The sequence below is a fragment of the Nipponia nippon genome, unplaced genomic scaffold (assembly GCF_047370975.1).
Source record: "Nipponia nippon isolate SJK-2023a ecotype South Korea unplaced genomic scaffold, ASM4737097v1 scaffold_2, whole genome shotgun sequence".
Lineage (NCBI taxonomy): Eukaryota > Metazoa > Chordata > Aves > Pelecaniformes > Threskiornithidae > Nipponia > Nipponia nippon.
In genome coordinates, this window is record NW_028262336.1 from 89201048 (window position 1) to 89345226 (window position 144179).

General features: G+C 38.1%; 1 long non-coding RNA gene across 1 annotated transcript; it reads right to left on the bottom strand.

Moving 5' to 3' along the window:
* Positions 1-4012: 4012 nt before the first annotated feature.
* On the bottom strand, positions 4013-93913 carry LOC148055870 (uncharacterized). The gene is made up of 3 exons (XR_015704730.1): positions 93744-93913; positions 43399-43504; positions 4013-9513 (listed from the first exon to the last, which is right to left on the bottom strand). It is a non-coding gene; the product is annotated as an uncharacterized LOC148055870 (long non-coding RNA).
* Between the last annotated feature and the right edge of the window lie 50266 nt (positions 93914-144179).

Below are 144179 nucleotides of genomic sequence, written 5' to 3' on the forward strand. Positions count from 1 at the left end.
TTCTCCACTACCCTGCTAAAATGTTATCATTTAAAGATAAGTCGTTATATATAAAGTTTATCTATATAGCAAGTCTGCAATACCAAAAACCTCTTTAAAAAATATTACTTTTCATCTAGAAAACATTATGTGTGTCAGTAGCTCATTTTAGGTAAGAAAAAACAAAATTGAAAAAGAAAGAATTAGCATTTAATGTACTGTAGGTAAAATGCCACTTACCTGAGTTATCATGTGATCCTCTCAGCTGAAAGCTGAGCTGAAGCATTAAATATGTTAATAAACTGCATGAATAAATGTGGATATGACTGTTTTCACAATATTTTGAGGCCTTTCTCTTTCATATTGACAGGAATATCTGTGAATTTCTACACCATTTTATCATCCCTTTTCCCACTATTTTTTTAAAGCTGAAAACCTCTAAACAAAATTTTCAGGTTGTTACAGCATGTAAGTATGGGTCTGGATTTCTTTCAAGTTTGTATATGAGGTGCCTCATGTTCTTTCTGAGCCTTATTTTTTATTCTTCTTTGACAGCATTACACAGCAAAAGTCTTGGGACATGGGAGGAGACAGTGCATCTCGTCCGATTCTGTTATCAGACATAAATCCTTGTACAGAGACAAACTGAAGCAATCCTGAGAAGTGGGAAAGGAGGAAGATGCCTAAATTTTGTACAGGTAGCTGAACCTTCAAGTTGTTTGGCAGATCACAATCCCTCTTGGAACATTAGCTGAATTTGTTTGTTCAATCTAATGTGTAAGCTAAACACAGAATCATAGAATCATAGAGCAGCCCAGGTTGGAAGGGACCTTGAAATATCATCTGGTCCAACCTTTTGTGGGAAAGGGAGCTTAGCTGAGATGATCTAGCACTCTGTCCAATCACATCTTGAAAACCTTCAGGGATGGGGACTCTACCATGACCCTGGGGAGGTTGTTCCAGTGAATAATTGTTCTCACTGTAAAAAAATTCTTTCTTGTTTAAAGACAAAACCTCTCCTCGTGCAACTTGTACCAGTTGCCTCTTGTATTGTCTGTGACTCCTTGTGAAGAGAGAGCCTCTGTCCTCTTTGTAGTCACCTTTTAAGTACTGGAATACTGTGATGAGGTCCTCATTGAGCCTTCTCTTCTCCAGGGAGAAAAAACCTAACTCCTTCAGTCTTTCCCCATAGGGAGGTTCTCCAGCCCTTTGATTATCTTAGTGGAAACATGAAACTATTCACACTACCAAACTATAGACACCTATATACTTGCTGATCTCCCTAGGGTTCCCATTTAGTCACCAAAAAAGAGAGATGGATATTGCCCCAGAGAGCACTTCAGAGGCTAATGAGGCTCATATCCTGAATTGCCTTCTGAAACTGCTGCTTTCTTGCTATATGCATGTACATGGGAGATTCAAGCAAAATTACCATGATCCCCTAGATCCTCTCTTGCTCCTTTCCAAGTTCTTCTATTTAATGCCTGTTAATGTTTTAACTCCTTGCTGTTATGCTGAAGACCCATCATAAAACTAATCTATGACTCAGATGCCTCAGAAATTGCTGCCTGAGAAGGGAGGAATGGAACAGGAAATTCATTTGCAAGCAGAAAAAGAGAAAAAAAGTAAAAACTGGAAAGCATGGTGCTGCCAAAATGGTCACTGTAGCTGGAGCTCTCCAGAAATGAAAAAGATACTGACAAGAGATTTAAGAAAAGATATTTATTTTTGTAAAGGCAATTGAAATTATTGAACAGTTGACTGAAAGACACATATTTCTAGACATATATGCATAAATATTTATGTATATGTGTAAATACATACATACATACATACATACATATAAACAATGTAAGAAGCTATCAGAGTGTACTAAAGAAAATTTGAAAGCATTGTACTTGAAGAAATAGATTGATTTCATATATACATTTTTAAAAAGAAAGGGGCAAAAGACTGAAGCATTAGAAAAAATGAAACTCTTAATTCGAGCTGACAGTTTTGGAGGGCTTGTGGAAAACGTGGCCCAAATCACCTCAGCACACCTAGCTTGAGTGTCTACATATTGATTGTCTAGTTTCAACTAGCTGCCTAGGATACTCTTCTAGTAAATGGAGACAGGTATTTTAAGACAGATGGCACGACTCACATTTTAGAAACTTATATGAATGCGATCCCCAGTTCAAAATTTTGTTTGCAGATCACTGTGATTTAAGACCATTGCTTCAAGTCCAAGATATCCATAATCTACATGATATAACAGCAAAAACTAAAACTGTTAAATGAAGAGCCCAATTCAGAATCCAATTCAAGTATTTAGTACTACAAACGAGTAGTATGATTTTCCAGAAGCTGATTGGCCTCTACAGACAATAAAACTTGTCACTGTTACTTTTAATCTCTTATTTTCTTAGGGTTTTTCTTTCACAGACAAATAATTCATGGAAACTTGGACAGTTTTTCTATCTTTCAGCTAAAATTTAGGAAATTCAGATAAATTTCCTAACTAAAATTAAGCTATTTCAATATTCCAAAGGTACCTAAGCCTAGCGTTTAAGGAACATTTCCTGATCTGAGATATCTAACTTCACTTCTATAACAAACTGTTATACTGTATATAAACATATAACATGTATATAAACAATATAACTGTTAAACTGTATATAAATTTGTTATACAACAAATACTTAGGTATTCAGTGATTCAGTTGTATGTAATCTCATCAAAATGAAGAAACTGAAGGTCTATTCTAAGCTTATTACAGTGAAGTTCTACTTAGCTTTGTACAAGAAAAAAAAATCTTATTTTTTATTAAAATATATGAGTATTCCATAAAGATACGCTTATACGGATTGCATGTTTGCTTCTATATTAACATTAACTATATACAAAAAAAGAGGAATGAGGCCATAAAACACATCCTAGTGAGTACAGTAACAAAACTGTCCTGCAAATAAATTGGGGCACAGCAGGAAGGACTCTGTGTGTAAGCAGCAGGCTCTTAAAATTGATCATCTGTCTTGCTGAAAGTTAATGGAGCTCTCTCAATATAGAAACAATATAGTCAATCATGCTTCATAGTATAATTAACTACTGACTAAAGTTGGAATGAGTTGAAAATATTTCATGGATGTAGCAGAAAGACTAGCAGAGTTGATGATCTTCCTGGTTTTGTAACACCAGTGGGAGATGTTGAATGTCTGTATTAAGATACTGTGTACCTAAGCAGGATACAGTGTTAAATTATTTTTACACTGTTATGGAATTTGAAAATGTAATTCTGACTTCTACATATGTTGGTATTACTGGAATTTCAAATCATATATTATATCAGGGATGTTTGTAAAATCCATGTCTGATTTTTAATTGTGTTACTTAGTCATGATGAGTAAATATAATCCTTCAGAAGTGCCATTCAAATTATTGATAGTCTACCTCATGATAATTTAGAAACACAGGTGTCAGCATGTCTGCATAAAATCAAACAACAAGTAATAATCATGAGCTGTACTTGAATGAATATAGCTACAATTAAATTTAAAAATAATCTAAGACAGTGAATGGTAAACTGTTTTGATGACATATGCAAAGAAATGGGACTTCATCCTGGAAGCATCAAGTGCCACTGAAAGAAGCATCGAGTCCAGGAGGAGAAAATTATGAAGTCACTCCTTTCAGCAGGTGTCATGAAGTCATTCCAAACATGTAGAAAAGATGTTTCACTACTGTTAACTGGATGAAAGCCAGGCTAAACCTGATAACATAAATCATACCTATATGTTTCTAAGTAAACAATAGTTGAGTGGCAACCACTTTTGAGTCACTGTTGATAATAACAGCAGTTTTGGAAATTACATAGCAAGTTTTAAGGGTCATCTCTTGACCTGGTTTCCCAAGGATTAGTAGTAAAGGTTTATTTTATTTCATTTTATTTTATTTTATTTTATTTTATTTTATTTTATTTTATTTTATTTTATTTTATTATTTTATTTTATTTATTTTATTTTTATTTTACTTTTTAAGTAGCATGGGACAATGTTGTCAAGATCCAGAGTGCTGAGATAGTGATAAATGTTATTACAAGAGTCCAGGGCAAGGACAACCAATAGACCAGAAAACAGGAGGCTGCATCAGTTTTCTCAGTTTCAGTGTTTAACGGCAGGGCTAATAACACAGATATCAGTTAAAAATGCTGAGCATTAAGAATAATTAGAAAGGCTAGCCCAGACAAATTGCTGGTAATGCACTGGAAGAACGTTAAGCTTTAATCAGGAGCCAGTAAGGCAATAGTGGTTTTCATTTCATTGCATTAAGGTCTGTCTTTTGTTCTTCTGGTAAGAAGCAAAACTGAAAGACAGGCTTAGAAAATTCTATTGTAATATGATGTACCTGAGGTACTATCCTTGTAGTGGCACATACTCCTAAGCTATGTGTGAATCATCAACATTACATAGTGTATTGGTTGATTAGCCATGAAAATGTGAGTGAATTTGAAGTTTACTGAAGTAGTTTAATGTATTTTCTAAGATATTTTTTCTTGTTCTAGAAATAGTGAGTGGTCTGATCGTCTCACTTCACACGCCCGTGACTGAAGTAGGCAAAGATATTTGTTTTGTAACATCAACTAATTACAGCTATGCATCATAGCTTTACAATAAGAAGGAAACAATGACAGGGAAAAACCCTTATCAGCGGGCAGATTGCACTGTAGAAGACTTGAAGAGCTCAAAACAAAATATAGGTTAAGGTATGATACAGAAGTGTGTTTCTGACATATAAGGATTATATAGTATGCAGTCATCCTCATGTTGAGAACCAAATAGCTGAGACCGAATATCTAAGAAAGTAGGAAAAAAAGCTATCTGAAGGCATGACAATATCTGCAAAGGTGATCACAGCATGACAGATTATTTTATCTATATTTTTTTCTAGAATAGTATTCTTTAAGCTCTTTTGATTATTGAGTCCTACAAACTTCCCAATGGAAAAGCAAATTTAAGCCATTTGAAAATATATTGTTCTTTCAGTTATAGACACTTACAGATCCATAAAAAGATGGCACAGACCCTCAAAAGGTCACATTTCATACATTGACTACCACTGCATAAAGCATTCTTTTTTGTATGACTTCAGAAAAAGAGACATTAGATGAGAAAAAACTAAAGATGTCTAATCCAATGTCGGAATCTTAGAGAAGCTTCTAGTGTTCATCTTTAAAGCAGATTTTATTCTTGGAGTAAGGTTTATTTTATGAATGGTAATAGAAATTGTTTTATTGACCAGGAAAAAGTGCTTGATAATGTATATAAACAAATCTTTCAAGACACGGTATGAGTTTTATTCTGTAGTTAAGGACAAGTAAATATATTCTAGTTTTTGGCAGTTTTCTTGTTCATTCATTCCTCCTGATGATCTTGACACACATATTCTTGCAATGACTTCTTAAATTTGTAATTTCTCTGCTAACATGAAAGTGTAAGTCAGAGCCTTTGGAAGTTTCCAAAGGACATAAGGAAGGCATAGACCTCTGAGAGGATATGTGAGAGAGAAGTCCTAGCATTTAAATTACCTTTCCTTGACTTGAAAAAGAAAAGGAGAAAAAAACCCAACAACTTTACGTATCATTGCCATTAATAAATAGCATGTTGTAAAATAATATCTGGAGGGGGCTTTGGATTTTAAGACCATCACAAAGAACTTTTAGGTTTCCAATAACAAAAATCGGTGTCTGAAATTTAGAAAAAACATTTTCTTTCACTTTACTCTAATTTTCTTCATTTTTAAAATAAAAATTTTAACTCATGAACCAGCAAGGCCAAAGCATGCAAACTGAAGTTTCTTCTTTTTTCCTTTAATGACTTGTATTTCAAGTTTAAATGGCTTTGTGTGGCACTTGCTGAAATCACGGAGGGTCTTCTTATTGACTTCACTGAACAATGTTTGGGCCTTGAATTAGAATAAAAAAGTAAAAGTGACAGTATATTATAGTAACAACCATTGTATGAAAAAAAAAAAGAAAAGATTTTTCTGTCAAGGTAGAGCAGAGAAAATTATAAAGGCTCTTTTAGAGAAAAATCAGTGCTTTATTTACCTAACTCTTTCATTTCCTTCTGTTTGTACAAGCATATTGCATATGTTCTCTAAGTCTGCATATGTGTAGTATGAGACTAATTATGTCCTTGCATTAAGTAACCTAAAAATCAGTATGATGACCTTAAGCGTGTAAATACCAATACATATCTTATGATGAATGCTGTTTATGTAATAGTTTGCCTTGAAATGTGGAACTTCAGTTATACAGATTCCTAGGTCATTTAAAATATGCAATTCTGTCAATAATTATAATTTTAATTTCACCACCCCTGAGGCAGTGATTTCTTTCAATTCCACACCATACTTTTTTGTGCTTTAAGGTACTGGATTTGCATTAGAATTATTAAAAGGGATTAGAAAATTATTCAGAAGCATATTAAGGAAAGTATAAAGTTTTTAAAACCCTTTCATACTGAAGTCAACTAAAGCATGTAAAGCTCTAAAATTTGAGTGACAGTGCAGTAACAAATGTGGAATATATAACAGGAGGGCTCTTCCACAGCTAAGCGAATGTTGTGGTTTAACCCCAGCTGGCAGGTCAACCCCACACAGATGCTTGCTCATTCCCCCCTAGTGGGATGGGGAGAATATAGCAAGGGTAAAAGTGAGAAAACTCGTGGGTAGAGATAAAGACAGTTTCATAGGTAAAGCAAAAGCCATGCTCACAAGCAAAGCAAAGCAAGGAATTCAATCACTACTTTCCATCGGCAGGCAGGTGTTCAGCCTTCTCAAGGAAAACAGGGCTCCATCATGCATAACAGTTACTTGGGAAGACAAATGCTATAACTCTGAACGTCCCCCCTTCCTTCTTCTTTCCCCAGCTTTTTATTGCTGAACATGGTGTCATATGATGTGGAATATCCCTTTGATTGGTTGGGGTCAACTCTCCTGGCTGTGTCTCCTCCCAGCTTCTTGTGCACCTCCAGTGTACTCATTGGTGGGGTGGTGTGAGAAGGAAAAAAGGCCTTGACTCTGTTCAAGCACTGCTCAGCAATAATGAAAACATTCCTGTATTATCAACATTATTTTCAGCACAAATCCAAAACATAACCCCATACTAGCTACTGTGAAGAAAACTAACTCTATCCCAGCCAAAACCAGCACAGGTTGTTCCTGGGGAACTACTTTTTTCATCCTGCAGAAAATGCCATTGGAGCATAAATGATCTGCAGAAGAAGCTATGGATGCTTGAACCCACTTAAGTACAAGGCCACCTTTATGTGCTAACTGTGGATTTACATGATTCATTTGAGGTGTTCAAGTAGTATCTTTTAAAAATTAATATCACAGACAAATTACTTAAAATAGCCGTGATTACGTAATAAATCTGGACACAACAGACTTTGTGAAGTGAAACTAGTTTATTAATGACTATTCATTCATAAGTGCATGATTACAGCCTACAAAGTGCATGGTGATAGTATGAAAATTCTGTCAAATGTCTTTTTAACTATAACTGACTGTCTGTCTTCTTAATCATAAGCACCTATTTATGAAATTATCATAAGTTTCCTCCAAAATGTACATTGGTTGTGCAAACTAGTCACACATCTTGGCAGGAAGAATGAGTTTGGTCTTTGGTCTTCATATTTATTCTTCAGAACACACCTAAGACACCATAATGAATATATCCCTCACCATGGCCTGCCTTCAAATGTAAAAGTCATTAATCTGGGGAAAAAAAGTCAATCAACACAAATGAAATTCAGACAAAACAGACTGTAGCCTACAGGTGGCAAATCACTGCAACTGTGAGGGAAATGAGAAAAGAAAAGTGATATACAGCTGTTCAAGACAGGTCATTTTGTAAACACACAACGCCAGAACTCAGCATCTTCTCTCAAGTGCAACAGATGTTCTAATGTTAGAAAAAGGCATTTGAGTGTAACAAGCTCGATTGTCTCACAGTTGACTAGAAGAAGAGTTCTAGGAGTTTGTGTTAGTTTTCAGACATAAGCATCTGATGCCAGCTGAGACATCCTACAGTATCCAAGATTTCTGTATGACTAACTGTGATGACTCAGTATTGGTGGAAATCTGAGACTCTCCCAAGTGGCAGCTAAAGGATACCCTGTAGCATATACAGTTTCTTTAGATGCCTAAGCTCAAGTGACTGAATCACATTGTGATATCCAATCATCTCAGTGGCAAGAGATACTGTTTTTCCTAGCAGAGGATGAGGGGAGACAAAGTCTCTGCTTGTGGTGTGGAGCGGGTTTCATATGCCAGGAAAAGAAGAAACTGAACACACAGTGTGTGACTATTCACTCCTTGGAACAAACCTCCCCACTTTGTCTGTGCTAAGAATTTGGAAAGCGATAGGTTTGTTTACCCAAGGTGTTACCAGGGCCTCTGTGGTGTTGTATACTGTGCTGTGGAGGTGAGAGACAGGACAGGTACGTAGGATCTTCACACAGATACCAGAGCCTTGGCATACTTTCTGGCATAGCCAAACTGTATTACATACTTCGTCATTCATAAAATTAATTGAAAGCTCTTTTACAGGACAGAATGTTTCTGTGCAGCAACATTCTTATTCCTCTGTGGCCAAAAAGAATCAGTTAAACTAGCCTTGACACCTACTTCTTCCACTTTAACATAAATTGAGTATACTAACACGGAGGAGAATAGTGTGATTGTGGTTTAGTTCACATATATACATATATGTATATATATGACAATTTGCTTAATTGGAAAGCTCTTTTTTTAGGAAATTCTACAACCTAAAATATGAATAATTCAAAAATATTATCCAGGAAAGTAAGAATCTGATGTAGAATGTCTGGCAGTAAAATGTTATTAACATCTACAGAAAAATGAAACACCCAAACATACTACTTTTAAAATCACCAGTGTAATATATTTCTTTGCTTCCTCTTATCCTAGTTCCAAATTATGTTGTTACTTTTTGCCATTTTATTCTGTGTTTGAAATCTCTTCATTCCCATTCTGTGCATTTACCTCATTCTCCTTTTGTCACCCATATACAGCTTTTTCATAGAAAAACAGGACAACAGCATGCCTGTACCATGTTGCTGCCAGCTGGCTGGGAAGGTTCAAAGACAGCTTCAAAGGACTAGGGAGGGTTTTGTTTTGTTTTGCTTTGCTTTGTTTTGTTTTGAAGCACCTCCAGATTGTTTTATTGCAGCAGAAAAACAGTAGGCTTCCTCTGTGTACAAAACAGCCAGTTGCCGAATATACAGAATTGTGTCTGCAGACATGGTGGGCCTTACACCATTTTCTTATGCATGTAGCTGCTGACTTCAGCAGAATTTTTCCTGACTTAGCTAAGTGTAGCTGAAAGCATATTCCAGCCCAGTGAGCTTATGAAGCATCTAAGGAAAGAAATGCAGGTGTCTAATATTCTCACAGTTGATAAAGTCTTTCTTCTCTTTCTTCATTTTCTCTCTTTGTCCCCTTTGTTCTCTCCCATCTCCGTGATCACTGTGATTAAGAAAAATTTTATTTAGGCTTTTCATTGATGTAGCTTAACAGCATCTCTTTCCAATAAGAAATTTTGTCTGGATTCGGCGTTCAATCTCATAATGCTGTGACAGTAAGGATTATTAATAACAATTCTTCAGCAAGTCTTGATCTAAGACTGCCATCTTGAACAATCAATCATGAAAGAAATATGTTAGCGGGAAATAAGTTTTGAATATACATTAATTTGAAAAGACTACTTTGATCAATATTCAATTTAGACATTTCACACTGAAATTATTTTATGGAGAAACAGATTTTGATATTTTTCTCCCAGAGAACTTGCAAAAATCTGATACTTTGATATAACTGGTTGTACAAAACCGAATTATTCGAACTGATATCTGATCTTTCCTAATAGCTAGAAGTAGATGCTGAGAAGAGTATTAGAAATAGCATAGATGATCGAGAACACCCCATTACTTCCAGCCTCCATCAGTCACACATGGTTTTCCGACCCACGACTTTCATCAAGATCATTGTGCTTAACTGCAATAAATTTGTGTTTCTTATATGAATTTCCTAATCACTTCCTGAACCATTTTATAATTCCAGTAACCACCCACCCCTGTGTTAGTGAATTATGCAATTTAGTTACACATTGTGAGAAAGAAATTTTTCTGTTTTTTCACTCCCTTTCTTTAAAATTCCCTGATCATTCTATTTGATTTAATGTTCTTCTTGCACTATGAAAAATAACAGGTAGTCATGCTTTATTCACCTTTTCCATATAATCCCACATCTGATAAATATGTCTGTCATACATATGACCACTCGCATCTTTTTTCAGGTAAATATGTTCTAAAGTAACAGAAATTTGACTCATGATTCATTACCTTGTGAAGCTACACAAAAGCCTATTCCTCTGTGGTGGAAGAACTGTAGAGCTACTTCTGTTTCCAGGATCAGATCTGGACATAAATATACCTCAACAATCTTACATGGTAGTACTTATAGACCCTGCACAACATTGGGTGGAAGGATTATTCAGGAATCAAATCAAGCTTAAAACCCCATGAAATATAAAAATAGTGTAAGACAGGGAATAGATCTGAGCACTTAGGGAAAGATGAAAAAGGTATTTTCATTTCATGGTAAAGCTGAGAGATAATATCATCACCTTATTTCAAATATCAGACATTTTCCTCACCTCTAATTTACTAAAATAAGCTTTGTGGGTATTTAATTATTTTTCATTTTTAAGTCTAATCTTCAGTAAATTTCTTTAGGACAGACTAGTTACTAGTCTTGTGGACAGTCTGATTATGACACTACCATTATAGAGGCTCATTGACTTCACTGTTGCAGTAAAGCATCAGTGTTTTACTCCAGCATCATATTTCATAATAGCATCATATTTCGTAATAACATCATATTTCTTATGTCTGACTTCAGGTGAATTGTTGTTGTTGTGGTTTGATTTGGTAATTTTTTGTTAGATTTAAAGTTTTGTGGTTTTTTTCCTTTAAAAATATAATGATTGTGAAATGGATGATGTATGGCGTAACATGCCACTTCTCAGCAAAAGTAGATTTTGAAAATGAAAACTAATCAAAACCAATGCATTTTGAAGTTATTTTAGTCATTCTGTATCTTTTGTAGTAGTCGTAGTGAAAAATCATGTGCTAACTTCTGAAAGGAAATACAGAGTACTGGTGAGTTAATTTTGAATTAATCATATTTTATTCCCATGTATTTTTATTCCTTCCTTAATGAAGTCTGTTTCCAATCATTCAAATTATATGTCAACTCCACAAATCTGGACACCGCTTCAGGGCTGCTCTGCACTGTGTTTAGTTAAATATGGTCTGCAAAAACCATATCATTGCTAGGCATGACATGACATTATGGCTTCACAATCACACACCTTTTCAGTTACAAATAGGGCTGGATGAATCACCGTAACTCTATGTAACTCAGGACACATGGTGTCCTGCAGAACCCTCCTCTGTGGAGATTTAGCGACCATGTGATCTATTTACCCATTTCTGTATTGCAAATACAATACAACAAAACCCTTCAGCAGGACTCAGGACTGTGTCTTGGAGTGCTATTACAAATTTACTGCTCTTGATCCTTGACTTACACAAGGAGTAAACATCTTCTACTTATCTATCATTCCTTCTTCACATGTACATATGTACATAACTTGACATTCAGACTATATTGGCAGATTCGTATGTGACCATATTAAAGATTGGTGACAGGTAGCTTTGGTGGACGCAATCGTAGTCAGACATCAGCTGCAACACCCATAATTCACAGCTCAGCTGCATTCCAGAAGATATAGACAGATGCTTTTTTATTACTCTTCACCTAAACCAACCTGTTTTAGTGATTTTATTACGATACACAAGCGCACACAAAATAAGGTTCCATGGCAAGGTTTTTACTAGTGGAGGGGCTGCAGAGGTACCTTATGTGAGAAGAAACCAGAAGCTGCACTTACATCAGACAGAGCCAATTCCATCTCCAAGACAGACCTGGACCTGCTGCTGGCTAAAGCTGAGACAATCAGTGACATTGGTAGCATATTTGAGAAAGGATAAAAACTGCTGAGAGAGAAAAGTAAGACATTGTGAGAGAAACAACTCTGCAGACAGCAAGGTCTGTGGAGAGGAAGTGGGAGGAGGTGCTCCAGGTACCAGAGCAGAGGTTCCGCTGCAGCCCGTGGTGAAGACCATGGTGAAACAAGTTGTTCCCCTGCAGCCCACGGTGATCCATGGTGGAGCAGATATCCGCTCTGCAACCCATGGAGGACCTCAGGCTGGAGCAGGTGGATGTGCCCTGAAGGAAGATGCAGCCTGTGAAGTGCCCACACTGGAGCAGGCTCCTGGCAGGAGCAGTGGCCTATGGAGAAAAGCCCAAGATGGAGCAGGTTTTCTGGCAGGACCTGTGACCTTGTAGGGCACCCACACTGGAACAGCGCATTTCTGAAGGACTGCATCCCATGGAAAGGACCCATGCTGGAGCAGTTTGTGAAGAACCGTATCCTGTGAGAGGCACCCCACACAGGAGCCAGGAAAGAGTGTGAGGAGGAAGGATCAGCAGAGATGAAGTGTTATGAACTGACCAGAACCCCATTCCCCATCTCTCTGTGACACTCGGGGGTCAGAAATGGAGAATTTACGAGTGAAGCTGAGCCTGGGAAGAAGGGAGGGGTGGGGGGAAAGTGTTTTTAGATTTGTTTTTATTTCTTATTACTATGCTCTGATTAATTGGCAATAATTTAAATTAATTTCCCCAAGTCGAGTCTTTTTTTGATTAACAACAAAAATATAGGTGGAAGAATAGGACATTGAATTTCAGTTTTTAATGAAATCCCGTGAAATTCAAAATATTTTGAATGAAGCGTTGTCAACAGGGAAAAAATCAAAAACATATAAACCCACAGTGTTTGAATATAAAATATCATGAACTATGTTATAGAAAAATAAATATATTAAAAGTATTCATATCAAATGCAGATTTGGGGAGGCAAAGCATAAGAAAATGAAAAATTCTTAATTATCACTCTGTGACCAAATTAGTCATTTTCTTTTGACTTCTCACAACACTTTCTTTCATTTTTACCTGCTCTCACAGTTTTATCATCTCCTTTCCAATAGCCTCAGGTGGGTAGTAAAGTGTACAATGTCCATACTTGCTCAAAGCAAATCCATCTAATTCAGCATTTAATCTCTGAAAGTGATAATACACAGATATCTGCAGATATCTGCAGATATCTGCAGACTGGGTTTGTTCATCTTTAAAAAGAAAGCTAAGGGGAGATCCTATTGCTGCCTTAATGGGATGGTACAAAAGGCACAGAGCCAGGCTTTTCTGTAAGGTGCAAAATAACAGGACAAAAAGTAGTTGATACAATTTGAAACATGGAAAATTCCAATCAGATATAAAGAAAAGGTTTCCTTATTTGTTTGTTGGTTTGTTTTTATTATGAGAATGGTTAAACAGCAGGTGAGATCTTGCCCAGAGAGGTTGTGGAACCTCCATTCTCAGAGAAAATCAAAACCTGAGTAGACAAATTCTTGGGTTATCTGGTCTAATAGGAGCTGCTTCAACTGGAGGCTTGGACTAGAGGATCTCTAGGAGTCCCCTTGCAACCTATAATTATTCTATGAATCTATGATTCTATGATTAACCAAGAAGTTTTACAGGTCTACCATCTGGTGGTGAAGAACCACTTCATTTCATTTCTTTTCAGCTTTTCTCCTAACAGTTTCATCCCAAGCTCCTAGATTTTCTGTTGCAACAAACAATCCACATTCATGTCTTCTGTAATCCTTAATATCCTTCTAAGCTATCTTTTGTGAGGGTTGAAGCATCCTCGCTTGCTCCGTTGTTTACCACATGGAAGAAGTTCCCTTCGATCATTTTTTGCCGTTCACTGATTTTTTTTCCTTCTCATGTCTGGTTTTTTGAGTGGAAGATATTAGAAGCACATGCAGTTTTCAGGGTATAGGTATTACTGTCAGTCTACTCATTGCAATAAAGATGTCTCTGCATAGTTCAAACCTTCAGGGAGAGATAACATACAAGATTTAACCACTTAGAGGGTGTCTTGGGTAAGATGTCCCTCTCCTTTTTCTTGGTTTCTCTTTTGTTTAGCGTCACTCAGTCATTTTTTTCTTCATTTCTTCATTTCCCCAGGATATTATTTTCTTACCCAAGAATTCAAAACCTAGCCATATCCTAGCTGCAGCAAAAAGAGGCCTGGCCAGTTCAGTAATATTTTCCTTACTTATCCATGGATCTAGACAGATATTCTCCTTTCCCATGGAACCTCTCACTATTCAGGATGTTCTAGTAGAAGTATGCCACTCTACTGAGAGATTTCAACAGTCAGCTATTCTAGTCCTCTTAAGGCTTCAGACCACAGACTAACATTCATCATGCTATCTGATAACTGCATTATCATCAAAACTCATGCATATGAATGGACTACGAATAGAGCTTACTACTGTGTCTGTTTCACTGTGTTTTTCTTTCCCTTTTTATTTTCTCTCATTTTTTCTTTACTATAGTTAAATTGAATATAACATTGAATAACATATTTTTCTGTGCATTTTTTTCTATTTTTTTCTATTTTTTCTATATTTCTATACATCCTTAATTTCATTCCTACTTAAAATTATTTTAAGTTATTGACAATGTTATTTCATCTATCAAAAATTTTCCTGTATTAAAGTACTTTATTTTCCTCACTTTCTACAACTTTTTAAATACATTGTGTAAACTCATGTACCCACAATTCTGCTCTTGGCATTCAACTCTGAAGGAAAAAAGAAAAAAAATATTGCTTTTCATTCTTTTGGTTGCATGTTATCACCCACACGGCATTATGGCGGCAAATGTTAGGTACATCTTAAGTTCAATCTGTCTGTTTCTTTAACTTACTGTTTAGTGTTTATTTTCAACAGACTTCCATTATTCTGCCTTGAGAGCCAGTTTCTTTTTGAACTTTTCTCTGTCAGTTTCATAAATGAAAATATCATCTTTATCCTTTCAGAATGTGTATTATCTACTCACCTTTATACATCAAGATCTTTTTTCCCTTTCATGAACATTCTATTATCTCTTAGTTCAAGTCAAGCTCTTTTCCAGATCTAGTTAGGAGGATGTTTTAATTGTAACCTCATGTCCTTCATAGATATCTGTATACTATAGATTAATAAACAAATACTAGAACAATATAAATCTGAAAGTAAAATTCTACCTTTTATATTTTTCCAAGGTGAATCTGACATCAAGCAATATTCCTTCCTCTACTGTAACCCTTATATGAACTCTGAACATGTTTGTGAACTGACTTGTATCCAACATCCTCTTTTGTTTAAAATTTATTAGTAACATAGGAACTATGTACAACACTTTTTCTGTTATGACCAATAAGTCTAAACATCATCTTAAATTATGTCTCTTAGCCTTTGGAAGTCTTATGTTGAAAAACCTGAAAATGTAAAATGGTAATGTACTGTCAGTATTCTGGTTATCAAATAGGAATGGCATAAAGATTTTTTTTTTTTTACTTGATACAAGAATTTAATTGTTGCTGTCTATGTGTAGTTGTGTTTTTAGCAAAAGGAACAAAGTTAACAACTAGATAAGTAATTAAGAAGACTCAATGTTATCCATTGAATCAAAATATCCAGTCTTTCACTGTGGAATTGATAGTATTTTTATGGAAAATATACCCAGAGGAAAAAATTAAGATCAGGTATCTTTTGGTTTCTGAATGGAACAAGAATCAGTACTATGTGCAGCTATGTGAGAGGTATTGTATGGACAGAAACAGTAAGATCTTTGGATTACACTAAACTGTTAAAAAGCTGTGTGCAAGAATGGAAACGTGACCCTTAGTCAGATAGATTGGCCACTTGGCTGAGGGAACTGTAGATCAATCAAATGATCACGTCAGTAATTATGTCAGATGCTGTCTCTTTTTCACAGGTTGTTTCATTCTCTCTCTCTCCCTCTCTTTCAGTAAAGTAAAATAATATAAAACCATAAATATATGTAAGTCCAAAAGTATAACTATAAATCAAAAATGTAAATCCATAAATACTTTTTCAAAACTTCTTAAAATAAACACATTCCCAAGAGTCAGTTGTTTCACTCATTCCAAAATAAAACAAAAAAGTTGGGAATTTTTTGTCAAAAAAAGCCCAAAAGCTGTTGTTGATTGTTATGAAGATGACGGAATTGTCTACTGTTATGAAGAAAGAGTATTGGAGACCAGAATATGCCAGAGGCTGAAGATGTTTAGACCAAGGTGAAAATTTAGATCCCTTTCGTTTTAAACCTGAAGAAGAACATTGATGCAAATCCTGCTACTCCCAAGTGTTTCAGTGTAAGCAGACAAAATAGGTCTAATGGAGATTATTCATCAGATCCAATTTTAGAGGTGTACACACTATAGACATACAAGTATGAGCTATCTTAATAGTCAGCTGGGAAAAAAATAACACTTCATAATAACACATACCTAACTATGCTAGATCTTCACTCAGATGTCTGTATGAACAAGGTAGCTGTCTACATTTGGTCAGACAAATCCCACCTAAAACATTGATTATAATGACTGGATTTTAGGGCTTCAAAAATGCCAACAAATTTTCTTAGCGAATATTCTCCTGATATTGTAAGAGTAAACTGTTATATTGTCTATGTTATCTCTGCTTATAGTAAAGTATGAACTTACTAAATGTGAGTGGTTTTTCTTCCTGTTCATAGTATCATAAATTGTTCTTATTTAAAACAGCTATCCCCTCCTCTGACTTGTGTGCATTATATTTCACCTGCTGTCATAGAGAAAGTTCATGTGATAGTCTGTGAGTAGGAAAATAGTGTCAGACAGAAAATTTTCTAAAGAAAGGGACTATATCTTCAACATTTTTGTAGGCAAGGGAGTTCTCCAGGCATTTTCTATGTCAAAAATTTATGTTCTAAGTGCCTACAACAGCAATGATTAATGTTTCACCTCAGGGAGTGATCCCTAGTCCCAGACCAAGTTGTGAACTCTAGTTCATATTCTATCAAATATCACCTGACTGGGTGTAAGATGGAGCCCAGCAACACTGAAGACAATTTTTTTCAACAATTTTAATTTTCCAGTTCAAAGCCTCTGAAAAACTACAGTTGACTTAAGAGTTTGCTGGCTTTGATTTTTTGTTGTTGCTCTTGTCTGTTTCTATGTACTATGAAACTAGGACTTGTAAAACCTGGTTTAACTCATAAAGGCATATTTTGCAGGTGAAAATACCACTGGGATAATGGTGGAGGGTGTTACACAGAAGACAGATACATTCAGGTTTTATTGCTGGTTAGAAACTGTCCCTAGAGCATTCTCTTCATTGAACTGAATCTGGCATATGCTTCAGGAGGAGAAGGCTGGCATCGTCCACACAGAAATGTGATGAAATTATAATTAAAGAAGTTTACGTGACCATAGAACTGAGATCCAGAACTGAGTTGGAGAGTTTAATTATATGAGAGTATAGAGATACACAAAGAGAATAAATATATTTATAACTAAAATGACAGGTTGTTTTTTTTTTTTCCTTTACCACAGAAGACAATTAAAAAAAAAAGTTTTTAAAAAACCCATACTGAAATCTTAAAATACTCAGAGACTATAGAGGTATATTTATAACTATTTTTTTATTTTCTCTTAATTTTTTCTAGGCTTTTGCATATGTGATTATTTGCTGCTATTACATTTTTTTTTAAGATATGCTACCATGCTTTTCAAATTTTAGATATATGTTAACTCAGACTTGTTACTTCTTCAATGGATGACTATATTTCTGATGTAGCCATTTTTAGATTTGCTATCATTTCTATATTTGTAGTGAACACTTGTTTTAAAGCAGTGTATAATATTATTTATTTAAAGTTCTGTGGTTTTTTTTTTTTTTGTTCTGTTGTGTTTGAAGGGAAATTTTGCATTTACACAAGCCCAATTTTGTGACTTATAAAAAGTCCAAATTTAGCAGAAATCCTTCTTCTAAAAACAAAATGGAAAAATAAGACACTGTTCTATATGGTATTACCTTTCACACCAGGAATTTATTTTCAGATGAGGCAATAAGAAGCTATATAATTAAATCCTGAGATACTAATTAATGACATAAAACTTTTCAAGAATTGTGCCCTGAATACTTATTTGCTAAAAAAATTAGACCATAGCCATCAATTTACTACCTTTTAATCTTATACATTAGTATCTTCACAGTTTGGTAAGTTGCAACAGATATTTTTGGTATTTTATATTGAAGCAGAAATTATTAAATTCCTAGATTGTTTGAGGGTTTTTTTTCCAGTTTCTGGAGTTTCATCATCAGTAGTTGCAGTTAGTATAATCTAAATTTAATGTAATGGGAATATTAGGCCTAAACTAGCCTTAGACTTGCATAGAAAATGTTTTAGTTTTATATGTGAATGTACTGTATTTGATTCTCTTATGGGTAATTTTATTTTATTAACTTGCTTAGATGAAAAACAAAAATATATATTCTGTCACAGTTTCTCCTCTAAGATTTTACAATCAATCTGCATTCTTTAGTCCTTGTACATCATCATTCATAAATAATGATCATGCAGACAGGACTACAATTGCCTGTCTTCAAATTATACCCTAAGGTTACGATCCTCTAAACTGACTTTGGTGTGAACTGGTCTTCTTGCAGGGAGCACAGAGAAATACAGCAGGTTAACACTAAATAAATTATCTCACAATTTTAGTCTGCTTTTTACTTTCCTGATATTTTTTGCAAATGAACTGATTTCTGTATGATTAAATATTCACTTAATAATATTCTTGAGTGATTTTCCATACATGGAATAATGGAAAAAGCTTACTTTACAATTCACAATTACAAATTCATATTTACATGTACGTTGCCATTCCCCTGACTAACTGACTGAAAATATTCAAGGAAGAAAAAAAATTAATATTGAGTAGCAAAGATTTTTGCATGATTGTCCTTAATCTCCAATAAGAGTAAGATGGGTAACCACCCAGGCAAACATTGAGGAGCATAGATATAAGCAAATTGATAAGGAAGCAGAGATCTAATAAAATATAAAAAAACCCCAGTTATTTCCCAAAATTTAATTAGTACACTCTATAGATGTGGCCACTGAAATAGTCCAACATACAATATTATATAGGTCTAATAGGAGGTAGAACTAGTCCATTAGTGCAGCACCTGGTTTCAAGCTTAGATTAGTGATCTGTAAAAGCAATCATTCAAAAGAAATGGCCTCTTAAAGAAAATTTTTTCATTGGTGCATGTTTTGCAGAATAATCATGCACACTACAGGACATCTGAACAGATGTGGAAAGTCACAAAACCTGTGAAAATCTGGAACTATATATCCTTTGTTACAAAGTTAATCTACTGCTGAATGAAATATCCATGAGAAATATAGAATCATAGAATGCTTTGGGATGGAAGGGACATTTAAAGGTCATCTAGTCCAGCCCCTTTGCAATTGACAGGGACATCTACAACTAGATCAGGTTACTCAGAGCCCCATCCAGCCTGGCATTGAATGTTTCCAAGGATGGGGCATCTACCACCTCTCTGGGCAACCCATTCCTGTGTTTCACCACCCTCATCATAAAAAATATCTTCCTTAGACTTAGTCTAAATCCACCCTCTTTTAGTTTAAAACCATTACCCCTTGTCTTAGTGCTACTGGCCCTGCTAAAAAGTCTGTCCCCACCTTTCTTATAAGCCCCCTTTAAGTATTGAAAGGCTGCAATAAGGTCTCCTCACAGCCTTCTCTTCTCCAGGCTGAACAACCCCAGCTCTTTCAGCCTTTCCTCATAGCAGAGGTGTTCCATGCCTCTGATCATTTTTGTAGCCCTCCTCTGGACCCTCTCCAACAGGTCTATGTCCTTCTTGTACTGAGGACCCCAGAGCTGGACGCAGTACTCCAGGTGGGGTCTCACCAGAGCAGAGGAGAGGGGCAGAATCACCTCCCTCGACCTGCTGGCCACGTTTCTTTTGATGCAGCACAGGATACGGCTGGCTTTCTGGGCTGCAAAAGCACATTGCCAGCTCATGTCCAGCTTTCCATCTATCAGTACCCCCAAGTCCTTCTTGGCAGGGCTGCACTCAATCCTTTCATCCCCCAGCCTGTACTGATACTGGGGATTACCCCGACCCAAGTGCAGGACCCTGCACTTGTTCTTGTTGAACCTCATGAGGTTCGCAGAGGCCCACCTCTCCAGCCTGTCCAGATCCCTCTGGATGGCATTCCGTCCCTCAGGTGTGTCGACTGCACCACTCAGCTTGGTGTCATCTGCAAACTTGCTGAAACATTTTGCATTTTTTATTTTATTCCCCCCCCCCCCCCGACATAAACGTAATTCCTAACACTTTGGTGTTTCTATATCTGCAGAACTAAGGTAATACAACATCTGGAAAAGTATTGTGAAGGTTACTTAGATAGTTTTCATACTTTGAAATTGCAATAAGTCAAAAATAAATGATCCTAACTGACCAAAGGGATATCCCATACCATATGATGTCATGCTCAGCAATAAAAGCTAGGGGAAGAAGGAGGAAGGGAGGGATGTTTGGAGTTATGGTATTTGTCTTCCCAAGTAACCATTATGCATGGTGAAGCCTTGCTTTCCTGGAAATGGTTAAACACCTGCCTGCCTATGGGAAGTAATAAATGAATTCCTTGCTTTGCTTTGCTTGTGTGCACGGCTTTTGCTTTCCCTATTAAACTTTCTTTATCTCAGCCCATGAGTTTTCTCACTTTTACCTTTCCAATTCTCTTCCCCATCCCACTGGAAGGGAGAGAGCAAGTGTCTGTGTGGGGCTTGGCTGTACTTAACCCACAACTATAATTATTATTATTATTATTGTTACTGTTGTCATTGTTGTTGTTCTACTACTGGTACAATCAGCAGACAACATTTAAAACATAACTTAAATGAAAACAGAGAAAATTCTCTAGCTTAGTTTTCCTGGATAGGAAATAGGCAGAATAATTTGATCCAGTTTCAACACTGGAATTCAATGTTTAAGATTTGCTGTAAACAAATTTAGTCTAAATTTCTGACATGTGTTATCTAATTTTATATACAAGTCCTGAATAGTTAAAACTTTTTTTTTTACTCTTTTACTTCATAAACAACAAAATCCTGTTACAACATCAGTTGAAAAGTCTCCAGTGTGTAAATTGATCAAATGTACCCTTTTTTTAATGTCTCTGTTGTTCTGAGATAAAGCTTGGAAAGTCTAGATGGAGTGATTCATTGTTCTCAGAATTACCTGGAGGTAGGTTTTGGAAGGGAATGTCTACAGAAATTTAATTATTGAAAGTGATAGAGGAAGAGCTGTGGCTTGTGAGGTCAGTGAGCAATGAATCACTGAAAGGCTAATGTCCTTTCAGGTCTCTCTTCCTCCTCTGTCTTCCCTGTGTTCATTTCCCTTTCTCCTTCCCCAGCAATTTGCTTTTGTTCAGTGGTCTGTACTGACTGCACTGAAAATAATTTGATCAAATTTGTGTTAAATTGAAGCACCGTCTTCCAGACAATATTTTCATAAACCTATCACATTCTCCATTATTTGGGTATTCAGATGGAATCCACCGATCTCAGTGAGAGCTGATGACAATGTGAAATCAAAGAAGCATGATGTCATCTCCTCTCCAAACAAAAAATACCACCACTGTGAATTAAAGGATTGTGTGTACTCACTCCAATAACCACTATGCTTGCTAAGTTTCAAAAAATCATAGCAATTCCTGTGCGGTAGCAGAACTTGGGAGAAGTGATGAAAGTTTCTATTACTGAAGGTGAATTATATAGTCTCTTGTCCTTCTTATTTCTTTGTAGAATTTGGCATTTGAGAAAACAGAACTCCTCATTATAGCTTATAGGCTGCCACACAATGAACTTCACAATTTGCAACTGGCTGCACTGCTGAGTTTATACTGCTTTGCATCCTATTTGTTTGAACTGTGAGAGCAATTCAGAACTATTGAGGCATCTGTGTGCATGTCAGCACCCACATATTTCTATTGTGTTCAGTGCAATTAATTTCAACCCTGATGCTCATCCAACGCTCAATTCAGATCTCTAGGTTTAAACATCTATACTACATTGTCTTTGCGGTTGGCTGAACTTTAACACATTTCTTTTCATTTTTGTAGGTAATCCTTGGTTTTAGGATTGAGACCTCACTACAGCTAAATTGATGACAGTTAAAAATATGAGATCAATTTAGAATTGTCATATTCAACATATATTTTGAATGTGTTTATTGAGATGATTCAAAACTTAATTTTGGCATTTGAAGTAAAGGAATACCAGAGAGGGAAATTTAATTATAATGTTCTTCATAATACGGAAGGGAAAAATTCAAAATGTTTAATTTGGTTCATAAGAGCAACATAAACTGCAGTTCAATGTTTTATTCCAATAATGTTCTTACAAGGGGGTTGTATGCTGGGCTTGGAAATCTTAGGAAAAAAATACCTTTTTTGGTAAAATCATACCATGGTCCCTTTTTAGCTTTGTATATGATAAGAATTTGATTGTACTCTTCTCTGCATTTTAATGTAATTCTGAAACTATCAAATTAGAGCCAGTTAACAGATGAAACCAAGCAATGTATTATCCAGCTGATAGGTAAAAGGTAATAACAACAGCAAGTACAGCAAAAGATACTGGCTGAAAGTGATTGTCAGTTTGGGTTTAGTAGAATGTTTTCAGAAGCATTTTTATTATAACTCCTTAGTTCCTACTAACACCATTTTCACGTTGTTATTAGGCTTTCAGATATAACTCCAAATGCTGAAAATATATGCCTTAGTTTTTTACACTGAAAACAAAATTTAGGAACAGAGGTACACGATTGATTCTATACTAGCACATCTATATGCATATCACACAGTTTGTCTGGCAAATTAATCTCTCTAGTACATCAAAAACATTTTGGAAAGCCTTCAGGTGAGAACTGGTTTTCAATAGGATAATTAACCTTGAAAGTAATTTCTTCATATCAGAGCCAAATAGCAGCTGGAAAGATGTATTCACTTTTTACAGAGAGCTAGGTATTTATGGCCTGGAAAGAGGCTATAATGTGTTCAAAGAAAGTGTATTTCAAACAGGCATGGAAAAGTGTTCCAACAGAGACTCATCCATCAAAATCCCGGAGAAGGACGTGATTCACACAGGAGGTAATAGAGGCCCTGACTGGATGTTTACAGTAGGTTATTTTCAGTCCTAAACCAGTGTAAGTGATTGTTTCCTGAACTAATACGATCAAACAGTATAATTACATTATCCTAAACACTACTTTTCAGATTATTGGAAAATTAATCTGCATTTCTTTCCTCCTGAGGCTAAGAAAATTGTGAATAATTAATTAAAGTTTTATCAGATCTACATCAGTAATTGTGTAGGTAAATCTGCTTGAAATACAATCTAACAGATACATTTCTCAGTTTTAGCAAGTCAAAACAGGTCTAAAAGGCTCTTTACATGTTTTTAATTTCTCATTTTTCATTAAGTAGTATTCTTCACTGCTTATATTAGTATTTCATTTGTCGGCATATTTGTTGCTTTTGGATTCAGATGAAAAGTTCCAGTATGTAAAATATTGGCATATTTTGTCAGAAGAAAAAAAGGGGTGGTGGTGTAACTACTTAAGTAAGTTTCTAATATTCCTATATTAGAATGTGTACTTTGAGCTGAAAACAGCTCTCATACAAAGTGAACTGAATCTTTTTAAAAATTGTTAATACAAATGTCAAATGACACATTTCAAGTTTTCCACAGGGTGCTGCTTCTTAGAAATTTTTTTTTCTGAGGCAACGTGCAAATATGTAAAACAGAATTTGATAGGAGCAGAGCTAGACCCAGAGCTAAGCGTTTTTGAAAAACTTACCCATTATTTGAATGAACATTTTTGTTTAAGTTATTCAGTTTTCTCTAAGGTGCTCTACTACCTTGCTTCTCTGGCAAACAATGGGTGAGATTTCTTAAGATTATTGAGACAGCTGATATAAATCAGTTTTTGAACCACTTACAAATCCTAGCTAAGTAGAAGGGATACACAGAAGGTGTAAATTTCAAGTTTATTTTGAAAAAGATATAACTTCAGGCTGACCTGAGCAGCTTTATCTTTCATGTTTTGCTAGTGGATCTCAGTCACTGAAGTATTGAGATCTACATAGCCAGGAAAACATCATGCCCTCTACATCAAGAAATGAATAGATTGTGAAGAGTTGTCTCTGAAGAATAGCCACAAGCAGGTTGACAGCTTATGGGTAACAATTAGGGACTGAGGCAACAAAGGGAACCTTGTGGTTGGTGTCTACTACAGGCCACCCAATCAAGGGGAGCCTATTGATGAAGACTTCATAATCCAGCAACAGGAGGCATCGCGCTCACAGGCTCTCGTCCTGCTGGGAGACTTCAACCACCCCCACATCTGCTGGAAAAGTAGCACAGTGATCTGTAGGCAATTCAGGAAACTCCTGGAGTACTTTGAGGATAACTTCTTAAGCCAGGTAATAGACAGCCCTACCAGAGGGGATGTGATACTGGACCTGTTGGTCACTAATGCAAGTGGGCTAATTGGTGACATCAAGGTTAGAGGCAGTCTGGGCTGCAGCGATCATGCACTAGTGGAGCTCGCGGTCTTGAGGGATATGGGTCAGGTGAAGAGTAAAGTCAGGAGTCTGAATTTTAGGAAAGAAAACTTCCAGCTCTTCAAGGAGTAAGCCAGTAGGACCCCCTGGGAAACTGCCCTCAGGGAGAAGGGAGCAGAACAGAGCTGGCAGATTTTTAAGGACACTTTCTATAGAGCACAAGAGCTCTCGATCCCCAGGTGGAAATCAGGCAAGGAAGGCAAGAGACCAGCATGGATGAATCAAGACCCGCTGGTCAAACTGAAGGGCAAGAAGGAAATGCACAGGCAGTGGAATCAGGGACAGGTATCCTGGGAAGAGTACAGGGACACTGCCCAGTTGTGTGGGGATGACGTCAGGAAGGCCAAGGCGCATCTGGAGCTGAACTTGGCAAGGGACACAAAGAATAATAAGAAGGGCTTCTACAGGTATGTCAGCCAGAAAAGGAAAGCTAAAGAAAGCATACCTCCCCCAATGAACAAGACTGGCAAACTGGTAAAAACAGGCGAGTAGAAGGCTGAGGTACTCAACAACTTCTTTGCCTCAGTTTTCACTGGCAACCTCTCTTCCCACACTTTTGAGTGGATAGACTACAAGATGAGGACTAGGGGAGCAAGGTCTCTCCCACTGTAAGAGAAGATCAGGTTTGTGACCACCTGAGGAACCTGAACGTACAGAAGTCTATGGGACCTGACGAGATGCAGTGTCCTGAGGGAACTGGCTGATGTAGTTGCCAGGTCACTCCCCATGATATCTGGAAAGTCATGGCAGTCAGGTGAAGTCCCTGGGGACTGGAAAAAGGGAAATATGGCACCCATTTTTAAAAAGGGTAAAAAGGAGGACCCTGGGAACTACCGACCTGTCAGCCTCACCTCTGTGCCTGGGAAGATCATGGAACAGATCCTCCTCGAAGCTATGCTAAGGCACATGGAGCACACGGAGGTGATTCAAGACAGGCAGCATGGCTTCACCAAGGGCATGTCTTGCCTGACCAACCTAGTGACCATCTAGGATGGAGTGACTACATCCGTGGACAAGGAAAGAGCTATGGGTGTTGTCTAACTGGACTTCTGTAAGGCCTTTGACATGGTCCCTCACAACATCGTTCTCTCTAAATTGGAGAGATATGGATTTGACAGATGGACTGTTCGGTGGACAAGGAATTGGTTGGATGGTTGCATCCAGAGCGTAGTGGTCAATGGCTCAATGTCCAGGTGGAGATCGGTGACAAGTGGTGTCCCTCAGGGGTCCATATTGGGACCAGTACTGTTTAATATCTTTATCAATGATATAGACTGTGGGACTAAGTGCACCCTCAGCAAGTTTGCAGACAACACCAAGATGAGTGGTGCAGTTGAGACGCCTGAGGGACGGGATGCCATCCAGAGGAACCTGGACAAGTTCGAGAAGTGGGTCCATGTGGACCTCATGAGGTTCAATAAGGCCAAGTGCAAGGTCCTGCACCTGTGTCAGAGCCAACCCCCAGTATCAATACAGGTAGGGCAATGAAGGGATTGAGAGCAGCCCTGCAGAGAAGGACCTGGGGGTACTGGTGGATGAAAAGCTAGACATGAACTGACAATGTGCACTCACAGCCCAGAAAACTGGTTGTATTTTGGGCTGCATCAAAAGAAGTGTGACCAGCACATTGAGGGAGGTAATTCTGCCTCTCTGCTCCATTCTTGTGAGACCCTATCTAGAATACCGTGTCCAGCTCTGGAGTCCTCAGTACAGGACTGACATAGACCTGCTGGAGCGGACCCAGAGGAGAGCCACAAAAATGATCAGAGGGATGGAACGCCTCTCCTATGAGGAAAGGCTGAGAGAGTTAGGGTTGCTCAGCCTCGAAATGAGAAGGCTGTGGGGAGACCTTATTGCAGCCTTTTAGTACTTAAAGGGGGCCTATAAACAAGATGGGCACAAACTTTTTAACAGGGCCTGTTGTGATAGAATAAGGGATAATGGTTTTAAACTAAAAGAGGGTAGATTTAGACTAGATATAAGGAAGAAATTTTTTACAATGTGGACGATGAAACACTGGCACAGGTTGCCCAGAGAGATGGCAGATGTCCCATCCCTGGAAACATTCAAGGCCAGGTTGGATGCGGCTCTGAGCAACCTCATTTAGTTGAAGATGTCCTTGCTCATTGCAGGTGAGGTGGACTAGATGACCTTTAAAGGTCCCTTCCAAGTCAAACTATTCTATGATTCTATCATTCTATGAAAAGTCTTTGTACTTCACATAAAGCTGAATTCTCTGAATTCTGGTGACTGCATTATTTTGTTCTTTATAAAACCATAAGGAGAGTTTAGACATCACTTAGACAGCTGTGTTTTAGACTCCTACTCTGTAGGAGCTGAATTCCAGCCTAAAAGTTTCAGTGTAATAAAAGTGATTATCAGTGGGTAAATTTTGCAAATTAACTACAGCAGTATTTTTGGTTGTATCAGTGGAGCTATCCCAAAAGAACAAGATCTATTTTAAGATTTCTTAATGGATAAGTGTAGTATTCTTAAATAGCTTGTTACAAGTCGTAAACTGACCTATTGATTTACCATAATGTATAAATTGTCCCTGGAAGCTAATGGAAAATTCATTCCAGTCTGTTGCTTGCAGTATGATATTCAATGGAATATACTATTCCATGTTTCCTTCAACATTTCAGGGACGTATCTCACAAATGGACAATTCAGACACTTGAAAGAACATGTGTTTACAGGTATGCTTTTCTTGTAGGGAAAATTAGATACTATTGCTCCTCAGCTGGCCTGTGATATACATTTTTTCCTCAATCTTTCTTCATATGTGTCAGTATCTAAGGAGGTATGTTATTGTAAAGTATGTTAGGGTAAAGAAATTACCTAAACAAGCTTAATTTCCAGCTCATTAAATTGATTAGTTATTGTGAGGGACAGGTTTTTATACTGCAAAGAACAAACACACAGTATAAGGAACAAAATAGAAAAGTGGTCAGCAATATGTGGAAACTAAATTACAAGGTGGATGGCATGATAGTACGCAGAACAGAGGTTTCTCTCTTGCAGTCCTGGTGATAACAGTGGAAGGATGCTGAGCACAGCCTCAAGGCACCCCAGAATATGCTCTATGTCTTAAGAAGAAATAAAGACAGGATAAGAGAGACAAAGCTTTACTGAACTTCTTAAACATTTCCCTCCTTCTCATAGGACTCAGGTTTTCTAGTAGAATGCATGTCCTTTGTTAAGAAAATAGCAAATGTCCTCAAGGAATGATCTCACTTAAATTTGAAAATTTCGGGGGAAAAAAAAAAGTAAGGAAACAAATGATGTGTTTAAAATTCCTTCTGCCTATGTGAAGATATTCTATCTTGGAAATCACTTGTCCCAGACACTTATAAACTCCTGTGACTGACACAATAATTACAGCTGTAATCTCTAAAGGTAATTCCAGGAAGGTAAATCAAGAGTGGAGGACAAAATATGCAGTACTGTTAAAGCTTTCATGTTCTTCGCAAATTCTTAAGTTTACCTTACAATTTCAGGAATAAATTATACTCTCTGTAAATGGAAGCTAGATATTTCAGATTTGTGTCACTCTACCAGGAAAGAGATATAGCCTCATCTATCATTCTTTAGAAGACTATATCGTTACCTGAATGTTGTAATCCCAAATGAAAACTCTGTTTTCTTTAGTATATAAATAAATAAACAAACCTGTGAGGAGGGATCTGAGTGGTTCACAGTTTTCCTGATGCTACCTTTTCCACTGTCAAAAAGGATTAAATTTACTCTCTAGTTCAGCAAAAAAGAATGATATGTTGTTTCAGGTTTGTGTAAGTAAATATAACTGTTATAAATGACTTTGACACATAACAAAATGCTACCTAGAGTTACCTCATAGCTGAACCACTGCAAAGTGATATCTGCTGATGACAATTTTTTACTTAAAATTTTAGTTTTCACAGTCTATATCTTGAAAACATGCTTTTCTGATTGTATATAGATTAATACCTGAGTTATAAGTAGTGTGTATATAGTAATCAAGACTACAATCAGAAAGCCTTAGTAGAATGTAAACTTTTGAACTTCTTCAGGAACATTCACCATCTTTCTTCATCATGAGTGTGTTCTTGATTGCTATGTTCCAAGAAGCAATAGATGTAGAGTTGGGAGGAAGAAAATATGTAGTCTTCATGATAAATTATTTCTCTTATAACTGATTGCAACAAATGACCTTAATTGTTGTAGGCTGAAGCCATTTTAAAATCATTACTAACTGACAGTTATCAGTCAGATACAAACAATGGTTTTCTGGAGAATTGCAAGAATGGTTCCAAAGAGATCTGTAGCATTTTAATTATTTCTGAAGCTGATAGACAGTCTTCTACTGAATCAAGATCCAGTCTACTTTCTTTCCACAGTTATTTGCTATGTTGCTGTTATTTTTATTAATAACTATTATTAATTATCATCATTATTAATTATTAATAATATTACTAATACTATTACTAATATTACTACTGCTACTGTTATTTAGATTAAAGTATGCACATTCATGAGATATTCAGAAAAATTAGCTGATCTCCTTCTAATTCATAAGTGCCTCTGCAATTCTGTGTTTTTCATTAATATCCTCTGAACGTCCCTCCTTCCTTCTTCTTCCCCCAGGTTTCTTTATTGCTGAGCATGATGTCATATGGTGTGGAATACCTCTTTGGTCAGTTGGGGTCAGCTGTCCCAGCTGTGTCTCCTCTCAACTTCTGCACCCCCGGCCTACTCACTGGTGGGATGTTGTGAGAAGCAGAAAAGGCCTTGACTCTGTGTTAGCACTGCTCAGCAATAACTAAAGCATCCCCTGATTATCAACACTGTTTCCAGTACAAATCCAAAACATAACCCCATACTAGCTACTATGAAGAAAACTAACTCTATCCCAGCCAAAACCAGCACAATCTTTCACATTGTAAGAGAGAACGTTTCATTACTGCATAGAGTACAAACTGTGAGTAATATTTGCTTTTTTTATGAAAACAAAAGATTTAATTTTCCAGCAGTGAGTACAACATGTCACACAAATTCTTACAGTATAATGGCAGAAGAGAGATAAAACACTTGTAGTCTAATTTGAAATGTTGGATGCTAGGTGTTTGTTGTTAATGGTGGTCTTTGTGAAAAATAAATAGGTAATATAAGGCACAATAAACGTGAAAACAACTTTGTTTGTATGCTAGAAAACAGCTATTTCTGTAGTGTCCTTTTAGGAATGTTACTGGGATGAATGATGTGTCCTTCAGTCTGTCACAGGGTGCATATGGATCGATGAAGAACATCTAAATACATAGTGTCCAGTGATACTGTTAAAAATTTATAAGCTGAGACTCAAATCAAAAGATCAACACAGCAGGACGTAAGCAATCCTGGAGGTTCCTGGAGTGCATTGATGATAAGTTTCTCCTCCAGATGACAGAGGACTCAATGAGGAGACAACCTCATACTCACCAACAAGGAGGGGCTTGTTGGGCATGTGAAGTCTAAAGGCAGCCTTGTTTGCAGTGACCATGCGATGGTGGAGTTCAGGATCCTGAGGACAGAGAGGAAGGTGAAAAGCAATCTCACAACCCTGGCTTTCAGGAGAGCAGACTTTGGCCTCTTCAAAGATGAAAGAGTCTGCTTGGAAAAGTCCCACGGGATAAGACCCTGGAGGGAAGAGGGACCCAAGAAAGCTGGTTAATATTCAAGGATCAGCTCTTCCAAGCTCAAGAGAGCTCCGTCCCAATGAATATGAAGTCAGGCAAAAATGCAAGGAAGCCTGTGTGAATGAACAGGGAGCTTCTGGAGAAATTCAAATGCCAAAGGAATCATACAGAAGGTGGAAGCAAGGATGGGGAAACTGAGAGGAATACAGAAACATTAACCAATAATGCAGGGATGAAGTTAGGAAAGCTAAAGCTCAAATGGAACTGAATTTAGCCAGAGATGTCAAAGACAACAAGAAGGGCTTTGATAAGTACATAGGCAACAAAAGGAAGACTAGAGAAAATGTGGGCCCATTGCTCAGTGACGTAGCGGACCTGGTTACACAGCACTTGGAAAAGACTGAAGTGCTGAAGGCCTTCTTTGCCTCAGTCATTACTTACAAGACCAGCCTTCAGGAATCCCAGGTCCCAGAGACCAGGGGGAAAGGCTGGGGCAAGGAAGTTGTACCCTTGGTAGAAGAGGATCAGATCAGGGAACAGATAAGCAAACTGGGTGTGCATAAGTCCATGCTCCCTGATGAGATGCACCCACAAGTGCTGAGGGAGCTGGCAGATGTCACTGTGAGGCCACTCTTGATAATCTGAAGACTGGAGGAAGGCAAATGTTACTCCTATCTTCAAGAAGGGTAAGAAACAGGACCAAGGGAATTACAGGCTGGTCAGCCTCACCTTGATCCCTGGGAATGTGATGGAGCAGCTAATCTTGGAAACCGTTTCCAGACACATGGAAGACAAGAAAATAATGAGAAATAGTCAGCATGGCTTCACGAAGGGGAAGCCATGCTTGACAAATCTGTTAAACTTCTATGATGAAATTACTGTCCTGGTAGATGAAGGGAGAGAAGTGGATATTCTCTACCTAGAATTCAGTAAGGCCTTTGACACTATCTCCCATAAGATCCTCATAGAGAAGCTTTTGAAGTATCATCTGGATGAGCAGACAGTAAGATGGACTGAAAACTGGCTGAATGGCTGGGCCCAGAGGGTGGTGATCAGCAGTGCAAAGTCTAGCTGGAGGCCAGTAACTAGTAGCGCACCCTAGGGATCAACAGTGGGTCCAGTCCTGTTCACCATCTTCATTAATGATCTGGATGATGGGACCGAGTGCACCCTCAGCAAGTCTGCTGATGACACAAAACTTTTTCAAACTGGCAACCTGTCACAAGTGGGGTCCCCCAGGGACTGATACTGGGCCCAACGCTATTCAATATCTTCATAAGTGACCTGGATAATGGGATCAAATGTAGCCTGATGAAGTTTGCACATGACACCAAATTGAGTGGGGAAGTAGACACTCTGGAAGGGAGAGCCACCCTGCAGGAAGACCTGGACAGGCTGGAAGAGTGGGCTAACAAGAACCTTATGAAGTTTAACAAGGACAAGTGTAAGGTCTTGCACCTGGGAAAACATAATCCAAGAGTGCAGCTCAGACTGGGATCCACCTGCCTGGAGAGCAGCTCCATGGAAAGGGACTTGGGGGTCCTGGTGGACAGGAAGCTCAACATGAGTGAACAGTGTACTGCTGTGGCCAAGAAGGCCAATAGGATGCTGGGTTGCATCAAAAAGGGCATCACCAGCAGAGATAAAGAAGTCATTATCCCACTCTACTCAGCGCTTGTCAGGCCACACCTGGAATACTGTGTACAGTTCTGGTCCCCATTATACAAAAAAGATGTGGACAGGCTGGAATGGGTCCAGAGAAGAGCCACCAAGATGATCAAGGGTCTGGGAAGCCTGCCGTATGAGGATAGGCTGAAAGAACTGGGTTTGTTCAGCACTGAGAAAAGGAGGCTTAGAGGTGATCTCATCACCATGTACCAGTACTTTAAGGGGAGCTACAAAGAAGATGGAGACTTCCTTTTTACAAGGCGTCACATGGTGAGGACAAGGGATAACGGGTACAAGTTATTCCCATGGAGATTCCGATTGGACACGAGAGGTAAATTTTTCACAAAGAGAACAGTCAATCATTGGAATAATCTCCCCAGGGAAGTGGTTGACTCCGCTACGCTGAACACATTTAAGACTCAGCTGGACATGGTGGTAGGCCATCTCGTCTAGATTGTGCTAGAAAGGTTGGACCAGATGATCCTTGAGGTCCCTTCCAACCTGGTATTCTATGATTCTGTGATTCCACGAAAATGGGAAGGAGTGGCTGATATGCAAGAAGGTTATACTGCCACCCAGAAGGATCTCAACAGTCTGGAGAAATGGGTTTACAGGAACCTCATGAAGTTCAACAAGAAGTGCAAAGTCCTTCACCTGGGGAAGAATAACCTCATGCACCAATATATGCTGGGAGGCACCCAGCTGGAAAGCAGCTTTGCAGTAAAGAACCTGCAGGTGCTACTGCACACCAAGTTGAACACAAGCCAATAAAGCACTCTTGCTGCAAAGAAGGCAAATGGTATCCTGGGCTGCATTAGGCAAAGTGTTGCCAGCAGGTCAAGGAAGGTGATCCTTTCCCTTTATTCAGTGCTGGTGATGTCATACCTGGAGTTCTGTGTCCAGTTCTGGGATCCTCAGTACAAGGGAGACATGGATATACTGGTAAGAGTCCAATGAAAGGCCACATGGATGATGAAGGGACTGATGTACCTCTCCTATGAAGGAAGGCTGAGAGAGCTGGGACTCTTCAGCCTACAGAAGGGTCAGGGGGATCTTATCAATGTATATAAATAACTGAAGAGAGGGTGCAAAGAGGAGGAAGACAGCTTCTTTTCGTTGGTGCCCTGTGAGAGCACCAGAGGCAATGAGCACAAACTGAAACACAGGAGTTTCTGTCTGAACATGAAGAAACTCATTTTTACTGTGAGGGTGACTGAGTCCTGACACAGGTTGCCCAGGGAGTTTGTGGAGTCTCACTCCTTTAGAGATATTCATGGCCCTGGGCAACTGGCTTTAGGTAGCCCTTCTTGAGCAAAGTGGTTGGACCAGATGACCTCCAGGGGTCCCTCCCAACCTCACACATTCAGTGAATCTGTGATTCTGTGATCTGTCTTGATGTGGAGGATTCATCTTCATCTTTTAGAAACCTAAATTAAAATGTCTAAATATAGGGTTTAATTTAACCATCTCGTGCATTTAATAAGTTACTGGATACCCACTTGACTTCCAAATGTTCTGTTCATATGTGCCAGTTCTGTGCAGATATCTCAGATGCCATAGAATATGCAAAATGACATTATATGAGAACACCTAAATCAAGAGAGCACCTGTATCAAGACTGAGAGGTCTACACACATGGTAGATGTTAATTTTTTTTACAAAAGTCAATAGAGGAAAATCTCTATTGAGAATGAGTTTGAAGAATGATTCACCTCACCCTGGAAGGGACATTTATTTCATCAACCAAAGTTAGTTGTCTACATTTCGGAGGTAATTTTACTTCTGAAAGTCATTCGATATTCTGTATGCTATTTAAGAGCTTCCACAAAGAAATTCAGGATTAGGGGGATGATGCCTTGGCTGAAACTTGAAAAATCTATGAAGGGTTGTTAACCTGGGTGGACGAGAATGAAACTTCATATCTCCCTGAACTTGCTCTAAATGCTGTGCTAGGCTTCAGTATAAATTAGGACAAACATGATGTCTTTCAGTCTGAACATATGTCTGGTTTTCTTCTGTCTTCTATATCTTTATTTCCTGCAGCTTTTTTGAGGTGGGTTTTTTCCCTCTCCTTTTTCAGCATAGGCCCCAGCCTCACTTAGTCCTATTCCAAATTTCAAGCCATTCTAATTAGTTCATTCTTGTCTATCTGTAGTCCTGTAAATGGACACTCCTGACATAAGATACTCAGATCAATTTAATAGAAAAACCCTCTTTCCTTTTTATAATGTTCATGACTACACTGTTGAAAAACACAAGCATCTATTAGAACAAGTGAACACAGTCAATAATTTAGTGTGTCAAAACATAGAAATAGTTGGAACAGGATATAAAGTTCCATCATACTTTTCTACGTGATGATTTGAAACATAGATAGGATAATCTGCTTTCTCTACATGCTGGAGTCAATCAAACACTTTTACAGTCCAGAACACAGTATCGCTTCATCAAAGTATCATTTTGCCTGAGAGGTCAACTAGACGTTAAGAAATACCAAGGTATGGTCATGTGGTAACCTAAAGCAATATTGGCCCTTGCATGTTTTTATTTTTGACTTGAAGGCTATGGGCACACAGAGCTACTTGCTTGGATCTATTTCCTGAACTAAGTTGCTAATGGAAGAGAACAGAAACTCTGCCCTGTGTAGTATCAGTTCTAAGATACACTCACACTAGCTCTCCCTTGAAATTAAGTGGTTTCACAAAATCATAACTTTTTTATCTATAGCAGCAAGGTAAGCAGTAAAATATTAATTCTTACTAAAACCTAATAGAAGTGTCTTGCCTATTTTTCAAGGACAAGAAAAAACACCTAAATCTTGATGTCTCTTTTTTTTCCTCCCTTTAAATAACTTTAAGGACTACATCCCTCAGTGAAATCTTGGTTATGAAAGGGGTAATTTTCACGATAACCTGACTACTTGAAGAAAGGCATGATAAGAAATGAAATGTTAATTTGCAGGTTATGTTTGATGCTGCTTTAGAATTTCAAAAAATGAATGTGTCAAATAATACACAGCATGCAAGAGCCAATTATGGAAATGAGGGCCCAAGGTTAGCTTGCTGCAATATTTTTTAATTCAACAAACATTAAAATCAACTTGTTCCTTTTATAATAGATGGCTATGACAAGAGTTAAAGAGCTCAAAATGTTTTTGCAGTCCCCTGTCTAATTAACATTTCTGTTGTGTGACCTACATTTCCCAGAACGGTAACTGCAAAGATCCCCGAAATCCCGCTTTTTGTTTGAAACATTTTTTCTAATGTGTTTAAGAGATCAAAGGCAGAGGAATCAGTGTTTATACACCTACTTCAGTTAGAAATAAGTGACAAAATAAAGTCATATTGCTGCAGCAATTTGCAGAAGAAAACCTTTCCATGCTAGTATATCTCACTTGACTCTAATGGAAGCCTACAGATGCTGTGCTGTAATTACATGTGTTTAGGCTATAAATCCATATAGAAAATATTCTGCCTGAGTCACATTCCTTTTTTTTTTTTTTAATTATCTTTTACATCTTAATTCTCTCTTTTTTTTTTTTTTTGGTAACACCATATAGAAGGAAAACAGACTGAAGGATTTAACGCTAATAATGTCAGCTAAGTTTCAGATATCAGAATCTAATGCATTCTGCGTAGACTTACTCACAGAATAAGATTATGGAAAATAGGTTATTGCATTCAACAAGAATTTAAATATATATTTTAATGACAAATACTAGATTCTTCTTTACTAAACCTTTTTGAAATTCCTCTTTATTTTTCATCTATGTTTTGACATTATATTTTGTAGTGGATGAATTATACCAAAATGTACTTTTTGTGGTTTTTTCCTCAAGATATTAACAGAGTGAAGCTTGAAAACACTGACTCCCATGACTAGCTTAGTCGAGTCTTGTCACTTTCTGCTTAATATAGCAATTTGTACTGCAAAAATGGTACAAATGTGCCATTTTCAAGCTAAGAAAAAAAAAAAAAAAGAAAAATTAAGGAGACCTAGTGCGGAGATACTTGAGATTTATGCTTCACGTAAATATAATGTAATTATATATATTATATAATTATATGCTCTTTCTGTTAAGAAAATGAAGAATTATATAACCACAGACTTCAGATAGTGAAAAAAAAAAAAAAGAATTGTCTTTGTTTTGATTTGGAAAATACATGGGTCCTGCTCTTGCAGACATGCCCCTTAAAAGTAGCCCTTCTTCACAAGCACTGGGTGATGCCAATGATGTAATTCAAATAACTGACAAATGGCATAAAAGATGGAAGGGAAGGGAAGGGAAGGGAAGGGAAGGGAAGGGAAGGGAAGGGAAGGGAAGGGAAGGGAAGGGAAGGGAAGGGAAGGGAAGGGAAGGGAAGGGAAGGGAAGGGAAGGGAAGGAAGGAAGGGAAGGGAAGGGAAGGGAAGGGAAGGGAAGGGAAGGGAAGGGAAGGGAAGGGAAGGGAAGGGAAGGGAAGGGAAGGGAAGGGAAGGGAAGGGAAGGGAAGGGAAGGGAAGGGAAGGGAAGGGAAGGGAAGGGAAGGGAAGGGAAGGGAAGGGAAGGGAAGGGAAGGGAAGGGAAGGGAAGGGAAGGGAAGGGAAGGGAAGGGAAGGGAAGGGAAGGGAAGGGAAGGGAAGGGAAGGGAAGGGAAGGGAAGGGAAGGGAAGGGAAGGGAAGGGAAGGGAAGGGAAGGGAAGGGAAGGGAAGGGAAGGGAAAAGTAAATGAAAAGCTACATAAAATACATTACTATATTGCCCTTCTTGTGCAGAAAAAAAAAATCCCAAAACAGAGGACTCACATTGCACATGAATAATTAAAATGTATTGAACAGACACTAGAAGAGGAAGATGTGTAAACACTAGTTTAAATACTATGAGGTAGGCAGGCATTTACGTCTTGTTTTCTGTTGCTTTTTTAAAAAAGAAGTGTGCAAACATCTGACAACCGAATTTAGAGTTTATCAATCTACAATTGTCTTTTAAGTGCAGAGTTCAAACAGAAGCAATTTCCCTTACCAAGAATACATTGAAGGGAATCATTCATATAGACATTTGGAAACAAAGTTGACCTGAAGGAAAGTCTTTCATGGAATCATAGAATGGCTTGGGCTGGAAGGGACCTTAAAGATCATCTTACACCAACCCACCTGCCATGGGCAGAGACACCTTTCACTAGACCAGGTTGCTCAGGGCCCCGTCCAACCTGTCCTTGAACACTGCCAGGGATAGGGCATCCACAACTTCTCTGGGCAATCTGTTCCAGTGCCTCACCACGCTCTGAGTAAAGAATTTTTTCCTAATATCTAATCTAAATCTCCCCTCTTTCAGTTTGAAACCATTCCCCCTTGTCCTATTGCTATCTGCCCTTATAAAGAGTCTCTCTCCTTCTTTTATATAAGCCCCCTTTAAGTATTGGAAGGTCACTAAGAGGTGTCCCTGGAGCCTTCTCTTCTCCAGGCTGAATAACCCCAGCTCTTTCAGCCTGTCTTCATAGCAGAGGTGCTCCAGCCCTCTGATCATCTTAGTGGCCCTTCTCTGGATTCATTCTAAAAGGTCCACATCTTTCTTGTGCTGAGGGCTCTAGAGCTGGATGCAGTACTCTAGGTGGGGTCTCACAAGGGCAGAGTAGAGGGGGAGAATCACCTCCCTCGACCTGCTGGCCACACCTCTTCTGATGCAGCCCAGGATATGGTTGGCTTTCTGGGCTGCTAGTGCACATTGCTGGCTCATATCCAACTTTTCGTCCACCAGGAGCCCCAAGTCCTTCCCTGTGTGGCTGCTCTCAGTGAATTCTTCTCCCAGTCTATACTCATGTCTGGGATTGCCTCAACCCACGTGCAGGACCTTACACTTGGACTTGTTGAACCTCATGGGGTTCACACAGGCCCACTTCTCAAGCTTGTCCAGGTCCCCCTGGATGGCATCCCATCCTTCAGGTGTGTCAGCTGCACCACTCAGCTTTGTGTCATCCACAAACTTGCTGAGGGTGCACTCTATCCCACTGTCTATGTTGTTGATAAAGATATTGAAAAGCACCGGTCCCAAGACAGAGCCCTGAGGGACACCACTCATCACCAGCCTCCACCTGGACATAGAGCCATTAACCACAACTCTTTGGATGCGTCCATCCAGCCAATTTCTTATCCATTGAATAGTCCTCCCTTCAAATCCATATCTTTCTAATTTAGAAATAAAGATGTCGTGTGGGATGGTGTCAAAGCCTTTACAGAAGTCTAGGTAGATTACATCGATCAGTCTTCCCTCATCGACTGTTGCAGTCACTCCATCACAGAAGGCATGTAGCATGCAGCAGTTAATGGTAAAAATGAAGCCACAACAATTGAATACAAGGAGATGTTGTGTGGAACGGGGATTTTAGCTGATTACCAGAACAAGGATTGACTTCTACATATACTCAGGATTTCAGATGAAACTGAGCTAAGGTCTATGCAGCCAAATCTTACCATCTTTACTAATTTAATTACCTTTTACAGTATAATACTGGCCACATCTTAAAACATCTTCTGAAGTTTTATGTTTTTCCAAGGAAGTTTTAACTACCATGTTTCCTTACTTAGTCTGAAATTTTGTTGCCTGTAAGGAAGATGACCTTGTATTTGTATTTCGGCATTTAGAAGCAAACCCCAAAAGCATATGGAATTGGCAAGAGAATTGCAGAAAAAGAAAAAAAGGCATAAAACTAAAGGGAGAGAAACTTATGAATTGTTATGGCATCACTAACAATATTTCTTTATAGGTTTGGTGAAAAAAAGGGTTTTTTAATTTTCTGAGGCTATGAATAGTCAAAGAATATACATGTGCTATACTTCATATTAAAAATAAATATACATCATATAAGTTTATTTCCAACCATACAGTAGAATGGTAAACACCAGAATAAATCATTTTATCTCATTATAAACCTTTTGTGATTTTATCATGTTTAGTTTTATACCCATGCAAAAAATAGTGTCCATTCATATATTGTAGAAAAGAGTTATGGTTACAGATAAAATTTTCCCTCTTAATGAATTTGAGATAGGAATTTGAGGGATAGACTTGAATGGAAACAAGCCTCTCCTTGGGGCAGCGGAAGAAGCTCTTCCTTGTCTACCTTGTCTTCCCAGGTGTCCTTATACAACAGATATAAGGCTCTGGAACTGGAAGGACAGGGACATCCATCTATGCCAGAGGAGTCACCAAGATCAGGCCAGCCTATCCCCTGCATTATGACCACCTCCAACAAAGATGGTGAAAGGACTAGAGGACATGACTTATGAGTGGCTGAGTATATGAGGCTTGTTCAGCTTAGAGAAGACTGGGGGGTGACCTCATTACTTGTCTACAACTTCCTAATGATGGGGAGCAGAGAGGGAGATGCTGATCTCTTCTCTCTGGTGTCCAGTGATAGGACGTGAGGGAATGGCTTAAAGATGTGCCAGGGGAAGTTCAGATTGTATATTAGGAAAAAGTTATTCGCTGAGACGGTGGTCAAACACTGGAACAAACTCCTCAGGGAAGTGATCGTGGCCCCAACCCTGTCGATGTTCGAGAAGTGTTTAGGCATTGCTCTTAGATATATGGTTTAACTTTTAGACTGCCCTGTGTGGATTCAGGAGTTGGACTTGATGATCCTCCTGGATCCCTCCCTGGGCCCTCAGGGCATTCTATGATTCTACGATTCTGTGATTCTAAAATTCTGAGAAATGGATGATGTGGCCAGGCTCACAGAGCTCATGTCACATCTTGTCAACTTTGTAAGCTGGATAAGTGAACCCATTTTGTCTCTGTGCCCTCTTTACTGAGTAGAACCAAAATAGTTAATAAGCATATTTCTTTTACTTCCTTGATTGAAGTCATGGCTAGAAAGAAAAATGGATTAGAGTTTAAAATGTGTTAGCTGATATATTGTACTTATCTCTATCTCTGTAAAGGAAAAAGGTTTAATACAGCCATACAGGTCCATACCACTCAGTTGACAGATGGTGGCAATCTCATTTTAACGTCACTGGGAACAAGGATCATTTGCATCCCAAAATCTCTGTTTTTAAAATAGAAGGTATAGTTTGGAAAACAAATTAATTAAAAAAAAAAAAAAAAAAGAAGACAACCAAGCACTTCTTTGAAAATAAAGACATTACCTTGAAAAATATCCAGAATCAATTTACATTACATTTTATATATCAGTAGGGGGAAACAATGTTCACTACCCTGCATAGAATATTCTATATATTCTTCTTAATAGACTTTTCAGATTCTGCTTTTATTTAACCTTTTAAGTAACAGTCCACCATCACTTCTCGTTCCACAAGGCAAATAATAGACTACAATGGGAGTGATGTTGCTTTTTCTCTTCCATTTATCCAGACAATTTATCTCATTATGTCCATTACAGAGGGAACAGTCTCACACTGCTAATTACCTCATATCTAAATTCCTTCTTTCCCACAGCTTTCTGAACAAAATATATACTCATCTTGCATTTTCTTGTTTTCATGTAGTGCCTCTTACAATGGAAAATATTTGAAAGGTCCATTAATCTTCATACTTCATTGGATAAGATGAACAAGAGCTAAGATCAAAACGATGTTTCTAGAAATGGTCTGACATTAACTTCCATTGAGTTACTGTCATTTATTTATTGGTCTTGCTCTGAAGCACACAATACAACAGTGCACAGAAATAAGATAACTATTCTAAGGTGCCTGAGTGATATTATTATTTTTAAATTATAGAGTAGGCTTCTGAATACAGATATTTGATTAGTTTGCTATACATGTTGAGGGCAAAGGCTCCTTATATTGTATTCTTTTAATAAGACAAGTGCCAATTTTATTATCTTCTTTCATTGTTTCCTAAGTTGGTCTAAGATAACATTTGTTTTAATGAAGAAAATCATGTTAAAGCAGATAAAGCTCTGGTCTGATGGGTCTAGCTAAGGCCAAAATGCAAAAAGTCTTTCCATACTAAAGGTACTTAGGTGAGATAACTAGAATCTGATCATAACCTCGTCTTGTTCCCTTTTTAACCAAAGGAGAAAAACAAAATTTAAAAGGGTTATTTATGATTACAAGGCTTTAGTTTAGGCACTTTTAATACTCAGTAAAACACTAAAGTCTAGAGGTAGGGATCTAATTGCTATCTTCAGATCTCTGTTGGAGAGTTGTAGAAACTACAAAGACTTTCTTGGAGAAGGGCACCCCAAAGTCTGGGAGGCAATTAGTACAGTTTTTGCCAAACAGGAATCACGAATCATGTAGACTGGTGGAGATCCTTGATAGAAGGAGAAAAGGCAAGTGTTGCATTCATTTTCAAAGAAGTCCAAAAAAATGGTCCAGAGAACTACAGTCAGTCAGCCTCACTTCATTTTTTTGGGAAAATCATCAAGCAAGTCCTCCTGGAACAAATTTCTGGGCACATGAAAGAGGCTTAGTAGTCTCCATCCTTGGAGGTATTAAAAATATTTTAAGAAAAACACCTTATCAGCCTGGTTTTACCTCATATTTGAGCCTGTTTTCAACAGGAGGTTGGTCTAAATGATCTGCTGAATTACACTAGGATCCTATGATGCTATCTTATGAATTGGATATAAAGAAAAAGAAACAAAACAATAATCATGGTCCAGTAATGGAACAATTTCCAACGAAGTTGTCAAATCTCTATCACTGTGTATATATAGAAGTTTACTGAAGATGGATGTAGGCAACATGATCTAATTTTGAAGGTAACTACACTTAGATCAGAGTTAGATGAGGCAGGTTTCCAGAGGTCCGTCCCAACATGAGCTATTCTATGATCCCATCATTTAAAAATAGATATACATCTAAACCATTAAAAATGAGCACTTTAATAAGAAAAGCACCAAAGTCTAAAACTAATATTCCAAAACCTCCAGATGAGCAACAACCTAATCCTGAAAAGTCTGAATATGCTTTTCAGCACCAAAATTTCTCAAGTGCCTGAAGTTTCTATGGATGCACAAGTCGTGAAAGGGCAGAACAGCTCAACACTAGTTCATGATTGTTTTTACTTCAACCATATCACATGAGCAACCCAAACTGACAGGCATTTTTAGGAAACAGCCACTGGAAGAGGTTATAAACAAAGCTCAGAGGCAAAGCTCACTTTCCTGTAGACCAGACAATGGACTTTCTTTCGACATTTATCTTCCTTCTACTTCTGTCACTGAGAAGGGACTAAGAGATGCAACTTCTCAGGATTCAGCCCATCTTCTGGAGAATTGTCTATATCAAAGTTTATTGGCTACTCCACAAAGAAATAATAACTTCTGAATACCTGTTGAAGCTGTAATTCTTTATATAAAATAATTGAAAATAAACAGGCTAAAGAAAACAACCAGAAGGGGCAGAGAGCTCACTATTTAATGATTACAGTGACACTTGAGAGTGGGGAAACGCTGCCTCTGAGCTTTGACAAACAACATGTTGTAGGAAAAAGAGACTTGAATCTTTATCAGGTAAGGAAAGGGAATGATTCCAAAGACAGCTTGTTAGTCTGACCACTGGATACTTGTATGCACTGGCAATACCCACTGCTGGCTTTTTTAGTGACCTTTTGCCATTTTCTAATGAAATCGAGGTGGTATCAATATTCAGGAAAGGATTCTGGGCACTTAATTTTATGCAAAGGAAGACGGCAGATAAGATAAGCTTTGGAAAGGAGTGGAACACTAACATCTCCAGACTTATAATTTCTCATATGTCAAGCTTAGGGAGATCCCCACTTGGCATACTTATCTGAAGTGGTTTCCTGATCAGTGAACCTTTTTTTTTTTTTTTTTTCGTTTTGGGTTTTACTTTTTGTCCCATCTCACCCCTGCCCCCATGTGGATGTTTTCCAACAATGTGGATTACAACTTTGCATGAACCACCTAAAAACTGCTACAGAGAAAATGTAATAACAGTAGTAGCAGCAGCAGTAGTAGTAGTAAGTAGTAGTAGTAATAAGTGGTAGTAATAACAGTTGTAGTAGTAAAATTACAACACTATGGTGTAATTTGTAATACAGCACACTACACTGAGACCTACATAGAGCCACTGAACAGGAGTAATAACATGCACTGAAAGATTTTAACCTGAAAGAAGCTTTCCCAGAACTCTCATTGCTAACCTTCTTGATTCCCAAGGCTCACCAAACTCATTATCAAAGCTCTCTGCAAACCAGATAAACTCTGAATAGAATATTCTGAATATACATTAAACACAAAGCTTGCCAATAAATCTCCATAATCATTCTAAATACCTCCATGTCTTTAACAGATCCATCAGAATCAGTAGATAGTTCAAATAAGTATCCTGGAACATATGACTTCATTCAACGTATCAACAACCCTTACTTTTATGCAGTTGAAAGTGAACAGCCACCGCATACCAGGAGAAACTCAGGAAGACAGTCAGTAGAGTGGGGAAAGTTTTTCACAGATCAACTGTCCCATTTCTGACCTTAGGGAGAGATACAAAACGCATTCAGAAGATAAGCTTAAAAAGTTAAACTCCAGAAGATATTTAAAATAAAGGATTCAATAAAAAAAATTGGTCATATGGAACACAACAATTTTCTTCACAAGCAATTGTAAGCTTGTTCTTCTGTGTTACACAGGTGATAATTACTTGGCTCTGCCTTACAAGAGCTAATGATCTCCTTACCTCTCCTTCTGCAAACAACATTCCTTTCCTGTTCTACCACCCATTTCTCTCAAATTGTCTATTTATTTAATATAGTTAAATGAAACTAAGAACAATCATTCTCATATTGAAATTTACTATTTATGTTTCAGATCTGAGGAAGGACTTGATTACTGAGACGTTGTCCATTTTTTTCTAATATCTGTTATTTTTTTAACAAAAGACAATAACTTTCCCTACTGATCTTGTCTGATTTGTATCTTTGGAATCATTGCCGCAGCACTACCATTGCAACCACCCTCCCTGGAAGGAACTGTGTCCCTAGCACAGGACTGTAGATTCTTACCCAAGGCCAGGAAATGAAGGGTTGGATTCTGCAAAGCTCCACACAGCCAGACTGAAGTGATCTGGTCCTCACCTTTAATTTTCCCATTTTTTGGGAGCTCAAATCTCTTTTCATTATTGTGTACAGGTAAGATTATAAACCGGATACTCTGCATTAACTATCTGGAATTCTGAATGGATACTGTGAAGAGCTAGTGTTAGACTGTGGTTCTAGATTTTGTGAGCTACATTCTAGAGGAGAGGACAATTTTCCCCTCTGGCAGTAACTAAGTTTCATATTCCTGTTAGGTATATATTGGCTAGAGCTGTCCTTTAAATAGCTGGAATCATTACTACCAACTTTCTTTTTATGCACTTAGTTTTCCTTAGGAAAATGCAAGATAGTAGCCCTTCCACAATGATAATCATGAATGACTATACTACTATAGTAACACATAAAGCAGTTTGTAGCTGAAAAAGTTGGGAAAGTATTGTCGCGGATGGAGTGAGAGTGCACTTCACTCGTAAGAGAGAAGCAACAATACATTTATTGATAACAAAGTTTGATAGTAAATGTGACAGTGGTTTAACAAGATTTGATGGCAAGGTACACTTGATTATTTACTGCATAGGAGACAGGGTCAGACAAGACTGTCAGGGAGACGCTCCCGTTGAGTCACGAGGTTCAGAGAGGACACCCTTGCTTGCTAAACTCCTTCCTCAGAGAGGATTCTAGGTGTGGCTGGATCCAGTCCTAGTCCCAGACTTCGTCAACAGTTTATGTCTAAAGGATTATATATGCACAATCAATCCTTTATATCACTTAGTTAAGATTACAAATTTTCAGTGCACTTGTTCCCAATTCACTTACCGAGTATCTGATGTGATAAGGATTCTCTCAACCTCAAGGAGTAACCTTGAGAGGTGTCCCTACTCAAAGGGAGATCCCAGCATGCAGCCTACTGCTGTGCAGGACAGCTCAAAGGGCTCTTGGGCTGCTCACAATGTATGGCGGTTAGATGAATAACTTATAGTTGTATTTGCATACTGACTGCAGATAACAGTTTCTTCCAAATCCGGCTTGAGTCAGGCATGGACCAGTGCTGTGGTGAGGTGGGTGCATTACCATAAATTAGCCCTTGGCTGCTGTGTTGTTATCTGTCTACCATGAATCCACCTTGAGCCTTGAGCCAGATGCAACCATGAAGACCACATGCACCCATCATGGGCACCACTGCTGGTTATCACTTGATCAGAGTGATATCACTTGATTAAGTGATAAACTTTCCCCGACGGGAAAAGGTCAGGTCGGGGGGGGCAGGGGGAGCACACCATCACAAGTATATGTTGCTGCATTTAAACATAAAAGAATGTGAAATAAATTGTAAGAGAGAGTTTAAAATCAGTCAGGACAATAAGATGTTAATAAGAATACCCTGCTCTTCTGCTATATCCCAAGTACTAAGAATTATCTAAAGAAATATAAATAGCAATAGTTTATATGTTATAGAAAAAGATTTTAGAAAAGGAAAGGATATATTTTGTATAAATTAAGCTTTTTTTCTGCTATTGCCTCTTGCCCCCTTAAAAGCATTCTCAGTCATTTCATACAACCACACATTTTTCTTGTTTTGACTTTCCAAATGTGTTAAATACAGCAAATTACTATATTCTGAACAAGAAGACAGTTTTATACTTTGTTTTGGTTTTAATTGTGTAATAATAGGGCTCAAAATCTTTAATGTTATCATAGCTGGTGATTCAAATAATTATTCACTTGTAACATTGACTTCTAAAAAAGCAACTTTCACATAAAGTAATGAAAGAACAATTAAACTGGAAAAATATTTTTTCCCAAGAAACCTGAATAGTGATGACCCCTGTTTCAGTGTGAGCAGAAGGAAGCTCGCTGTTCGACTCAAAACATTTTTTTAAACTTATTTTGTGAATATACTTACTATTTTTTACCCCTGTGTTTGAGTTGAAAAAACAAACTTTATTTAGGGAAAAAGTTCTTTCAAATGTACTGTGCTAAAGCCAAGTGAGAATTAATCTACCATACTAGGACATAGGAAAAAAAAAAAAGTAAAAAGCTAAGCAGAAGAGAATCTACTTGAACTGTAATTAAAAGCTCTCGTAGCTTAAAGTCAAGTAGTAGTATATTGTTCCATTGCATCCAGAATTTACTGGAACAGGACCAGGCTTTAGAGAGCAGATGTGTTTTACTGAAATGTTCACTCTCAAGAACAAAACCCTAAGTAAAAAGGTTAATAACATGTGATGACTAGAAAAGGAAAGATAAAGCACTGTGTGCAATTATTATTTCATCCTGTACAACTGGATCTCCTGCTTAAAAACCCATGTATTTTTGTGCTGCTGATGTCATTTTTGTGTACTGCAACATTCTCCGATACAGATAATTACAAGAATCGGTCAACCACAACTTTTACAGGCAATGCTACAGCTAAGTAGAGTTGAGAAGTTACCTCTTTCCTAGTTAAACCTTTTTAATAACTAATATGTATTTTTTTATCAGCTGACAGTTTTTGCATTTAAAGCCTGACTAGTGTTTCTTCCTGTACATCTTTCTGTGAATTGACCGATTGTTTTTCATTCTAGTTACTAATAACTGAGGTTTAATGATCTTTAATTTTACTGTCTACAAAGCAGAATAAAGCACTTGTTATATTTTTAGCACTGTAGCTTTTGTTACTGCCTTGTCTCCTCTCTTGTAACTTGTCAATAATGCATTTAAAATAACATTTAGAGATATTTTTTTTAACAGGAAGTTTGTAGCATAACACACTGAGACGGTTTTATGTTTCATTTCTTTCTTTATTTGTAATTTTTGCACATGTCTGCAGGGTATCTAAAATTGGAGCTGTTTTGGCTGGATATGTGAGCTGGATGGATATATGATATGCTTCTGTTCCCTGACTGGATGTGCAAATACTCATAGTTCCAAAGGTGAAATTAACCTTCAGAAAACAATCTATCACTTTCACCGAGCATTAAGTTCTTCACCAGTTGTAAAGTCTTCGATTAGCACAAAGACAGAAGAAATTCAATTAAAAGAGAAAAAAATGTGAATGTTTCAGACTTTTTTATAACACTATTTTTTAATTTTGATTAATATCCATGATGATTAATTCTGTTAGTTTTGTTACTTTGTCAGTAAGATTTTTTTCCTAGTCTTAACATGTGTTAGGAGCCCTTCTCTCCCCCTATAGTCAAACAGTTGGTCTTCTCCAGACACCAACTGAATCCACTTAAATACAAAATCATCCTCTTGAGTATCCAAGTACAACTTCTAACCTACTGTTATAAATTCTGTAAAGTATCTAATCTTGCTTGCTTCTTTCATATTGTTTTGTATCTAGACATTAAGGTAACATGCATGTACACAACATTCAAGTGTACATTGTTTTGAATACTTGCAATCTATAGTCAGATGTAGTATCATGAACCTAAATTTTATTCCCATACTTACTTGTTTGTGCAGCTTGTCAGTGTAGTGCAGGCTTGCAGGTTCTCAACAGAAAATCTGCATTCAGTATTAAAAAAGTAATCAGTGTACTACTGGATTCCCATTTTAACTTTTTCTCTTATCTCTCACTGTGGATGGTTGTAGGGCATTAAATTAAAATATTAAAACAAAGCAATAATTGTCTTTGAATGACCTAAACAAAATCATAACTGTCAATGGTACAATTGTTAAAAAAAAAATTAAAAATCATAGAAATCTTTACAGGTTAAGTAGCTATCTTCCCTGGAAATAAGAATATTTGGATATACCTGTGAGACTTATTCTGTTATAAATTTAACAGGCACATCCTGTTTTCACTAGGTTTTTTGTTTTGTTCCTGACCATTGAAAATTATAGTCAGGTATGAAAATTGGTAAAGTGTGGAGAAGTTTCATTAAGCCAAAAAACATTAAGTACAGAGGATTGTATTTTGGCAGTTTGATAAAAATAAATAAATAAACTTGTCACTGGAGATTGAAAGAGTGGAGTTTTGTGACAAGGCATTGACTAGATTTAGATCAGATCAAAATATGATTCTGACAATTCATTAAATAGCATTTCACTAAATTTATTGTGAAAACCAGATTTTCAATATATTTATTTATTGAATATATTGAACTATAATCATAATATACAACTAGAGTGTTCACATCGACTGGCTGGTGTTTTGATATAATCCAGTTAGGAACAGAATATGAGTTATTCTGATTTCAGAAAAGTACTATTATCTGGTCTTAGGTACCAAATTTTTTAACAATTTATTAGTAAGTATTTTCTCTGAGGACTGATACAGTCCATCAAAAAACAATAAAAAAGACTATTTATTAGTTATATGCGGATGGGAAGTGTAAAATTTGCATTATCTGCAAATATTTCACACCAGATAGGGTTTTTTGGGGAGGCTGGGGTTTTGGGATTTTTTTTTTTTTGTCCTTTTTGTCCAGGATATAAAAGTTTAACTTAACCAAAAGTTAAAGTTTGATTCAACCAAAAAAAAAAAAAAATCCCTGTTATAAAGCAACAGTAGTAACATTGATTTAATCTATAAGGTGCTGTTTTATTATCCTAGGTGAAAGATTAACTCCAATTTTTCCAATGTTTGGCTGTTTCCCTCTATTATAATAGATCAGATATCCTCCTTATGTTTTCCAATGTTTGCTGCTATTTTTATTACAGAGGTAGCAATTTACTTTCATTAAAATGTATTTTGCTGTCCTTCCCAGAGATAAGCTTTCCGCAGCTTTGAAGAAACATGAATCATTTCATCATGTAATTTAATATACCCAAGATGCATTAAAAAACCCATAACTGCATAAAACCAGGATTATTTTTTACTTAAAACACTCAGTCTGCTATACACTATTCTTTTTAAACTAGTTTGTTTTTTTTTTTTAAAAAAAAAAAGAGGACATCTCAAGATTATATTAAGAGCAAAAAGAGCAAAAAAACCCCCAAACTCACCAGGCTATACCCTTATCTCTTCTACAGCACTATAAGCCTAGAGTATCATAATGGTATCACAGGTATTGATCCAAATTTACCTGTTGTTACTGTGTCCCACATTAAGCCTAATATTTTCTCTATCAGAACAAGACAACAAAGAACTATGTTAAAGGAATAATAATAATGAGTAGCTGATGTTTAACTTTAAAATCTAGGGAATCACTACAGTTTTCTAATACATCTGTTATAGTCAATTATAAAGATCAATTTTTAAAACCAGCTTGGCTTTTGAAGTTTTATTGGGGTTTCTTCTTTTTTTTTTTTTTTTTTTCTTTTTTTAATCTAAGAATGTGTTTGTACAAAGCCCTCTAAATGACATGCAAGGATTATATAATAACCCATCAAAGCACATGAGAACTATGATACATAGATATCCAATGAATGAATGTTAAATAGATACCAATGTGTGGAATAATCTTATTCTCTGATTTAATGAAAATGTCTCAAGCAATAGTAAACAGAGCAACTTAAAATTGCCCCATCTAATTTTCTTATTTTCATCTCATATTTTTGCCTGAACTCCTGTATTCTACATAATAATTTTTAAGTAGTTCATTGAGGTCTTCTTAGTGCAAAAGTGATTCAATAAAGAATTTAGAGAACCATCACAGTGAAAGTTAGAATACCTTGAGACAAATTTGTTGCACTTATGGAAACACTATATGCTTCAGAATGTGTTAAGTAGCGTGCTAGGTAATTGTGTATATCAGTATTCTTGCAAATGCCGAGCACAGGTCAATAGTGAATGCTGAAAATAAGTGAGACTTTGAAATCATTCTTAATTCAATACCTTATGTATGGATACATGGAGTATATCAGTTTAATAGTAAGTGCATTTCCTAGTTTCTCTTTCTTCTCAATATATATATATGTGACCACTAAATACTCATTTGGAAGAAAAACAATTCTTATTGTGAAAAAAAACATGTGATTGTTCAACTAAATCAGTTTTAATGTCTCAAAGCCAGGTAGCTATGCTTACATTTTAAGATACCATATATGAAGAACTGAATTCCCATACTGTATTATTTCTGACCAAAATTATATTCCTTGTGTGAAATTTTATAGGTATGGTGTCTAGCCTAAGGTTGACTTGTACACATGAAGGAAAATTTTAAACATCTGTACTGTTACTATTCAATTATGGTGATGTAAAATTACACGTATTTCAAGACTTTTTCTTCCCCAACAGTATGCTAAATAAGGCAGGAAAATAAATGTAGAAACATAGAATATCTCAAGTTGGAAGGAACCCATAGGGATCATCGAGTCCAACTCCCTGCTCCTCACAGGACTACCTAAAATGAAACCATATGACTAAAAGCATCATCCAGACACTCCTTGAATGCTGACAGGATTGGTGTCGTGACCACTTCCCTGGGGAGCCTGTTCCAGTGACCGACCACCCTCTTAGTGAAAACCTTTTCCTAATGTCCAGTCTGAACTTCCCCTGAGGCAGCTTCATATCATTTCCTTGTGTCCTATCACTGGTCACTAGAGAGAGGAAATCAGTGCCTCCCCTTCTGCTGCCCCCCTCAAGGAAGCTGTAGACTGCGATAAGGTCATCCCTCAGCCTTCTCTTCTCTAAGGTGAACAAGCCAAGTGGCCTCAGCTGCTCCTTGTAAGTCTTGCCCTTGAGACCTTTCACCATTTTGGTCACCCTCCTCTGGACACACTCTAATAGTTTGATGTCCTTCTTATATTGAGGCACCCAAAACTGCACACAGTACTTGAGATGGGGCTGTACCAGTGCAGTGTAGAGTGGGACAATCACCTCCCTTGACCAGCTTGATACACCCCCAGCACATGGGTGTCCCTTTGGCTGCCAGGGCACACTGTTGACTCATATTCAACTTGCCATCAACCCAAACCCCCAGATCTTTTTCTGCAGGTCTCCTCTCCAGCCTCTCGTCCCCCAATTTGTATGTATTACCAGGATTACTCCATCCCAGTTGGAGAATCAGCACTTGCTCTTGTTAAATTTCATAATGTTGGTGACTGCCCAGCTCTCCAGTCTATCCAGACCTCTCTGTAAGGTCTCTCTACCCTCAAGGAAGTCCACAGCTCCTCCTAATCTAACTTAATGTACATTCAATTCCTGCGTTCAGATAATTTATAAAAACATTGAAGAGCATTGACCCTAAAATTGAGCCCTGGGGAACCCCTCTGGTGACTGGCCGCCAGCCTGATGTAACCCTATTTACTATAACTCTTTGAGCCTGACCTGTCAGCCAATTACTCACCCAATGTATGATCTGCATTTACAAGAAGTGAGTAACAAATACTATGACCAGGACTAGAGGGGCCCTTTCTCCAGCCAGGTGGAGGAAAGGGACAGCTGGGGTTCCTGGACTGTGCGGATTCAATGGCCTGGCCCATCAGACCCACAGGAGTATAAAGCTCTAGTGGACACTGGTGCACAGTGTACCCTACTGCCATCAAGCTATAAAGAGGCAGAACCCATCTGTATTTCTGGAGTGACAGGGGGATCCCAACAGCTAACTGTATTGGAGGCTGAAGTGAGCCTAACTGGAAATGACTGGCAAAAACACCCCATTGTGACGGGCCCAGAGGCTCCGTGCATCCTTGGCATAGGCTACCTTGGGATAGAGTATTTCAAGGACCCAAAAGGGTACTGGTGGCCTTTTGGTATAGCTGCCTTGGAGAGGGAGGAAATTAAACAGCTGTCCACCTTGCCTGGTCTCTCAGAGGACCCTTCTGTTGTGAGGTTGCTGAGGGTTGAAGAATAACAGGTGCTGATTGCTACCACAGCAGTGCACTGGCAGCAATATCACACCAACCGAGATTCCCTGATTCTCATCCATAAGCTGATTTGTCGACTGGAGAGCCAAGGAGTGATCAGCAAGACTCGCTCACCCTTTAACAGTCCCATATGGCCAGGACGGAAGTCTAATGGAGAGTGGAGACTGACAGTAGACTATTGGGGCCTGAATGAAGTCACGCCGCCACTGAGTGCTGCCGTGCCGGACATGCTAGAACTTCAATACGAACTGGAGTCAAAGGCAGCCGAGTGGTATGCCACAAATGATATTGCTAATGCATTTTTCTCAATCCCTTTGGCAGCAGAGTGCAGGCCACAGTTTGCTCTCACTTGGAGGGGCATCCAGTACACCTGGAATCAACTGTCCCAGGGGTGGAAACACAGCCCTACCATTTGCCATGGACTGATCCAGACTGTACTGGAACAGAGTTGGGCTCTAGAGAACCTGCAATACATTGACGACATCATCATATGGGGCAACACAGCAGAAGAGGGTTTTGAGAAAGGGAAGAAAATAGTTCAAATCCTTCTGGAGGCTGGCTTTGCCATAAAACAAAGTAAGGTCAAGGGACCTGCACAGGAGATCGAGTTTTTAGGAATAAAATGGCAAGATGGACATCGTCACATCCGAATGGATGTGATCAATAAAATAACAGCTATGTCTTCACCAACTAGCAAAAAGGAAATGCAAGCTTTCTTGGGCGTTGTGGATTTTTGGAGAATGCATATTCCAAATTACAGTCTGATCGTAAGCCCTCTCTATCAAGTGACCTGGAAGAAGAATGATTTCAAATAGGGCCCTGAGCAACAGCAAGCCTTTGAACAAATTAAACAGGAGACAGTTCATGCAGTAGCCCTTGGGCCAGTCCAGGCAGGGTAAGATGTAAAAAATGTGGTCTACACTGCAGTCGGGGAGAATGGCCCTACCTGGAGCCTCTGGCAGAAAACACCAGGGGAGACTCGAGGTCAGCCCCTAGGGTTTTGGAGTCAGGGATACAGAGGATCCGAGCCTTGCTATACTCCAACTGAAAAAGAGATATTGACAGCGTATGAAAGGGATTCGAGCTGCTTCGGAAGTGGTTGGTACTGAAGCACAGCTCCTCTTGGCACCCTGACTGCTGGTGCTGAGCTGGGTGTTCAAAGGGAGGATCCTGTCTATACATCATAGAACTGATTCTATGTGGAGTAAGTGGGTTGCACTCATCACACAACGGGCCCAAACAGGAAACCCCAGTCGCCCAGGAATCTTGGAAGTGACCACGGACTGGCCAGAAGGCAAAGATTTTGGAATATCACCAGAGGAGGAGGTGATGCATGCTGAAGAGGTCCCACTGTATAACAGAAAGCCAGAAAATAAGAAGCAATATACCCTGTTCACTGATGGGTCCTCCCATCTTGTGGGAAAGCATCAGAGCTGGAAGGCTGCTGTATGGAGTCCTATAAAACAAGTCACAGAAACTGCAGAAGGAGAAGGTGAACCAAGTTGTTTTGCAGAGGTGAAAGCCATCCAGCTGGCTTTAGATGTTGCTGAATGAGAAAACTGGACAATGCTTTGTCTCTATACTGACTCATGGATGGTGTCAAATGCCCCATGGGGGTGGGTACAGCAATGGAAGCAGAGCAACTGGCAGTGCAGAGGTAAACCCAACTGGGCTGCCGCACTGTGGCAAGATATTGCTGCCTAGGTAGAGAATCATAAAATCATAGAATCGTTTAGGTTAGAAAAGACTTTTAAGATCATTGAACCAACTGTTAACCTATCACTGCCAAGTCCATCACTATACAATGTCCTTAAGCAGCACATCTACCCATCTTTTAAATATCTCCAGGGATAGAGACTCAATCACATCCCTGGCCAGCCTGTTCCAGTGCCTGACTACCCCTTTTAGTGAAGAAGTTTTTCCTAATATCCAATCTAAACCTGCCATGGCACAACTTGAGGCCTTTTCTTCTCATCCTGTTGCTTGCCACTTGGGAGAAGTGACCAGCCCCCACCTCGCTACAACCTCCTTTCAGGTAGTTGTAGAGAGCCATAAGGTCTCCCCTCAGCCTCCTCTTCTCCAGACTAAACAACGCCAGTTCCCTCAGCCGCTCCTCGTATGACTTGTTCTCTAGACCCTTCACCAGCTCTGGTGCCCTTCTTTGGACATGTTCTACATCTCAATGTCCTTCTTGTAGTGAGGGGCCCAAAACTGAACACAGTACTTGAGGTGTGGCCTCACCAGTGCCAAGCACAGGGGGATGATCACTTCCCTTTTCCTGCTGGCCACACTATTCCTCATGCAAGCCAGGATGCTATTGGCCCTCTTGGTCACCTGGGCACACTGCAGGCTCATGTTCAGGCGGCTGTCAACCAACACGCCTAGGTCCTTTTCCGCCGGGCAGATCTCCAGCCACTCCTCCCCCAGCTTGTAGTGTTGCAAGGGGTTGTGACCCAAGTGCAGGACCCAGCACTTAGCCTTGTTGAATCTCATAGAGTTGGCTTCAGCACATCAATCCAGCCTGTCCAGATCCCTCTGTAGGACCTTCCTACCCTCCAGCAGATCAACACTCTGTGCCAACTTGGTGTCGTCTGCAAACTTACTTACTGAGGGTGCACTCAATCCCTTCATCCAGATCATCAATGAAGATATTGAACAGGACTGGCCCCAGTACTGAGCCCTGGGGAACACCACTCGTGACCAGCCGGCAACTGGATTTGACTCCATTCACCACTCTGGGCTCGTCCATTCAGCCAGTTTTTTACCCAGCAGAGAGTGCACTTATCCAAGCCGTGAGCAGCCAGCTTCTCCAGGAAAATGCTGTGGGAGACAGTGTCAAAGGCCTTACTAAAGTCCAAGTAGACAACATCCACAGCCTTCCCCTCATCCACTAAGCGGATCACCTTATCATAGAAGGAGACCAGGTTAGTGAAGCAGGACCTGCCTTTCATGAACCCATGCTGGCTGGGCCTGATCCCCTGGTTGTCCCACATGTGCCGCTTAATGGCACTCAAGGTGATCTGCTCCATGACCTTTCCCGGCACTTAGGTCAGGCTGAGAGGCCTGTAGCCCCCCAGATCCTCCTTCTGGCTCCTCTTGTAGATGGGTGTCATATTTCCTAACTTCCAGTCAGCTGGAACCTCCGCAGTTGACCAAGGCTGCTGATAAATGATGGAGAGTGGCTTGGCAAGCTCTTCTGCCAGCTCCCTCAATATCCTCGGCTGGATCCCATCTGGCCCCATAGACTTGTGGGCATTCAGGTGGAGGAGCTCCTGGTCGGTGACTGCCACCTGTTCGACAACTGGGGCTTCATTCTGCATCCTATCTCCATCTCCCAGCTCAGGGGCCTGAAAACCCAGACCAGTCTGACTATTAAAGACTGAGGCAAAGAAGGCATTTTAGAGGGATGGCCCACAGACTTAGGGAATGATATCTATGTGCATATATTAAAAGACAGGAAAAGTGGTGGTGATTAACTGGAATGCATTGAGAAGTGTAAGACCTAGACATGATGTAGATGGTATGGAATAAGGGCTGGATACTGTCCTGGTTTCAGCTGGGATAGAGTTGATTTTTTCTTCCTAGTAGCTGGTATAGCGCTGTGGTTTGGATTTACTATGAGAATAATGTTGATAACACATTGATGTTTTATTTGTTGCTAAGTAGCGCTTACACTAGTCAAGGACTTTTCAGCTTCTCATGCGCTGCAAGCTAGAAGCTGGGAGGGAGCACAGCCAGGACAGCTTACCCAGACTGGCCAAAGAGTTATTCCATACCATATGATGTCATGTTCAGTATATAAACTGGGGCGAGTTGGCCAAGGGGGGACCACTGCTCGGGAACTGTCTGGGCATCAGTCAGTGGGTGGTGAGGAATTGCATTGTGCATTACCTGTTTTGTGTATTCTTTTGTTGTTGCTGTTGTTGTTGTAGTTGTTGTTGTTGTTATTATTATTTTCATTTTCATTTTCTTTTCTGTCCTATTAAACTCTCTCTCAACCCACAAATTTTACTTTTTTTTTTCCCCTTTTTTTCCCAATTCTCTCCCACATCCCACTGGGGGCAGGGAGTGAGCAAACAGCTGTGTGTTTAGCTGCCTGCCAGGTTAAACCACAACATCAACCAAGCCAGCCTTCTGCCCCGCTTGCTTGACTTCTGACACTTTGGAATTGCCTGCTCCTGCACTCTTAAGAGATTTCTCTTAAAAAAGTGACCAGCATTCATGGACCCCAATACCTTCAACAGCAGACAATATGTAGAATTTTCATATATATATTATTTTTAATTGATTAATTTACTTGATACTACTGTACTAGCTTTGAATGAGTGAAGTTTAAAAAATGATCACTTTTATGCCATTCCATTTTTTTTTCTTCAGGGCTTTTTATTTACTCTGTAAAGATGCACCTCCTAGAGAAGCCCTCTTACTTGGCTAATTTTACTAAACTGAAAAGGAAAGGCAGTTAGCTATATGTAAAGGTACATTGTGGAAGCATTTGTTTATGGAAAATATTTTTGAATGCATTTTCATTGAACATGAAAATTGTTTTGGTACATAGTATAAAACTGTGAATAAGCAGTAATGGAAATTGTCTTTCATAGAATCATAGAATCATTAAGGTTGGAAAAGACCTCTGAGATAATCAAGTCCAACCATTAACCTAACTGCCAGGTCCACCTCTAAACCATGTCCCTCAGCACCACATCCACACGTTTTTCTGAACTCTTCCAGGGACTGTGATTGCACCACTTCCCTGGGCAGTCTGTTCCAATGCCTAACCACTCTCTACGTGAAGAAATTTTTCCTAATATTTAATCTAAATCTCCCCTGGCACAACTTGAGGCCATTTCCTGTCACCGTGTTGCTTGCTACCTGGGAGAAGAGACTGACTCCCACCTCACTACAACCTCCTTTCAGGTAGCTGTAGAGAGCGATATGGTCTCCCCTCGGCCTCCTTTTCTCCAGACTGAACAACCCCAGCTGCCTTAGCAGCTCCTCATAAGACTTGTGCTCTAGACCTCTATCTGAATGTATTCAGTGATTCAGTAATTTGTAATATACATCTTCACATATAACAAAAAAATGGCTCAAGTGCACAGTTTGAGTTTTTCAGGACAGATTATTTTTTTTAGTCTTAAGATCTTTTTTTTTTTAGTCTTAAGATCTTTTGTAAATTATGCATGATTAATAATTAAAGAAAACTCATTTTCCTAATGTTTAAGTACTGTTCCCCAAATTTGAAGTTCTATTTGGATGATTTAACATAAAAATCATTTTTGTAAATAGAATAAAAATTTATATTTTTGCAAAATCTCGTATGAGGCTTTTTGATACATAGTACTTAAGGTGATATTTTCACTTGGGCAACTTTCTCTCCCAAGACTAACAAGAAAAGTTTTTAATTGTTCAGAATTTCTGAAATAGAGCAGCCAATATGGCCAAAATGCAAAGACAGGAGTTTATCCACTTTTTACCTTCCATTCCTGTTTCTTGTCTCAATTTGAAAAGAAATAAATGAACTTGAGTGCTGATGTCGTGGCTTAACCCCCGTCAGCAACCAAGCACCACACAGCTGCTCGCTCATCCTCCCCCCCTCCAGTGGGATGGAGGAGAGAACCTGAAGAGCAAAAGTAAGAAAAATCGTGGGTTGAGATAAGAACAGTTTAATAATTGAAATAAAATAAAATAAAATAAAATAAAATAAAATAAAATAAAATAAAATAAAATAAAATAAAATAAAATAAAATAAAATAAAATAAAATAAAATAAAACAACAACAATAATAATAATGATAATAATAATAACAACAATAATAAAAAACTGTAATGAAAAGGAAAACAATGAGACAGAAAGAGGAACAAAACCCAGGAAAAATAAGTGATTCAGCTGCTCACCACCGACCCACTGATGCCCAGCCAGTCCCTGAGCAGTGATCACTGCCCCCTGGCCAACTGCCCCCCAGCTTATATACTGAGCATGACGTCATATGGTATGGAACAGCCGTTTGGCCAGTCTGGGTCAGCTGTCCTGGCTGTGCTCCCTCCCAGCTTCTTGTGTACCGGGAAGAGCATGGGAAGCTAAAAACTCCTTGACTGGTATAATCACTGCTTAGCAACAACTAAAACATTGGTGTGTTATCAACATTATTCTCATCTGAAATCCAAAACACAGCACTATACCAGCTACTAGGAAGAAAATTAACTCTATCCCAGCCAAAACAAGGACAGCTGAAAAGATCAGGAGCTGAGGAAATATTTTCAAAGGCAGTAAATATAATCAGGAACTGTTGCCCATGTATCTTTGAAAATCATGACTTAAATTGTTTTATTAATTGTTTATGTGACACTAGTTCAGGTGTTATACATTGGTTTAAGACACTTGAAAATCTTATTTTTAATTTTTTTCCTTCTTCTTTTTCAGAGGCTAAAAAAGGCAAAAATTTTTCATATGTTGCCCCTTCTTTAAAGATGAGAAAATACATATGGGTAAGCTGTTGTTAATTTTAGGTTTCCAAGAACCAGCTCTAAGAGGTGTTATCCAAGGTGGATTAAGTCTGTCTTAAAGAAACTAGCTTAGTTATTCACTTGTTTCTTTGCACACAATTAGTTCTCTAAGGAGTGCCAAATCTGAAAGAAGAGGTATTATAGATGGCACCCAGAATGACAGCAGTGTTTTGGTCTAACACAAAAACAGAATTATAAGCTGTTGATGAAAGCACTGTGTAGTACATGTGCTCATATCTACTACAAAAAATAAGGAATGACAGATTTCTGTCAATAGAAGAGAAATAATGCAAGGTTTAAAACTGAAAAAAAAAAATCTTCATAAAGACAAGTAATTTGATATTTTTTTTTTCCACAGGTATTACAGATGAATATTTTGCAATAGGAGACTTGAATATTTTGTGAAGAATGTAGGAAAGAAATAATTTTTGCTTATTTGTTTTCCTACATTATAAATAATTTTTTGTCTTCCCAGGAGTGCCTTGAAGATCAGATTGTCAGTGACTTTCCTTCTCACTACCCTGTGCCTATCTAGTTCATGGGGAAAAAAACCCAGATTTTTCTTTCTGTTTCACTGTCTCCACTGGTGAATATTAAGGTAACTTGATTTTATTATCTTCTCAGCAACATGCCCTTGCAAAAATAGCCTTAAAATTAAAAGGGAAGAATTTGTTAGAAGAACAATCCAATGATTATTTAACTGGACAAAACTCTGAAAAGAGAATAAAATCATTTGTCCCTAGCAACATGCATCAGCAAAGGGTTCAGCTATGTAGTTTAAGAACAAATAACCCTAAAGGCAAAGATTGTTCATAACTAGTTAGAAAAATGTAGTCAAAATCTGACATGTCCTCATTTTGGTTTGTAAGTCAAAACGTTATTTTTAAATACAAGTCAATGTGAGACAATGAATATCTGCTTTCTGTCAAAATAATATGGACTAAAATGACGGCTATATCAAGAAAAATATATTAAAACAATTAATTGGTACTCTTTCAATTAACTGAAAAACATCCAGGAAAGATGATCACTTGTTTTGGGGAAAAAACATTTTAAAATTTCCCAGTTTCCTAACTCGGAGCTCAAGCCTGTAACATCAAAGTCAGATAAAAAATTTTCCTGAAAAAGAATATAAGATCTTTTTTTCCCTGTTTTCTAAATATTTCCTCTTTTCTGCCAATACTTTTCAGTGTATGAGCATGGTTTCATAATTAATGCATGTGGCTGAGAGCCAGAGACTTGTTTTCTTGGGTTTTTTTTGACCAGAATCTAATCCCATAGTGTTTTTTTTAAATTAGTTTTTACTCTTGTAATTGATTTTCCAGAATTATTCCCTAAAACATTACTCAAATCTCTCTCAAGTGTCATGAACTAAACTTGTGCTGAAACCAGTACCTCACAAACATAAACCTTGTCTACATCTTACGTCACCTTTAGATCCCTCATTAGAAATGTACTGATTTTATTTAAGTTCTTATTCTGGGGAATCTTGGGCACCTATTGGTAAGTTAATTATACTTCACATCACATAAAAAGCAACCTGCATTTATGTTTAGCTTTTTATAAAAGGGCAATAGAGCTGCTCAGAATTTGTGTATTGTCTTATAAAAAAAACGATAGCTAGATTTTTATTTAAATCAATTCCTCTTTTCAAGTACTTTGCAACAGTTTACTCACTCAAGTCCTTTAATTTTAAAAAATCAAGTAATAGAAGCCTATACTGTAAGCATCATTATGCTTTTCAAAATTATTTATGTAAAGAATGGAGCTCTAGAATCCAACCGCTTTTTTGAAGAAAACCAAGTTGCATCAATTCTTAACATTGTCAAATTACACTAGGAATAAGAGAATAGTGAGCTCCTGCTACGTACATGGATAATAAAATGTATCTAATTATTCCTTTTATCTCACTTTCTTAGTACTTAGAAAGCTCAGATGAAAAATTCTGCTAATGAATTAAATTTACACTTGGGCTACTGTTAAGGATTTTGGTAGTGTTGTATGTGGACACTATAGGGAAATAAAGCCTTCCATAAAATTTTATAGTGAACATGTTTCAAAGAGAGAGAAGGAAACTAGAGCTATACTTGGAAAAGCATTGTATATTCACTCCAGAAGACAGCTAGAAGGAGGTCTAACTCTGCCTCACTGAGAATTCAGTTGATAATTGTAATGCAAGTTTTAGGGTCAGATATATGATAAGAAAGATAAAAAATACCTGCTCTTTACCTCTATGTTTAAGGGTAAGGACTTTAGCAAAGACATTGTATAAACAATATATAAACATATATAAACTTTTATAAACATGTATATACATTTGAATAATTGTAAGCAATGTAGCTTCTTTTTAAAAAAAAATATATACTAAAATAGAGTTCTGCTCTAAAGCTGAGAAAATTAGATTATGCCAACCAACCATCCACAGACTAAATATACATGAGTTAAACTGCTTCTGCAGTTAATGAAGAGAAACTACTACTTATTTTAGATGTCTTTATCATTTGATATGACTCCTGCACTGAATATATTCCCAAGACAGATTCAGAGAAAGAAGTCAGATCTGACATAGATGCTCCAAACTCCCCTTATAGCATGTTTACAATAATAATAATAATAATAAAGAAAAAAAAATGTTTCAAATGTTCTGATGACTCTGTAAGCTTAAGTACCATATGACAGAAGAAGTACAGCTAAGGAAAATAAAGGACTTGAGAAAGGAAAGAGTGAGAGAAAAAGAACCAAGACTGAAGCAATCAAAAATCAAAATAGAGATCTAAAATTGGCTTATGTTACAGAATCCTATTGAAAATATATTAAAGCAATGATTTAACATCTATATGGAAATTCTGAACTTAAGGAGAATGGAAACATGTTAGACCTTTTCTTTAATGACATAATAACAGGAGCTTCTGCTATAACATTACCTTCTCAAGAAAATTCAAAGTTCAAAGATTCAAGTGTAGAGATAGTTAAATTCATTTGACATACATGTAGTTATAGTAGTTTGGAAGATCTCATTATAATAGATTCCATGTGATAATGATTGGATTCAAAGAAGCAAAATAACAGAAAAGGTCCCTAAATAACTTAGCACTCCAAAAGCTTTTAGATTATGTCAAACTTCAGTAATTGTTGAGCATACAATGAAAACTCTGGAAGGAAAATAAGACAGTTCAGACAAAGTAGGCCAGCTGGAAAGGAAGCCGGTAACTGAAAACTGCAATAACAGAGAGTTAAAATGGACTGAAAAAAGCAAAGGTCAAGCACTTTCAATTAAAAAAAAAAAAAGAAAGAAAAAAGAAAAAACATGTAGTATTGAAGCCGCATGTAGCTGAAGTATAGGTCCAAATAGACCCCAACATTTGAAAACTGCAATTAAAAGTGCAAAAAACTAAAACATTTTTGGCAAAAGATTAAATCAAGAGCAGTAGAAACAAGGTAAAACTTAATATCTGAACATAGCACGCAGCCATGTACAAGAATTCCATTTAGATACCAAATTAACAGGAGCTGGAATAAAGGAATATCCTTCATTAAATACTAATGTGATACTTCAAAACCATAAATTGGTGCACAGTTAAAAGTTACACAGGACCATAAACTTAGCCTGTCAGTAGCTGAAATTTACTTAGATGAAAGTTAAGAGCCAAACTGCCTAATTTAGTCTAACTCATAGCAGAAAGTATATATAATCTTAACGCACATAAAATGTTAATACAAACACACACATTCATGTGTGACAGGATATAGGATACAGTTCAAAGACACTAACATATCTGAGGACAGGAAATATAATTCACACAAATAAGGACAGTTATGGACTTCATATACGAGGAAGATTGCTCTTGATGCCTCTGAAAGACAATTTCTGAAGGACAGACTAGAGAGACACAACTGATTATTTCCAGAAAAAAAAAAGGCAGCACAGAAGAACTGTGAAAGAAACGGGCGGGGAAGAGAGAATTCTGCAGACTCATTCAAGGACTAGGAAGTAGCAGAGAGAGAATTTAGGAAACAACTGTAGGAAGCAGAGCTCCTGAAATGATTTGTCACTATTAAAACAATTAATATCTAATTTAAGAGTACTGATGCCTGAGGCATTACAGCAAAGTCAGTTTGACTGTAAACAGCCTTTAAATTTATGTAAAACTTTATATTAAAGAATATGAAGCTAATGATACAAAGGCCTTAATTGTTTTTGAAAATATTTCTGGACAGTAGCATAGCAAATTCTGAAGCTCAGCATAGTCACAGACTTAGCACTACATTTTTACTTGAGCTATGAAGAACTGTAATACAAGGCATTTTCCAGAGTTGATCGTAGCTTTAGGTCTTGCAGAAACACATGCTAAAGGATATATCAGGAACTCCTTTTTTTCTGAGTGAGGGAGAGACTGAAGACATACACATTTTATTAACAAGAAGCATAGAAGGTCAATCAGAAAGAAAAGCAACAATAAAAACCAACCAACCAAGCATCCATGCAATTACACGGGAAAGCTTGAAACAGATTTTAAAAAGAAAAATGTGAGAGGACGCAGAAAGAATCTAGAGATGGTAAAAGAAGATGTAATGCAATTTCCTAGTTTCTGACATAGTCCATAAATGACAGAGGCAGTGGTGAAGCAAATGAGGGGGATTTGATATCTGGACCTTACACTTTCGTTGTTTAGGATTTTTGTTAGGAATCTACATGGGAGAGAGAGAGTAGATGCCCATTGAGATTATTTTGAGAAATTAAACATATGCAATTTGTAAATTTCAGTTGTTTGGGTTTGGGATGTGTGTGTGAAATATCTGTATTCTTATGAATATGTATACGTTTCTTCATGTTCCTGATGTTACAAAAATCAAAAGACAATATTAGTATTTGTATGCATTATGTTGTTAGTTGTTAAATATTATCAGCACTTAAAAAAATTAGCTGCAACCTAAAAGAAGTCATGCTACTTCATCATCACTATACAAGAAAGAAGAGAACATAGGACTGTGATTTCAAAGAATAAAGAACAAAGAAGGGAAGAAATATTGGCACAGTCTTAAAGACAAGAGATCTATCAAAAGATTCTTGTTTGCTCAAGAAAGTCACTATATAGTAAGCTGGAGTGTAAGTTCCCAGCAGTTTATTCCATACTCAGAACTTTGATTTAAAGTTATGAGAGGAGCAATACTTGCTAAGGAATTTTACACAAGAGTATGCTTAGTTTACATTTAGTGTTAATGCTGAAAGTTAATGGAGATAGCTAATTCATCTTGTGTCACAACATTCTTGTACTGACTAGATAAAGAAAGCATAAGCAAGAGACGGGGCAAACAAGAATCCAGCTATCATTCTTTAAGGACCCTTTACAACTACAGAACCAGATGAAGAGGAAGAAGAGAAAGAAAATAATAAAGATGCTTCAAAAATCAGAAATGAAACCTTGTATAGAAGAGGGAAGAAAGGTGGAGTAATTCCTGAATTCCTCTGACCTTTGAATAGAAAATGTACACGGATAAAGGGGAAACTGAAGCACTGGACTCTGCTTGCTGTGGTTCACTGTCACACAACTTAGGAATTTAAAATCAAAACAAATATTGTTGTTAGTATGTGAAACTGTGTGAAATGGGTTGTCTAGTGATCAGACTAGATCATTTAACAGTCCCTCTGACCTTAGATTCTAAAACTCTATTAAAGTTATTGTTCTAGCTTAGTCCAGTGTGCTGTTTCCAACAATGATAAATTATTAATGTCTTCAGGAAGAGGAATAGTTAACTCAAACCAAATCTAACAAACTCTATATTATTCTGTGTATCAGGGAAAAAAATCCTTTTCAGCTCTAGTAGGAAAGTGAATTTTCTGTTGGTTCAAGAAAATTAATTAATGATACTTCAGTAAATTAGCAGATAATATAATTTTGTTCCAAATCCAGCCAAGATGATTTTTTAAAGAATTCCATAGTATTGCATTTCATCTGTATTGCATCAACATGTTGTTTATATTGTCTTTATATATATCTCATTTGCTTAATTTACTGGTGTTTTACAATATGTCATAAAAAGAAAAAATTCGACATCATATGACTCACGTAGTTTGACTGTGAACTTTGAACACTAACAAAGATTAAGGATGAGTTAATGATACCTACTGTTCAGTTCTGTAGCATGTCTTGTCATTGGAACTCCAAGTGCTGTATAGGACTTTTTCATTAGTCTCGGAGGTTCCTGGAGTGCATGGAAGATAACTTCCTGACACAGCTGGTAAGCGAGCCAACCAGGGGAGGTGCCCCGCTGGACCTGCTGTTTACGAACAGAGAGGGCATGATGGGCGATGTGGTTGTCGGAGGCTGTCTTGGGCTCAGTGACCATGAAATGATAGAGTTTTCATTTCTTGGAGAAGTAAGGAAGGGGGTCAGCAAAACCGCTATCATTTAGAAGGGCAGACTTTGGATTGTTTAGGAGTTTGGTTAACAGATTCCCTTGTGAGGCAGTCCTGAAGGGCAAAGGAGCCCAGGAAGGCCGGATGTTATTCAAGAAGGAAATCTCAAAGGCACAGGAGCAGGCTGTCCCCATGTGCCGTAAGTCGAGCAGGAAGGGAAGAAGACCGGCCTGGCTGAACAGAGAGCTTTGACTGGAACTCAAGAAAAAAAGGAGAGCTCACTGCCTTTGGAAGAAGGGGCAGGTGACTCAGGAAGACTACAAGGCTATTGTTAGGTTATGCAGGGTGAAAATTAGAAAGGCAAAGGCCCAGCTGGAACTTAAACTGGCCACCGCCATTAAAGATAACAAAAAATGTTTTTACAAATATATCAGCGACAAAAGGAGGGCCAGGGAGAATCTCCCTCCTTTGTTGGATGTGGAGGGAAACATTGCCACGAAGGATGAGGACAAGGCTGAGGTACTTAATGCCTTCTTTGCCTCAGTCTTTAATAGTCAGACTGGTCATCCTCGGGGTTTTCATGCCCCTGAGCTGGGAGGTGGAGATAGGATGCAGAATGAAGCCCCAGTTGTCAAACAGGTGGCAGTCACCGACCAGGAGCTCCTCCACCTGGATGCTCACAAGTCTATGGGGCCAGACGGGATCCAGCCGAGGATATTGAGGGAGCTGGCAGAAGAGCTTGCCAAGCCACTCTCCATCATTTATCAGCAGCCCTGGTCAAACAGAGAGGTCCCAGCTGACTGGAAGTTAGCAAATGTGACACCTATCTACAAGAAGGGTCGGAAGGAGGATCTGGGGAACTACAGGCCTGTCAGCCTGACCTAAGTGCCAGGGTAGGTTATGGAGCAGATCATCTTGAGTGCCATTAAGCGGCACATGTGGGACAACCAGGGGATCACGCTCAGTCAGCATGGGTTCATGAAAGGCAGGTCCTGCTTCACTAGCCTGGTCTCCTTCTATGATAAGGTGATCCGCTTAGTGGATGAGGGGAAGGCTGTGGATGTTGTCTACTTGGACTTTAGTAAGGCCTTTGACACTGTCTCCCACAGCATTCTCCTGGAGAAACTGAAAGCCCATGGTTTGGATAAGTGCACTCTCTGCTGGGTAAAAAACTGGCTGAATGGACGAGCCCAGAGAGTGGTGGTGAATGCAGTCGAATCCAGTTGGCAACCGGTCACGAGTGGTGTTCCCCAGGGCTCAGTACTGGGGCCAGTCCTGTTCAATATCTTCATTGATGATCTGGATGAGGGAATTGAGTACACCCTCAGTAAGTTTGCAGACGACACCAAGTTGGGCGGGAGTGTTGGTCTGCCTGAAGGTCGGAAGGTTCTACAGAGGGATCTGGACAGGCTGGATCATTGAGCCGGGGCCAACTCTATGAGATTCAACAAGGCTAAGTGCTGGGTCCTGCACTTGGGTCACAACAACCCCATGGAATGGTACAGGCTTGGGGAAGAGTGGCTGGAGAGCTGCCCGGCGGAAAAGGACCTGGGGGTGTTAGCTGACAGCCACCTGAATATGAGCCAGCAGTGTGCCCAGGTGGCCAAGAGGGCCAATAGCATCCTGGCTTCCATGAGGAACAGTGTGGCCAGCAAGACTAGGGAAGTGATCGTCCTCCTGTACTCAGCACTGGTGAGGCCACACCTCGAGTACTGTGTTCAGTTTTGGGCCCCTCACTACAAGAAGGACATCGAGTGCTGGAGGGTGTCCAAAGCAGGGCAACGAAGTTAGTGAAGGTTCTAGAAAGCATGTCTTATGAGGAGTGGCTGAGGGAGCTGGGGCTGTTTAGTCTGGAGAAGGGGAGGCTGAGGGGAGACCTTATGGCTCTCTCCAACTACCTGAAAGGAGGTTGTAGTGAGGTGGGTGTCGGTCTCTTCTCCCTAGTAACAAGTGATAGGATGTGAGGAAATGGCCTCATGTTGAGCCAGGGGAGGGTTAGGTTGGATATTAGGAAAAATTTCTTCATTGAAAGGGTAGTCAGGCATTGGAACAGGCTGCCCAGGGAAGTGGTTGAGTCCCCATCCCTAGAGGAATTTAAAAGACATGTAGACGTGGTGGTTAGGGACATGGTTTAGTGGTGGACTTGGCAGTGCTAGGTTAATGGTTGGACTTGATGATCTTAGAGGTCTTTTCCAACGTAAACAATTCTATAATTCTATAGGTGCTATTTAAGTGCTTATGTCATATTACATCTGTAGTTAGGCAAATTTCATGCTACAGTGGAAAGGTCTAGAACAAGAGTCCTAAAATCCACTTGTCTCAGATGAGGTTGCATAAGATGAGAGTCTTTCTTGGAGGCTCTCCTCCTCACTGGTAAGATGACCAGATCCCATATTAGGCTGCTATATGTGTTCTGACTGTGCAGAGCTTTGATTTATTTAGCAGTTTATTATAGCAATGGGGAACTATATGAGTAAGTTTATAGCCTGACTCATTCCTTTGAGTCTAGTTCATGAGGCAAAATTTCTTCACCGAAAGGGTAGTCAGGCACTGGAACAGGCTGCCCAGGGAAGTGGTTGAGTCTCCATCCCTGGAGGTATTTAAAAGACGTGTAGACATGGTGCTTGAGAATATGGTTTAGTGGTGGACTTGGCAGTGATAGGTTAACGGTTGGACTCGATGATCTTAAGGATCTTTTCCAACCTTAACGATTCTATGATTCTATGATTCAGCCTGTGAGAATGGTAGGTGATTATAAGGTTCACTTCACCTACCACTGAAAGGCAGCAAGTACTCAACAACACACATGAACATTACGTAACAAATTGAAGCAGCAAGTCTAGAAGAATAGCATATCCAGCTGAAACACCAGGAAATGTAGGTAGGCAGAACATAATTACTAAAGCTGGAGTGAAGCCATGACATCCGGAACTAGTCTAATGAAGTGTACTATGGGATCTTTAGTGTGTACTCATATAAACAACGACAACTTTATGTGTACTCATATAAACAACGACACATCAAGTGGCACTAAACACCTTACCAGCAATGGATTGAGGGCAAACTTGTGTCTACTACCGAAATTCAAAGTCAAGTGTAGGGAAAAGAGCACAAGAATCTTATAGTTCCTACCTTAAGCAGCCCAGATTTTACTGTTACGTTCTTGTTAATTGTATCTCAGTAGCTTTAAGTCGTCTATAAATATTAAAACTTTCCTGTATCAGGCACTGCACTAAACTATTAAGGATGGAATTCATCACATCTAACTTCAGCCATTTGAAGCATAGTCACCTAGACATAACTCTCTCTTTATTCAGTAGAGACATCTCTCTCTCCCTCTCTCTCTCATTCCCTTTAAAGCTGAATATCTCATTAGATATCTAGCCTTTAGACGGCCAACATTAGAATAAAAGAACTACCTGCTGAGGGACCGACCTCTCATGAAGACCTTACAATCTAAATTTAAAAAAGGAAAAAAAAAAAAGAAAGAAAGAAAAGAAAGAAAAAAAAGAAAAAGAAAAGGCAAGAGGCCTAAAGTACCAAATAACTTACTTCAGGTCATCTTTGTGAGCTATAGAAAAGCTTGGATTACATTTTAGACTACCAATACACTTTCTTGTATCTTGTATGCTTTGGTTTTATTGTGTGGAGATTAAGAGAAGGAGGAGTTTCCATGGTTAATCCTGTTTAAAAAGACTGCTTCTTTGTCCTCAATAACTTAACTTTTAATAATTCATCTCAGTGGCAATGAAACGTGCTCAGTGTGTATGCGTCTTGGAACCCATAGGCTCAGGAGCATTACTCTTCAAATACAGAGACTGTTGCTTAGTATTTTATATAAAAAAATTGTTTATCTCAATTCTGTGCTCATTGTACAAAAGTCCGTACCAAATGAGAAAAAAAGCATGATTACATTTAATGTTTATCCTTGTAATATGCAATATTCTTACAGGCAGAGAGGTCAACAAATGAATGGGCATGGTACTTGATACCACTTGATATCATTCCTTGAAATATGTTCCAAGAGCAGAATGAAGACATATGCATTGCTGGGGCTCAGGCTGCATTTTTTGGCAAAGTTGTGTTAGATTTCATAACAAGAAAAATTATTACAACATGTAATGTAAAATGAAGCACATGGTAAGAGGGATACCTAATTTCATATGTGAACTTCACACTTCTTTAAAAATTATGAACTCTAAGCTACTATCCAGTATCAAGATGTTGGGGTTATTGATAATTACATGAAAATACCATCTTAAAATGGTTGGAATCTAAAAGGATACTTATATGGAGGGGTCATGTATCCTTGCCCTCTTCTTACCCCAGTATTTAGTTTTGGCTGCCATGTCAAAGACAAAATGCTAGGCTAAGCGGACCTTTAGTCTTACCCCTGTCATCCTTTTCAAGTTTTTAAGAACTTAAACCTATTTTGTATCATAATTACTACACACATTCGGTTCTGAAAAATCTGAAAAGTAAATGTAACTATTGCTCTTGTACAAGTTGCTACAAAAAAAGTGAACAAAACAACTGCAGACATTTCATATACCATTTAAATGCTCGTGTGTGAAAGTTAAAAAAGGAATAAATATGACATTGGTAACATTAAAACAAGAACTAAACTAAACTAATAACAGAACTGATGCTAAATAGAATTTAATTTATGTAAAAAATCCTGACTGTGTTTCATAGAAGGTAAAAGTCATCCCATTAGAGATAATATTAGAGATACTAACATCTCTACTTGCAATGTAACTTCCTCATTACAGGGGAACTTCACTGTGTTTTAACATATTTTCATTTCAGAAAGGCGTTTTTGTCCAATTAACTGACAAATATTCTAGAAACATAGTTCTCCTTCTGTGACCCTGAACACTACAGAAGGTGGTGTTAGATAAATAGAGCAAGAATGGATAAACAGTCTTTGTAATTATATAACAATAAATGAACTATAGCAGTTCCGTGTTATGATATGAGTCTCTGGGGCATTTCTTTATTTGCTTAGTTGTTTAATATGAACATCTACGTGATAAATTTGTTGGGCATATGGACAGAATGTGTTCAAGGAGTTTCTATGCTACAGAGTCATTCAATATTTAACATATTTATGAAATAAAAGAGCAGATTCAATATAAATATTTTAATTATGCAAAGTTATATAATAAAGTGGGATTGCAAACACAGAATTCATCCAAATACTATAAAATTTCATTAGTTCTACTGTTCATAATCAGTTAAACAGAGTTACAAGAAATATTTCCTATAGTTTTATCTATTTATTGCTATAGAAGTGGCTCTGCAAAAAAAGTAGGTCCAAAAGGTTTAACTGTTATGATGGCATTTAGATTCCTCAGTCATAGCTTTGACATCTAAAGATTCTTAATTTGTCAAATTAAACAAATTAAATGGAAGGCCAGATGTTCTCAATGTCATTTATAATCAATGAAGATAGATAAGCAATCTGGAGAATGATTTATCCCATTAAATTATCCTTTTTAGGTTTCCACTGGTTTCCACTGATTATAGAAAAACTCTAAAGTGACCATGCTCCCAGTTTGGGTACTTCAGTGAGGCACATAAAGTTCAATAGGGTACATCTACATTTTTTTTCGTGTGCTTGTCTTTAAGCATAGATGACAGGACATTTTTCAAAGGCAAGTTACATTTTTCTTATGTGTTGAAATACCAAAAAACCTCAGAGAGATCAAGGATCCATGAAATACATATAGATTTAGAGTGTATCAACTTCTAATGCCCTTTGACATTCTATATTTTTGCAACTCTGTTCCTGATGCAGAGATATTGACTTTTTAGTAGGGACACAGCTTCATGATAAGCATTTTTAAATGACTGATTACTGGAGGTGGAGGAACTACTTATTGCATTAATAGTGAGATAAGCTGTTTTCTTCATTTGTTTTTTTTTTTTTTTCAATTTAGAATTTTTGTTCTATTCTTCACTGATATTTTCAGGATTCAGTAAAACTGACATATTCCAATTCTTATGTACTATTTGATCTTCTCAGGTAAGAGAAAAGACCATAATTTCATTTTTTTTATTATCCATTACAAAGTATTTAGAAAAATAGTCAATGCCAAATCCTCAATGGTGTGAATCGACAGGACTCCAGCTTAAGTTACTACTGAGAACACAACTTAGTGGGATCTCATATAGTTTTGGTTTTCACCATAACTATTGAAAAGATTAATGTAAAAAAAAATGGTTATAACGCGTAATCTCTGTAGTAACAACACTGTAAAGAAGCAAAACATGGAATATAGAAATGTATTACAAACGACAGGGTCACCTATGTGAAGATCATATGCTGTTTCTTGTAAGTTATCTTGTTTGACCTAGAGCACAAAACATGTTCTTCCCTTAGAAGTTAAGTGTAGCAGTAGCAGAAAATGATTTAATTGCTCAGTTAGCTTTTAATCGTGAAAAATAAATACATAAATAACTTCCACATCATTAAAAAAAAAGGAAAAAAAAGAAATGTGATTAATTATTGTGGGCTGGATACAAATAGCTGACAATAAAGCAATGTAAATACAAATGTTGGAACTTTAAATAAATCGGTCTTATAAATGGGAACTTTTGCCCTGACATGCATCCTATGTGATAAATCTATGGGTTCTGAGGGACTTTGCTAACATCATTGCAAGACTACTGTCTGTTGTCTTTGAAAGATAAAAGTATCCTGGTGACTTGAAAAATGAAAATGACACACTCATCTACAAGACTGCAAGAAGGAGAATCCAGGGCAGCTGATCAGCCTCATTTCAGTTATCTGGGCATTCTGTAGGCAGTAATATTGTATCTGATGTTGCTTACCACCATTATCAACAGGCCGAGCATCAAGAGAATCCATCAGCAGGTCTGCTTAAAACACTAAAATGGTAGGAGTATAGACAGAGATATTAAGATCTCTGTTTAAACAATGATGAATTTGAGCTGATGCATAAATATTTGCAGGAATGTGGAAGATTATCCATGGGGTAAGAAAAAGATAATTCTTTAATGGATGGAGGGAAAGAAGAGGATTCTCTGAAGAACAAGTTTAAAGAACAATTAGACAGAGAAAGAAATAGGAACAAACAAAGTAATGTAAACAAAAACAGGGTTATATTTCAATAAGAGCACATTTAATTAACAAGGTTGAAGGCAGCTAACCAGGAGAAGAAAGGATGGAATACTTGAAATTATAAAGTAATCACCGAACAAAAAATTACTTTGGACAGAGCAATTTGGTTAAAACATAAGGTATAGAATTCATCTCTGGGAAGAAAGCAGACATCATTGACCAAAAGAAACTCAATATGGACAGCATGACAAAGCATTCAGTAATGATAAAAAGAACTGAAATACAAAAAGATGTAAAATAAAGTGTGAGTTTTTAAGGTGGCAAAGAGTATAATATGTTTTCAGTTTGAGGAGAAAGACTCATTGGAGGAAGCAAGTGGTAAAGAGAGTGACAGTTGATTAAAAAAAATACCTGCATCAGAATCAGTGGAGGAAGAAAATTCTAGAGGGCAAATAGTACATGAGTCAAAGAAGAAAAGAAGGTCATAATGTTCATTGTATATTTAGAAAGACAAGTACCTGTGGAAAAGGGGAGGCAAAGGATATCTGAGTCTGAAAAAAAAAAAAAAGGAGGAAAAAATGGCTGGAACAAGTTACACAATTTTGTTAAGTTGGAGAAGCGCGAATATTGAGAGAAAAAGAAGAAAACAAATAGCCAGTTAAAAAATCAGCCTGTTTTTATAATTTCTAACAGAGATCCTTTTCAGCATATAATTTTTTTGCAAGAGATTGGCATAAGTGTTCAAAATTGAGAAGACTATCTGGAGGTGTATCTATTCGGCACAGTTGTAGATGATTTGCGTGATTCAAGAGACTGTACAGTTCACTATTGAATCATATCCACATATGGGCACAGTATTTTCAAACCCTGTAGAAGGAAGATTTCTAAGAATGATCTGTGGTCATATTCCACTGACACTGCCTCTGTTTAAGGTTGCTTGGTTATTTACTTTTCTTGAAGATTATACAGGTGTATAACATTTCTGTGAATGCATTCTGAGTGTTATTAAGAGCTTCTGATAAGGAATTAGTGTTTCAATATAATGTTGAAAATATGTTTCATGGGACTGATCCAAAAAAATGTAGAATAAAACTGAGGAACTCATAAAATTAATTTTAAAATGTTATGGATTTCATTTGTGTTTTTTTCATAAAGTAAATTCAGTGTTTAAGCACATGCCAGAAGTCTGAAACTCCTGTTTAGTATAAATGTTGCTTGCCTTAACACAAATTCTACCTAGCAAAAAGAAGGTGTAAAGACTGCCTTATAGAGGGAATGTGACTTAATCCCCTAGTGTTCATACCTTCTGCAAGAGCTGAATGACTATGAGTATTACGTGTGTGTTGGGACATTGCTCAAAGACAACAACAAGGTTTGAGTTCCCATGCACCTAACTCTTGATTCCAAAGTTTTCAGAGTTTGATATTTCTCTAGACATAAGGTTCCCAAAGGATGTGCAGTGCACCTTCATTTTGCACAAACAATATTTTTTGTTGATTAGTTCTATTTTAATGTAGAGGCTAGACTGTGAATAAAATTGTTCATGCACAGAATTAGAAATGTACTAATTCAGGGCAAGGAATCTGACTATATCTGTGTTGTACAGTATTAGGTCAACATATGGTGCATGGAAATTAAATGCAATGTTATTGTTCGCTGCTCCTTCTTAATGACTTTAAGTCCTATAATTAAAGCTGACAATACAGATAAAATAATAATAATTTTAAAGATTCATTGACCTGAAAGGAACTATGATAATTGTATCAATTGAGAATGTGTTTCCTCTTCTCCTAAATAATGCTGGTACTAGATGACTGTTATATTCTTCCATCCCTAATTTCTGTTTTCAGAAATACCATCTGTGTTGTCTTTGCACACACCACATTTGGCATCCTTTACTGCTTTCTGATTAGAAGTCAGTGAGCTGAAAGGAGCTCCAACAGGCAATAGAAAGAATCCAAGGACAGAGATTAGAAAAGCAAGGAAGACTAAAGGGATGTTCGTGTGTAAGCATGTGTGTGTGTGAATCTTCTTAGAACAGAGTTGGAGTTGTAGAGCCTTTTCCCAGTGACACCAGAAGTGCTGTACAGATGCCGTTATGCAGCAAGGTGAATCCCATAAAGCCAAGTTGTAATGGTAATGGCTGCATCACCCTAATAAATCCTAAGACCTTCAGACTCATACTCAGATAATGATGTTACAGCTACAGTTATGGTTTATTTATTTAACCAAGGGCAAAGTTGTTGAGACACAGTTTCATTTTCAAGAAAGGCCTGACAAGGCAGGTGGCAGTAATGGCACAGGACAAATGAACTTCCTCGCCAGCCAGTCAGTACAAAATAAAGCACATCTCAGGAGGACAGAGTGTGTGCTCTTAAGAGGAAACATAAACCAATGAAATGAAATACCTACTGAGCATTAATAAACCCATTAGTGAACATTAATAAAATAAAAAGGCTCACTCCTTTACAGCCCCGGGAGTCAGCAGCTCCAGTCTCCATGAACTATTTAGTGGGGCTGGAAGAATGATTTCAGGGGGAGAGCTGGGAAAAGAGTACGTTTTAGTTAATGGGCAGGGGCTGAATATAGCTAAAGGCTGAATCAGCTGAAGTGAAGGTTGGAATGAGTCTATGAGGAAATTAATAATTCTGTATACAGAGGGAGGTTTAAATTGCATGCTGTAAATAACGCCTAGGGACACACACTGAACAACGAGGATGAAACAAATCATTGAATAGCTGCAGTATCCTGAGTCACTGTCCTTCCTGCCTGAATGAGATGGGGGTCTGGTAGAAAAAAAAGTCTGTAATTAAATACCATATCAGAATGAGACAGTATCAAGGTTGCGTGGTTCCTTATTAGGGGTTCCCACCCCATTCTATTTGTCTTTCCAGTCCTGACTGGATTTTCACCATGTTAGACTTACTGATTTCTCTCTCATTTCTCCTTGCCTGTCTCTAAGTTCTTCTCTGTTTTTTTCAGCTCTCTGCACAGAGTTTGTCTCTCCTACCATTTAACTCAGGTACATCTTCTCCCTTCCAAATACAGCTGCATGCAGTCCTAAGGGATAATATCCATATTTCCTGATTACTCCTCCAACATCACATCTATTCTCTGTTCAAGAGAGGGTCATACAAGATATTGCACAGAACTGGTCTCATTCATTCAATGAATGAGTTCTGTTCCCTCCTGCACATTCAACGTTTCATGATTCCTGTAGCAGAAAATAGGACATTAATGATTTTATAAACAGCACAATTTTTTCTTGTGCTCTTATAGTGTTCGGTCAGAAATTAAGTCTCAATGCATTAAGAAGGAATGTCTTGGCAGGGTTGTGTTGTTTCTCCAATATGCCAGTAATGACTATTGTGCCTCACAAAAGGAATGTAAGAAACAAATCCAGGACTAATCTGGATACCAAGGGAAGTTTTGAATAACAAGGCTGTTGTGGTTTAACCCCAGCCAGCAACTAAGCACCACACAGCCACTCGCTCACTCCCCCCCCCCCAGTGGGATGGGGGAGAGAATCAGAAAAGTGAGAAAATTCATGGGTTGAGATAAAGACAGTTTAATAGGTAAAGCAAAAGCCGCACGCACAAGCAAAGCAAAGCAAGGAATTCATTCACCACTTCCCATCGGCAGGCAGGTGTTCAGCCATCCCCAGGAAAGCAGGGCTCCATCATACGTAACGGTTACTTGGGAAGACAAAAAACATCACTCTGAATGTCCCCCCTTTCCTCCTTCTTCCCCCAGCTTATATACTGAGCATGATGACATATGATATGGAATAGCCCTTTGGCCAGTCTGGGTCAGCTGTCTTGGCTGTGCTCCCTCCCAGCTTCTTGTGCCCCTGGCAGAGCATGGGAAGCTGAAAAGTCCTTGACTAGTGTAAACCCTACTCAGCAACAACCAACACATCAGTGTGTTATCAATATTATCCTCATCCTAAATCCAAAACACAGCACTATACCAGCTACTACGAAGAAAATTAACTCTATCCCAGCTGAAACCAGGACAAAGGCCTTGAAAAATAAGTCAGGATAAATCAAGAAAATCAGGGGTGGTTTTGGTTTTTATTTCTTTTCTGAATTTAGATTCTACATAGAATTTCCAAATTTTTGTGTAGGAAGAAAAAAGTATCACATGAAAATATGTCTTTATTAAAAAAAAATAAAAGAAACCAGATCTGGTAGTGGTTGGGGTTTTTGTTTGTTTGTTTTTTTTCTGAAAGAGTCAAAATAAATCATAAAAGGATCCTTTAGATGAGACTTAAAAACGTCTTCAAATTCTCTTTATATATTTTGCAATGTTCTAATTAGTGAATGCAATCTATTAGCAGGGGTTTTTTTTAGTAGATATTGTTGATTTTTTTCACTTATAATTCAATAAATTTTGTAAATTGCTAGTGAAGTTTTTGAACAGTAAAATTAATCTATCAATTTTCTGGTAGCAAATATGTATTGTTTCCAATCCTTAAAAGTTTTACTCAGTGGTTATTTAAAATACTTATCTTACATCCATGTTTTTCCATTATGTTCTCAATTATTTTTTTTTTAAATTTACTGGATGAAACAAACAGTAAGATGTTATTACACCTACTAAATCAAGATTGGGTATAACTCACTGCAAATATTATTTTGTAACTTAATTTTTTTAAAATCTCATTTATATTTGAAGTTATTTTTATTATAGCAACATTCATTTGTTTTTATGTAATTCATAAAAATGCAGTGAAATCTCTTAGGACCGATTAAAAAAAAAGAGGGAAAAAAAACAAAAAAAAAGATGGAATGACACTAGTATTGTGGTAAGGTATTTGAGGGAAAGATATCCAGATAGACCAGTATAAACTAGTCAGAAATTTGTTGATCATACAGGAAGCAAATTTAGGCCTTTTGTCTGAGTGACAGAGGCCCAGAATACAGCTGTGGTAAGTACAATTTCATTTTATCAATGGAATTATCAACATTGCCTGTATTTCTGCCTATAATAATGTAAAATTCGAAGTGTGTATAAGATGACTTTGTATAACGTACTCTATGTTAAATTGCCAAAAGCATGCTGCAAAGCTTCTAAGTGTGTAAAAATCACTGTTCCTTAGAATAAAAGTAGAAAATAAAAATAATTAATTGCTGAGAAAGTAGGTGTGATTCTCATTTTGCTTACATCATTGTAACTGAAGTAGATATAGTTAGCACAAAAACCTTTATAAGAGAAGAAAAAACCTTTATAGGAGGAGATATTCTCACTTATTTCTGCTGATGTATATCACTGCAACAGAAGGCTTCAAGAAAAAGATATTTTATTTATATATTTTTTCCAAATAAATTCTTACTATAATTATTTAAATTAAAATTATTTGTAGAATTACAAGTTGTTACAAAGAGTCCATTTTTAGAGGTTAGTATTTCAGTAGTTTCTTCATAGACTTCTATTCTTTGATTGCTTATATAAAACAAGTTTGAGTCTGTAACATTGGCTGAAACTCAAAATTATCTTGTATTGTGAATGTATGCCTTTTGTCATCCAATAGAGGTGAAAAAATATAGAAATAAATTTGCTATGCTACAGTGTTCATATTCATCCATTTGTCTAGTAAAAATATAAGAGGACATGTAAAACCAGATATCTGTGTGAATCTATGTTAATCTCAGGAAATATTTTTAATAGCGCTTGTATTCACCTCTGGGGCAAACAAAAGTAATTCTAAGGATCTTTACAGTGTTATCTTATCTGAAGATCTTTGTAATAAATCTACATGCCATTTAGCTAGATTTTGTGAGTTTAAGCTGATGGAATGATTCAAAAAAATCCCAATATACCCTGTTTAAATGTAGAAGCTATAAAGACATCTAGGAAAAAAGTCACAGGATTTTTGTTATTATCAGTCCTTAGTAGCATATCTAATTTTGATAAATTGACTTTTTTGAGACTTATATCTTACTTCGAGCTACTGACTTGCTGAAATCAGACATGCCATACAAGCCTTCCTGAACATTTGGCCTGGAACTATGAATTCCTAGCTCATCTTTATCTGCAGAGTATTGAATACACCTTCTCCAAGGAAAGCGTTCTCTTCACCAGACTGTGACATACTCTAAGATATTACAGTCTCCCTCTTTTATTTAATTTAAACCAGAATTATAGAACTGAAATTAATGAAATCACAAAAATATGATATTTAACCTAGGTCAAAAGTAATGGCTCCAGAGGCAATCTTGGCTAAAACACTCAGCTTGATAAAAACATTGCGTTGGGATTTTTTTGTTTATTTGTTTGTTTCCGGGGTTTTTATCCCTGCATTTTCTTTCTCTTATTATGATTTTTTTCCTATGATTGCATATTGATAAATAAAAGACATTCTAGGAGCAGAACCTCTCCCAGCTGAGGTGTTGATAAGGAGAATGATGACTAACCTCTACATTTATTTTGCTAGGTCTTATAAAACAGGTTTTTTTTTTTAGTTAAAAGGCTGTTAGTTCTCCATGCCATTTTAATGAATCTTTTTTTGCAACTGTTTGAATTAATCTATTTTAAGTATGATCATAAGGTGTACTTCATTTACATTTAGCCAGTGAATGTTTGGTATCCAAGCTAGGCCAGTGGGTTGTTTTTATGATTAAAATTTTATGATTTATTGATCACAGTGTTCTACTTCCATGGGCTCCAGGAAGAACCTGGACCATGTTTATGCTATTAATATCCTGTTTCTACAACTAAAACTGCTTAAGATAACACAAAAGTGTAACCCTAATTTACTTGGTGCTTCAGGTGAGAACTCATTACCTTTTCATTAAACTGGCTGGTTTTAGTAGAAATACATTTTCAGATGCATTGTAGGATCATTTGTTTTATATTTCTGTTATATTGACAATTCTTTGTAATCAGATAACACCCCAGGTATTTTCTCATTTCCAGCTCTGCTACCACTCTCTAAAGGCATGACCCTGCCTCTGCACTGTTAATTTTTATCTCATTTTTGTCTTGAACTATCCAAAGCATCTAATTCTTGTACTATGGTATCTTAATGCTCTTCAACAGAGAAAGAACTTTATAACCATACTGACTATTTTTTTGTATGTGTGTTTTTCAAAATTCATTCTCATACTTTCTGCTCTGAATTAAGCTCAATCCTCTTCACCACATTAAAAAAGTTAAATTTAAGTGAAAATGTCATCAACCAGCAGTTTTATCTTTCATATCCATCTCAATAAGAAGGAACTTTTAGTTAATGAAATCTTTTTTCGTCTTTACGACATCTGAAATCTATTTTCTAACAGACACTTTGAGATATTTCAATATATTCCCAGACTCTGCTTTTCTCCCAGTATATCTAGCTTACTTCTCTTTTAAATCATGAGATTTTGCATGACTTGCTACATAATTCCAGAACTTGACCTTCATCATGCACGTTGTGTTGAAGTAGGATTCCAGGAGCTACAGGAATTAAAAGTTTAAATTTTATCAAAGATATGATGGGTAGACAACATCTGTCAGCCAAATGCCAGTGGAAATTCCCTAGTAACTGAGATAGAACTGCATATTAGTAATAAAGTTAACCTATAACTGTTTAGGATTAAGACATTTCTTTTAGTGCATATACTGCAACTCTAGTGACAGTAATAGACACTGCTGCTGTTGGCTGTAGTGGTGATTAGTGTCACACTGATAAGTCTATATATATTTATGAATTAGTAACATAGAATGAAATCTGACTTCAGTGAGATCGAAATTTCACACACACAAAAATTAATCTTTCCATAGATTCTTGGAAGCAATACTTTTCAGTGTATAATGTAGTATACTTAAAACTTCTGGTATTTCCCAAGGAGGACAGGGTGTGGAAAATACCCACATGAAATAAAATAGTATTATCTTTTAAAAGACACATATCCATGCACCCTTTATTGATGAGGGAAAGGATCTCTTCTGCTTTTAATGAGTATTTCAATGACTTCTTCATACTGTTTCAGTTCTGAAAGTCATTTCAGTACTAACAAGAACTAATACTGTTTGCTCTGCTCATCACCTGCTTTTATTACTATTTCAATTAAATCTGATGAGATGATTAAAGAACTAATCTGTTGCCATGTCAGAAGGAGAAGAACTGGTTTTAATACATGTGTTGGATTTTTTGCTTTTTCGTTTTTGTTGGGATATTTTTTTCCCTTTAACAATTTTTTTTGGTCAGTCTGTCATAACATATTGTGCATGATGCTGCAGTTCAAAGTACTCACATTGTTGTTCATTTTGCGTTCATTACCTTTTTTTTTTAAGGATTTTTTCAGAGACCAAATTTCTTGTGATTCTTATCAAAGTCAACACAAATTAACTCATTAACTATAATAGCTATTAGAGGGGATACACAAATCATGCTGTGTGATCTGTTTCTTTTTTCTTTTTTTTTTTTTCATCCTTACGGCTATTTCCAAGTCTAAGAATCATCTATCTTGTCTACAATTAGATATTTAAAAGGTAGAGATCTAGCCTGAGTCAAGTACATAGAGCTGTATTCAGAGTTATATACTCTATTATATGCATAGACTATTGTTATAGTTTTGGGGACCTACTGATTTCTATTTGACATTTAATTTATTCCCACAATATCCTTTATTGCCTCCACTGCATTGTAAGATAATATGAATAACTAGCCCACATATAAACATCTACCTTCAAGATGAATTTGGTGAAGTGAATCACATTTCTCAATATGTAATTTCTCTCTAGAAAACTTTAATAAAGTATTTACTATAAACAGTATTATGGCATATGATAGAATATTTCATATTCTTTTATTCCTATAGCTTTAAAAAAAGTGGTAGCATATTTCTTATTGTTTAGTTATAAGAAAATAAAATAAATAGTAAACCTGATAAAAAGTAAACAATTTTCCAACACAGCAATAATTCTTCCTTAGGCAAAAGTCAGTTTTAGACAAAGCATAGCATATTTAACAAAGCATAGCAAATGAGGCCGTTTGAAACATATTTCAGAAATTTTTAGTTTTCTCTATTTTCTAATAGTACCATAATAATTAAGTTGACAGTCTACTAAAATGCATGTAATGCTACAAAATTTAATTATTTGTTTAATACTATTATATAGGTATTCACTCAAGTAAAATGAAAAAAACTGTTTATAAGTATGTATATTATTGAGTGTAAATATATAAATATCATGGAATATCAAATCATAGAATGGTTTAGGTTGGAAGGGATCTTGAAAGATCATCTAGTCCACACTGCCTGCAATGGGCAGAGACATCTTCCAGTAGACCAGGTTGCTCAAAGCCCCAAACTCACCTTGAACACTTACAGGGATGGGACATCTTCAGCTTCTCTGGGCAACCTCTGGGCAATATTTAATCTAAACCTACCCTCCTTCAGTTTAAAACCATTACCCCTTGCTATACCACTGCAAGCCTTGCTAAAAAGTCTTTCTCCATCTTTCTTATAAGCCCCCTTCAAATATTGAAAGGCCACTGTGAATTCCAGCATACATGATCACTGCAGCCCAGGCTGCCACCAATCTTGTCCTCTCTAATTAGTTTATCTGTGTTGGTGAGCAACAGGTCTAGTAATGCTTCTCCTCTGGTTGGGCTGTCTATCACCTGGATTAAGAAATTATCCTCAATGCACTTCAGGAGTCTCCTGGACTACTTACAGCTTGCTGTGCAGCTTTTCCAGCAAATGTCAGGGTGATTGAAGTCCCTCGGCAGGATCAGAGCCTGGGAGTGTGATGCTTCCTGTAGTTGAAGTAAGAACGCTTCATCAACAGGCTCCCCTTGGTTGGGCAGCCTGTAGTAAACACCAACCACAAGGCTTCCCTTGTTGGCTTAGCTCCTAATTTTTTACCCATAATCTCTCGCTGGTTTTCAAACACAGCTCTGAGCAGTCAATCTATTCTTTAACACAGAGGACACCACCTCCCCCCCCCCCCGCCCCTCCTTCCTTGCCTGTTCCTCCTGGAGTTTATCAACATCGATTGCAGTGCTGCAGTCATGTGGTTCATCCCACCATGTTTCAGTGATAGAGATCAGATTGTAGCTTTCTTGCTCTACAGTGGCTTCCAGTTTCTCCTGTTTGTTACCCATGCTGTATGCATGCATTGGTGTAGGGGCACTTCAGCTAAGCTATTGACCATATCACCTTTTTAGGGGAACATGTCCTAATTCTTTTGAGGCATTTCACAGGTTTTTCCCTATCAATTCCTAATATATCAACAGCTCCTGGCTCTTCTCTGTTGCTCGAAGCTCCATCTCCTTCACCCACTAAATCTGGTTTAAATCTTTTTGTATAAGTCTGGTCAGCTACTTGGTCAGGTGAAGCCCATCAGCTCCCAGCAGACCTGGCTTCTTAAAGGTAGATCCATGATCACAGAAACCAAAACCTTGAGAATGGCACCAGCCACGCACCCAGGCATTCACCTGTTCAAGTCCTCTCCTCCTTCCTAAAATATACATTTATATATATGTTTTTATATATTTATTTCTTTATGCTTATAAATATATATTTTAATAGATGCACAATAATAATTAATGTGCATTAGTTTCAGAATGTTGTCCTCAGAACAGATATACAACATACTGAACAACTGTTAGCTATTGGTACTGAATATCTCTTTAAAAAAAGGAGTTTATCCTCTGAGCAGAATGTAATTTATCTGTGAAGATGGGAATTAGTCTCATGAGCATGCAGAAATGAAATGGTTGTCTTGTATGTGCGCAACTCTAAATGCATGCTCAGTTCTCATTAACATTTCACTTCTTGTCTACCCAGAAAACAGCTGGTGTAAATAATTCTTCATGTAATACTACCAGAAGAAATCAGTTCTATAAAAAAATCATGAGAAAACAGCAAGGAAACTGAATAAAGCCTGAAAAAGTTAGGAGGTTAAATAGAAGTACAAATTATATAAACCATTGAAAGGTTTGTGATTCATCAGGAGACAACAATGGAAGTAAAGATGGATTTTTTTTTAGTATTTTTTTCCCTGACCTTATTTGTCAAAGCTTACTTTGATCAACCTTACTTACTCCACAAACAGTTTTGTTATAGACACTTTCATACCTACCAGGGACCAATAAGACAGACTGATTTTTAAATTGAAAAATTAAAAAGGAAGGGAAAGAAGAAGAGGTTAGATAATCATAGGTACAAAGAAATAAGAAGGTGGGCATTAAATGTCCACTGAAGTTTAATTGTAAAGGTGTATCTTTTTTATTATTTGCTAAAGAGAGAAATATTTTTTTTCTTTAATTCAGTTAAGAGTTTAAAATTAATTCTGCAGTTCAAATATTTTTTCTGCTGTGTGACTATATGCTTGTTCTTTTCCATCAATGAAAAGCATTCAAGAATTCATGCAGTTATTTTGAACTCTATCAGAGTTCAGAAGATTTGAAGCTTTCATGCAATTCTCTTCATATTATTTCCAGTGGATTTCCAGAGGATTACACTGCCTTTTAGAAACTGTAGGTCTAACTTTTTGAAGAGAAAAAACTTAAGTCGCACACACTAGAAGTCACACAATGCATTGCGCAAAACTGAAGTGATAAATATCTATTTGTAGTTGCAAGATTTTTGTGGCTCAGGAAATCAGTGAAAATCTGTGGTATAAATAACAGTATAAAAGCTGGAGCTGTACAGTCCAGGTAACATTCTGTCATGATATAAGAATCATCATAAAAAGTCTGCCAGATTTCTTTCTCAAAAAAAGATACCATGTATCTGCCAACAGACAAACTAGCAAGGGAAACTTTCAAAATCCCAGTCTATATTTAAGCTGCTAAATTCATCCTCTCCTTGGTCTGATTTCTGGATTTCAGACCAAGAAATGCAGACTGAATAATAGATCTAACTTCAAGTTTCAAATAGCATTAATGTTTATTCATGGTCAAATACTTGGGCATCCCACTTCAGCGCCATATGCTGGTTATCTGATCATCCACACTGCATAAATAATACTTTTATTCTGTGTGATCATCTGGAGTAAGGTCATCCCCTGATGTTGCTACAGCTCTGCTGTGGAAAGAATACAGCTGCAAAGATCTGCATTTTGATTCCCTGCGTGCTTCAAAAGCAGGAGCTGAAGTAGTCATAGAAATATAGTTCTCTATATCAGAGGAGAACACTGATCTTCCTAACCCAGAGAAACATTCAAAAAGTTTTGTGGTTTTATTTGTAAGAAGGTGAGGAAGAGGAGTTTTCTCTGAACAAATATTAATGCTTTTGAAATAAAAATTCAAAAGACACAAATATAAAAAAGCTCTTATTTAACTGTTAAAGAGCGTTACATTTACTAATGTGAGTTTTGTTGTCTTAACAACCACCCTGCATAACTTTCAGATACAGATTGAATGGTTTGCTTCTGTATTGGGTTTACGTGGGAAAGTTTTGGTAGTGGGAGGGCTACAAGGGTGTCTTCTGTGAGAAGATACTAGAAGCTGCCTCCATGTCCAATAGAGCCAATGCCAGCCAGCTCCAAGACGGACCCACCACTGGCCAAGGCTGAGCCAACCAGAGACAGTGGTAGCGCCTCTGTGGTAACATATTTAAGGGTAAAAACTGATGTACAACAGCAGCCATAGATAGGAGTGTGAATATGTGAGAGAAACAGCCCTGCAGACACCAAGGTCAGTAAAGAAGGAGGGGGAAGAGGTGCTCCAGGCACTGGAGCAGAGATTCCCCCACAGCCTGTGGTGAAGACCATGGTAAGGCACGCTGTCCCCCTGCAGCCCATGGAAGTTAACGGTGGAGAAGATATCCACCTGCAGCTCCATGCTGAAGCAAGTGGATGTGCCCAAAGGAGGCTATGACCCCATGGTCAGCCTACGCTGAAGCAGGCTCCTGGCAGGACCTGTGGCTCCATGGGGGACCCATGCTGGAGAAGTCCATTCCTGAAGGACTGCACCCTGTGGGAAGGACCCCATGCTGGAGCAGGGGAAGAGAGTGAGGAGGAAGCAGTGACAGAGCTGAAGTGTTACGAGCTGACCAGAACCCCATTCCCCAACTCCCTGCACTGCTGCGGGGGAAGGAGGTAGAGAAATCAGGAGTGAAGTCAAGCCTGGGAAAAAGGGATGGATGTGGGGAAGGTGTTTTAATATTCGTTCTTATTTCTCATTATCCTACTCTGATTTGATTGGCAATAAATTAAATTAATTTCCCCAAGCTGAGTCTGTTTTGCTTGTGACAGTAATTGGTGAGTGATCTCCCTGTCCTTATCTCAATCCATGAGCCTTTTGTTACATTTTCTTCCCCCTGTCCAGTTTAGGAGGGGGAGTAATAGAGAACCTTGGTGGGTACATGGAGGCCAGCCAGTGTCAACCCACCACAGCTTCTCACACTAGGAAGCAATTTTCATTTATCTGGGCTCTACTCCGATGTCTTGTAACAAGTCCCCATTTTAGACATTACTAATTTTTCTCTGATCATGAAAGGGAACTGTATTTTAATAGTCCTGTCAGTGGCAGGTCTGCATTTCCTACTACTTTCTTTTATTTAGGTGCAATAGTGGCAGTGATGCCTACAATTCATATAGGCTCTTGGAAACATTTTACATTTTATAAAATTTATAAATTTTATAACATTTTATTAGAGACAGCCAACATGGCTTCACTAAGGGCAAATCACGCCTGACTAATCTATGCCCTTCTACAGTGGAGTGAGTGTATCAGTGGACAAGTGAAGAGCCACAGATGTCATCTACCTGAAATTCTGTAAGGCCTTTGATACAGTCCCCCACAACATTCTTGCCCCTCAGTTGGAGAGGTATGGGTTTGATGGATGCACTATTAGATGGATAAGGAACTGGCTGTATGGCTGCATCCAGAGTTACAGTCAATAGCTCAATGTCCAAATGGAAACCAGTAAAGAGTTTTGTCCCTCAAGGGTCCATATTGGGACCAATGCTATGTAATATCTTCATTACTGACATGGACAGTGGGATTGAATGCATCCTCAGCAAGTCTGCAGATGACACCAAACTGAGTGGTGCAGTTGATTTGCTAGAATGAAGGGATGCCATCCAGAGGGACCATGACAGGCTTGAGGAGTGGGCCCATGCAAACCACATGAAGTTCTACAAGGCCAAGTGCAAGGTCCTGCACCTGGATCAGGTGCACCTGGACAATCACCAGTAACAGTACAGACTGGGGGATGAATGGATTGAGAGCAGACCAACAGAGAAGGAACTTGGGGGTACTGGTGGATGAAAACCTGGACATGAGCCAGCAATGTGAGCTTACAGCCCAGAAAGCTAATTGTATCCCAAGCTGCATAAAAACAGGCATGGCCAGCAGGTCAAAGAAGATGATTCTCCCTCTCTGTTCTGCTCTTGTGAGACCCCACCTGGAGTACTGCGTCCAGCTCTGGAGTCCTCAGCACAGGAAAGACATGGACCTGTTAGAGCAGGGCCAGAGGAAGGCCATGAAAATGATCAGAGGGCTGAAACACCTCTCCTACAAAGAAAGGTTGAGAGAGTTGGGGTTGTTCAGCCTGGAGAAGGCTCTGAGGAGACCTTATTGTGGTCTTTCAATATTTAAAGGGGACTCACAGGAAAGATGGAGAGACACTTTTTTACCAAGACCTGTAGTGATATGGCAAGGGGTAATGGTTTTCAACTGAAAGACAGTATGTTTAGATTAGATTGCCAGGAGGTTACCCAAAGAAGTTGAGGATGCCCCATTCCTGGAAGTGTTCAAGGTGAGGTTGGACAGGGCTTTGAGCAACCTGATCTGTTGGAAGATGTCCCTGTCCATTGCAGGTGTTGTGGACTAGATGATGTTTAAAGGTCCCTTCCAACCCAAGCCATTCTTTAATTCTATGATCCTATATTTAAGAAACATAACAAAACCATTATAAAATACCATACTTTCAGCATTAGCTCAATGGTTCCATGATTGCCACTCTAAATGAAATGGATTCATTGCATTCATACAGTTACTAACCATAACTCTTTTTCTGTCATAATAAAGGTTTAATTTTCCCCAGGTGAGCATTACAGAGATTTTTCTCTGACCCTTTCATCCTTTGATCTTCGCAAAGGTTTCAGAGAAATCTGCCCTCAGCCTTTCAGTGCTTGGGTTATGACTAAAATGTGTAAGGAAGCCAATTTTTCATTAAAAGAATGTACTGTGATGGCACAATGAAAAAAGTGTTATCTGAGTTAACACACTGTGGAAAATGCGACTCTAAAATACACATCTTTCTGTATTCTTTGGCTACAGAGTAAAATCAAGGAAATTTCATGAAAGTACAGTGGAATAGGGTAGATGGTAGGCAAAAATTCTGTGAAAATGTATAGGTATAGCAAAAATACTTGCATACACATCCAAAAGAAATAAAACACATATAATCTAAATTGAGGAAATTTTATTTACCATAGAGAATACAATTTCTGGAAAATTACTGATATATTTCACAGACCTGCTTAGAAAGCCTACACAGCTACTTTTTTTCCAAAATTGTGGAATTCTTGTGTCTGAATGAGAAGTTTTATGAGTCAGTCTACTTCTTTCTCTTCCTTCCTTCTGTCAAATGGCTTTTTCATTATTAATGTAAAGAAAATGACATGAGGAGTTACTCAAAAATTGGCCACACGATCCTAGGCACACCTATTCATAATGAAGGTCTTTGCTGGATTAGTACTGTCTCTAGCCATCTGTCTACCAGTCAACAGGCTGGTTGCCTATCCTGTGTGAGTATGTAATGCAAATTTTCTACAATTTACATCTGCTGCTTTTGCCAGACTTAGTAAACCATCCATGACAGACGCTGCAAAAATCAGCATCTGCTTAGTTTCCCAGATCTCTCTTACTGCTCTTTCTCAGCCAAAACAAGGGGGAAGATATGAGGAAGCTTGATTTTTTTATGCCTGTTGCATGTGCATGCTTGCTAACAGAAAATCCAAAGGAAAATACTGCTGAGCATTCAATCTTTATTATGTTTACTGTTAGCCAATTTGTTTTCCCTTTCTCATTTTTTGTGATATGCTTTAAATACTGTAGGTAGTCTCAGTAAGAAAAAGTCAAATTAGGGGACCTGAACAGAATTTCAGGATAGAACTGGGAGTATGTTTAAATTATGGAATGTGCTAACTATTAAAAATGGCTGTTGTTAAAACATCAAATACACAGGTATGATTCCACTGTTCTAAGCATTAAAAGAGATCAGTTCAAACTTGAAAATTGAAACAGACCCTGTTAATTTTAACAAATCAATATTTCCACTCATTCAATTGAATGTGCTCTCTATGCCTACTTCAGAGCATGAGTAGTTAGTAAACTGTACACAAACAATTTAATAGAATGCTTAAAAGGTGAATATTTCTATACATCTCTAAGATCAGGCTTTTATCTCTGAGAGGAGCTGGGAGGGGAGTATTTCTTATGTTTCCTCTGTTTTGCCATCTACCATCTACTGTTCCAGTGTCATTAAAAAACAAACAAAAAAGCAGACAAACAAACAAAAAAAAACATGCTAAAGCAGAGTAGTAAGAGATAAGGCCTTGCTCTTGGGGATTTTATTAAAGTTTTTCCATCCATGATTCGTTAATGCAGCTGTTTTGATAGTCAGGATGGCAAGAATGCATACTAGAAACAGACATTTTGTCATTATGTCATGCAGTTCTTCTCTGAGTGGGATTATGCAGAAGATTATGCTCCAATTATTCCTGTTGGATATTCTTCATGCAGTAGTCCACCAGATTTTCTATAGTGTTAAAAAGTAACTTTTTTTAAAAGTATTTAGAAAACTGATAAAACACAAGAATTCTAGGTTAAGCTATCTCTTTGGATGGATGGAGTCACCAGCAAAGCCTGAGGAACAGGATGCATCAGCCTGATGATCACTGCACAGGGAAACCTATGGATGCCTCAGTTGGATTAAGTTCCACTAACAGATAAAGTGGTGTTATTTTAGATGACCCAGGGTATCCACCTGGCTTCTGTCTGACACTGCAGAAAGTCAGGGGCCTTGCATCATAGTTAGTAACCTGACATGGAATTCTCAGATAGTCTAACGCATCTGAAAAGAAACTAGATGTCTAAGTTTGGAGAATTGTATGACTTCCAAAGAGACAGTTTTTTTCTCTTTGTTTATTATCATAAGATGTATTTATTGTCTTCAGAATGTAGTAGAAAACACTCAAACTCCATAACACTTCTGTTATTAATAGAAAAAGATTGCAGTCCTCAAGGTAACTTTAAAACATTTTTATAATAATTTATTCAGTGCTTTAGTAATTCCTGCATTATAATGATGTTTAATGGGTTATAGTTATAGAATATCAGTCTAATCTAAACTGCATTATATATGTACCCTAAGCAGGCTTTCAGTACCATTATACAACAGATGTCATGATCTTTCCTGTTACTAATTGTTTAAAAGGATTAATATTTTCCCAGTTGTTTCCTGTGGCCACAGTATGTGCAGATTGCAACTCTTAGCATTTCTTTAATTGAAAAATAGTTACTATTTCCTGAATTATGTATGTATGTTCTTTCTACCTATGGAAATTTTAACTCAACAAAACAGCCATACTTCTTAGCACCCATAAGACCACATATTGGTTACCCTGGCAGAACTCCCTGGAAATGTATTCAGAATTTTAGAGCAATAAATTTTGTGAATTACATTAGGCTCAGCTCTCAGCCAACACCCCCTAATTACCTCTCATAGATGGTACTTTAACTTCAAATGAACCCTATGAAGCCACTAGTAAAAAGGCAGTAGAAACTTAAGGCATCAATTATCCAGCACTACAAAGTGCTTAAATGCAACTTTAATACCTAGATAGATCATTTAGAACTGAAATTTAAAGCACAGTGTGCCCAATTTAAGCAAAATGTGCTACAGATTAGGAAGAAAAGGCACTGCAGATGATATTGAATGGTCAGAGATTTAGATTAGAAATAAAAGACATGCTTAACAGATAAAACACACTACATTTCTGCAGGTGGAAGTGCCTTTTTCAGACAAATATTCTGGAAGAAATGAAGACACCTAAAAGCCCTATATATGAGCAGATATATATGGCTACATATCACAAGACTTTAGCAGAATAGATTAACTGAAGAAGCTGGATTATTCCCTTCCTCAAATTCATTAGCTCTTTTGGGTACTCGGTAGACATCAACAAATACGTGAAAAATCCTCAGAGCAAGAGCAGAGCTACTCTAAAAGTTCTTCTGGAGCCTCAGGGAAGCAGCAGTCTTGTATCCTCTGCCCTTCTGCATTGCTATCATATTCAAGATAGCCACAAGCATTCTCTAACTGAACAATTCCCCTTCCTCACTACGCATGGCTATGTTGAGCAGTGTTAGCAAGCTTCCAGCTCTTCAGAGGAAGAGGGAGGATCTAACCCCACCTGAAAGGCTACACTAGCTCTTTGTTCCAGTCCTGCCTTGTTCTCTGTTAACTGTAAAATAGCAATTATTCTTGCAGATGTGTTAAATCATATATTCATGTGACTGAAAATCATGTGTGTTTATATTTTTTTGGAAATATTTGGGAACAAAGTGAGTTAATATGACACAGCAGATACATGTACTAAGTAAAAGCAGTGAATGAAGAGGCGAACAGTAAAGCTATTATCTCCATCTGAAGATAGTCACTTGTGTGTAAAGGAACAGAATTCAAGTGTTCTTTTCATGAACCTTGGTTAAAAGCAACCACTATTGACTGAACTCTATTTTATCAGGGGTATATTAAACATAATAGAATGCACAGGGCACTGCACTAAAAAAAAGATATGAATTTCTGTCCAGATAGGTCTCAGTAGGTCACCATTTTATACTTACTCTCTTTTCCTCTGCTGCACAAAATTTACTTTCAGAAAGAGATCTTCTGCATTGCTCAGATAGTAATCTTTTTTTGGATCTTCAAAAATACTTTGGATATTGACACCATCTAAACACAGTTTTGGAGAAAATGTTTGTAAACACCTCTGAATAGGTGTTTCTTGTTCTCTAATTTTACCTAATAAAATATTTACTTAATATCCACTGCACAACCCTGCTAGTGGAAATGAGCCACTAGATGACATGCAGAAAGTACTATACTCATTTTACCTATGCATCTGCTTTAACTATGCACTATGAAGAAAGTTGTCTCTTTGGAAATAGTTTTGTAATGTAGCATTCAGATTACTGAAAAAAAAATTTCCTTATCAGTTTTGGAAATGTACTAACAAAGTCTGTTTTTCGTGATGACCAGAAAATCACAGGACTGCAATACCAACCCATGAAAGCACTGTATGAAAGCATTTGAGATATGAAGAAAATAACTGAACATGGGCTGGCTTCTATCTCTTTAATGGTACATTTTACAGTGTTGTCAGCCCTCATGTTTTCTTCTTTCTGACGAAGATAAGACTCCAGGCACAAAATAATACATTATCCTCTCACACCTTCTTTACTTAGTAGACTTTAATATCAGCAGAGAAAACTCCTAGTGCATTCAAAAAGTCTTAGCAGAATAAAATATGATTAAGCTTCATTAATGTAAGGATAATATATTTTACATATGAATTTTTGAACTGCATTGTCATTACAGTTACTTTCCATTTAGAGATTTGGCAGGAAACTTAAAAGAATCACTCACAATAGGATACTTACTGTCATTTGAAAGATCATTTTTGCAAGGTGTTAACATTTGTTGAACATTTATTTGTATATGGAAGAATGGAAATTGCAGTGAATGGAAATTGCAGGAAATTGCAAGTGAATTTGACTCTGAATATATCACAGGTCCAGGTCAGTATTGTTAGCTAGGGTATACATAAAAGCAAGGTGATAATTATTTTATTTATTTATCTATCTTTATTTCTATTTTAGGAACTTCTAAAGAAAAGTGGCTTACAGTGTGAAATGCAGTATCTTATGTAAATGTTATGAATTTCACAGCATTATGTTTGTGTGTGTATGCTTGGGTAAATTCCAATTATTGTTTGAAATTTCTTTTGAAAAAGAATCTTCTGGATAAGTTTTTACATAGAATATTTCAACACAAGATTGTTATTTGGCTGGAAACTTAGCTGTGTTTCCAGTGCCCTCCAAATGCTGCCAGCTTAGCTTAGATTCATTCACTGTAAGTGGTTTTGAACAAAATTGAATTAGTAATGAAAAACAGAAATCAGGATTCATGATTCCATTAGTCAGAGGAAAGGGAACATTCCTGAACCTGACATTAAAGTTAGGTTCTCCAGTCAGTTGACCAATAAATGTTATTTTGTAGTGTGTAGATACTTCAGTCATATCAGCATTGATGACCTAGTTTCTCTCATACTCACTTTTTTATATTACCATATTGGTGGTCTCTATTTCAGATATTCTTGGATGGTACTAATATTATTGTACATAACATCACAGAAGTTCTTATGAAAATCAAATGAAACTGGTCATGAATTGAAAAACACTGGGAAAAATACATTATTATTTATATTCAAACACATTCAGTTTCTAAAGATATACAACAGAAATACATTATTTGTTAAATCGCAATTTAAATTTAGCAAATCAAAGAAAGCTAAGCATTTTTTGTTGTTGTTTAAACTGCTAAATATCATTAAATCACTGAAGTGTTTGGGGACAAAGTTATAGAAAAATGAAGATAAAAATAATGGAATATCACTTTAAGAAGCATTAGATCAGAGGACTGGTTTTCATAAATGACTCTTTATCTTTTTTCCCACAAAAGAGGTTAGTAGGGAAGCCATTTATGTAACAAGAAGTAATGTACAGTTTTAACACAGAAGATGATCAAGAGATAAGACACCAAACAGAATAAACAGAGTAACTAACAAAGAGATAAAATTTTAAAATTCATCACAGTCATATAGATCAGGTAAAACTAAAGAAGACTATAAAAAAGTTTTAAAGACCTGAAGGAAATAAAGTTGAATTAAGAACTTGTTATCTAGTTAAATATAATCTATATATGAAGCAAAGTATATTGACAGATATAATTTTTAAGTACTGAGCTTAAATTCATTAGCTTGGCTCAGAAAAAAGAAATCAGTCAACATAGCAGAAATCTGTTTTAGGCATGTAGCAATATTCAAACCCTTAAACATGCTTCTACTGGTTAAAAAAAAATAAAGCATATTGAATTGTCTCCATAATTATACATTCTATAACACAGTCTATTAAGGGTTTTCATCATATAGAGATCATACATATATTAGAGCATGAACTTGAATATTTAAATTTTAAGAGATAATTCAGAGTGACTAATAAGGCAAAATGTGAAGCTGGGGTGGGGAGAAGCTTGGATAACAAGTCCTGGGCCTGTGTTCACAGAATCACAGAATCATAAAATGATTGAGGTTGGACTGGACCTATAGAAATCATCTGTTCCAACTCCCCTGCTAAAGCAGGGCCACCTAGATCCAGTTGTCCAGGACCATGTCAAGATGGCTTTTGAATATCTCCAGTACTGGAGACTCCACAACCTCCCTGGGCAACATGTTCTTTCAAGGCAGCTCTTTGTTCCAGGATTCAATTCAAGCAATCAGTCTGCAGTCCCTTCTGTGGACTCTAAGGGCTTCTCACAACTTCTGAGGCCAAATTACCTGTTCCCACTCCTCTCAGCAGGCTTTCAAACCTGCCTGACTTGCTGGATAAAATATGGGGCCCTGCCTTTTGTCACGTCCCACCTGGGAAGGAGGGGGGAGGAGTGACAAAGATTCGCAAATCCTCTCGGTGTGGATTAAGGTGGGCCAACACTCAAGGTCCGTACACAAACACCAGCTTTAATAGAAAGCTTCTAGAGAGACAAATATTGAGTACAAATATTCGATACCCGCCAACCCTCTCACAGTTATATTCAGCCCAGCTATGCAGTTTTACAGAAAATCAAGGTAGGCCATGCAGTACTTGACTTCAATTTAACAACTTTAACAACTTAATCACCTTAGGAAAAGTGAAACAAAAAGAGAGAGAGAGAGAGAGAGAGAGAGAACGAGAGAGAGAGAAAGAAAGAGAGAGAGAGAATCACCAGTCCTGGATCCAGCGTTGGTCCTGCCAACAAGGGTATTCGGTGAGGGAAGAAGAAGATTCTTATAGAGATGTTAATTCTGCGCAGGGTGCTCGGTGAGAATAATTCCACAAATCACACACGCACGAGCATGAGCACGAACGTAAACACGAGTACCGGTACACACACGAGCACACACCACACACAAACTACAGCACATTTATCAGGCTACATGATTAGTATAAACCCGCCTAAACTTACACTTATTGGTTAGTGATTAAAATTTCGTACACTGTATTTAAATTAGCCTCGCTTGCTATGTAAATTAGCACGCATGCTCCTTTCAGGTGGGGGGGGGCAAGTCTTTTCGGTTCTGAATTGAGTCGGTGGTCGTGATCTCCCCTCGCCACATTTACCTTTCACCTACTTTCTGCAGTTTTATCTTCTCTGGCCACCGTCCAGTCTTTGGTGCCAAGATGTTCACTTTTGTCGGCTTGTTAGCTCTTCTTCAAGGTTAGACCCGTTAGTTTTCCACAGTTTGTTATCTTTTAGCTCCCTCCCAAATTCCTTTCCCAAGGCACAAGTGGTTAGTAGTTTTGCTAATTGGAAAATTACATCAGCGACCAGTCAAACCAAGAGGAGTGATACCAGGACTGTCCCCCAGGCAGTAGGTGTGTGGGGGGGAATAAGACGCTTCACAGACCACGGGAATGGGGCCGAGGCAAGGCCGCCCTGTCTCCACAGGACTCCCTCCCTCACCCTCACTCCAGGGTACTGCCCGGTCCTGGGTCCTAGCGACCGTCGCTCTGCATTGTGGTTTTAGCACCAGGCTGTTTGAGACATCTTGTTGTTTTACATTAGCAGTTCTCTACACCTTTCCACACTGTTTATTTGTTAACTCTCTTCTTGGTCCTGTTTGGCCTCTTCTAACTAAAACAAAGTACAGGTGTTATTCTGGGGAAAGTTCTTCAAGAGGACCAGCTCCCAGAAGGCATTGTGAATAAGAACACATCTCTCTCACAGAGAGTAAGTAATTACATCAGCCTTGCTTTGCAGGAAACCTGGCTAAAATTCCTATTTTCCTTGTGTTTTATCTAATATTTAACTAGATGCAATCATATAGTGCATAGCTGGTATATTGAATGGGACTCTCATCTAGCCAAAATTTATTTTTATGAAATATGTAGAAATGTAAAAATTTTTGAGACTTCTACATCTCTGTCAAATTCAGATGTTATACACAAAGATTAAAAATTACAACTGTACAGCATAGCAATATCAACTGAAACGATCAAAGTTACTTCTGTGCAAAATTTCAAAACCTATTAACTACATGGATGGACACATAAACAAACAGAGATTAAGTTGCTTCTGAAAGAAACCAAATCAAGAATACACAAATGTATATATATTAGTTATATTGGTGGACCCCATTAAACTTTTTACTAATCTTCTATTGGCTAAGTAAAGTATAACTGAAAACATGAACAATTAGTGAATTAAGTAAGTTTAAAGATAGCATTTTAGCTTACTGCAAAAGTAAGTTTCTTTCTCTCCAATATTATATAGCATTTATTAAGACCATTATTTGCTCCCAACAGAGAAAAACACTGTAGACAAGAAAAAAACAGGTGAGGTAAATTACTAGGACAGAAAATGAAGGTCACTGTTCTCTGTATGTAAACAAGTCTTTAAAACTAGCTGCACCTCACATACAGTGATTTTTTTTTTTTTAATGGAGACTTTTATTAATATTGTTCCTCTGAAGCTTCTGCAATTCTGATTTATGTGAAGCTAGACAGGAAACAATCTTTACACTGGCATTAGTTTTGACATGTACTTATCTGCTTGGCAAGCTTTAATAATTCTTCAATATCATAAGATATTTGTTAACATCAATAGTGTTTCCAGAAATCAAGTAAATAACACACATTCTCTCCAAAGTTAGACCACACACAAGAATCTAACCTTTGGAATACAATAAAGAAAAAAGTATGGTTGCTTGACAAGAAGTCCCAATAGGGCACAAATGCCAACATTTACTGCTGAATCCAAATGTTCAACAGATGGTAAACTGAATAAGGTACACTTGGAACTATAGTGTTATGTTGGGAAAAAAGAACATGACAGAGGGTGCAAAAACAAATGCAAAAGAGGAATATTAACAAAGTGTCTTGGAACAATAGTGAAACAAGGTCAGCCTAAATCATATTATTCAGGTTTCCAGCTGCAGAAAATAAAAGGACGCCACTGAAATAATTTTGTCTAAAATTTATGACATGACCTTGGATACAAAATATGACATTTTATTGCAGGATATTCTTTTCTATTAGTTGGATTTGTTTTGGTGTAAATTATATCAAGATTATTTTTCCATTAATATTTATTTCACATTCCTTCACGCATAGTGTTAAAATTGCAGGATATGAAAACATAAAATCTTTCCATTCATTTTTTAAGCTGAATTAAGTAAAATTAGTTTTGTCACTAAATATATATACATCTATATATGATTTACAGCAGATTTTAAATTTTATAACCAATGAGAAGTAACTTGAAATAATACACAGAACTTAAGCTGCCTTGCCCAGGATTAGGGCTATAGGTTCATGTTTTCCTGTGTTTCCCATTTGGTCCTAGAAATAGTTTTACATCTTCAGCTGTCAGCTCCTAAATGTACTTTAGTAGGCATCAAATGGATACTTTTCCTAATTATTCTTGCAAAAAGCAAGGAATATCTTAAAAAAAAAAAAGGGTAAGAAAAAGAAGTAGAACTATGATTATTTTTTTTCTTCTGGCTCTACTTTTCTTGCTCTTCCAGAAATCCCGGTATCATGTACTAGCTCTAGCAATCATTCTTAGTTGGGATAGTGGCTTGTAGGATAGGTTGTAAACAGTCAAACAGCAGCTATTCTCTGTGCTTCCTCATGAACTAGACTCAAAGGAATGAGTCAGGCTATAAACTTACTCATATAGTTCCCCATTGCTATAATAAACTGCTAAATAAATCAAAGCTCTGCACAGTCAGAACACATATAGCAGCCTAATATGGGATCTGGTCATCTTACCAGTGAGGAGGAGAGCCTCCAAGAAAGACTCTCATCTTATGCAACCTCATCTGAGGCAAGTGGATTTTAGGACTCTTGTTCTAGACCTTTCCACTGTAGCATGAAATTTGCCTAACTACAGATGTAATATGACATAAGCACTTAAATAGCACCTATAGAATTATAGAATTGTTTACGTTGGAAAAGACCTCTAAGATCATCAAGTCCAACCATTAACCTAGCACTGCCAAGTCCACCACTAAACCATGTCCCTAACCACCACGTCTACATGTCTTTTAAATTCCTCTAGGGATGGGGACTCAACCACTTCCCTGGGCAGACTGTTCCAATGCCTGACTACCCTTTCAATGAAGAAATTTTTCCTAATATCCAACCTAACCCTCCCCTGGCTCAACATGAGGCCATTTCCTCACATCCTATCACTTGTTACTAGGGAGAAGAGACCGACACCCACCTCACTACAACCTCCTTTCAGGTAGTTGGAGAGAGCCATAAGGTCTCCCCTCAGCCTCCCCTTCTCCAGACTAAACAGCCCCAGCTCCCTCAGCCACTCCTCATAAGACATGCTTTCTAGAACCTTCACCAGCTTTGTTGTGCTTCTTTGGACGTGCTCCAGCACCTCGATGTCCTTCTTGTAGTAAGGGGCCCAAAACTGAACACAGTATTCAAGGTGTGGCCTCACCAGTGCTGAGTACAGGAGGACGATCACTTCCCTAGTCCTGCTGGCTACACTATTCCTCATGGAAGCCAGGATGCTATTGGTCTTCTTGGCCACCTGGGCACAGTACTGGCTGATATTCAGGTGGCTGTCAGCTAACACCCCCAGGTCCTTTTCCGCCGGGCAGCTCTCCAGCCACTCTTCCCCAAGCCTGTACCATTCCATGGGATTGTTGTGACCCAAGTGCAGGACCCAGCACTTAGCCTTGTTGAATCTCATAGAGTTGGCCCCGGCTCAATGATCCAGCCTGTCCAGGTCCCTCTGTAGGGCCTCCCTACCCTCCAGCAGATCAACACTTCCACCCAGCTTGGTGTCATCTGCAAACTTACTGAGGGTGCACTCCATCCCCTCATCCTGATTGTTGGTAAAGATATTGAACAGGACTGGCCCCAGTACTGAGCCCTGGGGAGCACCACTCGTGACCGGCTGCCAACTGGATTCGACTGCATTCACCACCACTCTCTGGGCCTGGCCATCCAGCCAGTTTTCTACCCAGCAAAGAGTATGCCCATCCAAGCCATGAGCATCCAGTTTCTCCAGGAGAATGCTGTGGGAGACAGTGTCAAAGGCCTTACTAAAGTCCAGGCAGACAACGTCCACAGCCTTTCCCTCATCCACTAAGCGGGTCAGCTTGTCAGAGAAGGAGATCAGGTTAGTCAAGCAGGACCTGCCTTTCATAAACCCATGGTGGCTGGGCCTGATCCCCTGGTTGTCCTGTACATGCCGCGTGATGGCACTCAGGATGATCTGTTCCATAACCTTCCCTAGCACCGAGGTCAGGCTGACAGGCCTGTAGTTTCCTGGATCCTCCTTCCGGCCCTTCTTGTAGATGGGTGTCACTTTTGTTAACCTCCAGTTAACTGGGACCTCACTGGTTAGCCAGGACTGCTGATAAATGATGGAAAGTGTCTTGGTGAGCACTTCTGTCAGTTCCCTCAGTACCCTTGGGTGGATCCCATTTGGCCCCATAGACTTCTGTGTGTCTACGTGGTGCAGCAGGTCACTAACCATTTCCCCTTGGATTATGGGGGCTTCATTCTGCTCCCCATCCCTGTCTTCCAGCTCAGGGGGCTGAGTACCCTGAGAACAACTGGTCTGACTATGAAAGACTTACTAAAGTCAAGATAAGCAACATCTACTGCTGTCCCCTCATCCACCAAGCCAATTTCTTGTAGAAGACTACCAGGTTGTCCGGAAATTATTTCTCCTTTGTAAATGCATGCTGACTCCTCCCAATCAGTTTCTTTTCCTTCATGTATTTAGAAATGGTTTCAATGATTATTTGCTCCATCACCTGTCAAGAGAACAAGCTGACACTGACTGGCCAGTAGCTCTCCAAATCCTCCTTCTTGTCTTTCTCGATAATAGGAGTGATATTTGCTTTCTTTCAGGCCTCAGGAGTGTGATGATGTGCTGGACCCCTTAACCAAACTAGTGGTAGTTTGGTACAGGCTCCAAAGGAGGTAACAACCTAAGCTGTTAACGGGCCAAGAACACCTCTAGTTTCAATCTGTTCTCTGAAATCCCACAAAGGAGCAGAATGACACAGTGGGTATCGATGCATATGAGCTTGGAACACCTATCATGAATAACAGGTGGCTTTTCCAAGACTTGTTTACCAAGGAACAAAGTTGTGAGTACTCATGCATATCTTTTCTATGTCATGTAATTTGACTACAAGCCAACCACTTTATTCCATAAATACGATAACCTAAGTGAGATTTCTTTGATGTCTCCCTGCTAGGCAGAGTGGCTGCATGGTGGTGATCTTCCCTTGAGCTGCAACACCTCTCAAGGTTGCTCTTCCAGGCAGAGAGATCTTTTACCAACGGTAGATCTTTGGTAAGTGACCGATATCACACATAACCTTGCAGTATGGTAACTTTGATTTGTGTCTTGGTAACTTTGATTTGTGCCTTGTTAGTTTTGAATCATTGTTCAAATGATGGTGCCGTACAGAAAGAGAGAATCTTGCCATCGAATTTTCTTAAGTAGCACTTTTACAACATCATGTTAAACCCACTTTTGTTAATACTTTGACAGTGGTTCTTTAAGCGATGTATATCACCCATTCGTGAGAAGGAGGTTCCTCTGATTGCCATGATGTCTTTCAAAGATAATTGAGAGTGGCCTCACAGTGACATCAGCCAGCTCCCTCAGCACTTGCAGGTCCCATGGATTTATATATGCTCAGTTTGTTTAAATATTCCCTCATCTCATCCTCCTCCATTGAGAATAAGTCTGTTTTGTTCCAGATTTTCCGATTGGTGTCAGGGATTTGGAACAGTCTGATAGTACATGGGATACCTGGGATACATGTCTAGGAGTGGTTAATAATCTTTATTCTGTGCCATGAGCTACTTAGACAAGGGCATAAAAGAACTTTACCACTATGTTATTTCAGGGAATAACTTTTTTTAATGCTGTCTAATTGTATGGGGTACCAACAATGTAACAAAGGAGTGCTTGAATACCTAGCACTATAAAAATCCCATAATTTCTTTAAAGTGAAAATACCTGCTTAGACAGCTATCAAAATCCATGAGGTGATCAAGGAGGATTTCTTTATGACCTTGTTTTTGTCTTGGCCTAGAAAGGGCTTTACAATGTGTTTACATTAAAATAGTAACTGCCAGTTGTTACTTGGTTGTCACAGTGCACTTAGGCTGAGTAGGTTTCAACAATTTTCATAGGCATCCTTGCTTTGGCAGGCTTATTCAACTCAAAGTCCAAATCCATTTAAAGTTTTCCCATCACTAAATGTGTTAAGCAGAATTTCATTCATTTCTAGATGTTGATGGGAAATCAAACACATGCAAAAACAGTTGATTTTAAAAAAATATATAGCTTCTAAAGAGGGTTAGTTTTACAGAAATAATAAAAAATCATTAAAGTCTTTTGGATGGCTTGGATTAACATTTCAGTAACATCAAAGTACATTGTGCTTTACATACAAACAGGAGTTTTGGCAGAAGTTCATGGTAAAGTTTAGTAAGTGTCTTCCTGAATTTTTCGTCTTTTAAGCTACTCTCAGAAAAACCATATTAATTCAAATTCTTAACAAAAAAGAAAAAGGATGTATTTGGTGTAAGTGTCCAGGTGTTGGGGGGGGGTGGGGGGACGTGCTGCAGGGGCGGCCTCTGTGAGGAGAGACCGGGGCTGCCCCATGCCAGACACAGCCAGTTCCAGCCGTCTCCGACGGACCCACCACAAGGCATGGCTGAGCCCCTCAGTCAAAGTGGTGGTGTCTTGGGGAAAATAGGTTTAACAAAGGGCAAAAAATGGCACATAGGTAGTGAGAAGTGAATAAAAAAGTGTGAGAAACAGCCCTGCAGACACCAAGGGGAGAGTAAGAGGAAGCGTGAGAGGTACCAGAGCAAAGAGTCCCCTGCAGCCCCTGGAGGACCCCATGTCAGAGCAAGTGGTTATGCCCTCAAGGAACTGTGGCGCATGGAGAATCTGTGCTGGAGGATATTTTTTCCTGAAGGAGCTGCAACCTGTGAGGTGGACTTACACTGGAGGAGAGGAAAAGTGTGAGGAGGAAAGAGCAGCAGAGAAGAACTGCTATGGACTGACCACAATCGCCATTCCCCATCCCTCCTGCACTGATCAGGGAGGGGGAGGTAGAGGAGTCAATAAGGAAGGAGTGAAGTTGAGTCTGGGAAAAAAAGAGTTGTGATGGGGACTAGTTTTAAAAATTTTTTTCTTTGTTTCTCACAATCCAACTCTATTTTAATTGGCTATAACTTAAATTAATTTTCTCCAAATTGAATCTGTTTTCCCTGTCATGGTAATTGGTAAATGATCTCCCTGTTTTTATCTTGGCCCAAGAGCTTTTTCATCTTATTTTCTCCCTCTGTCCTGTTGAGGATGAAGATTGACAGAGCAGCTGGGTGGTTGTCTAGCAGCTGGCCAAGGTCAACCCATCACAAAGGGAAAATAAAATTGAACTGCTCATATTATAAACTCCAATAGTGTTATTTCACCCTAGATAGTGCAATATAAGGTTATCTAAACTCAGTGATAAATTGTTTCTTCTACTTTAGTTTTAACTGAAGGCAGCTATATGTTAGCATTCACCAAACTTTTTTTTATCTATCATAATCAATGTTTAAATGCAAAACATGAAAAGCTGTTTAATTATATGCTTCACAATATTGGTTACTATATACTGTAGAAGGATTTGAAAAGAAGGAAGATTGTGAAAGTGATTGCTAGACAACAACCTCAACAAGTCAGAGACTTGCTTTTACCTCTGGACTCTCTCTGGTGACAATGAGTAAAGTACTAATATCTTTCCATCTCTTATAATCGGAATATAAATATGCTTTTTATTTTTTAATACTAAACTTCTGCATCTAAGTATGAAAAGAACCTTATAGATACTAAATAGGATTATGATAACATTTCCTTATGCACTGGGAACTCCTGATGCTATGACAATTTAATAGGCAGCGAGAATAAAGAAGATCCTTTTTGTCTGTTCTGTCCAGTAGATTCTTCTGGAACAAATTTCCTGTCCTGGAGTCTTTGAGGACTGTTATTCTGCAAGCATTTACAAGGATCAGTAGCTCACTTCACTGGAACACACTGGAAGCAGCAGACAGTGAAGAAAGGCACAACTGTACAGTTTCCTTTAATCTCTAGAGACAGCAAAGAAGAAATTCACAGAAATAGTTACTGAACAGATAATTGCATAAAACAAATGAGTGGGAGATTGGAAGAGGTGGAAAATCACAAGTATTAAGTAAACTTTTTGAAACTACCAACCAAACATATTCTCTTGCTCCCAGACACCAAACTTTGGGCTATATTTTATCATGAAAAAATTTGCGAAAAAATAATTTATAGTCCATTAATTAAATACAGAATATTCTTGGGAAGTAGAAATCTATCATTTCACTTTATTACCCCAATAGATTTGAACACCAATCTGCTATAGGACAACCATCCTAATAGAATTAAAAGTTAATCTTTTTCTGCACAATTGGGTGTAATTGATACTGAAATTAACTAATACAAAGAGGACAGGTTTATAAGCAGACAATGAAAATATCTTATTCCAGAATACCCAGCTGACTGAAATCAAGCAAATTCCTCTGGGATAAGACTGACACAAATTTCTACTCTAAATTACATGGATTTAGTTCAGCTAATTTTAGGTTTATACAGTGTAAGGGTGTGATTCAGCTGCCTGAACATAGGACTCTAAAATATTCCCATGTTGCCTGGTAATTTGAATAAATCTTTAGACACCACTGATTGTAACAATTAAAACATTAATTCAATTGCCCACACCATCCTGTCCTACCTCTGCCCCAGCTGTGTGGTGGTTTACCGTCCACTTTGTCACTCTCCTTCCTCAGTGGAATGCGAAGACAGAAAAAAAACAGGAAGAACAAGAATGAAAAAGCTTGTGGGTTGAGATAAAGACAGGGAGATTGCTTACCAGTTACTGTGGCTGGTAAAAAGGAGCCACATACTCTTCTGATTGGTTCAGAGGTGCCAACTGAGCTGAAGGGCTCAGCCGTGCCCTGCAGTGGGTCCGTTGAAGCTGACTGGAACCAGCAATATCTGGCACGGGGCAGCCCCAGCCTCTCCTCACAGAAACCACCCTTGCAGCCTCTCCGCCCCGCTGTCAAAACCTTTCCACCTATACCCAATGCAAGCTATTACTGCAGAAGGCCAGTTTTTCCACAGACATTCAGAGTTATAAACGCCAACTCCTTTGGGGTGTCTTGGATACTTTAGAACATCTCAATGAGACTAGATACCTATGTAAAGGCAACTGAACTGAGCCCTGGATCTCCAGCAAATTTAATGGCACTGCTTGCCTGTAAACTTTTACACTATAGGTCCCTAAAGTTAAGAGAAACAAATCCCATCCAGAAAGTTGCAACATTTCTCAGTGCCTAATTAGACAATTACATCAAAAAGTCAAGGATTCTACCAACCTTGAAAACAAAATATGAACGCTGCTAGTCTGCTCATTCACGACTACCCTGTTCTTCTTTCAGAGGATAGTCATAGTTGTCTACCCAGGGCAGTACAGGGAATACGTAGCTCAGGGACATTAAGTCTTAAGTTGATAAAAGACCCTAAGCACTCAAGAGGATCATGATTTAGAAAACATTTTGGTCACCTTCTACATATTGTGCTGTTTGAACAATCACCTGGGAACCAGCGTCTGCCTCTTCATCCCTTAAATTCTAAGTTCAGGACAAGACTGTACAGTTAAATTCTACTTAAATTCACAATATTCACAGAAAGCACAAGAGTACTTTAAATGGTGAAACCTTGTTCTTTCAAAAAATAATTGAAGAATTCATTGATGTTATCTTTTCTCTTCAACTCAGTCCTTAAAATCTCTATCTTCACCTCTGATATTAGATCACCAATCTCTCTCTTTCTTTACACTGAGTGTTCTCATTTGCACTGCAAACTTTGGAAATAAAACAAAAAAAGTTGGAGCTATGAACTGAATGCAATAATAAATTTCCATCAGTTTTGAGAGGGGAGTGGGAAAATAATTTTGTGTTAGAAACTACATGCTCAAATTGGCCAAAATTTATGTCACTACTTTTAATTTACTCTCTAAAGAGTCTCAGTCTGGTTTGGCTTTTTGGGAGAGTGGGGTTTGTTTTTTTCTTTTTTTTCAGTCCAAATAACCCTACATATAATAAGGCCTAAGAACCAATTTTAAACCACATACCTGTATGTATGTTTTTATGTAGCTTGTATGGAATCTAATCATTCTAGATTCCTTCTGTAGGCAGAAACACAAACTTCTAATGATTCAGTCTACCTACAATGTGAATTATCCTTTGGAGAGGCCTTTCTTATTTGTCTGACAAAAAAGTGATTCCTAGCCTAGGTAGGTTCCAAACAAAGTAAATTTAGCTAAGGTCTGGATTCATGCCCTTAAGTTGAGACACTGAGAGCTTTATCTTAGGAAAAGTTGAGCTCCCTCTTTGTGTCAGGTTACCTGTTTCTCCAAAGAGATCAAAAACTCTGGAGACCCTTAGTTCAAACACTGGAAATCAGATAGTACGTAGATTTGTTTGGGTCCCCCCCTGCTATCTGTGTGAGACGTACATGCAGTACAACACATTTCCCAACAAACATATATCAATATCATATTTGTGAAAATGAAGATACAATAAGGGGATTGTTCATGAATAGCTTTTAGGAGGCTAGAATATAGTGAACAGATTGAACTCCAGAAATCCAGAAGGATTCCCATGGTAAGGGCTCAAAATAAGGCAAAATGAACCCAAGTATTAACATACAGGCAGTTTAATGTGTGTACTACACCATCGTTTGCCCTTATTTTCTTACCCAGTACAACAGCTGCCAAACTTAGCACCAAAGCAGACTAGCTACTTCACTGTGCATCACCGCTCACCTTTCCAGCTCTGCTTAAAATAAGTAATTTTCAAACACAAACATTCTGCTAAATACTGGTGCTTTGACAGTTCATCCAATGTGTGAAAAAACATTGAAGGCAAACTAGTAACACCCAAACTCATTGAACTGTCTCTGATGCTCTGGCAAGAAGGATACCACTATGGAATTATATCCTGGTGTACTGGGGAGTACAGACAAGGCACTCTGCTCAGTGTGCTGCACTGCAGTACGATGACAGACTGCTATCTGTCCTTTCTGTATGAAACAGAGGACTTGACAGCAGGAAGTGAGTTGTTCTGCCATAATGAGGTGAACCATGCCCTAAATAGAATATACATCCAGTTCACCTTTTCCTAGATGAAATACAGTTTTCTATTTCTTTTTGATTTGATGTCTGTCTTCCAACATTTTATAGAATCTTTCAGATCTATGGCCAGAGCAAGAGAGATTGGCCTATAAGTCTAAGTTACACTTGCACGAAGCCTCATCTAAGTACTGGAAATGACAGAATGATTCAAACCAACATTAATTTCCAGTTTCCTGGACAAATAAAAGTGCATTGCTGGTCAGACAATGATATGCTACTGTTTTATCTCCACACTTAGAATTCCCTTCAATCACTTACAGAGAAATAAAGTCTGTACATAAAATCTGTCCTAGTATATCTGGTGTGGCTTTCTTATAAGAAAGTGTTATTTTTGCTGCTTTTTGTGCTAAGGATTTGAACTATATTCTATGCAGTACTGACAGCAGCTTCCATTCAGTAAGTATCTGTATGCTTTGTATAGAAAGACAGAAACTTATCTGTCTTTTAGAGATGAGAGGAGTGAGGCACAAAGAGAGGAATGGCTTGGCAAGTGTTATTCAACTTATTTACCACCTCAACCGTACAGGCAGAGCCCAAGTGCAGTGTTATGCTTCTTATCTTAATGGAAGCAGTTGCTTAAGCAAATCACTTAACGTCCTGCAGTCCCATAGCAAAACTGCCAGTAAGAAAAAAAAAAAAAGTAAATACCAAGTTTTGGAGTCCTTTTATATATATCAGTAATCAGTATTAAAGAGCTCTATCGATAATAGTTAACTATTAATCAGAGTTTTCACAGAAAAACTTTTTTTTTCAGTCAGTACCACTGCATCATTATTAAATAATAATTATTAATTAAATTCACAGTGGCAAATAAATTATAATAGCCATTAAAGTTTTTCTAATTTAAATTACTGTAATATTTGTACAGTCTTATCTTCAGCTCTGCAAACCTTTTTGCTGGGCATTTTTTTGAAGATTAGTGTAAGCATCTTCATAAAGTGTCATTCAAAAGGAGATGAATGTGGAGTAAATGAGTAAAAGGGTAGCAGTAGAGTTCTGTTGTCAAAAGTTGAAGCTCTCAAATTTGTTTAAAGAATGCCTGTACTATTTTTCCCAACTGAAAATAAACAAACAAACAAACAAGCTAACAAACCTGAAAAAAAAAGAGCTCAGCTATGTTCAATTTTCCTAGTTTAAAGGGAATTTCAATTTGAATTGGACAGCAGTTTATAATAGCTTACAAGTAATAATTCTTCCAGTTGCTGTACTGTAGAAATGACAGTTAGAGATTAAAAGGCCATAGAAGAAAGGCTCTGTAGGTTCTTTGGATTGGTCTTTTGTTATGTATATTGCCATAGCTGTCATACCCTTTCTAGAAGATAGGTCAGAGAAGCTAGATTGGATTGAAATACATAGAAAGCATTTGATCAAACAGAGAAGCTGGATGACAGTAAGTCATGAGGGCTGCACAGCATCTGCCTGAGATATCTGACAATCATCAAATGTGAAACTGCAGAACTGGTGACCAATGTGTGTGTAACCTAACATTAAAAAGAGCTATAGTGAGACAACAGTAATTTCAGCAACACTATCTCCACTCTGACAAAAGGGGTGACCAATGTAATCTCCAGTTCTATGAATGAGTCTAGGCTTTTTCAACTAAACTTCAGCATGAATAAACATAAGTCAATGCCATTAGGGAAAACAATAACTAAAAATTACTGAAAAACACCTATGTGACAATGAAATCAAATCAGGCAGCTGCAACTGAGGAAAGAGATTTTGGACCCCAACAGCGGCAGTGCTCTGAAATCAGTCTGCGGTGGCAGGAAAGAGAGATAACGAATCATGGATGTCATCAGGAAGGGTATAGAGAACCACACAGAGCACGATATTTAATCTTGGTCTACCCCAAGGCTTGCATGGGAAATCTGAGACAGAGAACAGAAACATTTTGAGGTCTCCGCAGCCTTTAGTTCCTGGAGCAGAAACTTAACCTCTGGGTTACATTCCTCTTCTTAAAATATGATCCACTGAAAAGGGATAAAATGATAATTATGGTGATTAAAATGAACTGTGGGTTTGAGAATGTTTTAGTGTAGCATGAAAAAAGTATGAGATCAAAAGAAGATGTGGTAGCTGTGCCAAATGATTATAGATATTTTGCTAGTTTGAATGCCAATTCAAAACTCAGTTTTCACATGGAGATTATAAACACCAATAAACTTGCCTAAAATCTTACGTGACTAACGAGTATTTTGCCAGTGAAAAAGAGTATCTGTACAGGAAACATTTTTATTCTGACTCTAAATATATTCATAGGACTTCCCCTTAGAAACGAGCTGTTTCTAGACATTTCCTGATGTCAGGCCATTCTGAGATGTTTTGTACACTTCTACATTCTTTGCTGGCAATACAAAGCCTCTAAACCAACAAACACTAATCCTGTACATACTGAGTAGGTTTTTTGAGCATTTAATGCACAGCCTGCAGGTAGAAGATGACAGCAAGCTACTTTGTCTATGACCAGTCGCATACTGAAATGATGTGAGACCAAGCAGAGACCTGTAGCTCATTTCCGTACTCATTTAGAACAAATTACCGAGGTGAAGAACCATCCTCTGAACCAACAGGAGATATGCACCTAACTACCTTTATAAATCCAAGGCCCAGTCTTTACCTCTACAAGTCTCAAATGCAGCAGAACATTATGTTACCAAGATGTCAGTTAACTATTTATTAGCTTAGAAATGGAGAACATAGAAGACAAAATCAAACATTTATTTATTCTTTTTCTGCAAGGTTTCTGTTTACGGGCTAAAGAATAATCATGATAGTTTTTTGTCTTGTAGTTCCCATTAAAAAACCTACTTCCTTAAACATCCAACAAAGATTCTTCTCTTGTCCTGACATAAAATTGTCATATGCAAGGGATTGTTGTTCCTGTGACAAAGTGGACCTGTCTATAATTATACTAAAAGATTAAATAAAGAAACAGAAGGATTGTATAATCTATGAGGATTTTATAATATTTAGAATACTACTGAACTGCTATAAGATTAGAGTGCTAGAGAACTCATCATTGCAACTGCTAGAACTCAGCTTTTTCAACTTCTATTCCTCTGTCCCAGAACAGTCAGTCCCACAAGACCGGTAAGAATTTTTATCCCAGGATAGGTAGTAAAAAGGTTACAGCTTTTTTTATCTTCCTTGTTGTAAGGTCACGTTTAAGATCCGGTAGCAGCAGTTGAAGGTATGACACAGGTGAGTCCCGATGCGTAAGGTAGGTGACAAGCAGGAATATCAGTCCCAATGCAAGAAACTAGTTCCTAGAAGAAACTGGTAAACTGCATTGAGTGCACTTAGACCTGTAGCTGAGGTCTTTCTGGTATTCAGGGACCCCAATGAAAACAGATTTTCTTTCAGTCATAAAAGAGGTTGAGTAGCAGTCATTCCAAATTGTTGCAGTGTGATGAAATATTTGTTACTGAAGCCTAATGTAGTGTGCTGAACATGAGTATTAAATAGTCTTACTCATTACTACAGAAATAAAATTGAGGTTTGGCTTCTAAATCCTTCCCTGCATCTTATTTGCTTTCTTTACACTTTTTCTCGGAGTCTCCTAATTGGTGTTAGAACTATGAAACCGTATGTCTATCTTATATTGACTATGCTCACTATATTGATTAGCATTATGTAATTAATTAAGGTATGATCATGTACATTCTATTGATTAGTTTTATGTGTATTTACATTTTTTCAGAGAAAATAAGTTTCACACAAAAGCAGTGGCTGAAGGAGTCTTTTTTTATAAAATGTAATGCGAGAATTTGAATAGAATTTGAAATAGTATGATTTGGATTTTTTTCTTTTTCTTCTTTTTTTTTGTAAGATTGACACCAGCTAAATAAAATGTAGGGAGTTTATACCACTTTTAAAGGGTTGCTATGGTGTAACATTTTTCCAGTGGTAATACTGGAAACTGAAAAAAAAATAAAAAGTTACATATGTTATAATATTTTTAAGGGAAAAAAATGTTGTGAATTTGAAATGGAAATAAATTCTTCTTTTCTTCTTAAAATCCATTTTAAAATGTTGTTTCTAGTGATAGTGGAATCATTTGTTCCTTTTTCCTAGTAAATCTCAGTTTTCACTCATAGGTTATTTGGGAATTACTGTTGAAAAGGCTTTAGCTATTTATTTGTGTCACACTCATGAACCATGTGCAATACATTTTCCCCTGTATTTGACCACACAAGAAACCCTTAGAAACCAAATATACTCCAAAGGTACATTATTATTATATACCCCTATACATAGGGTTGATATTGTTTATGGGTAAGAATCAGGGGGAAGGCCAACAAGGCAGATATCCTGGTGGGAGTCTGTTATAGACCACCCAACCAGGATGAAGAGGCAGACAAAGTATTCTTTAAGCAGCTGGAAGAAGTCTCATGATAGCTAGCCCTTGTTCTCGTGGGGGACTTCAACTTACCAGATGTCTGCTGGAAATACAATACAGCAGAGAGGAAACAGTCTAGGAAGTCCCTGAAGGGCACAGAAGATAACTTCCTGACACAGCAGGTGAGAAAGCCAACTAGGGAAAGCGCCCCACTGGACCTCTTGTTTCTGAACAGAGAAGGCCTGGTGGGTGATGTGATGGTTGGAGACCATCTTGGGCATAGCGATCATGAAATGATAGAGTTTTCGATTCTTGGAGGAGTAAGGAGGGGGGTCAGCAGAACTGCTACCTTGGGCTTCTGGAGGGCAGACTTTAGCCTGTTCAGGAAGCTGGTTGACACAGTCCCTTGGAGGGCAGTCGGGAAGGGCAAAGGAGTCCAGGAAAGCTGGAAATTCTTCAAGAAGGAAATCTTAAAGGCACAGGAGCAGAATGTCCCCATGTGCCAAAAGAAAAGCTGGAGGAGAAGACTGGACTGGCTGAACAGAGAGCTTTTGCTGGAACTCAGGAAAAAAAAAAGTTTATGGCCTTTGGAAGAAGGGGCAGGCAACTCAGGAGGACTACAGGGATGTCGTGCGATTATGCAGGGAGGTTAGAAGGGCCAAAGCCCAACTGGAGCTTAATCTGGCTACTGCTGAAAAAGACAATATAAAAATATTTCTACAAATACATTAGCAACAAAAGAAGAGCTAAGAACAATCTCCATCCTTTATTGGATGCCAGGGGAAACATAGTGACAGAGGACAAGGACAAGCCTGAGGTACTTAATGCCTTCTTTGCCTCAGTCTTTCATAGTCAGACCAGTTGTTCTCAGGGTACTCAGCCCCCTGAGCTGGAAGACAGGGATGGGGAGCAGAATGAAGCCCCCATAATCCAAGGGGAAATGGTTAGTGACCTGCTGCACCACGTAGACACACAGAAGTCTATGGGGCCAAATGGGATCCACCCAAGGGTACTGAGGGAGCTGACAGAAGTGCTCACCAAGACACTTTCCATCATTTATCAGCAGTCCTGGCTAACCAGTGAGGTCCCAGTTAACTGGAGGTTAACAAAAGTGACGCCCATCTACAAGAAGGGCCGGAAGGAGGATCCAGGAAACTACAGGCCTGTCAGCCTGACCTCGGTGCCAGGGAAGGTAATGGAGCAGATCATCCTGAGTGCCATCACGCGGCATGTACAGGACAACCAGGGGATCAGGCCCAGCCACCATGGGTTTATGAAAGGCAGGTCCTGCTTGACTAACCTGATCTCCTTCTCTGACAAGCTGACCCGCTTAGTGGATGAGGGAAAGGCTGTGGACGTTGTCTGCCTGGACTTTAGTAAGGCCTTTGTCACTGTCTCCCACAGCATTCTCCTGGAGAAACTGGATGCTCATGACTTGGATGGGCATACTCTTTGCTGGGTAGAAAACTGGCTGGATGGTCAGGCCCAGAGAGTGGTGGTGAATGCAGTCGAATCCAGTTGGCAGCCGGTCACAAGTGGTGCTCCCCAGGGCTCAGTACTAGGGCCAGTCCTGTTTCATATCTTTATGAGTGACCTGGATGAGGGGATGGAGTGCACCCACAGTCAGTTTGCAGATGACACCAAATCGGGCGTGAGTCTTAATCTGCTGGAGGGTAGGGAGGCCCTACAGAGGGACCTGGACAGGCTGGATCGTTGGGCCAAGGCCAGTTGAATGAGGTTCAACAAGGCTAAGTGCTGGGTCCTGCACTTGGGTCACAACAACCCCATGGAATGGTACAGGCTTGGGGAAGAGTGGCTGGAGAGCTGCCCGGCGGAAAAGGACCTGGGGGTGTTAGCTGACAGCCACCTGAATATCAGCCAGTACTGTGCCCAGGTGGCCAAGAAGACCAATAGCATCCTGGCTTCCATGAGGAATAGTGTAGCCAGCAGGACTAGGGAAGTGATCGTCCTCCTGTACTCAGCACTGGTGAGGCCACACCTTGAATACTGTGTTCAGTTTTGGGCCCCTTACTACAAGAAGGACATCGAGGTGCTGGAGCACGTCCAAAGAAGCACAACAAAGCTGGTGAAGGGTCTGGAGCACAAGTCTTATGAGGAGTGGCTGAGGGAGCTGGGGCTGTTTAGTCTGGAGAAGGGGAAGCTGAGGGGAGACCTTATGGCTCTCTCCAACTACCTGAAAGGAGGTTGTAGTGAGGTGGGTGTCGGTCTCTTCTCCCTAGTAACAAGTGATAGGATGTGAGGAAATGGCCTCATGTTGAGCCAGGGGAGGGTTAGGTTGGATATTAGGAAAAATTTCTTCATTGAAAGGGTAGTCAGGCATTGGAACAGTCTGCCCAGGGAAGTGGTTGAGTCCCCATCCCTGGAGGTATATAAAATTCGTGTAGACATGGTACTTAGGGATAAGGTTTAGTTGTGAACTTGGCAGTGCTAGGTTAATGGTTGGACTTGATGATCTTAGAGGTTTTTTCCAACCTAAACAATTCTATGATTCTATGATTCTAGATCATAAATCACCTTTTAGTTTTTTAAGTATACAGACTTTGAGGCCATAAGTAGTCAGTAGATTAGCTCACCTTCTCCCGGTGAATAAAAGTAAAATTGAGTATAAAATGATTAGGCTCTCCAGAATGGCATGAGTGAACTCTGTAATTCTTCCTTTCTGCTTTATCCATTCTTATGGGGAAGCTCTAAGGACTGCAGTCTATTTTAAAACATTCTTGACTGAATCAGGACTTGATGTTATGTGGCTACCTTATTAAAATGTCTTTAACTGAAATTCACTTTCACTTCTTGTTCCACAATATAGAACATAAGAATCTGTTAATTATAAATTTATAATAACTATACTCTATGTTCTTAAGCATGGCTGTAGAAATAAGAATTGCATATAGTATGTGACAGGTTACACTCAAGATTTCTATATATATTTTTGAGTAAAAAATAAGTTACATTAGGGATGTTTACTGCTTATTCGGAATTTCTGAAATTTGCTGCTATGTATAACTTTTTTTATTAGCATCAGATAACACTGTCTACAAGTAAACATTCTTTCATTTTGTGCTCAGCAAACAGAAAGCAAGGAAACAACAACAAAAAAAATTATCTAATCCCAGAGTAGCATGAACTGAAATGTGAGGAGATACAAAAAGGCAAGCAAGAAGTTTGTGAAAACTGGGAAGAAAATTTTGGTATAATAGTAGACAGTAGGTTGTAGTAGACAGTTAACTTAATATACAACTGGTTTTTGCATTTTTGGATTTCAGAGGAGTGAGGTCATTTTAGATGCTTACAAGGTGACTCCTTCACTGTTAAAGGCAGCATAAAAAGAAAATTGTGGATCCTACTTAAAAATCTAAGTGAACAATGACAGTTGGAATTACTGGCATAGAAAAGTAAGTCAATTTTTTGATGACTTATGAAGGAGAATGTAGGAATAACAGCCTTGTATTCATTTCAATTCTATGTATTATATAAAGAGAAGGCAAAAGAAGGATGTACTGCTATTGTTAGCATTGGTTATTATATTGTCAATTTTCAATTTGTTTCCATAAATTCTGCTAGAAGCAGGAACTTCTATTCAAATGAATTGAATATTTTGTGCAATTGGAAGTAATATCTACTCTACCTTGCCATACATCTATAACAAATTTGAGGAAAATGGAATGAAATGGTTGCAGAAGGTTGTATTTTCTTGTTCTCCCACTGCTGGGACTGCTCAGCAAGAAAAAAAATGTGAGGATGTCAGACCCATTTTCTCATTAGCCTACTGAGAAATAGATGTGAAAGGGTTCAGTTGGTTAATTTTTCAGCCAGCAGGCATTGTTACGATTCTACTAGCAGGCATAGAAAATAACAATGAAAAAAATTAATAACTGTAGATCAGTTCTGTTGGCTAGAAGGTTATCAGTATGCTGGGGTGATCAGCAATACACTCTCACAGGAAACTGATGAAGTAATTTGGGGGTTATTTTATTGCAGTAAATTTAACTCAAAATAAGAAGAATCAAATTTAAAAAAAATAATTTGTTTTCATCACATGGCTTTTTTTTTTTTTTTTAAATGCCAGAGATAGTAGATCATGTCCTGTGCTAATTAATGGTGCTACTCAAATGTCTTACTGTCATGAAAGACCAAAAAAAAGCATATTCACCCAAATAAGTCACTTCAAGAGGGACTTAAGTATCTTTGTGTTTATTGATTTGTGAAGATCATGAAGAAGATTCAGAAAATAGTTTCTGATTCTTCCATTTCAAATCTACACTAATTTCTACTGGATCATTTTTAAACATCTAAAAACAGAATTAGTTTTGTTTTGTTTTTTTTTTTGAAGTGTATAATAATATTCTAAATTTCAATTGTTTGCAGAAGATATCTGCACATTTGGACATTTTTTATAAGGAAGTGCACATGCACAGTTTTAGGAAACTGAAGAATATGACTGGACTCTCCAGATAAGGAGATGAGCTGGAGCTGGTGGCAGATCTTGTCAGGTTCATAACCTCCAGCTTTCTTTGTGCTCAATTCAAGACTTAGGGGGAAAGAGAAAGGAATCTTGATGCATGCCTATGTCTCACCTCAATAAGGTCAGGACAAGGCCAGGGCATGTACTCAGACCAGACCAGAGAGCTTGAAGGTATTCCAATCCAGTAATAGGGAAGTACCCTGCGTTTATCAGTTCCATGACTCTTTGTTCACTTTGAAATTATTATATTTCTTTGCTAAAACTTTGGAGTTACAAATAAATTTGAAACTAGACTGTTCTTCTATGAAATTAAGTACAGCAATGAGCCTTTTCATAGCTTGAAAATACAGAATGCTGAGAATAATAATGTGCACCAATTATGTAGGACACTTCTTCAAAGTATTTTATTAACATTTCATCCACTTCTAGAACTGCTTTTACATCCTCTGCCAGCATTAAAAAATAATAATAAAACCTGTACCTATTACATTACATACTCTCAATTTGCTCATGTATTAAACAGTGCCGAAATAAAAATACCTAATACAAAGGAAAAGATTAAAATGAAACATTCAAAAAAATTAAAATAAAATCCACAACCTCAACCTGGCTACACTGAAGACTTGAAGAAATATTTTGAAAGTCAACAAACTCACATTCTAGTAGACCATATAAGTAAATGCACTGTAAAATTAAGGACCTGTTATTTAGGAAAGGTGAACTGTAAAATACTAAATGCAGTAAAGCACATTTTAATATACTTTGGGTAATTGATCCAGAGCAATTAATTTGATGTAACCAGCTTCAGAACCATAAGACAACCAGATCTAAACTAAGAATAAATCTGGAGAAGCTATATAATGAATAAATAATTTGCCTCTAAATATTACTTGTGGTAGCATTCTATAATCTTTCAAAAGGAGAGATGGAAAATTGTAAGCATAAGTTCCACAACAGAAAAAAAAAAACAAGGTGTGCAGTTAACTTACACGTAAGTTGTTTTTTTTCCTAGGTAAAAATTTTTGATCAGTGCTGCAGAGATTAGATCCATGATTTCTTACCAGTTCTAAATTTTCTAATTTGTACCTAAGATAAAACGATTAAACTTAACATTTGCAAATACATTCCTTTCTAAATATATTTAAGGCCACATCCACAATGTGACTACACAGTTCAGTGGGGCAGTACAAGCTTGGTACTCAGCATCTTGCACAAAATTCTGAGTTCACTGTTGTTGTCTGATTCAAATACAGAGTTTAGTTTTAAGCATCCCTTTCATGGATTTCATGTACTACTATTTAGGGTTTTTATAGGTTTCTGTTTGCTTCTAATCTTAATTGATTTTCCTGATTGCTTTCCATAGCTGTAGTTGTTCTAATTAAATCCCTAGCCAAGTAATCATGATGATCTAATTAAGATGTTCTAGTTAATCTCTATCTGTAGCAGTTGTTTTCTTTATAAAGGTACTTTATGTAAGAAAGTTTTAATCATTTGGAGGTTCTTGTGGATCCTGATGTCTACTTCCTCCAATTTAATCTTCCTCCCAGACTATTTTTCCTTTTGACTTAGGATCTCAAAGTACCAAAGTAATTTATAATTTCTGTTCCCTGCTCTTCAAAGACGAGCAATTGTGTTCTCGCAACAAAATTCCCCCTCTGTTACGACAGCAGATTTCTGGGGTTTTGTGAATGGAGCTTTGGTGAAAAATTTAGCAAGGATTCAGTGTTTAATTGTATTTTAAGTGTATGTTCAGCAAGCTTCAAAATTTCTTAGGTCTGAAATAGGCTTTAAATCACATTAGTGGGTTAAAAAAATTTGCTTTTTAAAATGGAGATTAATATAATTTAAAAACTTTTTGATGCAGTGTTTGTATAGTACAAGAATGATTGTAACAACTGTGCAAACATTATGCTTCTATTTCCACACAGAAAATTCACAGAATAAAAGAAATTAACAGCATTCAGCAGACTAATTCTTGAGAATTTCAAGTCTATACCACTGGTTAATTCATCAAACAGACCACTACCTCTTCCAAACAGTCTCATGTTACTGCGATGTAACTGAGTGGGTGGCCAGGACTGGGACAAGTACAGTATTGTGTAAACATTCGTTAGCTCCTGGGTTGCCTTTTGATCTGAACTAGCTAGTCCAACAAGACTCAGTGTAATTCTAGAGACAGGTCACTGCAAGCATCACTTTCAAAAGGCAACACTGGTGAAATTACACTTGATGTTGGATTCTCCACCTTACAAAATCTTTCAAACTGTCTTCCAACATTATCACAACAATTGTTGTGTCCATAAGATCTCATCCACCTCCCAAATCTATGTACCAAATACCAGGAGGCAAAGGTATGACTTAAAGCTGTCATCCTTGAGGTTTGCAGCCAAATCATAACTGAGTCCTGAAACACTCATAGACACAAAATAAGTCCACTTGAACTGTTACGTAATAGGTATATTAGGGCCTGGGAGTCCCAGTTATAAATGTTATGTATTATGAATGTAGCCAACCTGCTTTAAAGCAGATACCAGATACTCTGTACCTTTTAGCCTGAGGACTGGGGAACTTTTCTTGGGACAGAGTCATTTAGCAGTGTGTATCTAGACTCATTTATGCACTCTCCCATAAGAACTACTTCTATATAATTTCTTGACATAACAAAAACACTTGCATTTTAAGGATACAGATTTTCTATCATAGAAATGCTGAAAGCCACAGTGAATTAGAAGGGATAACTGTTACCTGCAGCAAAATGGATTAACTTAAAATTATCAGAAGAATTGCCACATTATTCTGCAATTTCTTCTGACAGCAGAAGAAGTATCTAGCCATACTGAATAAAAATAAAAACAAAAAAAATCTTTAAATGCTCTCATTGGATCAGATACTTCTGTGTGTCATATGCATCATTCTGCATGTGTAATGATGGTTTCCCTGTGGTAAATTATGAAAAATGATATGAAAAGAAATATAACTTAATTCTGAAATCTATCATTAATTTCTTGTCCTTTTTTCCCCATTGGTTATGAAAATTAAACATTAATATAAGATTCTATTTCCCTCGTTAAGTTACACCTACATGAGCCCTCTTACTGACATTATTTGGTCTTAAACTCAAAACACTATGGAATATGAATGTATATGTCATCAAATCTTAAGGCTAGAATTCTCAATTTATTAGTTTACTTCTACACACTATTTGAATCCTCCAGTTTTCTGAAACATAAAGAAATAGGAAATGATTTTGTTCATGTTCATGTTCAGAGAAGCCATTTTTAACAAATATAGAGGGAAATTAAACTCCAGACTATATATGCTGAACACAGACATCTAAATGTGGCTACATAGATACCCTAGGATACTAACTTAATCCCCCAAAGGTTTTCTAGATGGGGACTGGTCTTTTATAAGTCCTTAGCCATAACTGTCAGCTCTGTTAGGGTGTTCTGGACACCAAGAGGCAAATAGAGCATATAGTCAAGAAGTTGTGAATCAATTGCTGAAACATAAGAGTCCTGAGCCATTTGAGAAGCTTTAAAATATGCAGTCCATGCTCCATGGGCAAGGAACAGGACCTATGGAAGACATGAAGCTTTCTAAAGAACCAGCTGGAGTTAGGTGGATTAGTCTAGTGCTTTTAAAATGACACTAGGTTTCTAAGTTCAGGCAACGGAACACTTTATGATGTTTCAAACAGTGCTAAAAAACTGTCTCAGTGTAGGCAACTGAATCAAGGCTCAGAAAATTTGAAGATCTCCTCTCCTGAATAAATACAAGGACTTGATTCATCTTCTTAACATTAGACATATATGAGATTTGAAATATCCTAGGATATCTGGACTGTTCTTCAGGTGCCACTCCAGAGAGACAGGGATCACCTACTGGTCTGAAAGCCTTAAGCAGAAGGCTCTGATATCCTGTGGCATCCTGGGTGGCTTTTGTGTTTACACTATGAATCAAGTCATCTTAGGCTCTTTTGGCAGTAACGACAGCTTAGATATCTAGATATCATGCAAATCTGGCATCTACACATTTAGATTTAGGTAGACACATTTTGGAGTTGAAGCCTATCATTGGTGTTTTCTACACTGAAGGTATGTACTTTTGAAAACAGTAAAATTTACTTTGGTAAAAAGTAAGTTGCTGTGAGATTGTTATAAACTGTGGTATAAGGTGGCATTCGCTAAGAGCAACAGAAGTAGAATATGGTTAATAATTTTTTTAAGACTAATTTTTTTTCAAAACAGAATGTACAAAATAATTAAAATCCTAATTAAAATCCATTATATATTCTTCCTTTGTCCTTATAATACTGTAATGTATAGTATTGTATAATATAAAGACTTTATACAAAGCATTAAGGAAAGCTGGTAAGCTGTAATAGATGAAAGGTAGTTTCAACATGTCAGTTAACAGTAGTCATAAACTCATTGTAAACTTAGAACAAATTACACCACAATATGCATGTATGTAAAGCCATGAACCTATGATTGCACGTCTGCTGAAAACCCTGTACCCAATCTAGAAGTGATATGAAGATGCAAAAAAAATAGGAGGCAGGATTCCTCAGGTCAGAATGGCATAGTATCACATGGTGTTTTCTTCACTGGATAGACCAGATTGGCTTCAAATTCAGATACTGTGATTCTGACCAGCTTTCTTATCTGAAGCCCCTTGCAGTGGGGCAAGATCTACTAATCATCATAATTTAATGGTTTTCAGAATGTTTTACAGACACTTTCTGTATTACTAAAATACATGGTCTGTTTCTGTAGGCTTTCCTCTAAAAAACTCTCTATTTTTAGATATTAACAATTCAATGAGAGCATGATTTTCATCTGCATAAAATTATTCGTAGTATTCATTTTTGCTTCATCTTAAATAGCTGTTATTCAGAAAGGAAATTATCTGAAATTCAGAAAGTATGTAATGAACTTAATTTCCTAGACTTACAAAGATGAGGTTTAAATATGAAAAATGAAACATGGGAGAGCATTAATTTAACATATATGTTATCAGATTACAAAGTTGTTTCCATAAATCTCTTCTGCTTCAGCCAAAAAAACCAAACAAAAAACAGTAGAACTTTATGATATGCATTAATATAATTTTAATTATGTTAGTGTCAGCCTTCATATGATGTGAATAAATACATGTATTTATATAGTACATTTACAGGAATCCATTCATTCACTGAGTTTTAGATTTAAAATGCAATGTAAAAAAAAACTCTCTGTTGTATAGAATGGATAATATGCAGGGTAACAGAGGAAATGTACCAGCTGAAATTACTGCAGGAATTTTACATTTGTGTGCAATTACCTCATAATTTACACAGTAAATTTCATAAAAGTTCCAGATAGTCTCTAGCTGGGTTTTAAGTGATTGGTATATCAGACTGATACACTGAAAGAAACCAGGTCAAAAGCATCCCAGACATTGTAATGCATGGAATAGCCCTTTAGCCAGTTGGGGTCAACTGTCCCAGCTGTGTCTCTTCTCAACTTCTTGCTCACCCCCAGCCTACTTGCTGAGGGGGCAGAGTGGGATAATGAGAAAACCTGTCCAGCAATAACCAAAACAGTGGTGTGTTATCAACATGATTTTAGCCACAAATCCAAAACACAGCACCATATGTGGTTCTCTGAAGAGAGTTAACTCCATCCCAGCCAGACCCAGTACACTCATGTTGAATTAAAACGAGAGGAAATAACAAGCATGAATCACAGAGGACAGAGATGAACAGATTTGGCTATGACAAGAGTGGAACTAGTCTCATATGGGTTTAGTTGCATGTTTAGGCTAAGACAGTTTTGTAGAGTCTTTTTAATCTAGAGAGAGGCAACACCAAGGGAAAAATCATCATAGCCTATGTATAACAAATGTTATGGTTTCTCCTCTGGAGTTGGTTATCTTTCTTCATTTATTATACAGGTAGTCTAACGGAAGAATTAATCTCATCTTACATAGACAACTAAGCTCATTATGCTTTCTTTAAAGTCAGTGGAAAGAAAAAATCACTGCCACAGAGTGAGAATCCTATTTATCTTAGTGTCGTGGTTTAACCTCAGCCAGCAACCAAGCACCACACAGCCGCTCGCTCACTCCCGCGTGGTGGCATGGGGGAGAGAATCGGAAGAGTAAAAGCGAGAAAACTCATGGGTTGAGATAAAGACAGTTTAATGGGCAAAGCAAATCAAGGAATTCATTCACCACTTCCCATCGGCAGGCAGGTGTTCAGCCATCCTCAGGAAAGCAGGGCTCCATCACGCGTAATGGTTACTTGGGAAGACAAACGCCATCACGCCCAATGTCCCCCCCTTCCTTCTTCTTCCCCCAGCTTATATACTGAGCGTGATGTCATATGGTATGGAATAGCCCTTTGGCCAGTCTGGGTCAGCTGTCCTAGCTATGCTCCCTCCCAGCTTCTTATGCACCTGGCAGAGCAGGGGAAGCTGAAATGTCCTTGACCAGTGTAAACTCTGCTCAGCAAGAACCAAAACATCAGTGCATTATCAACATTATTCTCATCCTAATTCCAAAACACAGCACTATACCAGCTACTACGAAGAAAACTAACTCTATCCCAGCTGAAACCAGGACACTTAGATACCATTTTAAGAAGAGATTGATCACATCCTGGAAAAATTTATTTAACTGCTATATAAAATTTGACTAAGAGAATTTAGACTTGCACAATTAATTTGTATATGTTTGAAATTAGAAGAAATTATTCACACCCTAGGTAATTACTATAGACTATATTTAGATTTCAGACGGTTATCAAGCCCCAGTGTTCCTGCATGTTCAGTATAATAACTTGCTAACCTAGTCTAAATAACTGGTGAATTTATGGAAGAAAAAACCCAATTCATTAGTATTATATTTGAAATATGACTTGCCTTTGCAGTAACTGAAGCCCCTATTTAAGTATGAGGGATCATTCATAAATTACTAAAACACATACATGTATTTTTGCAAAATCTTCCTGTCGTAGCAAATTTCCCTATAGTTATCAAGCCCCAGTGTTCGTGCATGCTCAGTATAATAACTTGCTAACCTAGTCTAAATAACTGGTGAATTTATGGAAGAAAAAACCCAATTCATTAGTATTATATTTGAAATATGACTTGCCTTTGCAGTAACTGAAGCCCCTATTTAAGTATGAGGGATCATTCATAAATTACTAAAACACATACATGTATTTTTGCAAAATCTTCCTGTCATAGCAAATTTCCCTATAGAAAATCAGTGTTAATTTCCATAGGAGGTATTTTTCAATTATGTTTAGAAACAGATATTCAAATGAAACCTTGACCATGTCAGAACAATGGAATTTTTGCCTCTGACTTCTGAAAATCTACATAACCTGCATAAAGATGAGAAAACATCAGTCCAGAAGAGCTCAACTGGGGGGAGGGGGGAAGAATCCTTGTAAAGCATAAATCATGTCTGATCATCCTGACTGTTGTATGTGATTAAATGACCAGGTTCATAGATGACGGGAGAGTAGGCAATATCTTTTACTTCAGTTTTAGCAGAGGTTTTTTGACACTGCCTCCCACAACATCCCTGTATGAAAGTTAGTACATTATGGACTGGGTGGGTAGACAGTCAGATAAACAGTAAACTGGTTGGATGATAAGGCTGTGAAGGTTGTGGTTAATGGATCACTTTCCATACCTGGAGTCAACCAGAGGAGTATTGGGTCTGCACACGTGTGTCTGTACTGACAGGTTGGAGGAATGACCTGATATTAAACTAATTAAACTCAACAAAGACAAACACCAAGTCCTGCCCCTGGGAAGGGAGACCCTGACATTGTTATGGGCTGGGGGACTGAAGGATTCAGGTGCAGCTCTGAAGAAAACTAGCTAGGGCTTTGGGGAACAGTGAGCTGAAAATGAGCAAGCAGTATGTCCTGTCAGCAGAGATGGCCAACAGCATCTGGGACTGTGTTAACTGGATTATAGCCAGCAGATCAAGGGAAGTGATGATCATCCCCTACTCAGCACTCATCAGGCCACACCTGTAATAAAGCATCCAACTTTAGGCTTGCTGAGTACAGAAAAGTAATAAATAAACTGAAGTAAGTTCAGCAGAAGGCTACCAGGATGGCCAGGGCTGGAGCACTTGTCCAGAGGTTGACAGACAGGGACTTGTTCAGCCTGGAGAAGAGATGGCTTCAAGGGCACCTAACAGCAGTTCCCCAGTAACTAAAGGGGGCTTGACAGAGGAGATGAATCCAGGCTCTTCGCAGCCATGCATGGTGGGAGGATTGGAGGCAACAAGCATAAGCTGAAACAAGAGACAGTTAGACTGCGTGTAAAAGAAACTTTTTTCCTAAGAGGACAGTCAGGCAGTGGATCATGTAGCCCATAGAGACTGTGCACTCTCCAGCCTTAGAGGTTTTCTAGACCTGACTGGATAAAGCCCTGACTAAGTCAGTTTGACCTCACAGATGAACCTGGTTTGAGCAGGAGGTTGGTCTAGATCTCTCCCAACCCGAATTATCTTATTATCCCATGAAATACTTTTATTTGCTTCATTAGGCGCAGCTGTTAATAGAGTTTCTCTGGAGATTTTTAATAGCATCCAGAGGAAATGTTTATATGTGCATAATTACTAGTAATTTTCTACCTCTCCTTAGAGAGAAAGACTGTAAAATATTATTGAGAGACATAAGCTGTTATATCTTTCTATTGAGTAAAAGTTATTACAATGAATATCATTATCCCTCTTCAACTGAATTACTTGCTAAATAGGTTACTCTTGAGAATATCTGGGGTTTTTTTACAATATTTGATGAAATGTTTGTATATTCTCAGTTATAGTAATCCAAAAGCAAGCAAAACTACCAATGAAGGAAAAACTTTCCCAGACTATGATTTTACACCATTACTTTTCTGTAAATTTCAGTGCTATGTTTTGAGTCATTGTACACCAGTTTTGGGGGTAATTGAAGTGAGCTGGAGGATTCAGCTCTTCTCAATATAAAGTAGATGACTGCTTAGTAGCTATGTTTGAGGTAACTCACATTAAAAGTAACCAGCCTAGGATAGGTAGTTGTAAGAGTAATCTAGCTACAAGAATATGTATTGCAGATGCCTAAAATCAGCTGAGATTATTATAATCTGAATGAGCTTCTGTTCTTGAAATTTTAGTAGCATTGGAAAGCAAGCACACAACTCAGTGGCAAAATTAGGAAAGACTTTAGGATGAATTTCAGAAAGTTTCTAGTACCATTAAAAGGTTACATAGTTTTAGTTATGATCTGATCATGGGAAAGAAAGGGATTGAGTGGTTTGAGTAAGTTTACTAAGTACTGTAGGCAGAAACATTTGAAAAAGATGAAAAGCTACCTTACCTTTACTCAAGAATCCCCTTTGTCACAAATCATCTTCTCATTTTCCTCATAAGAATTTGTTTGTGTGCCATTTGCAGCACTCCTGAAATTAAAACTAAGCAGGGACAATCGTTTCCCATAATGTTCAGTATTCAATGATGCTCCAATTCAGAGTTTGTCCGTTTGTGGCACATGACAAATAATAACATATGTAGCTACTAACAATATTTAGAATAATCATTTATTGACAATTTTTCATAGATGTACTGCAAGATGTTTTGTTGTTGTTGTTGTTGTTTCAATGAAATGCACAATTAAAACAGCTTTCTGAAGACTAGAAGCTTACAAAGTTAGAATGTTTGAGGAAAATTTTAACATCTTTTACTAATATTGAACTGGTATCTAATGAAAATGAAGAAACAAGAAGTCAATAAGAGCACAAATTTACAAAGTCTGTCCCATTTCTAAACATGAGTATGAGTGCATCTTGCAGATGTTTTTCACAGTTTAAATTTGGAACTCCTTTTTTCTAAATGAAAGTCTTGCAAACCATTAGTCTACTTAGTACATTAATTATATCATATATATGTCAAATGCAAATTAAAAAGTTGAAAATATGTTTTGTCTCCAGTTTCACTATTTATATTCACATTATAATAATCAAGGCATAAAAATCAGACTTAGATTTCATTGCTTTTGCTGGTATGTGTTAAAATTTTAAAGTGTTAGCACTACGGAAATGTGTTTTTGCCAACCCTAATATACAGTGACACCACAGCAATGTAATATCTGTACTTCTTGAGCTTAACATCATTAATGAGGGTAATAAAAACATTTCATGCATATCCTTTGATTCTAATGACACAAATCCAAGCAATCGGCATCCTGAAAACATCAGCATTAAATATCATATAATTAGATAAACTATTTATCTTTCCTTACAGCTTTGAACTGCTATCAGGCAGTTAAAATAAATTTGCATATAAATTTATACAGCTTCAATAATTTTAGCATGTTAACTTGTTTAAAGCTTGTGAAAGAAAATAATGAAGACTTGGAAATTGGATATTGTTAAACCTGGCTGATTAGTTTGTTTCAATAATATTAATGATGAAAAATAGCTTTGTGAGGAGCTGAAGTATAACAACTTCCTGTTTAGTTATATCAGCTCTCATGCAGCTATATAATATACCAACCTTAAAAAAAAGCTGTGAACCAATTGCTAAAGTATGTTAACCAAAGAATATATTACATTTTTGCTCAAAAATTATTATGGAAGGATATTCCACTCCCCAACTCCTTTTATATAAAACATTTTAAAAATACAAGTATTGCACAGTTCTTTTTAAATTAGCTACAGCTAAAAGATGGTTCAACATGGATTCTATGGATTACCATTAAGTTTATTCTAATTCTGAAACTAATTTCCCTAAGACATGTAGAAATAATGAAATAAGGATTCTCATTTGTGCAACTGTCCAATATATTACTCTACTATTTAAAAGGTAATTAATTTTTAAAATAAATCCATCGTTGTACAGAAAAGAGCTTTGAAGGAGAAGTATCTGTCAAATGAATCCCACTAAAAATGTTTAAGAAAGTTATTATGAAGTCACTTGAAATCACGGTTGACAGTATTGACAACTATGGAAAGCTGAATAAGTTTTAAACCTCATAAATCTGAGTAAGAAATAATGAGAAGTGGTTGATATGACATGGAATAAAAGGAATATAATTGAAAATCTATTTAAATCTCACTTTGCCTAATTTCCTAGTTGGATTTGACCCTTAAATGTTGTATCAATTTGATTATTTGTCATTCCACTATATAGGAAGAATTTTTAATACAGTCATTCCTTCTGTGTGTCTAAGATCCTTGTTCTTTGAGGATTTTTTTTCTTCCTAAGGTGAGAAGTCATTATTATGTGCATTATTATGATCAGAGCTGCATATAAGTCACTATTGCTTCTAGTATAAATACCAGACCTTTTATCCCTAGCTACAGACTGAAAATTTGAATACAAGGTTAGTGCAGGTTGTGAAGGTAAAAAGAGTCAAACTTGTGACTGAGGACTGTCCTCTTATATAGGGTTTTGTGTTTTTATTTGGCTAGCCCTTTTTTTGCTACTTATCTTGCTCATACCCCCTTTCCTTACACTGTGTCTGTTAGTGTAGTTAGCCCTTTGTATCTGTTAGGGAAGTTAGCAAAAGGGAAGCTAACATTTTGGAAAAAAAAAAAAAAAAAAAAAGAAACAGGAGGGAAAGTGTTTTCTTTTTGAGTTTTTTGTGGGTTTGTTTGTTTGTTTTTTTTCAGATAATTGTCAGGTCAGACTCTTGAGACCTTCTTGCAACCATTACCATACCCTTCATATTAATGAATCGACCTGACAGTTGTAACCATGTATGCGACAAAATACTCTTTTATTTAAGACAGTGTTTGCAGCAAGTGTTGATAATTAACTGAACAAGTGATTCTTTTGCCCAGATATGCACAGTGTTCTCATTGAATAATTCATAATAGCTCATTTTGTTAAAACAAAACTATTAATGGTACTTTCATACACTGAAAAAGACAAAGCTATTTAATAAATGATGGACTCTCAAATAATTTGCTCCGTCTTAATTACAGTTCTAAGACTATATCTAATAAAATGCAAAGGTCCCAAGAGAAGGACTAAAGAAAAGCTGAGCTGTCCAAAACTGTAATTAAAAAATTTCCTACATGAAAATCTGAAAATTTTTAGAAGGTGCCTGAATCTGTTGAGGCATAATTCACAAAATCTTCTTTAATGTCAGAGTTCTACAGATATAGAGAGTTCTAACTATGTCTAGATCTTCTAGGGGTCTTTGCAAATCATTGCTCACTTTCTTCCAAGAGCCCAGTAAGGATGTAGGAACTAAGCAACCCTCTAACAAATACCCTTAGATAGACTTTGTTGTGAGTTACTGTTAGTTAGTAGCCTCTGTTAGTAACTACCATTTTAATGGTAGTTGCTGTTATATTGTATAACAGCTCAAGGAGCTACAGAAGTAGCCAATAAGTGCAAAACCAAACTCCAAAGCTCTTCAGACTGAAGCGTTTGCATGTACGTTTCTACCCTAAGAGTTTCATAATCAGAAGAAAAACTTGAAAACTCCCAGCTCTTCCTGAACACTGTATCATTAAAGATTCACTGAACTATAGGTAGAAAACAAGTAACTTACTGATTAGGGTCTTCAAGCAGAACAAGAATATCCAGTGTTCTGGTCTTTGTCTCTAATGTTGTTGCTATTTTCTTGTATTTAACTACTGTGTAATGTAAAATACAAATATATGATTTGGAATAGGTAACAAAAAACATGGCTGATAATTTCCAGAAGAATGGCATGAACACAGGAGTACTCAGCTTTACAACTTACTTTCTTTTTTTTCCTTTTTCCTTTTTCCTTTTTTTTCTTTTCCAGAGAAAAGACCTTGTGAATTGACATGTCAAAATTAAAAAGAAAGTTTGAAACATAATTTATGAATAAAGTAATAAGTTATGAAAATGCTCAAATAAATAATTAAAAAATAAAGAAAGATATCAAATAAATTTAATGAATGACATCACATAAGAAGCTAAACCAATGACAAAGATATAAAAGGGTACTCGTGGATTAGAAGACTACAGCAGATGACTACAGCCGCTGGTAAGAAAAAAAGAAAAAAAGAAAAAAGAAAAAAGAAAAAAAGAAAAAGAAAAAGAAAAAGAAAAAAGAAAAAAAGAAAAAAAGAAAAAAAGAAAAAAGAAAAAAAAAGGGTAATTGTTATAGGCGACTCCCTTCTGAGGGGAACAGAGGGCCCGATATGCCAACCGGATCCATCCCATAGGGATGTCCGCTGCCTCCCTAGGGCCCGGGTCAGAGACACTACTAGGTAGCTCCCTAGGCTATAGTACAATCGTCTGACTATTATCCACAATTAGTTGTTCAGGTTGGGAGCAATGAGGTAGCTGATGGAGATTCAAAGACGATCAAAAGGGATTTCAGAGAACTGGGGCGATTGCTTGAAGGATCAGGAGCTCAGGTAGCATTTTCCTCCATTCCGTCAGTACCTGGGAGGCATATGGAAAGGAACAGGAAGACCCATCTCATTAACACGTGGCTCAGAGGCTGGTGCCAGTGGTGGAATTTTGGGTTTTTCAATCATGGGGCAGTACACATGGCACCAGGCCTGCTGGCGATAGATGGGGTTCACCTCTCTCAAAGGGGGAAAAGGATTCTAGCTCAGGAGTTAGCAGGCCTCATCAACAGAGCTTTAAACTAGATTCAAAGGGGGAAGGGGATAAAATCAGGCTTGATAGGGATGAGCCTAGGGGTGGCATGCCTGTGTTGGAGAAGAGATCAATAGCCCAACTGAAGTGCATTTACACCAATGCAGGCAGCATGGGCAACAAATAGGAGGAGCTGAAAGCCATTGCACAGCAGGAAAACTATGACATAGTCGCCATCACAGAAACATGGTGGGACAACTCGCACAACTGGAGTGCTGCAATGGATGGCTATAAGCTCTTCAGAAGGGATAGGCAAGGAAGGAGAGGTGGTGGGGTATCTCTATGTGTTAGAGAGTGTTTTGATTGTATAGAGTTCAATGACGGTAATGATAAGGTGGAGTGCTTATGAGTAAAGATCAGGGGGAAGGCCAACAAGGCAGATATCCTGGTGGGAGTCTGTTATAGATCATCCAACCAAGATGAAGAAACAGATGAAGATTCTACAAGCGGTTGGCTGTAGCAATCTCATGATTGCTAGCCCTTGTTCTTGTTGGGGACTTGAACTTACCAGATATCTCCTGGAAATACAACACAGCAGAGAGGGAAAACATCTCGGAGGTTCCTGGAGTGTGTGGAAGATAACTTCCTGTTGCAGCTGGTAAGCAAGCCAACCAGGGGAGATGCCCCACTGGACCTGCTGTTTACGAACAGAGAGGGCCTGGTGGGTGATGTGGTGGTTGGAGGCTGTCTTGGGCACAGCGACTATGAAATGACAGAGTTTTCATTTCCTAGAGAAGCAAGGAGGAGGGTCAGCAAAACTGCTACCCTGGACTTTAGAATGGCAGACTTTGGGCTTTTTGGGAGTCTGGTTGAGAGAGTCCCTTGGGAGGCAGCCCTGAAGGACAAAGGAGTCCAGGAATGCTGGATGTTATTCAAGAAGGAAGTCTTAAAGGCGCAGGAGCAGGCTGTCCCCATCTACCAAAAGACAAGCAGGCGGGGAAGAAGACCAGCCTGTCTGAACAGAGATCTTCGTCTGGAAGTCAGGAAAAAAAAGAGAATTTACCATCTTTGGAAGAGGGGGCAGGCAACTCAGGAAGACTGCAAGGCTATTGTTAAGTTATGCAGGGAGAAAATTAGAAAGGCAAAGGCCCAGCTAGAACTTAAACTGGCCACTGCACTCAAGGATGACAAAAAATGTTTTTAAATATATCAGCAACAAAAGGAGGGCCAAGGAGAATCTCCATCCTCTGTTGGATGCAGAGGGAAACTTTGCCGCAAAGGATAAGAAGAAGGCTGAGGTACTTAATGCCTTCTTTGCCTCAGTCTTTCATAGTCAGACTGGTTATCCTCAGGGTATTCAGGCCCCTGAGCTGGGAGGTGGAGAAAGGAAACAGAATGAAGCCCCAATACTCCAAGTGGTAACAGTTAGTGACCTGCTCCTCCACCTTGATGCTCACAAGTCTATGAGGCCAGGTGGTGATCCACCTGAGGATACTGAGGGAGCTGGCAAAGTTGCTCGCCAAGCCACTTTCCATCATTTATCAGCAGCCCTGGTCAAACAGAGAGGTCCCAGCTGACTGGAAGTTAGCAAATGTGACACCCATCCACAAGAAGGGCTAGAAGGAGGATCCGGGGAACTACAGGCCTGTCAGCCTGACCTCGGTGCTGGGAAAGGTCATGGGGCAGATCATCCTGAGTGCCATCACGCGGCATGTACAGGACAACCAGGGGATCAGGCTCAGCAAGCATGGGTTTATGAAAGGCACGTCCTGCTTCACTAACCTGGTCTCCTTCTATGATAAGGTGACCCGCTCAGTGGATGAGGGGAAGGCCGTGGATGTTGTCTACTTGGACTTTAGTAAGGCCTTTGACACTGTCTCCCACAGCATTTTCCTGGAGAAGCTGGCTGCTCACGGCTTGGATAAGTGCACTCCTGCGCTGGGTTAAAAACTGGCTGGATGGCTGAGCCCAGAGAGTGGTGGTGAATGGAGTCAAATCCAGCTGGTGACTGGTCACAAGTGGTGTTCCCCAGGGCTCGTTATTGAGGCCAGTCCTGTTTAATATCTTTATCAATGATCTGGTTGAGGGGATTGAGTGCACCCTCAGTAAGTTTGCAGATGACACCAAGCTGGGTGGAAGTGTTGGTCTGCTGGAGGGTAGGGAGGCCCTACAGAGGGATCTGGATATGCTGGATTAACGGGCTGAAGCCAACTCTGTGAGATTCAACAAAGCTAAGTGCTGGGTCCTGCACTTGGGTCACAACAACCCCACGCAACACTACAGGCTTGGGGAGGAGTGGCTGGAGAGCTGCTTGGCAGAAAAGGACCTGGGGGTGTTGGTTGACAGCTGCCTGAACTTGAGCCAGCAGTGTGCCCAGGTGTCCAAGAGGGCCAATGGCATCCTGGCTTGTATGAGGACTAGTGTGGCCAGCAGGACCAGGGAGGTGATAGTGCCCCTGTACTCAGCATTGGTGAGGCCGCACCTCGAGTACTGTGTTCAGTTTTGGGCCCCTCACTACAAGAAGGACATCGAGGTGCTGGAGCATGTCCAAAGAAGGGCAATGAAGTTGGTGAAGGGTCTAGAGAGCAAGTCTTCTGAGGAGCAGCTGAGGGAGCTGGGGTTATTCAGTCTGGAGAAGAGGAGGTTGAGGGGAGACCTTATTGCTCTCTCCAACTACTTGAAAGGAGGTTGTAGTGAGGTGGGTGTCGGTCTCTTCTCCCAAGTAACAAGTGATAGGGCAAGAGGAAATGGCGTCAAGTTGTGTCAGGGGAGATTTAGATTAGATATTAGGAAAAATTTCTTCATGGGGAGAGTGGTTAGGCATTGGAATAGACTGCCCAGGGAAGTGGTGCAATCACAGTCCCTGGAAGTATTCAAAAAACTTGTGGATGTGTTTCTTAGGGTCATGGTTTAGAGGTAGACCAGGCTGGTAGGTTAACAGGTTGGACTCAATGATCTCCGAGGTCCTTTCCGACCTTAATGATTCTATGATTCTATGAATTTGCAGTGAATTCTATGTTGGGAATATTCTGACAGATTTTGGATCCCTTTCAGAAGATAGGCCAGAGGAACTAGAAAAATTAAATTAAAAAAAAATAATAAAAAAAGAAGAAAGAAAAAACACAGGAAATATTAGGCTAAATAGAGAAGTTAAAAGCCAGTAAGTCATCAGGGCTGAACAGTATTCACCTAGGAGATCCGACAGACTTTGAATATGAAATTCTACTACAGATGTCCAAGAACATTTTACTACACAAAAAAAACACAGTGCAAGAAGGGTGCAGGGTTTTGTAGATTTTACTGCGTTCTGGGTTTTCTGTTTTGCTTACATCAATTCTGTATTCAGTTTGCAGGTTTTTCCATGACTTAATGTCTCAGGTTTTTTAGTACAAGACAGAATTCCCTTTCTTCTCTATAAGGAGAATGTTGATGCCTAATTCTTCTGTTTCAATTCCATTTCATGAACCAAGCTCCTAAAACAAAGGAAGGAATCATTTGAACTCATCTATCTAAACAAAACTGAGACCCTTAAGTTTAAAAAGGAGTAGTCACCTTCAGCTTTTCAGATACCTAATATGGAAAAAAACACAGCCATCTGCAATCTGAATGGCTTTCTGCTATTCCCTGTATCCCTACATTGGATTCAAGCATGATGACTATGCTTCTGTTTTAGTGATATGGTTCTATGACTCTATCTTCCTCATCCATGCTGGGGGTCTAATGTTCCAGTGAATCCTGAGATTATCTATCTATAGAATCATAGAATCATAGAATTGTTAAGTTTGGAAAAGACTGTTAAGATCATCGAGTCCAACTGTTAACTTATCACTGCCAAGTCTGCCACTAAACCATGTCCTCAAGCACCACGTCTACCCATCTTTTAAATACCTCCAGGGATGGAGACTCAACCACTATCCCTGGTACAAGCCATCTTATGGCATCGACGTCATCTTATGGCACATGGGGACAGCCTGCTCCTGCGCCTTTAAGACTTCCTTCTTGAATAACATCCAGCATTCCTGGACTCCTTTGTCCTTCAGGGCTGCCTCCCAAGGGACTCTCTCAACCAGACTCCCAAAAAGCCCAAAGTCTGCCATTCTAAAGTCCAGGGTAGCAGTTTTGCTGACCCTCCTCCTTGCTTCTCTAGGAAATGAAAACTCTGTCATTTCATAGTCGCTGTGCCCAAGACAGCCTCCAACCACCACATCACCCACCAGGCCCTCTCTGTTCGTAAACAGCAGGTCCAGTGGGGCATCTCCCCTGGTTGGCTCGCTTACCAGCTGCAACAGGAAGTTATCTTCCACACACTCCAGGAACCTCCGAGATGTTTTCCCTCTCTGCTGTGTTGTATTTCCAGGAGATATCTGGTAAGTTGAAGTCTCCCACAAGAACAAGGGCTAGAGATTGGTATCTATCTATCTGTCTGTCTGTCTGTCTATCTATCTGTCTATCTATCTATTTATCTGTCTGTCTGCTGTCTGCCTATCTAAACCTGGAATTCATTATTCACAAGCAATTTTTCCATGGAACCTCTTTTCTAGGCTAAGTTACCCCTGCTTTCATAGCTTTTGTATTTATCTATGTGTCTTTAATCAATTTTTTTAAAGGAACTTTTTTGTACAGATATGAAAAAAAGAAAGAGACAAAAAAAGAGAGAAGGGAAGGGTATCATAGAATCATAGAATGCTTTGGGATGGAAGGGACCTTTAAAGGTCATCTAGTCCATCCCCTCTGAAATTGGCAGGGACACCTCCAACTAGATCAGGTTGCTCAGAGCCCCATCCAGCCTGTCCTTGGATGTTTCCAAGGATGAGGCATCTACCACCTCTCTGGGCAACCCATTCCAGTGTTTCACCACCCTCATCATAAAAAATATCTTCCTTAGACTTAGTCCGAATTACCCTCTTTTAGTTTAAAACCATTACCCCTTGTCCTGTTGCTACAGGCCCTGCTAAGAAGTCTGTCCCCATCTTTCTTATAGGCCCCCTTTAAGTATTGAAAGGCTGCAATAAGGTCTCCTCACAGCCTTCTCTTCTCCAGGCTGAACAATCCCAACTCTCTCAGCCTTTCCTCATAGCAGAGGTGTTCCATGCCTCTGATCATTTTTGTGGCCCTCCTTTGGACACGCTCCAACACGTCCATGTCCTTCCTGTGCTGAGGACTCCAGAGCTGGATGCAGTATTCTAGGTGGGGTCTCACCAGAGCAGAGGAGAGGGGCAGAATCACCTCCCTCAACATGCTGGCCATGCTTCTTTTGATGCAGCCCAGGATACGATTGGCCTTCTGGGCTGCGAGAGCACATTGCCAGCTCATGTCCAGGTTTTCATCCACCAGGACCCCCAAGTCCTTCTCCGCAGGGCTGCTCTCAATCCCTTCGTCCCCCAGCCTATACTAATACTGGGGGTTGCCCCGACCCAAGTGCAGGACCTTGTACTTGTCCTTGTTGAATCTCATGAGGTTCACATGGGCCCACCTCTCCAGCCTGTGCAGGTCCCTCTGGATGGCATCCCATCCTTCAGGCATGTCAACTGCACTGCTCAGCTTGGTGTCATCTGCAGACTTGCTGAGGGTGCACTCGATCCCACTGTCTATGTCATTGATGAAGATATTGAACAGCACTGGCCCCACTACGGACCCCTGAGGGACACCACTCATCACTGTTCTCCACCTGGACATTGACATCTGGACATCTCCATCTGGATCACTACCCTCTGGATGTGACCATCCAGCCAATTCCTTATCCACCGAGCAGTCCACCCATCAAATCCATATCCTTGCAATTTAGAGAGAAGAATGGGGGGACCATGTCAAAGACCTTACAGAAGCACAGATAGATGATATCCATAGCTCTTCCCTTGTCCACTGATGCAGTCACTCCATCCTAGAAGGCCACTAGGTTGGTCAGGCAAGACTTGCCCTTGGTGAAGCCATTCTGGCTGTCTCAAATCACCTCCGTGTGCTCCATGTGCCTTAGCATAGCTTCGAGGAGGATCTGTTCCATGATCTTCCCAGGCACAGAGGTGAGGCTGACAGGTCGGTGGTTCCCAGGGTCCTCCTTTTTTACCCTTTTTAAAAATGTTTGCAAGATTTCCCTTTTTCCAGTTGCCAGGGACTTCACCTGACTGCCATGAATTTTCAAATATCATGGTGAGTGGCTTGGCAACTACATCAGCCAATTCCCTCAGGACTCTGTGATGCATCTCATCAGGACCCATAGACTTATGTATGTTCAGGTGCCTCAGGTGGCCGCAAACCTGATCTTCATGGACAGTGGGAGGACCTCTGCCCCCCTGATCGCCATCGTATGGTCCATTGACTTGGGAGGTGTGAGGAGAGAGGTTGCCAGTGAAGACTGAGGTAAAGAAGTTGTTGAGTACCTCAGCCTTCTTCTCGCCTGTTGTTACCAGCTTGCCACTTTTGCTCATCAGAGGGGGTATGCTTTCCTTAACCTTCCTTGTCTGGTTGACATACCTGTAGAAGCCCTTCTTATTATTCTTTGTGTCCCTCAGCAGGTTCAGCTCCACCCGAGCCTTTGCCTTCCTGATCCCATCCTTACACAACTGGGCAGTGTCCCTGTACTCTTCCCAAGATACTAGTCCCTGCTTCCACTGCCTGTGCATTCTCTTTTTGCCCTTTAGTTTGACCCACAAGTCATGGCTCATCCGTGCCAGCCTCTACCCTTCCTTGCCTGATTTCTTGCACCTGGGGATCGAGAGCTCTTGTGCTCTATTGAAAGCATCCTTGAAGACCTGCCAGCTCTGTTCTTCTACCTGCCAGCTCTGTTCTGCTAAATGAAGGGAAGGGACTAACTATATTTAGTACAGTTACAGGAATTTATGGCAGTTATCACATAATGTATGTTACTTCAAGAAACAGTAATAAACTCTGTTATACTTTTCAGAGTATGTGATCCTCAGTGTGAAACATTAGTTTCACAGAGATCAGTGGAATTTTTAATATTAAATTCAACAGCATTTACCCTACAGTATTCAGGAGAATGCAAAGAGCAGGAGAAACTGGCACAAAAAGCAGGTAATATTTTTTGGTTCAAAATCTGCATTGTTATATTCTGACACAAATTCTTCGGCATATGTTTGGAGACTGCATAATCCTGTTTGGCCAAGCTGTGTCCCATCCCACACAACATGGTCTGTGCTGGGAATGAATATTCAATGGCATTAGATGCAGATTTGCCAGGCAGGCAAAGAGGAAGGCAACTCCCACTTAGCCCCACCTAATAAAGTAAATGCCCACTAACTTCATGTGATACAGTCCACCTTCATTGTCTTCGCTCTTTCACCAGATTGGGCCTGAATCCAATTGTTCTATTTTATGTGTGTTTTCCTTAACCATTTCTACTAGTATAAGTTTGAATAAATTTATATTATCATTAGCTTGAATATTCATTGAAGGCAAACAGCAGACGTTTTCTAATATACGCAAAAAAGTAGTGTATTTTAGGGAAAACTCCAGAACTAATTTTTTTGCTTTACATTTGCATTACTTGGTTTAAAGTTATCCTGGTACAGAGCTACATCTAAATTACAGCCACAGTCTCCACTGGTTGTGACATCCATTGTGGCTGGCAAGTCTGAGAGGGTAACAAAACCAAGCACAATCCTTCAACCAGATACAAGCAATTCCTTTAGTTGATAATATGACAATAGTTACATTAGCAGCAGAATGATGCAGGATATCAGATTGGTCAATTATGCATAACAGTTCTGAAGAAAAAGGGGACTTGTACAACTCAGTGGTGTTTGCTTCAGTCTTGTAAAGCCAATCTAGACAGGAGTCCATTTATAGGTAACTGATCATTCTCCAAATACTTTAAGGTTGTGATCTCTGTATAAAGTTAATTGGTTTTCCCATAGGGGCGTTCTCTTTTCTTTAGTTTGATCCATCAAGGTATATTTTTTTAGATAATCTAGTCATCAGTGAACCATTAATCAGAGTATATTCTTCTTCAGATGCAGATTAACACTTTTAGGATATGGTTCTTTTTGAGTGATAAAGTATGATTCTCAAGTTTTCCTTGTGACAGTCTTGATCATACATACATCCTTGTTTCATTGTTCCTAGATTTCAGAAATTCAAGTTAGATAGAAAAATCAAAAATGCACGCACACCCACAGCCACACCCACACCCAGATATAGACATATATAATTACCCTTCAACTTCCGGTTAGTGATATCTTGTCCTGGTTTTGGTTGGGATAGAGTTAATTTTGTTCCTAGTTAGCTGGTATAGTACTGTGTTTTGGATTTAGGATGAGAATAATGTTGATTAACACAGTAATGTTGTAGTTGTTGCTGAGGAGTGCTTACACTAAGTCAAGGACTTTTCAGCTTCTCATACTGCCCTGCCAGTGAGGAGGCTGGAGGTGCACAAGAAGCTGGGAGGGGACACAGCCAGGACAGCTGACCCAAACTGGCCAGACCTCTATTCCATAGCATATGATGTCATGCTGAACAAAAAATACTGGGGGAAGTCGGCTGGGGGGACTCAGCCATTGCTCAGGAACTGGCTGGGCATCAGTCAGCAGGTGGTGAGCAATTGTATTATGCATTACCTGTTTTGTATATTCTTTTATCATCATCATTATTATTTTCCCTTCCTTTTCTGTCCTATTAAATTGTCTTTATCTCAACCCACAAGTTTTACCTTTTTCCTGGTTCTCTCCCCTATCCCACTGAGGCGGGGGGAGTGAGCAAGTGGCTGTGTGGTGCTTAGTTGCCAGCTGAGGTTAAACCATGACACATCTTAACATCTGTCTAACTTTGACATAATCAATAGCAACTATCAAACTTCTTTACTTAAGTTTGTTGCACATGTGTATTTTCCCTTGTTCAATAACAATATATGATATTGAAAATGCAGGTGATCATTCCCACAAGATAAAGAAAAAATACATTAAAAATTAAATAACAGATATACAGTTTGATTACTGTCACCTTTCATCATGATACATACCATGTTAAATCAGGCTTGAATTTCGAATTGTAATCAGTAGCTGATTTGATAGGAACATACAAAAGAAAGCAACACTGTCTTTGTATCCATTATTAGCACGACCATCCAATTAATTTTCAGAAATCACACAGTATTTTCTTGTTAAACAAAGACTGAATCAAGTAAAAAAGTTTGGGACTTTATCTTAGTTTTTCCTTATATAAAATTATTACTATCAAATCAGAATATTAGTGTATTTTGAACACTTTGCACAACGACAGTGTTTCTTTATCCCTGGAGCACCACAATTATGACATCTGTAAGTAACCTGGAGGCAGGTGCAATGATAGTGTGATTATAAAAGTAAATGGATCTAACCTCATAACTGATTTCATGGAATTAATAACAGTGATGGTCACTGAATACAAATCCTGCTGACACAACTATCAAATTTTAAAAGAATTTTAAACTTAATATACACAAACAGAAGTCACAGCATGTGACTGTTTCTTTACAAATGGTGAAACTCATCCAAGCAAGCTGCATTAGTTATGAAGAGTAGTTTTACAAATGACTGTGCCCCGTCATCACAAATCTACTCCCTGGGGTGACAACCAACATGACTTGTAGTTTAAATAGACCCAAGTAAAGACTGAGGCTAAGTGAGTTGGATTTAATCATATTTATGTTTGAGAAATAATAAAACTGGATTAAATGTGCCCTTCTTTTCCCTTGTGTTTGCACGTTGGTCCACCTGAATATTTCAGAATAGAAAGAATTCATGCAAAGGGCAGTACTACATAATTTTTTGGCCCATGTTTCAGGGAATAAAAGAAATGAAAGGCTGTCACTTGCCATCGACTTGTACTTTTCTCCATTCATGATCCTTACCAAAGTCAAAAACCAAAGAGTGAAAATACAATTTTAATTGAATTTTAAAACTATACAGCCTAATAAAGTCAGTGAAGTGCATACAAATCATATTATCCAATGCTTCTAGAATCTTTAACTCATTTTGCCTTACAGCTAAAGAAAAATGTGCGCTCATCGTAGGAGTAAGAAACATGGGTAATTATGCATAATTACAGAGATTAAGTTTCAATTAAGGTTCAATTTCTGTAATAATCCTATCCAAAAGTCTTTTAAGGTTTTTGATGGCACTAATGAAGACCAAGGTAACTCAAGGTAGTAAGGATTTTTATGATTATAAGCAAAAAATGATTGTAGATCTGGGTGGTTTGAATGCATTGACATGCTTTAACAGCATTAAGTTTTAAAGTGCATATTTTCTTTTGCTTTAGAACTTTTAATGTTTCCCTATAGCAACATCACAGATCAGAAGAATATTTTTTATATCATACAGAAACAGTCTTCTAGCCATATAGAAAGAGGGTTTGGTTTTTGTTTTGCATTTGGTAGAAAAAAATGACGCGTGCTTGCATCTCAGTCATTTGTACATTTGCCAGTTCTGCTATGCTAAAAACACAATTCCAAATCTTGTTCCACCTAAATTCCTTTATCTTGTTGCATATTCATTACTTTAATGAGCTTGAAATATTTCATATCTTATTTTATGAATAAGGAAAATAAGCTTATGTTACAAAAACATAAACTAATAAAATTAACACTTCCATATGATATTTTGCAGAAATTGTTCCATAGTAATAAGAATCTATGGAGAATATAAATATCACTCAACTTTTCATTACATAATTTCACATACATTCCAATTTTTCTAATTTTATTTGATCAACAAGAAGCCTATTATAACAATATATGCAATGCTATAAAGTAATAGTTTTCTGCAAGACTAAGTAACTCTACAACTCCAAGTGAAATCTTATTCTAACTTTTACTTTCAGAATTCCTGAAGACAGTATCTCAACTACAGAAGAGTCAGGCTTCAAGGATAGCTTGGGAGGTAGGCAGGGCCAGGTAAAGTGATATGACTGCAAATGATGTTGGCAAATAAATGTGCATTCAAGGCAGCTGGAGACAGTAGTTTTGCAGTTCATTAAAAATAAAGAACAGGAATTAACATGCACTAACAGAAAACATTTGTATATATTAAAATGAGATAAGTTCAAAAATAACTGGGAAAAATGATACATTATGGCTCTTGATAAGAAGAATTTTTGATATTTATGTAAGTATGACTCACTTGGTAGACTGTACTCCTTAAGCCTGCATATCTATAAATAAAAAATGAAACCTGCAGCCCTACTAAAGGAGAATTCACTCACCAACAATAAGAAAAAAAAAGAGTAGGGAACCCAATACTCACTCAGACCAAATAGTTATTTGCTAATCTCCTTGGACCTGTATTCCATGGCTACAGATTTAGAATCCAAATGGCTTGATCCATCTACATCTTTCATAAAGCAGCTTCAAATGACAGTTCATAAGTAGTTTTGATACTATACTTGACTGAAAGTTTAAGCTTTTGCAATGACAAGGTCTTACAATTTTTTTTCAGTAAAGGGAAGACTGTTCTATTGCTGTTACAACTACAGGAGCTATTTTTCCCATTACTTAGTCAAACTCTGGAGATCTCAAAATTTGCTTTGTTACCTAGCTGCCTGTGAACTTAAAGTGTTGGTCTTTATCAGATACTGAGGAAAAAAGAAGAAGAAAAAAATGTTGGTTTCAGTGTTTTCTATTACCTATATGCATAATTGTTTCCATTTTGAGTTTAAAACATGAATTTTCATATAAAATGGAAATTTCAGGAAAAAAGATTGTTCAGCATAAAACAAAATATGTTTAAGTTTAGATATTTTAATGTATTTAATTTTATATCTCTACATACATAAGTACATATCTATGTACAACTTTCATAATTTTTGTGTGTATATATATGGGCATATGTATAATTTGATACATATCTTATGAGTATCTATCTTATACATAGTTGTATATTCGTAGTAAGTTTGCAGACAGCACCAAGTTGGGTGGGAGTGTTGATCTGCTGGAGGGTAGGAAGGCCCTACAGAGGGATCTGGACAGGATGGATCAATGGGCCAGGGCCAACTGTATGAGATTCAACAAAGCTAAGTGCCGGGTCCTGCACTTGGGTCACAACAATCCCATGCAACACTACAGGCTGGGGGAGGAGTGGCTGGAGAGCTTCCTGGCAGAAAAGGACCTGGGGGTGTTGGTTGACAGCTGCCTGAACATGAGCCAGCGGTGTGCCCAGGTGGCCAAGAGGGCCAATGGCATCCTGGCTTGTATGAGGATTAGTGTGGTCAGCAGGACCAGGGAAGTGATAGTGCCCCTGTACTGGGCACTGGTGAGGCCGCACCTCGAATACTGTGTACAGTTTTGGGCCCCTCACTACGAGAAGGACATTGGGTGCTGGAGTGTGTCCAAAGAGGGTCAATGAAGGTGGTGAAGGGTCCAGAGAGCAAGTCTTCTGAGGAGCAGCTGAGGGAGCTGGGGTTGGTTAGTTTGGAGAAGGGGAGGCTAGGGGACACCTTATGGCTCTCTCCAATTACCTGAAAGGAGGTTGTAGCAAGGTGGTGATAGGATGAGAGGAAATGACCTCAAGTTGCTCCATGGCAGGTTTAGATTGGATATTAGGAAAAACTTCTTCACTGAAAGGGTAGTCAGGCACTGGAACAGTCTGCCCAGGGAAGTGGTTGAGTCTCCATCACTAGAGGTATTTAAAAGACATGTGGACGTGGTGCTTAGGGACATAGCTTAGTGGTGGACTTGGCAGTGCTTGGTTAAGGGTTGGACTTGATGATCTTTAGGGTCTCTTCTAACCTAAACAATTCTATGATTCTATGATTCTACATATGTATCAGGGGGTCTTTGTTTAATTATAACAGGTTTTAATAACATAAAACCTGGTATTTTCTTGTGGAATATTTAGATTTGACTATCATAAAAAAGTGACTGTGAAGTTTTTATTTATCTGTCTTTTCTCTATTAAATTTGTCTAGCAGTGCTAGTAGAGTTTCTTATAGTTGCACAACACAGATACAGTCAATATCACACAGGGTCATATGATACAGATGATATTATAATATTTTACACATACAGCTACAGCTATAGGAACGTAGTCTAGTTTTGCATCCCTGGGAATTATCTATATTTAGCAGTAAGACATGACATTGCCCTGTTATGTTTGAAGCTAAACCTAAAAGGAACTCCATATACGAACATTTTTGCAACTACAGAACATCAGGGCCATAATATACATGATAATGTAAATAAAGCCATTATTGATACTGATATTCACAATGGGACATAATTAACAAGAGTCATAGAATCAATATATTCACATCTGAATTTACTTAATCTAGGTCACTAAAGGTCTGAACTGCAAAGCTTTGAGAGAGGGTGATTTCTTTTCATACAAGCAAGTATGCATAATTTATCTTTTAGAAATATGATCACTAATATAATGAAGAGTTAAGAAAAAAGCATATTGCTTGCTTATTTACCAGTAATGTTCAGGTTGAGAAGAATTTTTTTTTTCCTCTCATTCCCTTACTGATTTCTCTTGATGCCACTGTAGAATACACCTATTTTAAAAGATCATCGCCAGGAGATTACAGCTTCTCCCTAACTACTAAACACAGATAATTCAAAAAAGGTCCTAGGTGGGATGTTGGTGCTCATCCTGAGTACAACTCGACCATTGTATGTTTCAGCAGATGGTTATGTCAGTGTGCAGTGAATCATGAAATTTCCACTGTGTTTTTTTTTGCTGCTCCCTCTCCAGAAACAGGTCAAACTGTATCAGATATGACAGTCAACCATTCTAGTTACTTACAATAAAAAGAATAATGGTTATGATGATTGCTTGAAATAAATTTCTTTCCTTCAAAGCAGTTCTTTTTTGACCTTATCCTTCAGGAATTATTCTTCTATCTATCGGCATAACTGTTTTAATATTTTCAGGTGTTTACATATAAATGTGTAATATATAACATCTTGAAAGTTATTATAAAGTAACATAAATTTACTTAATTATATTCTGAATGTTAGCCAAGTGTAATTATCATCAGATACATCATTTTTCATTTTGGAAGTACCTATGCAAATTACATAAAGAATAGTCATAAAGATAAGAGGATTATTTGATAAACATTGCTTTGCACTAGCAATAAAAAAAATGGCGTGCTTTGAAGTTTTTCATTTAGCCGAGTTGTGGCTAGAACCAGTGTTTTTAAAATGTGTGAAAATAAACCTGTGTACTCACCCTCCTTTTTCTTGCTTAATTCAAAGATAATTGGGATTCTTACTACTTTTTCAAGTTCTAATAATGTCACTGTTCGAAATTGTGTTACAAATTTAAAAATGAGAAAAAGCTTCTGGCACATTGCTGTTGGAAAAATGAAACTAAAACCCTCTCACCATCAGCTGAACACTATATGTAATAGGTCTTGAAAGAGTGAAACATGTAGAAGGCATTTATCAGACAGATGCAAACTAAACTGAACATAAATTCACTGTTGATCTTGAAGTATGTTATTGAATTTGCATATTTCCTTTAGTCTCTAATTTATAGTGCACTGACACAAACAAAAAAGAAATGAACTGATGAGAAAGACCACAAATGGAGGAAAGTAGGAAACAGTATTGGGGTTGCATTAATTTATTCATAGTCAATGTTATGTATCAGATAAACCTGTTAGGATCAAATGCCTTGTTAAGGGAAAACTTTGTTTCCTTCTTTGTAGAAGTAGTAGACATTTTTTATACATATGACAGAAATTCTTGTCACCATTATGAGCCCCTCATGACGGGAAATGATTGTGCCATAATGACACTCAGTGATGAAGCAAAGAAAGTGTGAAGAGGACTGTAAAAGTCTGAGTACATTGCAATTTTTATGAAACACTACGTAGTCCTAAGCAGCAAATGACCTGTTCTGGTGCTACTGTTGCTGGTGTATCGTCTTGCATATTTTTCAATAAAAGCCAAGGGGCATTCTGTTCCTGCTCAGAGTCCTAGGACTTTTTATCACCTTGGCATTCCATTGCTGCCTGTTTGCAGCTAAGAGCTCAAAAGAGTTGCTTGGTAAATTATACTCAATCATGCGTAGTCTTAGGGTGCCCTTGAAGCACTTTCTTTAGTCATCATGGCTCTTCATACACTCCAGTTAAAAAGTACAGGACTTTTTTTTAAAGGCTGTGTTCTTCACACATCCAAACCATCATTTCTATTAGTCACAATCATAGAGAGTCTTGAAGTATGATGAGTATAAAAAATGCTTGCGCTGCACCCTGAAATACAACAATCCAGCTATTTTAGATCAGTAACAGATCATGATGTCCGGGCTGGAGTTCTGTGTAGGATTCCATGGGCTACTGATAGCCAGCTGTTGCACATAGCAATGTACGACTTAGAACAGACTGTGATAGCGCTAAAAAGGAACTAAAAAGCAGAGTGAAGACATAGGAAAGATCTGATATTTTGAAAGATTCCCTAGCATATTAATCTTTCAAATTTGACTGTGTTGGAGCCAGTACTTGGAAGTGATCAGACTTCAAATTCTTATGCTCTGAAAGTGGTCCAGATATAATTATTGTCCTTGAATAGAAAATACACTGAAAAACAGACTTAGATCTCCTTCATGATTGATTACTAAATAAGAGCAATGTTACTGTATAGCATATAGCAGAGGTGCTATTCTGATATTCTGAACAGAACTGTGCATTAAGTTGAAGTGTTTTATTCCCACAGAGGAAACCTTGTGTTAGCAACTTTGTAGACATTCCTCCCTTATATATTTAACTCACAGTTATATACTCAGTTCAATTCTAACAAACTTAAAAGCTATCTGCTCAGTGTTCAAAAGGACTCGGGTATCTCCAGGCCAGGTAAGACTGGACAGACAGAAAGATTCATCTTTTTCTTTTTGCAACATGTCCTTGTTTGTTTGGTCTCTGTAGGTCATGGAGCAAGCTCAAACATTGTAATGCTGATGATCAGTACAGCTTGATTGATATCTTACTTTCCAGGCTCTGTTTTGGACCACTCCAACCTGCTGTCTCAAAGAGAAATGTGTTCTAGAAAGACTAACTGTAATCAATGTGAATGCAAGCCAGCTGGTATAAAGTAGTCTTGAGGCCACGGTCTGGTCCAAGATAATACTTTATTTAAAAGTATAGAAGTAGCCTATATATTCCAGTGAAGAATATTTATGCAGGGAGACTGTCACGACGTAAAGGGTTGCCTGGCCTGCAGGTTTATAGAGATTGCGACTGTGGGCTCAAAGGATTCTCTAATACACAAGGATGTGGAGGATTTATCCTCTAAATTTCTCTACTTTATTACAGACTACCACAAACAGAACACAAATCACCACTACTAAGTATACCTATGACTAATAAAGTGAATAAATATATATATCAAACTATTACAAATTACTATCAACAATCAGTAATATAGGATCAATCATTATTATAGCAACAAACAATATTATAGCAACAACCAATAATAGCAACAACCAAGTAGGTATATACTTTTACAGGCTACTACAAACTCATCATTAGTGAAGCAAATTTAACTGTATTACTGCAGAT